Source organism: Brassica rapa, chromosome A02, assembly GCF_000309985.2.
Source record: "Brassica rapa cultivar Chiifu-401-42 chromosome A02, CAAS_Brap_v3.01, whole genome shotgun sequence".
Taxonomy (NCBI): domain Eukaryota; kingdom Viridiplantae; phylum Streptophyta; class Magnoliopsida; order Brassicales; family Brassicaceae; genus Brassica; species Brassica rapa.
The window spans coordinates 31,147,845-31,289,246 of NC_024796.2; the positions used below are offsets into that span (position 1 = coordinate 31,147,845).

At 35.2% G+C, this 141,402-nt stretch overlaps 18 protein-coding genes, 2 long non-coding RNA genes, 3 other non-coding genes and 2 pseudogenes across 33 annotated transcripts; 16 read left to right on the forward strand and 9 right to left on the reverse strand.

The window, feature by feature from the left end:
- Window positions 1–12,008: 12,008 nt before the first annotated feature.
- LOC103855315 (1-aminocyclopropane-1-carboxylate synthase 5) lies at window positions 12,009–17,240 on the reverse strand. The gene is made up of 3 exons (XM_009132280.3): window positions 14,052–17,240; window positions 13,767–13,927; window positions 12,009–13,668 (listed from the first exon to the last, which is right to left on the reverse strand). Exons 1-3 carry the CDS (start codon window positions 14,328–14,330, stop codon window positions 12,696–12,698), a joined length of 1,413 nt encoding a protein of 470 aa, XP_009130528.1. The 5' UTR covers window positions 14,331–17,240; the 3' UTR covers window positions 12,009–12,695.
- Window positions 17,241–20,499: 3,259 nt separating this feature from the next.
- LOC117132305 lies at window positions 20,500–20,599 on the reverse strand. Its single transcript, XR_004455860.1, has one exon. It is a non-coding gene; the product is annotated as a small nucleolar RNA snoR8a (small nucleolar RNA).
- A 6,603-nt stretch (window positions 20,600–27,202) lies between these two features.
- Window positions 27,203–27,736, forward strand: LOC103855317 (phytosulfokines 5). Its single transcript, XM_009132282.3, has 2 exons — window positions 27,203–27,390; window positions 27,478–27,736. The coding sequence occupies exons 1-2, from the start codon at window positions 27,274–27,276 to the stop codon at window positions 27,592–27,594; spliced, it is 234 nt and encodes a 77-aa protein (XP_009130530.1). The 5' UTR covers window positions 27,203–27,273; the 3' UTR covers window positions 27,595–27,736.
- Window positions 27,737–28,018: 282 nt separating this feature from the next.
- On the forward strand, window positions 28,019–29,918 carry LOC103855318. Its single transcript, XM_009132283.3, has one exon. It carries the CDS (start codon window positions 29,304–29,306, stop codon window positions 29,769–29,771), a length of 468 nt encoding a protein of 155 aa, XP_009130531.1. The 5' UTR covers window positions 28,019–29,303; the 3' UTR covers window positions 29,772–29,918.
- Window positions 29,919–39,593: 9,675 nt separating this feature from the next.
- LOC103855319 lies at window positions 39,594–40,504 on the forward strand. The gene is made up of 3 exons (XR_004455275.1): window positions 39,594–39,884; window positions 39,975–40,144; window positions 40,223–40,504. It is a non-coding gene; the product is annotated as an uncharacterized LOC103855319 (long non-coding RNA).
- Window positions 40,505–43,529: 3,025 nt separating this feature from the next.
- Window positions 43,530–44,302, forward strand: LOC103855320 (cysteine-rich and transmembrane domain-containing protein WIH1). The gene is made up of 3 exons (XM_009132285.3): window positions 43,530–43,715; window positions 43,797–43,956; window positions 44,076–44,302. The coding sequence occupies exons 1-3, from the start codon at window positions 43,670–43,672 to the stop codon at window positions 44,119–44,121; spliced, it is 252 nt and encodes an 83-aa protein (XP_009130533.1). The 5' UTR covers window positions 43,530–43,669; the 3' UTR covers window positions 44,122–44,302.
- A 1,181-nt stretch (window positions 44,303–45,483) lies between these two features.
- On the forward strand, window positions 45,484–49,486 carry LOC103855321. The gene is made up of 9 exons (XM_009132286.3): window positions 45,484–47,092; window positions 47,183–47,370; window positions 47,629–47,904; window positions 48,012–48,070; window positions 48,156–48,192; window positions 48,277–48,348; window positions 48,434–48,584; window positions 48,679–48,861; window positions 48,948–49,486. The coding sequence occupies exons 1-9, from the start codon at window positions 46,907–46,909 to the stop codon at window positions 49,329–49,331; spliced, it is 1,536 nt and encodes a 511-aa protein (XP_009130534.1). The 5' UTR covers window positions 45,484–46,906; the 3' UTR covers window positions 49,332–49,486.
- Window positions 49,487–49,751: 265 nt separating this feature from the next.
- Window positions 49,752–51,607, forward strand: LOC103855322. Of its 4 annotated transcripts, XM_033284765.1 has the most exons (4): window positions 49,752–50,322; window positions 50,726–50,922; window positions 50,992–51,108; window positions 51,192–51,607. In XM_033284765.1, the coding sequence occupies exons 2-4, from the start codon at window positions 50,734–50,736 to the stop codon at window positions 51,264–51,266; spliced, it is 381 nt and encodes a 126-aa protein (XP_033140656.1). In that variant the 5' UTR covers window positions 49,752–50,322; window positions 50,726–50,733; the 3' UTR covers window positions 51,267–51,607. The 4 variants fall into 4 exon arrangements, with proteins under 4 accessions (XP_033140656.1, XP_033140653.1, XP_033140655.1 ...); XM_033284762.1 differs by having other exon boundaries at window positions 50,726–51,108; XM_033284764.1 differs by lacking the exon at window positions 49,752–50,322 and having other exon boundaries at window positions 50,646–50,922.
- On the forward strand, window positions 51,586–52,356 carry LOC103855377 (glutathione S-transferase T3-like). The gene has a single exon (XM_009132353.2). It carries the CDS (start codon window positions 51,586–51,588, stop codon window positions 52,354–52,356), a length of 771 nt encoding a protein of 256 aa, XP_009130601.1.
- Window positions 52,357–52,954: 598 nt separating this feature from the next.
- Window positions 52,955–54,349, forward strand: LOC103855379 (putative nuclease HARBI1). The gene has a single exon (XM_009132354.2). The coding sequence runs from the start codon at window positions 53,019–53,021 to the stop codon at window positions 54,300–54,302; it is 1,284 nt and encodes a 427-aa protein (XP_009130602.2). The 5' UTR covers window positions 52,955–53,018; the 3' UTR covers window positions 54,303–54,349.
- A 5,641-nt stretch (window positions 54,350–59,990) lies between these two features.
- LOC108870811 (glutathione S-transferase T2-like) lies at window positions 59,991–60,848 on the forward strand. The gene has a single exon (XM_033285343.1). It carries the CDS (start codon window positions 59,991–59,993, stop codon window positions 60,846–60,848), a length of 858 nt encoding a protein of 285 aa, XP_033141234.1.
- Window positions 60,849–61,672: 824 nt separating this feature from the next.
- LOC103855324 (pentatricopeptide repeat-containing protein At1g03100, mitochondrial) lies at window positions 61,673–70,363 on the forward strand. 7 transcript variants are annotated; one of them, XR_004455280.1, is made up of 6 exons: window positions 61,673–64,243; window positions 64,338–64,391; window positions 64,492–64,558; window positions 64,679–64,893; window positions 64,993–65,114; window positions 65,449–66,019. XR_004455280.1 is itself a non-coding variant. In XM_033284760.1 (4 exons), exon 4 carries the CDS (start codon window positions 69,545–69,547, stop codon window positions 70,322–70,324), a length of 780 nt encoding a protein of 259 aa, XP_033140651.1. In that variant the 5' UTR covers window positions 61,680–64,243; window positions 64,338–64,391; window positions 64,492–64,558; window positions 64,679–69,544; the 3' UTR covers window positions 70,325–70,363. The 7 variants fall into 7 exon arrangements, 1 of the variants encoding a protein (XP_033140651.1); XR_004455281.1 differs by having other exon boundaries at window positions 64,679–64,752; window positions 64,841–64,893; window positions 64,993–66,019; XR_004455277.1 differs by having other exon boundaries at window positions 64,679–65,114.
- A 404-nt stretch (window positions 70,364–70,767) lies between these two features.
- Window positions 70,768–72,772, forward strand: LOC103855325 (glucan endo-1,3-beta-glucosidase 12). Of its 2 annotated transcripts, none has more exons than XM_009132292.3 (3): window positions 70,768–71,079; window positions 71,154–72,209; window positions 72,291–72,772. In XM_009132292.3, exons 1-3 carry the CDS (start codon window positions 71,028–71,030, stop codon window positions 72,320–72,322), a joined length of 1,140 nt encoding a protein of 379 aa, XP_009130540.1. In that variant the 5' UTR covers window positions 70,768–71,027; the 3' UTR covers window positions 72,323–72,772. The 2 variants fall into 2 exon arrangements, with proteins under 2 accessions (XP_009130540.1, XP_009130541.1); XM_009132293.3 differs by having other exon boundaries at window positions 71,157–72,209.
- TRNAM-CAU lies at window positions 72,548–72,619 on the reverse strand. Its single transcript has one exon. It is a non-coding gene; the product is annotated as a tRNA-Met (tRNA).
- Window positions 72,773–73,063: 291 nt separating the features above from the next.
- On the forward strand, window positions 73,064–75,269 carry BR42 (zinc finger protein AZF1). Its single transcript, XM_009132294.3, has one exon. The coding sequence runs from the start codon at window positions 74,111–74,113 to the stop codon at window positions 74,816–74,818; it is 708 nt and encodes a 235-aa protein (XP_009130542.1). The 5' UTR covers window positions 73,064–74,110; the 3' UTR covers window positions 74,819–75,269.
- A 4,118-nt stretch (window positions 75,270–79,387) lies between these two features.
- Window positions 79,388–79,494, reverse strand: LOC117132219. Its single transcript, XR_004455779.1, has one exon. It is a non-coding gene; the product is annotated as a small nucleolar RNA R71 (small nucleolar RNA).
- Window positions 79,495–87,678: 8,184 nt separating this feature from the next.
- LOC103855327 (LOB domain-containing protein 37) lies at window positions 87,679–89,172 on the forward strand. The gene is made up of 2 exons (XM_009132296.3): window positions 87,679–88,342; window positions 88,411–89,172. The coding sequence occupies exons 1-2, from the start codon at window positions 88,159–88,161 to the stop codon at window positions 88,950–88,952; spliced, it is 726 nt and encodes a 241-aa protein (XP_009130544.1). The 5' UTR covers window positions 87,679–88,158; the 3' UTR covers window positions 88,953–89,172.
- Window positions 89,173–91,985: 2,813 nt separating this feature from the next.
- On the reverse strand, window positions 91,986–93,679 carry LOC103855328 (peroxidase 73). The gene is given in 5 exon segments (XM_009132297.2): window positions 91,986–92,734; window positions 92,872–93,037; window positions 93,164–93,364; window positions 93,454–93,584; window positions 93,587–93,679. Coding segments are annotated over 5 exon segments (987 nt in total). The 5' UTR covers window positions 93,669–93,679; the 3' UTR covers window positions 91,986–92,327.
- Window positions 93,680–94,312: 633 nt separating this feature from the next.
- LOC103855383 lies at window positions 94,313–95,073 on the forward strand. The gene is made up of 2 exons (XM_009132358.2): window positions 94,313–94,390; window positions 94,510–95,073. Exons 1-2 carry the CDS (start codon window positions 94,313–94,315, stop codon window positions 95,071–95,073), a joined length of 642 nt encoding a protein of 213 aa, XP_009130606.2.
- Window positions 95,074–104,689: 9,616 nt separating this feature from the next.
- LOC103855329 lies at window positions 104,690–108,476 on the forward strand. Its single transcript, XM_033284911.1, has 2 exons — window positions 104,690–107,752; window positions 107,849–108,476. The coding sequence occupies exons 1-2, from the start codon at window positions 107,672–107,674 to the stop codon at window positions 108,287–108,289; spliced, it is 522 nt and encodes a 173-aa protein (XP_033140802.1). The 5' UTR covers window positions 104,690–107,671; the 3' UTR covers window positions 108,290–108,476.
- A 538-nt stretch (window positions 108,477–109,014) lies between these two features.
- On the reverse strand, window positions 109,015–111,986 carry LOC103855330 (BTB/POZ domain-containing protein SR1IP1). Its single transcript, XM_009132301.3, has 5 exons — window positions 111,692–111,986; window positions 111,507–111,576; window positions 110,824–111,423; window positions 110,079–110,606; window positions 109,015–109,760 (listed from the first exon to the last, which is right to left on the reverse strand). Exons 1-5 carry the CDS (start codon window positions 111,745–111,747, stop codon window positions 109,212–109,214), a joined length of 1,803 nt encoding a protein of 600 aa, XP_009130549.2. The 5' UTR covers window positions 111,748–111,986; the 3' UTR covers window positions 109,015–109,211.
- Window positions 111,987–122,974: 10,988 nt separating this feature from the next.
- LOC103855331 lies at window positions 122,975–123,918 on the reverse strand. The gene is made up of 2 exons (XR_630671.3): window positions 123,611–123,918; window positions 122,975–123,534 (listed from the first exon to the last, which is right to left on the reverse strand). It is a non-coding gene; the product is annotated as an uncharacterized LOC103855331 (long non-coding RNA).
- Window positions 123,919–124,428: 510 nt separating this feature from the next.
- On the forward strand, window positions 124,429–126,503 carry LOC103855332 (annotated as a pseudogene).
- Window positions 126,504–134,548: 8,045 nt separating this feature from the next.
- LOC117132029 overlaps window positions 134,549–141,402 on the reverse strand; it is a 7,328-nt pseudogene continuing 474 nt past the window's right edge.
- On the reverse strand, window positions 134,614–135,939 carry LOC103855385. The gene is made up of 2 exons (XM_033285344.1): window positions 135,339–135,939; window positions 134,614–135,200 (listed from the first exon to the last, which is right to left on the reverse strand). Exons 1-2 carry the CDS (start codon window positions 135,937–135,939, stop codon window positions 134,614–134,616), a joined length of 1,188 nt encoding a protein of 395 aa, XP_033141235.1.

Consider the following 141,402-nt stretch of genomic DNA (forward strand, 5'->3'; position numbering starts at 1 on the left):
TTTTTTAACTTCTAAACACATTATACATTTTTAGTAATGTATTTAAACACTATTTTATGGTACATGGGCATTGTTTTAATTTCTTGTCAATTAAATTAGTAAAACTTCATAATACTCCCTAAATTGGTGAACTAACCACTATAAAATCGATATTCTTAGAGAAACGGAGACAACAAAGGTTCCAAGCCTCTTTGACATTCATCATATGTTAGTGAATGATGCAACTATGCATTAAAACATAATTTTCTTATTTTTGAAATTTTCTCAAAATCTATGTGTTAACCCCTACGAAAATATTAAATGTTTCGGTAAATTCTCTATATACTGAAGCTAATGATATTTAGTGTTTTTTATTTTATTAACACATTCTCAATTTGTACAAATGTATATTAACCTCTCTTTCATGGTACATGGGCATCGTTTTAATTTTTTGTCTATTAATTTAGTAAAATTTCAAATTACTCCCTAAATTGGTGGATTAACCACTGTAAAACCGCTATTCACTATAAAAACGGAGACAACAAAGGTTCGAAAAATCTTTGACCTTCATTCTATATTAGTGAAGGATGCAACTATGCATTAAAACAATACTTTCATATTTTTTGAATTTTTCTCAAAATCTATGTATTAACCTCTACGAAAATATTTAATTTTTCGTTAAATGCTCTATATATTGAAGCCTAAGATCATTAGTACTGTTTTAAAATTTCCAAGCACATTCAACATTTGTAGTAATGTATATTAAACTCTCTTTTATGGTACATGAGCATCATTTCAATTTTTTGTCAATTAATTTAGTAAAACTTCATAATACTCCCTAAAATTGGTAGACTAACCACTGTAAAATCACTATTCTCTAGAAAAACGAAGACATCAATTGTTCCAAACCTCTTTGAACTTCTTCATATATTAGTGATTGATGCAACAAAGCATTAAAACAGTATTTTCATTTTTTGGAAGTTTTCTCAAAATCTATGTGTTAACCCCTGCAAAAATATTGAATTTTTCGGTAAATGCTCTATATACTGAAGCCTATGATATTTGTAGTAATGTATTTAAACTCTATTTTATGGTACATGGGCATCATTTTAGTTTCATGTCAATTAACTTAGTAAAACTTCATAACCACTATAAAATCGCTATTCTCTAGAGAAACGGAGACAACAAAGGTTTCAAACCTCTTTTACCTTCATTATATGTTAGTGAATGATTCAACCATGCATTAAAACAGAATTTTCTTATTTTTGAATTTTTTTTTCTCAAAATCTATGTGTTAACCCCTACAAAAATATTGAATTTTTCGGTAAATGCTCTATATATTGAAGCCTAATATCTTTAGTACTGTTTTAAGATTTCCAAGCACACTCAACATTTGTACTAATGTATATTAAACTCTCTTTTATGGTATATGGCATCGTTTTTTTTTTTGGCAATTAATTTAGTAAAACTTCTTAATACTTCATAAATTGGTGGACTAACCACTATAAAATCGCAATTCTCTAGAAAAACGGAGACAACAAAGGTTCCAAACCTCTTTTCCTTCATCATATGTTAGTGAAGGATGCAACTATGCATTAAAACAGTTTTTTTCATTTTTTTTAATTTTTCTCAAAATCTATGTGTCCCTACGAAAATATTAAATTTTTTGGTGAATTCTCTATATACTGAAGCCTATGATATTTAGTGTTTTTTTAAATTTCTAAATACATTCTAAATTTTTATAAATGTATATTAAACTTTATTTCACGGTACATGGGCATTGTTTTATTTTTTTGTCAATTAATTTAGTAAAACTTCATAATACTCCCTAAATTGGTGGACTAACCACTAAAAATTTGATATTCTCTAGAAAAACAGAGACAACAAAGGTTCCAAACCTCTTTGACCTTCATCATATATTAGTGAAGGATGCAAATATGCATTAAAACAGTATTTTCATATTTTTTGAGTTTTTCTCAAAACCTATGTGTTAACCCCTCCTACGAAAATATTGAATTTTTCGGTAAATGCTCTATATACTGAAGCCTATGATATTTAGTTTTTTTAAAATTTCTAAACGCATTCTACATTTGTAGTAATGTATATTAAACTCTATTTTGTGGTACATAGACATCATTTTAATTTTTTGTCAATTAACTTAGTAAATCTTCATTCCCTAAATTGGTGGACTAACCACTGTAAAATCCCTGTGGGAACCAAAATTCGCACTGTCGATTTCCGTTTAAATTAGGAAAATAGGACAACCCTAATTTCCCAGAGGTCCCGAATATCTGCTAATACCACACGCCAAGCAATCAGAACACGAAACTAGAACAGAAATAAAATAAGAAATCGTAAGAAGAGGGCAAAGAGAAGTCTTATTCCAAATTTGGGCTCGAGAGCTGTCGGCGAGATTCCTAGTTATAGCAACCCTAAGACGGCTAAACCTACTTGAGTCGCAGCTCGAAATAACAAAAACGAAAGTTGCCTAATTGCTCTAAGTGCTAAGTTTGCTCTGAAAAAGTTTCTCTCCATGCCTCTCGCCTAGGACTCCTTATATACTCGCTCCGAGGTCGGTTTACGCTTTTTCCCTTAAGCCGTCATAGCCTAAAAATGGAGATATTCCATTTTTCCCGATCTTCGTAATTATCTTCAAAATTTCGTATTTATCCGCGGAAACTTGACATTTATCTTTTCTTCCGAACCAAGCGTAAACCGTCCTAAGGTTTACGGGCTGTTGGTTAAGAAATCGTAAAGTGGGCCTCGAGTCATGTCTTAGGTCCTTTTGGGCCGTCTTTTGATTCGAAGCGTTTATTACGGCTTCTTTCGATAAAGAACGAACTTTCCGCGGTTTTTACAGTAAAGTTCGATTGACGACTTCAAATGTCGAGAGACATGAAATGGGTTTGCTACGGTCTTCGGGATATAGCATCAAAGAGTAGACGAGAACGCATGGAGCTCGAGCCAAAGCTCAGTCGCTACGTAGCGACCGAGCGCAATTTATGTAAAGAATATTATTTTTTTGAATGACCAAAAATTTAAGGATGGTTATTGTTTTAAGAACATTAACTTGTTATTTCTGAACAATTAAATATTAAAATATTTTAGTGGTATAATTTAAACTTGGGTCTGTAGTCAAAAAACAAAACTTGTTTCTAATTTATGTAAAGAATATTATTTTTTTGAATGAGCAAAGATTTAAGGATAGTTATTGGCATATAAATGTTTGAGAACTTTAATTTTTTTTTGAGATTCTACTAGTATAATTGTTTAAGGGTTTTTTAAATATTACTAATTAATTGTTATTGATTCGAAGATTTTCAAATTTCATCAAAATTCTTTATTTATTTATGATAATAGTTTTTCATTCTGTTTTAACAAAATTTAACGTTATTAAAATATAATTTACATTTTTTATTCATAAGATACAACTTTCAAAATATTTTGGCAATTAGAATAATGGATGTAAGATTTAAAATCCGCTATGTAATTTGTTATTTGAATATCACAACAACAAATTACATAGCAGTAGAGTTTACGTTTATTTAGCTTTAAGTTTTGAGATTATTTTTTAAGTGTTTAGGGTTGGTAGAGTTTTAAGGTTAGATGGGATTTATGATTACGTTTAGGTAGGGTTTAGGGTTAGGTTTAGGCAGGGTTTAGGCTTAGCAGGGTTTTAGGGTTAGGTAGGGTTTAGGATTAGAAAGGGTTTAGGGTCAGGTAGGGTTTAGGTTTAGGTAGGGTTAGGGTTTATTAGGGTTAGAAAGGGTTTAGGGTTGGGTAGGGTTTAGGGTTAGAAAGGGTTTAGGGTTTGGTAGGGTTTAGGGTTAGAAAGGGTTTAGGGTTGGGTAGGGTTTAGGGTTAGAAAGGGTTTAGGGTTTGGTAGGGTTTAGGGTTAGAAAGGGTTTAGGGTTAGGGTTTATTAGGGTTAGAAAGGGTTTAGGGTTGGGTAGGGTTTAGGGTAGAAAGGGTTTAGGGTTTGGTAGGGTTTAGGGTTAGAAAGGGTTTAGGGTTAGGTAGGGTTTAGGGTTAGAAAGGGTTTAGGATAGGTAGGGTTTAGGGTTAGGTAGGGTTTAGGGTTAGAAAGGGTTTAGGGTTAGAAAGGGTTTAGGGTAGGTAGGGTTTAGGGTTAGGTAAGGTTTAGGGTTAGTAGGGTTTAGAATTAGGTGGGGTTTAAGGGTTAGGTAGGGTTTAGAATTAGGTAGAGTTTAGGGTTAGAAAGGGTTTAGGGTTAGAAAGGGTTTAGGGTTAGGTAGGGTTTGGGGTTAGTAGGGTTTAGGGCTAGGTAGGGTTTAGGGTTATATGGGGTTTAAGGTTGGGTAGGGTTTAGGGTTAGAAAGGGTTTAGGGTTAGGTAGGGTTTAGGGTTAGAAAGGGTTCAGGGTAGGTAGGGTTTAGGGTTAGGTAGGGTTTAGGGTTAGAAAGGGTTTAGGGTAGGTAGGGTTTAGGGTTAGGTAAGGTTTAGGGTTAGTAGGGTTTAGAATTAAGTGGGGTTTAGGGTTAGGTAGGGTTTAGGATTTGGTTGAGTTTAGGGTTAGAAAGGGTTTAGGGTAGGTAGGGTTTAGGGTTAGGTAGGGTTTGGGGTTAGTAGGGTTTAGGGCTAGGTAGGGTTTAGGGTTAGGTAGGGTTTAGGGTTATATAGGGTTTAGGGTTAGAAAGGGTTTAGTTAGGGTTTAGGGTTAGTAAGGTTTATAGGGTTAGGTAGGGTTTAGGGCTAGAAAGGGTTTAGGGTTAGAAAGGTTTTAGGGTTAGGTAGGGTTTAGGTTAGGTAGGGTTTAGGGTTTGGTAGGGTATAGGGCTAGAATGGGTATAGGGCTAGAATGGGTTTAGGGTTAGAAAGTTTTTAGGTTTAGGTTAGGTAGGGTTTAGGGTTAGTAGGGTTTAGGGTTAGGAAGGGTTTAGGGTTAGAAAGGGTTTAGGGTTTAGTAGGATTTAGGTTAGGTAGGGTTTAGGGTTAGGTTTAGGTAGGGTTTAGGGTTAGGTTTTAGGTAGGGTTTTAGGGTTAGGTAGGGTTTACGTTTAGGGCTAGGTAGGGTTTAGGGATTAGGGTTAGGTTTATGTAGGGTTTAGGGTTAGATAGGGTTAAGGTCTAGGTTTAGGTAGGGTTTAGGTTTAGGTAGTAGGAAAGTTTTAGCGTTTAGTTTAGGTTGGTTTAAGGTTTGGTTTAGAATAATGCTTAGGATTATAGGGTAAGGTTTGTTTGTTTTTTTGTTTATGCATTTAGTGTTGAGTTTTTCGGAGAAAATTTTATATTAATATTATTGATTCATAATTTTTCCTATAATATTAAAATTTTTAACGTATAAAAATATAAAATTTTAATGTATACATTATACATAGGTGAAAAAGAATTCATGAGAATATTACTTTTCCTAAAAAATTTGATGAAATTTTTTTTTTTTGAAAAATAACTAGCGTAAAAATCAAAACAAATATGTTCATCTCTAACTATCAATAAAATTTAATTAACGGGCTATCATGTTTGATTAGTATTCACACATTATATAATTACACTTAAGTTACATAATCAATCATCATATACATAGTTTCTCCAAAAGAGTGAAATAAATTTTATCTCAAATACTTTTCATCAAAAACTTTTAAAATGAAAAAAAAAATTAGAAAATAAAAGAAATAAGAAATTAGATATTAGTAGTTCAATTAGAAAACCAAGCGAAGATAATTGTGAAATCAAAACAAACATGTTCTTTGAAGTGAAGAAGCTTGCACAATGTTCTTTGATTAAGATCTTGTAGAGTTTGTTAACATTTGTTTGTGTTCTTGCTCCTTATTACAAGACCCATTTGGCTATTATTGGAAATGTGACTTTGTTAGCATGTAGCTTTCCTTATCGACAGGTAATGTGACTTCGTTTGGTTTCTATTTTTTTTAATCTCTTCGATTGAGACTTCATGTGAAGTTGGCATAGAGGTCTCTCCTCCTTTGTATACAATGGTCGCTCTTTAATTGGATTTGGATATGATTTGATTGTTTTTTTTTGGGTCTTTGTTCTTGAAAATCTGATTGTTTCAAGGTGCTTTGTTACATTTTCCATGTGGCGGTTTGGTTGTTCATTTCATGTTTAGTTTCCTGAGTACTCACTATCCCTTGAAAATCTGAGTGTTTCAAGGTGCTTTGTTACATCCATGTCTTGATTTCTAATGTGTATGGTTTTCATCCTGCGGTTTTATTGTGGGTCCTTTCACTTCCCTCGCCCGTAAGTTATTCCACTTTTTTAATTGTTGATGGAGAGATTTCTTTTTCACATGAGATGATTGTTGTTTCGTTCGACAGTGATCATTTTTCATGCAAGCGTGAGAGAATACCGAATCTCAAGGCACGCTTAAACACATTCCGTGAAGACTAAAGAGTTTCGAGCTGTCTGGCGTAACTACAATGAACGTTTTGGTTTCAGGCTTTGGGGACGGTGAGATTGAAGATTGAACTTCAGTCACGTGGCTCTTTTTACTTATTTCAACACCACTGGATAAGCTCCTAAAGAGATTTGTGGCCAAGAAAAAGTATGAATATAAATGGTGAATCTATGAGTCCAAGGACCAAATCTCAAGAATCTGTTCAACTTACAACAATGCACATTTTGAGGAAGGAGTGGGTTTGGTTTTTGATAGATAAGTCTAATGCACAAGTTTGTGTTTTTTGTTTCTCAGTAGTACAACCACCACCACACAAAAAACAAAAAAATTATATATAATTAAGAAAATAGTGGATCATGCTTAAAGCGGTTTTACTGGATCATACTTGTTTAACTATTCTATGTGTTGATCGAATGATGTTTAACCATATAAGATAGCACATAACCCATTTGATATTTCTTCTTAATCTAATACTATATATCATTATTATTTGAGTGATATATAAATCAAGTTATTCACTCAACATCTAAATTATTTACCAAGAAATTTATCAGGATATAATTGTGATACCACTCAAATTACCTTAAATAGTGAATTACTCTCTCAAATAAGAAGTTCAATTGTAGTACTTAGAGATCGAATCCACAAGGAGCTAGGGAACCTATTTTATTTAAACCTCCTATTTTTTATTTTCCATTTTTCTTTAATATAGGAAAACAGTATTTTTCTATTTTTGATTTTTTATCAAAAGATATGTGTTAACACTTATGAAAATATTGAATTTTTCGGTAAATGCTCTATATACTGAAGCCTATGATATTTAGTATTTTTAAAAATTTCTATACACATTCCAAATTTATATTAATGTATATTAAATTATCTTTCATCATACATGGGCATCGTTTTAATATTTTGTCAATTAATTTGGTAAAACTTCATAATACTTCATAAATTGGTGAACTAACCACTATAAAATCATTATTCTCTAGAAAAACAAAGACAACAAAGGTTCCAAACCTCTTTGACCTTCATCATATGTTAGTGAATGATGAAAATATGCATTAAAACACAATTTTTCATATTTTTGATTTTTTCTCAAAAATCTATGTATTAACCCCAACGAAAATATTGAATTTTCGGTAAATGCTTTATATACTAAAGCCTATGATATTTAGTATTTTTAAAAATTTCTAAAAACATTCTAAATTTGTATTAATGTATATTAAACTCTCTTTCATGGTACATGGGCATCGTTTTAATATTTTGTCAATTAATTTGGTAAAACTTCATAATACTCCCTAAATTGGTGAACTAACCACTATAAAATCATTATTCTCTAGAAAAACAAAGACAACAAAGGTTTCAAACCTCTTTGACCTTCATCATATGTTAGTGAATGATGAAACTATGCATTAAAACACAATTTTTCATATTTTTAAAATTTTCTCAAAAATCTATGTGTTAACCCCAACGAAAATATTAAATTTTTCGGTAAATGCTCTATATACTAAAGCCTAAGATCTTTAGTGTTGTCTTAAAATTTCTAAACACATTCTACATTAGTAGTAATGTATATTAAACTCTCTTGTATGGTCCATGTGCATCGTTTTAATTTTTTTATCAATTATTTAGTAAAACTTCATAATACTCCCTAAATTGGTGGATTAACCACTATAAAATCGCTATTTTCTAGAAAAAACGGAGACAACAAAGGTTCAAAACCTCTTTGACCTTCATAATATGTAAGTGCATGATGTAACTATGCATTAAAACAGTATTTTCATATTTAAGAATTTTTCTCAAAATTTATGTGTTAACCCTACGACAATATTGAATTTTTCGGTAAATGCTCTATATACTGAAGCCTATGATATATTAAACTCTCTTTCATGGTACATGGGCATCATTTTTATTTTTTCAGTTAATTTAGTAAAAATTCATAATACTACCTAAATTGGTGGACTAACCACTATAAAATCTCTATATTATAGAGACACGAAGACAACAAAAGTTCCAAACCTCTTTGAACTTTATCATATGTTAGTGAATGATACAAATATGCATTAAAACAGTATTTACCTTTTTGAATTTTTATCAAAATCTATGTGTTAAACCCTACGAAAATATTGAATTTTTCGGTAAATTCTATATACTGAAGCCTATGATATTTAGTGTTTTTAAAAATTTCTAAACACATTTTAAATTTGTATTAATTTATATTAAACTCTCTTTCATGATACATGGGCATCATTTTAATATTTTGTCAATTAATTTGGTAAAACTTAATAACACTCCCTAAATTGGTTGACTAGCCACTATAAAATCGTTATTCTCTAGAAAAAGAAAGATAACAAAGGTTTCAAACCTCTTTGACATTCATCATATGTTAGTGAATGATGCAACTATGCATTAAAACATAATTTTTCATATTTTTGAATTTTTCTTAAAATCTATGTGTTAACCCCGAACGAAAATATTAATTTTTTTGGTAAATGCTCAATATACTGAAACCTAAGATCTTTAGTGTTGTTTTAAAATTTCTAAACACATTCTATATTTTTAGTAATGTATACTAAACTCTCTTTTTTGATCAAAAAAAAACTGTCTTTTATGGTCCATGTGCATCGTTTTAATTTTTTTGTCAATTATTTATTAAAACTTAAAAATACTCCCTAAATTGATGGACTAACCACTATAAAATCGCTATTCTCTAGAAAAATAGAGACAACAAAGGTTCAAAACCTCTTTGACCCTCATCATATGTTAGTGTATGATGTAACTATGCATTAAAATAGTATTTTAATATTTATGAATTTTTCTAAAAATCTATGTGTTACCCCCCTACGAAAATATTGAATGTTTCGGTAAAAGCTCTATGTATTGAAGCCTATGATATTTAGTGTTGCTTTAAAAATTTAAAAAACATTCTAAATTTGTATTAATTTATATTAAACTCTCTTTCATGGTACATGGACATCATTTTTATTTTTTCAGTTAATTTAGTAAAACTTCATAATACTACCTAAATTGGTGGATTAACCACTATAAAATCGCTATATTATAGAGACATGAAGACAACAAAAGTTCCAAACCTCTTTGAACTTCATCATATGTTAGTGAATGATACAAATATGCATTAAAACAGTATTTTCCTATTTTTGAATTTTTATCAAAATCTATGTGTTAACCCCCTACGAAAAAATTGAATTTTTCGTTAAATGCTCTTTATACTGAAGCCTAAAATCTTTAATGTTGTTGTAAATTTTCTAAACACATTTTAAATTTGTAGTAATGTATATTAAACTCTCTTCTATGGTACATGGGCATCGTTTTAATATTTTTTCAATTAATTTAATATAACTTCATATTACTCCCTAAATTAGTGGACTAACCACTATAAAATCGTTATTCTCTAGAAAAACAGGGATAACAAAGGGTTCCAAACCTCTTTGACATTCATCATATGTTAGTAAATGATGCAACTATGCATTAAAACAGTATCTACATATATTTGAATTTTTCTTAAAATCTATGTGTTTTTTGGTAATATTTAGTTTGTCGGTAAATGTTCTATATACTGAAGTCTATGATATTTAGTGTTTTTAAAAATTTCTAAACACATTATAAATTTGTATTAATGTATATTAAACTTTCTTTCATGCTGCATGGGCATCGTTTTAATTTTTTGTCAGTTATTTTAGTTAAACTTCATTATAGTCTTCTAAATTGGTGGACTAACCACTATAAAATCGTTATTTTCTAGAGAAACGTAAACAACAAAAGTTTCAAACCTCTTTGACCTTCGTCATATGTTAGTAAAGGATACAACTATTCATTAAAACAGTATTTTCATATTTTTGATTTTTTCTCAAAATCTATGTGTTAATAACCCCTACGAAAATATTGAATTTTTCGGTAAATGCTCTATATACTAAAGCCTATGATCTTTAATATATTGTTTTAAAATTTATAAACACATTTAACATCTGTATTAATGTACATTAAACTCTCTTTCATGGTACATGGATATTGTTTTAATTTTTTGTCAGTTAATTTAGTAAAACTTCATAACACTCCCTAAATTGGTGGACTAACCACTATAAAATCACTATTTTCTAAAGAAACGAAGACAACAAAAGTTTCAAACCTCTTTAATCTGCATCATATGTTAGTGAATTATGCAACTATGTATTAAAACAGTATTTTGAATTTTTGAATTTTTCTCAAAATCTATGTGTTAACAACACCTACGAAAATATTGAGTTTTCTATAAATGTTATGATCTTTAGTGTTGTTTTAAAACTTCAAAACACATTATACATTTGTATTAATGTATATTAAACTCTATTTCATTGTACATGGGCATCGTTTTAATTTTTTGTCAATTAATTTAGTAAAATTTCATAATACTCCCTAGTTTGATGGACCAACGATTATAAAATCGCTATATTCTAGAGACTCGGAGACAACAAAAGTTTCAAACTTCTTTGAACTTAATCATATGTTAGTGAATGATGTAACTAATTGTTAAAACAGTATTTTCATATTTTTGAATTTTTCTGAAAATCTAGGTGTTAACAACCCCTACAAAAATATTGAATTTTTCGGTAAATGATCTATATACTGAAGGCTATGATCTTCAGTGTTGATTTAGAATTTATAAACACATTCTACATTTTTATTATTATATATTATACTCTCTTTCTTGGTACATAGGCATCATTTTAATTTTTTGTCAATTAATTTAGTAAAACTTCATAATACTCTCTAAATTGGTAGATTAACCATTATAAAATTGTTATTTTCTAGAGAAACGGAGACAATAAAAGTTCCAAACCTCTTTGAACTTCATCATATGTTAGTGAATGATGCAACTATGCATTAAAACAGTATTTTCATATTTTTTATTTTTTTCTCAAAATCTATGTGTTAACTAACCCCTACGAAAATAATAAATTTTTCGGTAAATGCTCTATATACTGAAGCCTATGATATTTATTGTTGTTTTAAATTTTTAAACACATTCTAAATTTTTATTAATGTATATTAAACTCTCTTTCATGGTACATGGGCATCGCTTTAATTTTTTATCAGTTAATTTAGTAGAACTTCATAATACTCTCTAAATTGGTAGTTTAACTACTATAAAATCTCTATTTTCTAGAGAAACGGAGACAACAAAAGTTTCAAACCTCTTTGAACTTCATCATATGTTAGTAAAGGATGCAACTACGCATTAAAACAGTATTTGCAAATTTTAAATTTTTCTCAAAATTTATGTGTTAACCCCTACGATAATATTGAATTTTTCGATAAATGCTCTATATACTGAAGCCTATGATCTTTAGTGTTATTTTAAAATTTCTAAACACATTCTAAATTTTTATTAATGTATATTAAACTATCTTTCATGGTACATGGGCATCTTTTTATTTTTTGTCAATTAATTTAGTAAAATTTCATAATACTCCCTACATTGGTGGACCGACCACTATAAAATCATTATTTTCTAGAGAAACGAAAACAACAAAAGTTTCAAACCTCTTTGAACTTCATCATATGTTAGTGAAGGATGCAACTATGCGTTAAAACAATATTTTCATATTTTTGAAATTTTCTCAAAATTTATGTGTTAACAACCCTTACAAAAATATTGAATTTTCGGTAAATGCTCTATATACTGAAGTCTATGATTTTTAGTGTTGTTTTAAAATTTATAAATACATTCTACATTTGTATTAATGTATATTAAACTCTCTTTCATGGTAAATGGACATCGTTTTAATTTTTTGTCAATTAATTTAGTAAAACTTCATAATACTCCCTAAATAAGTGGACTAACTATTATAAAATCGATATTCTCTAGAAAAATAGAGACAACAAAGATTTCAAACATCTTTAACATTCATTATATGGTAGTGAATGATGCAACTATGCATTAAAACATACTTATATTAAAGAATGTATCACAAGCTGTTCAGAAATCAATACAAATTACATAAACACATATTATTGGAATATTAATATATTAAAAGAGTGAATTACACAATACATGCAAACTTTTAATTAAAATTACAACCGGATATATATATAGCCACTGCAAATCCACATTCGGACTGAGTGCATTTTTTAACACATAACGACACTTACAGTAACAATTTTACACCCGAAAAATTGCATAAAATACCCAAACATTTATGAATATTACACATATATAATGATATTATATATATCTTGGAAAATGAAAAAATACTTCTCCAAAATATAAAAAAATGAAGGAAATAAAGAAGAAAAAACCTTGGAAGACTTTGTTGTCGTCTCAAACTCAGGGAGATGAATAATTTCATCGCTCATCAGGCACACGGTCGGACCATGAAACCCGGAAAACCCAGTTAGAGACTGTCTTCTTCCTCAAACTCTTGAGCCTTTCATGGCTGCTTCTTGATATCATCCGTCCACAGTCTGTGGACTCTACGAATGTTTTGAGCCTCTTCAAGGCCAAATCGAGTGTACCCTCGCTCATATTAGCGAAACAAACCCTAAACCAACCCGGTTCGGTGCAGTGACACGACGAACCGGGTGAGATGTTTAGTTTCACGTTGTAGACAATCTTTTTCCAGAGGTCGAGCTCTGCTTCGAATGTGTTTGTGTCCAAGAGGTGTCTCATGTCGACCCAACAGAACAAACCCGCATTGCTTCTCAAGCAAGTAATCCCCGCGGACTCAAGACCAGACACTAGGCGCTTTTGTCTGGACTTGAGCCGTTTCTGATTCTCCTCGAGGTATTGGCTTGTGAACTTTTTGTCTGAGAGCAATGCAGAGAGAAGGTATTGAGTCTGAGAAGAAACAAGACCGAAACTCGACATTTTTGTCGCTGCGGAAACGATCATTTCATCGTTGGAGTAGATCGCTCCCACGCGGAAACCAGGAAGCCCTAGATCTTTGGAAAGGCTGTAAACGACGTGGACTCTTTTAGAAACCTCGGTGTTTTCGAGTTTCTTGTCTTTCAAGACATCCATCACGCTTATGAACTGTTCAAACCCGAACATAGTGCCTGAGTAGATCTCGTCGCTGATGAGATGAATGTTCTTGGAAGTGATGAAGTCAACGAGAAGGTTAAGTTCACGTCTGGTCAACGCAGTGCCAAGTGGGTTCGATGGATTCGTGACAAGAACTCCTTTGACTTTGAGATCAAGTTTGTGGGCTTGTTGGTAAGCTTGTTGAAGAGCTGCTTCCGTGATTTGGAAGCCATTGGAGCTTGAGCAGTGAATCGGCACGATCTCAGCTCCAGTTCTCCATTTAAGATCTCTATCAAATCTGTAATCATTAAAAAGCCAAAGCGTAAACAAGAGAGTTTTTAATGAGTTTACTTGGAATCCAAGTAAAGTGGAGCTAGGGTTATAATTGTAACTTACCCAGGATAGTAAGGAGTAGGCAAGAGGAAAGCATCGCCAGGCTCAGCGAGACAAAACATGAGTGTCTCGTTCGCTGAGGTCGAACCAGCGGCTAAAACAATCTTTTTGGGATCAAATGTGACTCTGTTTCCTCTTATCTCTTCCATGAACTCAGCCATAGCCTATAAAAAAAAAAGAGAAAATACATACGTTCATGAGAATTGAGAAAATAATTTCATTACTTGCGATACAAGTTATTAGGTTTATGTCTCTTATCCAATTTAAAGAAAACAAAATAAAGCTTACTTTTTTGAATTCAGGCATGCCGTGATAGTCTTGAAAGAGAGCAAGCTCTCTGAAAATGGATTGACCGTTCCTCTTGAGACTAGCTGCGTCTGGGTTCCTAGCTAACCATGACTCGATGAGATCGAAACATAGCTGATTTTCGGCAAGACCCATCTGGATCATCCCATTAGGGTTCTTGATCTCATCGTAAGGATTCTTCTCGTACTCTTCCCATCCCAAGAAGTAGGATGAGTCTTGTCCATGACCGTTGCCTGTCACTTTTGTTGAAAGCTGTTTCATTTTTCTGATTTTATGTCAAGAAATTTTGGTCGAAGAGAGAATTAATGAGAGGAAAGAGAGAGAGAGAGAGAACAAAAAAAGAGATCTTGGTTTAGGGTTTAAGCTGGTGAAGAGTGAGATGTGTTTGAAGAATCAATGGGTATGTTGAGGGATATATATAGATAACAATCTTACGACATTTTATCCCAAAAAATAAAAAAGTGTGACAAAAGAATCAGAAACTAGACACTCTTTTGACCGCCCAGACATTAACACATTTTTAGTAAATTTTCGTTAAGACATGTGAGACAATTTATTTTATTGTGTTTTATTACGACTCTAACAATCATTCAGCTATTATTTGATGAGAATTGATATTCAATATATTGCAATATAGAGCTTTATACTATATGAAAATAAGAGTGATCCATTATTGAACTTCTATTTATTATTGCATTCACACATACGGCGATAAATCTTAGTATTGGTTTTATTCAGAAAGTTTCAATTATACATACACACAAAATTAAATGATAGAATTTGAGCTGAGTTCCCTGATTAATTTGTTCGTTTCCTAGGATTTGAATATTAAATAATTTTAGTAGGGATAAGAAATAAAACGATAATATATTATTAAAATAATGATATTAAGTTTAATTAAATGATTAACCTTTACGCGTTTCCGTCACCGCCGGACCGCCCTTGTTATGACCATCATTTAGGGACCAAATATGCCAATTAAAAAAAGCAAACTCATATGCCATATATAAATGGTTTATTTATAAAAATCGAATTACTATTATTTTATTTTTTTGTAGTTATGGTAATAACAACAGAATCCCGCTCAATGGAGTTAGATATCAACTCATGAACTAATATGCAGTCTACGTACCCTTTCTTCAATATTGTTTGTTGTCTTTTTCCAATACTAATGACTTGTAAATCAACTACTAAATACAGATGGTAAAACTATCAGATATCATTTCTACGAATATTGTGACATAACACGAAATTTTCTTATCATAACTAGTGTCAACAGAGTTATATAAATACTAATAAAATAAAATAAAAAGTGGTAAACGTAAAATTAGAAAGCAAGGAAAATAACATACAAGAAAAAGGAAGAGAGACAAGTGGGGATCAAAAGTAATGCTCATGAATCGCTTGAAGAAAATGTATTATCTCATTAAGTTGATCGTGTATACGTATGCATGTACATATATATACATCTAAAATACATATATTTATACTGAAGATGGTAAGTCAAAGAGAACCATTTATGCTCCCTATACTAGCTAGTAGTCCTGAATAAGTTGGTCCGCCTTTAATTTTTTTCTCCGGTCATATTGACATCGACTTGTCAATTTGGTGGGATCATTTTCATGCAATGCAAGTATACCTTTTTCACGACTAGCCATGATCGACGTATACTTTCTTTTTTAGCAAAGATCGACGTATATATGTACTAATGTATATCAATAGAAGTATATAACAAAGTATGACGTTTTAGCATAAATCTGTAGATCAATCAGATTCCAATTTTGAGAGAAAACATGGACTTGTATATATTGAGCCACATTGTTGCATATTTCGATAACCAACGAAGTTGATGATTCTGGGATGGTAACCATGGAAAAGTGTATGACCAGAAGAAGACTATATATTTAAAATAAATTTATCTCTGGTTGGAAGAAGGAATTAATGTCTTCATCAAAAAGAAGGAATTTATATTTTTATATGTGGTTTTTACTGAACTTATTTTCATCCCGCATATATGAATTTAAGAAATTGAAAAGCATATATTTCTGAACTGTTTTTCTGAAGAAGAAAAAAAAGCACAAGTAGGTTGCGCAACGAGTTATTCAAACATGGGATTTAAAATGGTGATCTATTAATTTGGACATAGGTTAATATGATTACTTAACATTTAATCAATCTAGTTGCGTTAAATTTAACAAACAAAATCAGGTGGACGAGATCAAGGCAATGCTGGTAGGCTGGTAGCCGCTGGTTTATATAACTTATCCCCCAGATTTTCAAGTGACGTTGTTCGATTTAAGTTTGACTCCAACGATCAACTAACTTAACTGAATATTCTTTGGTAGGTATTATATAGTGGTTATTGTTTCTCTAAAATAATAAAACCCTCAACGTCAAGAAACGTTATCTTATAGCAATATCTAAGATACATTTAAAAATAATAATGAATGAGACATTGCGATTTTCTCAAATTATTTTTCAAGATTTCATAAATATCAAACTGATTTGATTGGTGCGGCCAAAATGGGTCCTTGAATAACAACTTCTAATAATGATAAAAATAAAAAGCAAAACGACCCATTGAAACTAGCATGTGAAATCATCATACTGATGATGATGAAGCCATATATTTCGGTATTTATCATCTTAGTCTTGATTGCGTTTCCTGAAACTACCAAAAGATATCATATCAACCTGATAAATGCAATCATATAATTAATATCACATAATAGTTTTAGATTTAAAATTAATTTTAAAAATCAAATCAGAACATATTTTTATTATATATCATTAAAAATAGATTTGTTAGATTTTTATATTATAGATTATTATATTAGAAGAAAGGGAATATGGGCAATGTTTTTAAACCCGACCCGGACACTGAACCGGACGACTTACCGGGTTGCTGGGTCACTGGGTCGACTGCGGGTGAACCACGGATGAACCGCAAGTTAATAAATGAATTAATTTTATTATATAATAATATATCAGCTATGTAAATAAAAATATAAAAACTAAATTTAAATATTTTCTAATTTTTTTTAAAAACATAAAATAATAGTTTGGATATGTATATATTTTATACTTAAAAACATTTAAAAAATACTTAACTTTAGTTTTTATATTTTTATTTTCATTTGACATACAAAATATCAAAAAATAGTTTAGACTATTTAAAATTTTCTCTAACAAGGTAAGAGTTATGACATCTAAAAAAATCAAAACATAAAATTTATAAATATTTAAATGTTTAATGTGAATAATAAATTAAACTTCAAATACAAAATAAACCAAAAGTAAAAGATCATTGTAATAAATTGTTAATAACGGAAATAAACTAACACTAAATCACATCAACTAATTTTGGTTTTCTCTACCATGGTTCATTTCATTTTCTTTATGTCATATGGCATAGTAAAGTTTTCATCAAAATCTAAAAATCAGAGATATAAAACTGAAAAGAAAAAACCAACTTTTTTTGTCAGCACCTAACTTCTTAGTTGGAAACTTAGAATATAAAACATAATCTGAAAACATAATTAAAAACTAAAAAAAAGAAGTAAAAATTATTTATTGGTTGAACCCGTGGTTCAACCGGCATCGGGTTCCGGGTTTTACTGGGTTTTTACGGGTTTTTGCGGGTTTCTAAATATTGGGTTTTTTACAAAACCCAAACCGGATTTTTTCTGGGTCACCGGATTTACCGGTTCAACCGCGGGTCCGGGTCGGATTTCAAAACACTGAATATGGGAGAATAATATTATCTCAACAATTTGTTTGATGAATTCAAGTTTAATCAAAACAAGTACTGTAAATTATTTTTGAACAAATCATAATCTGATATTTTGATAAATAATCGTGATAATACTTCTTTAAAAAATATATATGAAGAAAAAAAAGAAACTGCTAAAGTTTGAACTGTATGTAGTATATGGAAATTTTTCTCTAAATTTATTTGATCTGGTTATAGATATCAGATGGAAAAAGTTATGTATATATTTGTCTTATATTTAAATGTTTTATAAAATAAGAAAAAAGTTTAAAAATAAGAGAGGAGGTAGAGACGTGAGGGAGGCACATGGAGATGCAGTAGAAATAGGGTTTAAGAATGCATGTGAACAGTATAGGTTATAAGACCCTACCCACCCCCAAATCCCTACATCAAACAACAACATTTTGTGACAACCATCGTGATCTTTCTTCCTTCCATTTTTGTTTTAGTTAATAGCCACTACTCATGTTCCAAAAATTGAAAACGTGGGTCCCATAAAACTCTCAAAACCTGATATGTGTTTTGTATATTTGAATGTTTTAGTGAATCTTCATTCCAACTGATCTCTCTTGTCTAATTGAGGTTGTAATTCACCTTTTCGGGTGAAACAACGTTTTATAGATTCTTAGTCTCCGTCAAAGTGAAATGTGGTTCACTATAAGCAAGATTCATGAATTAGAATTATGAAAAAAAACTTTCTGCTATGATTTCATCCATGGTTTGAATATTTTTACTATGATTCCAATTATTTTAGACATAATCAGTCACGGTAAATATCCTAAATAAAATATTTGGTAATAAATTTTTGAGGATTATTGTAGTTTCGGTTCAAAATTATTCTGCATGCTATTAAAAGAAAAATAAAATATTTGGCTTTTTAATACATATTTTGTGACATCTTATTTGGAATTATAAAATTTACATGTTTCACGAGAGAAGAGAAGGAACGATAAACCAATTGGGTAGGTCATATGACTATATCAAAGCCAATGATAAACCAAATAAATACTTTGATGAAATAAAGAAAAATATTCCCACCTGCATTAGATACCACCATGTTAACAAACAGCATGGTCAACTTATGTTTATGTCTTTACACCATTGTGTGTCTCCCCCCCTCGTTTTCCATATTCATAAAACCTAGGCTGTGTTTTTTGTTTGTTTGTTTGTCATTTTGGACAAACAGTTCCATTTTGTAACCTACTGTGGATTGTATGCAAATGTAAAAATGATTCATTTAGGCTACTCTAATATATATCATAAGATTAGCCCGTGTTTTGGCTAAGTCAAGAGAGAAACCTATATGCCTAATGTAACCTGGACCATTCTTATAGTGCCTATACATTTCAATTAACATATGGACTTTATCATTGGGCCTAATACATTTAATCAGATCAAGCAGAGAGGGAGCAGTGCACAGGCCTCTTCTTGACTTGTAGAGTAACTAGAGTTGCCTCTAACCTTAGACATGCCTCTTCTTGATTTGTCTATCAGATTTTAAAATGAAACAAATGCAGGCTAATTTATTAAATATATTTAAAACTTGTTGAAAAAGTTTAAATATATTAAATTAAGAATCAAATAGTTGAGAATGTGTTACAACTTACAATCTTGTGGAACTTTTCTATTACCTTCTACGGAGGGAAAAATACATAACAGAGAGGAGATATATCTAATATCTGGTATGATGCTTTTCAAAACCAGTAATAATTATAAGATTAGAATCGAGAAACAAAACTCCACCAAGGAAAAGCATGCATACATACAAAACTTTGGTTACCAAAGATCTCAGATCCGACAAAATACGTGTGTGAACGCTTTTCTTTCTTTTCCAAAGCTTAGAAAATTTCACTAGCGGAGAGCTTCCTAGTGTTTATTGTCAAACATAACATTGTGTTGGTTTTTGATACCGCTTGTGCGTCTAACTGGAGACGTGAGGAACCGACGAAACATATGGTTACTGGTAAAACTTTTGAGATAATTGGATTTTTATTGTCAACAGACATTGGTTAGGCTTGTAATAGCGCATGCAAGCATTTTTCCAACGATAGGTAAGAAAGATAAAAAAGTTTAGGCGTGGACCAGCAAAATATTCGACCCCAATTTAGTAGAAACAAAATATAGATTCAAACTCAAACAAAATGATCAAAGCTTTTTATACGAAAAAGACTTAAAAATAACGTGAGTATTCTTTGCTTTTATGTGATTATAGTACAAGTTAAAACACAATTTGTAAGTTATGATAATCATGGATGCAAGCATATTTTTAGTTTATGCTAGTGGACCAGCAAAAAGATCAACTTCAGTTTAGGTTCATGTCCGTCTCCAAATATAAAGCCCAAATATGATTATTGATTTCTTTGTTCAAGCCCAAAATTATTCTTGGATTAAAGTCCCGTGGCAAGTCATATGATTTAAAACTACAGTTCGTATAAAATTTTACATTACGGGCAAAAAGGCTCAAAACCATAAAGCATTGTCCACTCTTAATATCATATCAAAGAGACATCTTTGATGGAAGTTACCTTTGTCAAACTGTTCTTTACAATTAGAATATAAAATTTCACATACAAGTATGATAGAGGTACATTGAATACAAAAAAATTAGCTTAGTAAATATTTGGAAATTGTTTTTCGAAAAAAAAAGACGTTTGAGAAGAGAGCTCATATTCTATGGGTGTATAATAAGTCTATCATGCCCAGAAATTGAGCAAATCAGATTTTTTTGATTCTTGTGGTTTATAATCACTGCTCTCTTCTCCAATCGATTTTGAAACAAATAAAATCACAGCACAAACTTTTTTTTAAAAAAAAGTCAATAAAATCGGCAACGAACATCATGAATTGAAAAAAAAACATATTTTAATTCTGAAAGAGAGAAAATAATAGAACATAAGAATAACAAAGACCCTCTTTTTGTTTCTGCTATAGAGGTTGATGCTGGAGATGGTGTTTAGTGGCTCTTTATATACCCGACAGAGCAAGCTAGGGTTTCATTGGGCTTTTATAGGCTTTTAATAATTTCAATTGTATATCAATGGGCCTGATTTTATGGGTCTTATTAGCTTATAGTTGTGATGGGTCTTATTACTCACGCTGACTTGCTCTCTAGTATTTATAAACTGTTTACGCTAGAATACACGGCACTGAGTTTGGAATGTGAAATGTGCTTGTCATGTGTAAATATGCAACAAAAAAAAAAAAAACGTTTCTGGAAACATTTTCAAAAGCATCTTATCATGAACAAATTAAAGTTACTTTTAAGCTGTTGAATGTTCTTGTTTATTAGAAACAGTTGAAAGAGTAGAGTAACTTGGACCATATATATACAAGGTCACATTTCAGCCATGTTTTTAGTTTATATTTTAGTTTTAAAATAGCTTATAATTAATTCTCTTGTTTTTTTTTTACAAACAAAACATTATAATTTCGGTTTGATACTATATAATCAGGTGGACGACCAGTCGTTTAGTTTTCCACAATTTGATAGGTTTTATGCGAATTCGACTATGTATTAACGTACTTAATTACGTAGTAAGTTATCATAGTATAGATTCATCAAAATATCAAATGCTTTGGGGGAGGAAAGCAAAAGCATTTGAAAAGGAAAAGGAAAAGCGAGATTAGATTTCTTGTAAAAAGTTAGCTTTTGCTTTTCTTTTTGATCGAATTTTGGAGATTTGGAACTCTTGGACCCCCCCCCCCCCCCCCCCCCCCCCCCTCTTTCAAATTTGTCATTACTCTCTCTTTTCCACAATTGATCGATTAGATTTGTCAAAAAAAAAAAAAAAGAGAAATAAAGGTCTAAAGTGCACTTAATTAAGTCATGACTGGTGGACATATGATTATGAGGTCACCAGAAAATTCCTATCTTGAATGTCTTAATATTTTGAAACAATCCACCTGTTAAAATTCATATACATTAAATCATATTCAAGCGAACGTGAATCGTTAGGGTTATAATTTTGTCATGTACATATATAAATCTCAGTTCCCACCAATTAATATATTATCGACATTAGCGGCTATGTAGCATTTATGTTGTTTTCAGCGACCTAGAATATCGTATACTCCATAATCCATATAATATCATAACCAGTTTAAAAAAAAGTTAATAAGAAGAGAAAGACTCCCATATAACCTAACAAATAGTAAATATCCTATGCCTTACTTGAAACGTATTTACAACATGTAAAATACTAATCGTTTTTACCTAATTAGTAGTAAATACCCTATCCATTGATTCTGGAAACTTAGTTACAAACTAAACATAAAATACTAATAGTATTTCGTACATATTTCCTTTGTGTCGACAACGAATAGTATAGTTTATCCTCGTAAATCTCAAATTACGTGATCTCTCAGCATTGACGGATTCTGATGGACCGTTACAACAGTACTGTTAACGCACGACCAAGTGGCACACGTTGAGCTCTGCTGGATTTGTCGCAGCACCAAAGCTTGTCTTAAGCTCATCAGCTTCTCATGTAGAATTTGGTTTTCCACTCGTAGACGATCATTTTCCATATTCGCGCCTTGACAATGGTGCATAACGTACCGGAGCTGGTTTTCTAGTTCTCGGTTCTCGGTATTGAGCTGGTTAAGCTGGCTTCTCAAGTCGTCTAGATATTTTTGTTTCTTCATCCTTGACCGCCTAGCAGATTCCGGATTTGATTTTTTCCGTTTCTTTTGCCGCTCATCCTTTTTAGGGAAGAAAACGTTCAAACCGGTCAGGTTAGAAGGTCTGTCTTCCATACCAGGACAGGGGTCGCTTTTGTTTAGAACTTGACATGAGTTTGTTTTCTCAACAGCAGGATCACTTCCACGGGACAGACCGGTGAATTAAAGATGGAGAATATATCTGACGCGTCGTCCCAGGGAGTGAATCTAGTTTCCAATGTCTGTAAATGATTGGCAACTATCTGTTGAGATAAGAAACCTGGTAAAATTGAAGACATAATAAAACCAAATTTAAAACGAAACAAAATAGTTTTTTCAAAATGCTATATGAAAGGAAGAGTAGAAGGGGAAAAGGGAAGAGTTGCATTGTAGGAGTCTCATATTTATGGACAGATTTCTTGAGCCTTGGGGCATGCACGAGGGTACTCTTGTCTTTAGCTTTTCCATGGTTCCAGACAAAGAGGAAGACAAATGTGAGAAAGGTTCGAGTCAGGAGAGCGACAGTATCTGGATACGTGTAATTATGGGATTAGACATAGCTCAAAGTAAGCCGGAGAGCGTCTTTTTCATTCTTGATTATTTACGCATTTGCCTTTATATATACCGAATATTCGTTTCCAATATATACTTGTAAAAGTCGCAGACTCAATCCAAAAACAATAATAATTCTTCTGATTTATTTGACATTTACTTTTAGTTATATACACTGTAACATCAACTCAGCTGTGGATAATATCATAATATTCATCTAATCTACCGATGATAACATATCTTTTCGTGTGCGGATAAAACGAGTTTTGCTTTGGTTTGGATAACAGCTTTTCATAGTGAAAAATGACGGCAACAACAACAAACTAATTATAGTCTGGATTGTTTGAAAGAATGTGCAAACAAAACCTCCGTATCAAAACTTATCTCTCGATCATTTTTCCTCTATCCATAGTTTCTTTTTTTATTTCTAAAAATGTAAATTTCATTTCAAGAGATGAAGATTGAGGAGTACTAATAGTGATCAGCTAATTGATAGACCTTTGAAACTGGTTCCATGACAAAAAGGTAAAAAACATGGAAGCAAATGCAATTGATGCTTCATTCGTTCAGTGTGGTAGCGACGAGGAGAAGTAAACGATGGAGACTTAAAACACTTGAATGAGAGTGAGAAATCGAGCAGATACATGTATGTTGGGAGAAATCCGAATACAAAGTGGAGCCACAACCAACTAAGCGGAATGCGTTACATTACATACTATGGTAATGTACTTTCAACCATACTATAATGCGTTACATTACATACTTTTGGGAATTGACGGTCACGGTTTGTTCCTTTTTGATAACGATATAATGTATTTATATGATAAATGAAGCTCCTTGTAGAACTTTAAGTTTTGTGCACGTATATATATGCTTTAGTTCTTGAAATGCTGTTTACATTTCATGCTGAAAATAACTTCAGTCTAGCTGCTAGCACGTTCTTGAAAATTATCTACTATATTTTGAATACCCGTCCATTAGTGCTGGGAATATGAATCATTATCCGCGGGTCCCGCCCCATTTGACCTGCTGCGGGGCGGGTGTGGGTTGAGTGATTTGAAAAATTTGGTTCGCGGGTGCGGATGCGGGTTGAGTGACTTTTATGCGGGGCGGGTGCGGATTAGCCAAAATTCAGTGCGGGTATCCGCCAACCCGCAAAAACTAAAAAAAAAGATTTTTTTTAAAAAATATTATTTTTAAATGGAAAATTTTTAAAAAATAATTTAATTTTAATTATAAATAGATTAATATTTATTATTTTTAATAAAAATTATTTAAAATATTAAATTTTATTGTTATTTTTAATAAAAAAAATATTTAAATATTAAATTTTATTCTTATTTTTAATAAAAAATATTTAAATTAATAATTTTTAATATTATTAATATTATCCGCGGGTCTAGCGGATCACCCGCGGGTTTAAGCGGGGCGGATGCGGATTTCATATTTTCTTCTTGCGGGTCACGCGGGTCAAATTTTTTGAGTTAAAAAAATCAGTTTACCCGCGGGTTGGCGGGTCAGCGGGGCGGGTTTGACCCGCAACCCAGCTCTACCGTCCATATATACGTTTTAACTTTTAACTTACGTTATACGGTCTTTTACCAAAAAAAAAACTTACGTTATACGGTCCATGAAACACACATTTTTAACATTCTAAGTTTTGGTATAGTGTAACCTCTATGTTATTAGGTATTATGATTTATGACTTGATTTGCGAAAAAGTACTAGTATAATAAGTTTGGATACTAAACAAGACATCTCAAATAAATACTTTATAGAGAGAGCATGGTGGTAGTTTTCTTAACGGCAAAGCTCGGTTCAAAGCAGCCCTACGTACCCTAAGAATGCAAATTTTCAAAAAAACATAACACACTTTCTACTTTTATACACATGCATGTGCACACCATCTTTCGTTCTATTTAAAACTATATGTGTTTATTTTTTTCCCTAATAACAATCAAGTAGTCATTGTTGAAGTTAATTACTCTATTTCAAAAAACATGTCATAGAAATTAGACTGTCTTCATTACATTTTAACTATTGAAATTATAATCGACGTTTTATTGCTATTATTGATTCTTAAAACCACTTTCGTTATTTGCTTACAGTTGGTTTTAAGGAGTTAAAGCATCTCCAAAAAAAATTATATAATTTTAAATATATATAGAGTTTTTGCTCTAAAAAAAACTTCAAAATTTCAAATTTAGAGCTTTAAAGAGTGAAACAACATATTTAAAATTTCACTACTCAAAACTCCAAATTTTAAGTTTCATTTTTTTATTTACATTTTGGTCATTATAATTAATTACACATCATATTTATGATTCTTAATTATTATTTTGTTTATCGTTTTAATCTTTAAACTTTTGTATATCATAAATATTTTAAATTTATTTTTATAAATTCAAATTTTACACATAAAATTAAATAAAAAATTTAAAATAACATTTATAATATTTTAAAAATAGAATTAGATAAGAAAACTATTACAAAATAAACTTAATAAAAACATTTTAAAAATATACATGAAGACATAATTATTGACAAATTTAAATATTACAACATCACTAGTATATTTTCTCCGGAACTTTTAAAATATTGTCCCAATAGATTTTGTGTAACCGAAGATAAAGCATTACAGAAATAATTTTATGAAATAATGTGATATTTTCTTGTAATTTAACATTTAATTATGTATTTCTATTTATACTTTTATATTTTAGGGTAAGAATGAATTTATTACAATAATATTTTTATATGTGTGCTAGTTATTTATAAAAGTTTTATAAATTTATATTAATTATGAAAAATATAATGACCATAGTGTAAATTATAAATAATTTGAAGTTTAACTTTGAAGTTTTGCTTTTATAGAAAAATACCTTGAAACTTCAAATATAAAGTTTTACAAACATAAAATAGAAAGTTTTTTTGAAAATGCTTACCTAAAGGTAGCATTAGCAATGGTACTAATAGCAATAAAATGTCGAAATACAACTATTTAATATATCCATTACAAGATGGATATCTTTATTTTACCAGCGGATACGGATTTTTAACCTAAATAGTAGTTGGAAGAATTAACGTTCCCCATATCAACATTTCATAAAATTTTTAATACTTCTGTTATCCAAGCTGCTTGTTATATTCTAGAGAAAGAAAGAAGCGCAGTATGTTCTAATATGGATCAAATATACAGTTCATACAATAAAGAATATATAGGCCCAAGTTTATTGAAGACCTAGAGTATATAGTCTACGGATGGTTGATCTTGAGTTTGTATAAGATCCACTATACAAAGAAAAACAAAACGATAACAGTTAAAATACCGCTGATAATTAAGCATATGAAAACACTTTTAACTGTATATTTGATAAAAGATTACATCAAATCTGTAACAATATGTAAATGAAACATCATGTTTTGTTTACAATGGATGCCCGAAAGGATAGAAAGTTATATAAATGAAAACGTCAAACACAACACAGTTTTATCTCGGTTCTTTTTGTTTGCATTAGATTTAATGGTTTCTATCACCACCGCACATGTATCTAAACATTTGAACTAAACAATATAAAGAGATACGATGTACTAATATAAGCCAACGTATCACGTATGTGTAAAATAATTACTTACCAACAACAAAAATAATAGAATTACAGGAAGGAATTCCCGGGGGGCCGTTGGAAATAGCCAATTATTCACTAATTACAATTTACAACCATCGAAATGCTTTATAAGTAATTAACTACGACACTCATTAGTGTATACTGCAACTAACTTCACACGAGAATCATTAGGTGAATCTCAGAGTGTACAGATACATCCGCCACCAACTTTCTTCCATTTATGTATGTAGGTATTTAAGATATAGTTGACTCCTCATTGATCAATTTCACCAGAAACTGCCTGATTCACCAACCAAAAACAATGGTTTAATTACATATCTTTTATTTTCATATATAACTCAATTTTAGCAATTAAAAATATACATGCTCGTGTTTGGTATGTAATGGTTTCATGACGCACACTTAAGATTATATGGCTCAGGTTTCTGCTGAACCTTTATCGCATCTCATGTTTTCTCTATAAATACTCCCCAAATACTAACCTAAATCTCATACAAGTTCCTCCCATCAGTCATCACCTCTCTCTCGATATATTTGATCTGATCTACTTCATAACTAACAGAAACCGTATAGTACTTAGTCATATCATAAAATGGCTAAGTTCACAACTTTCTTCTTTATCATTGTTCTCCTCCTCTGCTCCACGCTAACAAACGCATCAGCCCAGCCTACTCCAACGTCCGTTTATTCGGGAGAAATCTCCGTTGAGGTCTCCCAACCCCACCATCACTCTTCTTATTCTATTTATAGTGAATTAATAAACATGTGGAGATATAAACAATTTAAATTTGTACAGAAATTAGAACAAGGAGAGGAAAACTGCGAAGGTGTTGGAGAAGAAGAGTGCTTCTTGATACGAAGAACTTTGGCTGCTCATACTGATTACATCTACACACAAAACCACAATCCCTAAATGATTAATTAGCTTATAATCATTCATTGGAATACTTTGGTAAATGATATATTGTGTCATTGTATTTTCTTTATTATTAGTCAAACTACTTCACATTTGTATTTATCTATATCACTTGATCTGAAAATATGTGTATTGATTATTAGTGGAAAAGTTAGGTACTAGTAGTATGGTTTCTTTTTCGACTATAATACGAAGTGACACCTAGCTAGTCACTCTGTTTCTAAATATAAGTTGTTTTAGTAAAAAGACACATATTCAAGTTAATTTTTATTAAAAATTATCATTAAAACTATAAATTAAAAGTTAAAGTTTACCTAAAAATATGAAAATATCTCATGTATTGAGACATCAAAATCCTTTTAAGCATCTTATATTCCAGAATGGAGGGAGTATTATTTAGAGTTATACATCAACCCAAACAAGCTAATAATTTATCACATCTTCATTACTTTTTAGTCGTCTTAAATGAAAACAGTTTAGTTTCTTGTATAAATTAAGTCCCTATTTTTGATATACACAGCAACATTTTTAAAAACCTCACACACAAACTAAAGATAATAAGACACCTCCATGGCTCCATATATGTATACGTAGATTGTAGACATACATACTCTGAAATCATTGTGTGGATGTTGAAAATATTACCACAGACTTATCAATAACTACCTAGGTCAATGATATACACATGATTCAACAAATTATTTTTCTATGTTAACGATCTTAGTACACATTCCTCAAAGTTTGATCATAGTTAAATTTTTGGGAGAACTTGATTTTCAAAACATATTTTAATTATAAGTCATTGGAGAAACGATTTTCTTGTGATATAAAATGTTCTGATACATTTGAAATCATTTTGTCAAATGAAAATTTGATGAATATTTCTCAACTCTTTTTCTCTTTCTCCTTTTTTAAAAATTTGTTTATTATTATCTTTATTGAAAAAGTTTTGTGAGAGACTACTATATATTGTGATTTTGTGAATGCTTTTATTATCGGTTGGCATGTTATAATCAAAATATATAAAGTTAGCATACAAAATTGATTGTTGACATCTCAAGCTGACCTACATAAATGCATTCCGTGTAAAACATTTGTTTAGAAGAAACTAAAAGTTGAAGCAACATTTATATGACAAATTGGTGGCATGATAATGAAATTTGTATCACTATACTAAATTCAAGTCGCGTGACTCTAACCAATCTTTCACTCCCCGTCGTAGTTTTGAGTATTTTCATTGTTTAAAATGAGATGTATATGAAGTTTGGTGTCATATCCCAATCCATCTATAGATAATACGTGTTAATTAATGACATATTGATGAGTACTTGGCAATTTTTTGAATGGATATATCCCAACTTGGATTTTGAAAAAGAAAACTAAAATGTTAATACTTGCTATTAGCTTAAACACACCACGATATGTGTTTCAAACTTTATAAAATATTAAAAGATCGATTGCCGGCCTGTATTTTGCAACTTCAACCCCATTTTGACTTAAAGAAAGTAAACTAGATCCATATTATATTGCTTTTAGTAAGATAAGTATCCCCCAAGCTGTAAACATCCAACTATATACATTTATTATATATACACTTATAAATTTATTTTCGTATTGAAGGGCACATTTATATCGAAGTACATGGACGGCATCTTTTCTCTTATATAATTTATTTCAGTCTTGTTTTTTCTATTTCACTTGAAATCATGAAAGCTAAAAAGATGAAGAAAGAGAGCAACCTAGCAAAACTGGTGAAATCTCCCGTTCGTTTTTTGATCATGGCACGTGATGCCTACATACGTAGCATGACATCATGCTCCGCCGGTTATATTCGTGGTGGTGGTGGCTCCGGCGGTTTCGGTTTGCCGGCTGGTAATTTCCAAATCTGCGAAGAACCAAGCACCACTCTCCCTCGTAGCTTCACACTCAATTCGTCCACGACGACGGTAGCGACACGTGAACGCTGCCGGTTTGTCTCGGACTACTCACGTGGTGGTGGAGAAATCACGGTGGCGACTGGAGGACCGTTGGACCTCCGAAGAAACTATAGCTGCATAGTGATGGGAAGGATCGATGAAGAGCAGGCTTGTGATAAGTTCGAAGAAGAGGATTTGCTATTTGACAAATTCAAGAAACGAAAAATAGATAGAGTTTTTACTATACATCCAAGATAAAAGAAAAAAAAAGTAAAGACCCTTTGAATTTTCCGTTTTGTTTTCCTCTTTCTTGTTGATTTTTAAAGGGATTGATTTTGTTTTCATTGTTAAGTTGTTGTGCTTATAGGTTTCTTGTAGTATATAAATTTCAATACATGTAGAATAGAACCTTCTCTCCTAACACGACACCAACGTGAACATAACAAATAAAATAACTCTCTTGCGGGGTGTGTGTGTAGCAAAATAAAAAGTTACGGGTAACAAAAACATTAATTAACTAGTAAAGTTTAGGGGGTACCATTAGTAATGATGCGAGGAGATCCATGCAGTACCTTTTAGAGTATCAGAGTCAGTATATGTTCAGCAAACCAATCAAAGCTGATGGAGAAGATGCTATGCAGAGCTGGTGAACCATCTTTGTTTCTCCGTTTATTAGAGAATCTCCGAAAAGACATTTTAATTTACAAAATTTCGTATTTGAAGTTCAAAGATATTTTTCTCAAAAGATAAAATTTCAAAATCGTTTATATTTTATGCTATTATCTTTATTTTTGTCATAATTGATTTTAATTCATAAAAATTTATAAATAACTAACACATATATAAAAATATTATAGCAATATTAATTAATAAAATGTTACATTAAAAAAATTACATAGAAATACATAATTAAATTACGAGTAAATACCATATTATTCCATAAATATTTTATATATGATCAAGTAGTGCATTTTTAAGTTTTTTTTGTAACATTGTTGTTGTCTAAATCTAGTTTTAAAAGATTTTATCTTATTTTAAAGTTTTTATTTAATTTTATGTGTAACACTTAAATTTATAAAAAAAATTGTAATATTTATGAGATACAAAAATTTTAAGGATTAAAACGATAAAAAAATATATTCAAATATCATAAATGTGATATATAATTGTAAGGACAAAAATTTAAATAAAAATATGAAACTTCAAATTTGAAGTTTTGATCATTGACTACAGATTTGAGGTTTTATTGCTCAAAATTAAAAAAATTAAAGTTTCGAGAAAAAAAAGATCGAGAGTGAAAAATTCATATTTGAAATTATATAGTGTTTGGAGATACTCAAATGCTTTTTGATATGTATCAGACTTGGGTTTATGTTTTGTGTTTTTAAGCTGTAACACGTGCTGGACTTAAATATGGATCAGCTTAGTAAGAAATAGATTTTAACTTCAGTTTATATTTTGTTTCTCTGGCCCATTAAGATATTCTAAAGCCCAGCATACCCGAGCATGTTATATAAAATATAAAAAAGTATATATTATAAAGTCCAGCAAAGTATATATAAAAATGTGGGAGCAGATCTAGCGAAGATAAAGTTTGCAGTGTCTTTTGGTACTGCGATTAAGATAGGGTATCAGTCTGATACTATGCTGTAACTCCAAATCAACACGCTTCCTTTTAAATTTTCTAACGTATTAAAATATATCTGAATTAGTTATCAAAGCATCAATATATACTTAAAAAGAAAAATAGTCAATATATATATTTCCTAAATTCCAATTGTTGAATGACATTGTAAAACGATGGTCAGTTATTAAATTTACAATCCATTTATGTTATTAACGGGATACCATAAACTCTGGTCAACTTAATAATTCAAAAGAATTAAACATATAGTTAATCAAGTCATTGGTTGTGATATGCATATCATTAATAACATTTAACTAGATCTCGACCCGCGAAACCGCGCGGATTATTGGTTTTATTTATTTTTATATAAATATTTTTTAAAAAAATTGGTATATATTATAATATATATGTGGCTATCAGTTTTTAAAACATAATAAATTTAAGGTATATTCTTTTTCATTGAATAGATCGTTTCAAACTTTCACATGTATTTATATCTTCTTATATATATATATATTTTCAGATTATTATTTCATTATTAAAATCATAACTATATATATAAAGATTAGTAAAATATTATTTTATTGTCATATCCAAAGATATTGTAACATTTCACAAATTTAGAAAGTTTATAAAAAATTAGACTTTTCGCTTCATAGATTTATAATTTTAAAAGTTAACATCAAGAAATATTTAAATAATTAACATATCGAGGTATAGTATTACAACATTAAAATTGTATCTATTTAATTTATATTATCTATAAATCTAATGAATCATCTATTTTAAATCTAATTATTGATAGCCCAATAAAAAAATTTAGTAAGCCCAAAATTTAAATGATAAGATTATAGATTAAATGTAATATGACTTTTTAGGAGTAGGTCCATTAGGTCCATTTTTAAAAAAAATCACACATGAATCAAGGTTGTAACTTCTGTTTTAATATATAAGAAATTTACCATTGCATTCATCTGTCATTAACATTAAATATGGAAAATAGATTGACCACCCCCAACCTCTGTATTTATTAACCTCATCGTTTAATCTCCATCGACATCTTTTGTTAACATATTCTCTTTATATACTTCAGTTTCAGACAAGAACCCAACCAAAAAAAACATCAAAACTTTTGTTCTTTTCTTTTTTCACATATCAGCGAAAATTTTAAAATGGGGAACTGTCAAGCGGCGGAGGCAGCGACGGTTTTGATCCATCACCCGTCGGAGAACAAGGTTGAGAGGATTTACTGGTCGGTGACCGCAAGCGACGTCATGAAATCCAATCCTGGTCATTACGTTGCGGTGGTAGTGACATCACCGACATTGAGGAACGAGAAAGGATCTCCCTTGAAGCAGCTCAAGCTCCTTCGACCAGATGACACTTGTTAGTGCCGGTAAACCGGACTGATGTAAACGATATAATAAAAGCGAAGTTAAGGAAATAGACGAATATAGAAAACGAATACGAGAACGATAAGAAACCGTATTCGCAACGAGACATGGAGGCGAGATATGATCTCTTTCCTTAACTCAAAATATTTGCTCCGTTAGTGAGACGGGACTGTACGAATATAGAGTCCCAGGATATAACCATGGCAGACGACTCACGCCTCACCCGTGATCGCCCTATCGAACAAAAAATCTACGAAACACTCTCGCAATAATAGACTTACGCAGAGGGAATTTTGCTGTTGGATTTCGATTCAGAAAAGGTTAAAAAATGAAGGAAGAGAAGAGATGATATTTAAAGAGACGGAGACGACCCACTTCCCGCAACAGCTGCTGCACGTGGGCGAGAATCTCGCGGAGATCGAGGGAAGTTGAGTTCCGAAACTTCTTCCTCAAGACTCTCTCTTATCTCGTTTAAAAATTTCGAGAGGATAACATGCATGACGTTTTTATTTTCTAGACAAACTACTTGTCGTTTTAAATAAAATTGTATGATGTTTTTTCCCGAAATAAATGGCAAAACGTTGAGCTTAACTTGGTCCAAAAAGAATACTTCTTATCGGGCCAAAGGCCCTCCACCCAAGCCCAAGCCCAAGCCCAAGCCCAAGCCCAAGCCCAAGCCCAAGCCCACGCCCACGCCGAGCCGAGCCGAGCCGAGCCGAGCCGGCCGGACGGCGGCGGCGGCGCGCGCGTGGGGAGCTTTCTTCTCTCTCCAAGCTGTTTAAGCTTTCATGGTAAGTGAACATATATATATTGCTCAACTTCTCTTCCTCTAAGCGATGTGGGACAAGTCTCCTTACATCATAAATGATGATACTTTGGGCTGTTGATCACACAGGCCCAAGTCATTTGCTTTTCACATATTTCATTAAAGCCTAAAGGCTATTAATGGATCCAACAATCCCCCACATGAATAGAAATGACTCTTCTAAACATATGCAGACTAAATGCAGACTCGATAGACTCTAAAAAACTATACTTATTCTAATCTGGACTAGACTAGACAGACTTATCGAGAGTGTTTGCGAAAAATTCACTGTGTTTGAGTTGGTGGCATTTTTAAGCCTTGAACCACTCATAGTTAATATCTGTCGGGTTTACTTTACCAGAAGGTGAACATGATGTCTTGAACCAACCGGTGTTTTATGTAGACCGAGACAACAGGCATAACGCAGCTTCATTTTCTCGTAGAACTTAGTTCTCTATTGTGTTCATTGTGGCCCTGAACTATTCCTGGTTTTCATGAGTGAACTTAGAGAATATAGCCTTGCATTCATTCTCCTAGAAACGGCCCCATTTCACACTCATTAGGTGATTGACCATGAAAAGTATTGAGTAATACTCCGCTTAGAAGCTATGGAATCATTAAAAGCTTATGCTTATCCTTCACACATTCGTTAGCACTTTTATCATCTTAGGAGCTGGGAAGAGACTACTTTGTCTCAAGTGCTTTGGTTAGATTCTGTTTGATTTTGTTTTCCCTTTGAACCTACGTCTTGGGATCTCCAGTCATGATAGGTAGGGTTGCAGTCAAGCATCCTCATTCGTTATAGGCTTTAAACCCATTCCTTTTGATGATTTAGCAACAACATCTCGTGGCAAACCTTTAGTAAATGGATCCGCTAGGTTGTCAGCCGATTTGATGTAGTCTATTGTGATTACACCAGTTGAGATAAGTTGTCTAATGGTTTTATGTCGTCTTCTGATGTGACGAGATTTACCATTGTAGAGATTATTCTGAGCCCGAGCTATTGCTGATTGACTATCACAATGTATGCGTATAGCTGGCACAGGTTTCTCCCACATAGGGATATCTTCCAAAAAATTTCTAAGCCATTCAGCTTCTTCTGCTGCTTTGTCTAAGGCTATGAACTCAGATTCCATTGTTGATCTGGCTAACACTGTTTGTTTGGTAGATTTCCATGATATTGCTGCTCCCCCTAGTGTAAAGACATATCCACTTGTGGATTTTGAGTTTTTAGAATCTGATATCCAGTTAGCATCACTGTATCCTTCTAAAACTGCTGGTTCTTTACCATAGTGAAGCCCAAAATCTTTGGTGTAGCGCAAGTAATTGAGTACCCTCGTTATAGCTTTCCAGTGTGTATGACCTGGATTACTTGTATATCGACTAAGTACGTTTACTGCATGCGCCAGATCCGGTCTAGTACAATTTGTCAAGTACATGAGACTTCCGATCACACGTGCATACTCGTTTTGTGAAACCGCTTCACCTGAATTCTTTGTCAAGTGCATTTGGGGATCTAACGGAGTTTTTGCCGTACTATTAGAGTAATTTTTAAATCTCTCTAATATTGTTTGAGCATAATGAGATTGGGTTAAGATAATTCCGTTTGAATTTCTTTTGACTTTAACCCCGAGAATTACATCTACTAATCCCAAGTCTTTCATCTCAAATGTCCCTTTGAGCATGTTCTTTGTTTGATTGATAATGTCTTTATTGCTTCCAATAATGAGCATATCATCTACATATAGGCATAGTAAAACATACGCATTTTTGGTAGTTTTGTAGTATATGCATTTGTCACATTCATTTATTTTGAAACCATTTGACATCATTGTATTGTCAAATTTTTCGTGCCATTGTTTAGGAGCTTGTTTAAGCCCATAAAGTGACTTTACAAGTCGACATACTTTGTCTTCCTGTCCGGGAATGACAAAACCTTCAGGTTGTTTCATGTAAATTTCCTCTTCTAAATCACCATTTAGAAAAGCAGTTTTTACATCCATTTGATGGATTTCTAAGTCTCTTAAGGCTGCGATTGCTATCATCAGTCTTATTGATGTTATTCTCGTCACTGGAGAATATGTATCAAAATAGTCAAGGCCTTCTTTTTGTCGGAATCCTTGAACTACAAGCCTAGACTTGTATTTTCCACCAGGTTTGCGTGTCATTATCCATTTATTCCCTAATGCTTTGCAGCCAGGTGGTAAATCCGTTATGTAATACGTATAATTTTGCATAATCGAATCTAATTCACTCCTGACAGCTTCGTTCCAAAATGGAGCTTCTGGTGAAGCCATGGCTTCTGCCAAAGTTTTTGGAGCATTTTCTACTAAAAATGCCATTAGGAAATCTTCTCCAAAAGATTTTTCCTTTCGAGTTCTTTTGCTTCTTCGAGGTTCATCTTTTTCTTCATTTTCTGAAATATCATTTATAGAAATCTCGACGTTTGTCTCAGTTTCTGAGTTCTTGTCATTGTCTCTTTCTTCTCGAGTTCGTTTTGAACCTTGTTTTTCCCTATATGGAAAAATATTTTCGAAGAAAGATGCATTTCTTGATTCCATGACTGCATTTTCATGAATATTTGATATTTCAGATTTATGTACCAGAAATCGATAAGCATTACTGTTATGTGCATATCCGATGAAGATGCAATCCACTGTTTTAGGTCCAATAGTGACCTTCTTTGGTGGTGGTACCGCAACTTTTGCCAGGCACCCCCACACTTTGAGGTATTTATACGAAGGTAAATTACCTTTCCATAATTCATATGGAGTTTTGCCAGTTATTTTGTGTGGAATTTTGTTGAGGATATAATTAGTGGTAAGCAACGCTTCCCCCCACATGTTCTGGGGTAACCCAGATTCCTGCAACATAGCATTCATCATCTCTTTTAGAGTTCGATTTTTTCGTTCAGCAACTCCATTAGATTCTGGTGAGTAAGGAGCTGTAGTTTGATGGATTATTCCATGTTCTTTACAGAATGCATTGAACGGACCATCATACTCGCCTCCTCTGTCGCTTCTAACTACTTTAATAGTTGTTTTAAGCTGATTCTCGACCTCGAGTTTAAATTCTTTAAATTTTTCCAAGGTTTCATCTTTGCTATGTAATAAATAAACATAACAATATTTTGTGCAGTCATCTATGAAGGTCACAAAGTACTTTTTACCACCTCTAGTTTGTAAGTATTTTAAATCACATAAATCAGTGTGAATTAAATCTAGAGGTTTATTAGTTCTTTCAACACGAGGTGATGGCGTTTTTGTGAGCTTAGCCTGTACGCATACTTCACATTTTTGTTTACTTGTTTTGCATTTAGGAATTAGATTTAATTCATTAATCTTTGTATAGATTTGTAGTTTACATGGCCTAATCTTTCATGCCATATATTAAAAGACTCAACCAAATAAGCAACTGGCTCATTCTTATTCATTGAAACTTTTGGAGCTACAACTTTTGGAGTGACTGTCATTACATTCAACTTGACAAGTCCACCCTTAACATAACCCCTTCCCAAATACATCCCATTCTTCCTAATCACGAGCTTATCCGCCTCAAAGCTTGTGGCGAATCCATTCTTGCTGAGCAAGGTTCCCGAGACCAGGTTCTTCCTCATGTCTGGCACATGCTTCACATTTGTCAGAGTGACCTCACGTCCAGATGTCATCTTCAAGATCACATTGCCGCGTCCTTCAATCTTGGAGACTGCAGTGTTTCCCATCTTGAGCTTCTCCTCAGTCTTGCTTTTCTGATAGGTGCTGAACATCGCCCTATCGGTGCAAATGTGGGTGGTTGCACCAGTGTCATACCACCATTCCTTGGGGTTGTTGCTTTCAACCATGTTCGCTTCAGTCACCACAGCAACGAGATCCTCCTCAGTGAGATTTGCCTGATCCTTCTCATCCTTGATCTTTTTGCGACACTCAACAGTCTTATGCCCCACTTTGTGGCAGTAGTGACATTTCCCCTTGAACTTCTCCACATTCGCATTGATCTCAATATCTTTGTTCTTGAAGTTTTTTCCAGAAGCCTTCAAGGCTGCAGCAGTTTTGGAAGGCTTGGCAGGAGAATAGGCGTGTGCCTTTCCTTTGCCTTTGTGCTCAGCCATGTTGACATTGTGCTCCTTTGTACCGACCTTTGCAGCAGTTCGGTTTCTGGATTCCATCTGAAGCCTCGTGATGAGCTCCTCGAGCCCCATCTTCTTCTTCTTGTGCTTCAAGTAGTTCTTGAAATCCGCATAGCTTGGAGGAAGCTTTTCAATGAAGCTGAGAGTTGTGAATGTCTCGCAGATGGACATTCCTTCAGCAGCGATTTCATGGCAAATGAGCTGAAGCGCTTCCACCTGATCCATGATGGGTTTTGAATCCACCATTTTGAAGTCGTGGAATTTTGAGACCACATACTTCTGGCAGCCAGCGTCCTCACCTCTGTACTTCTTGTCTAGTGATCTCCATAGCTCTTTCGCCGTGGGAATCTCACAGTAGACACGGTACAATGGGTCAATGAGGCGACCCAAAATGTAGCCTTTGCAGATGAAGTCGGAATGCACCCATATGTCAACAGTTGCGAGGCTGTGAACATCATCAATCCCGTAAGGCATAAGGGGCTTGTCCTCCTGGAGGAACTTCTCCAGCTTCATCGTTGCCAGGAAGAACAACATCTTCTTCTGCCACGTTTTGAAGCCTTTGCCATCAAATTGGTTTGGCATCAGTCCTTGAGTGAACACACTAGGGACAGTCGGAGGAGTTTGAACTGCCACCGGACCACTTGCAGTTGCTGAAATTGAGCCCGTCTGATAAAGACCAGCACCGAATAGGGTACGGCGAGTGGTTTCATCAGCAGCATTCCCCGCAGGGAGGAAAGTACTCGTTGTTGCTGCAGTGGTTGACGCTGTGATGTTTCCAGCGGTTGTCACGCCAGTTGCTGCAGCGTTGAGTGGAGTCTGAATGACATCCGAGGTGTCCATGGGAGTGGGGGTGTCGTTTTCGTTTGTCATTTTTTCTGTAGAAAAAACATGAAAAACGGATTAGTACTCCATTCAACATTTAACATATTATTTTAAATAAAATAATAGTCTAAAATCGATGTTCATTTTTGGTGTTTGAACCAAATCATATCGATATAAGTCTTAGAAAAAATGTTTTGCAAACTCGCTTAAAAGCGTTCGCAGAAATCATTTTTATAGACTTAGAATGTTTCACAAACTCGCTTAAGAAAGCGATCTTGAAACGATTCACTTATAGAACGTTTTGAAGATGTATCAAAAACGTTTGCGAAAAATGCTAAAAAACAATTCGCAAATCGTAATGAAATAAAACAGAAACGTTTCGCGGAAGTACTATAAAGCAAATCGCAAACATGTTTTTAGAATAACCTCAGAAAACGTTTCGCGGATAAGCGTATAGCAAATCGCAAACATCGTTATAAAATAAGAATAACCATTTCGCGGAAGTGCTAGGAAGCAAATCGCAAACACGGTTCCAAAACCCGTTTTATAAATCGTTTTTCAACCCGATTCGAGCTTTAGACATAAAGCGATTTTGAGTTAAGATTGTTAGTGCCGGTAAACCGGACTGATGTAAACGATATAATAAAAGCGAAGTTAAGGAAATAGACGAATATAGAAAACGAATACGAGAACGATAAGAAACCGTATTCGCAACGAGACATGGAGGCGAGATATGATCTCTTTCCTTAACTCAAAATATTCGCTCCGTTAGTGAGACGGGACTGTACGAATATAGAGTCCCAGGATACAACCATGGCAGACGACTCACGCCTCACCCGTGATCGCGCTATCGAACAAAAAATCTACGAAACACTCTCGCAATAATAGACTTACGCAGAGGGAATTTTGCTGTTGGATTTCGATTCAGAAAAGGTTAAAAAATGAAGGAAGAGAAGAGATGATATTTAAAGAGACGGAGACGACCCACTTCCCGCAACAGCTGCTGCACGTGGGCGAGAATCTCGCGGAGATCGAGGGAAGTTGAGTTCCGAAACTTCTTCTTCAAGACTCTCTCTTATCTCGTTTAAAAATTTCGAGAGGATAACATGCATGACGTTTTTATTTTCTAGACAAACTACTTGTCGTTTTAAATAAAATTGTATGCGTTGAGCTTAACTTGGTCCAAAAAAAATACTTCTTATCGGGCCAAAGGCCCTCCACCCAAACCCAAACCCAAACCCAAGCCCAAGCCCAAGCCCAAGCCCAAGCCCAAGCCCACGCCGAGCCGAGCCGAGCCGAGCCGAGCCGAGCCGAGCCGGCCGGACGGCGGCGGCGGCGCGCGCGTGGGGAGCTTTCTTCTCTCTCCAAGCTGTTTAAGCTTTCATGGTAAGTGAACATATATATATTGCTCAACTTCTCTTCCTCTAAGCGATGTGGGACAAGTCTCCTTACATCATAAATGATGATACTTTGGGCTGTTGATCACACAGGCCCAAGTCATTTGCTTTTCACATATTTCATTAAAGCCTAAAGGCTATTAATGGATCCAACAACACTTTACTCATCGGACATGTTTATCGTCTCGTCAGCTTTGAGGGTATGCATTCAACTCCCGCTGTTTTGTTTTTTAAAATATAGAAAATATTATTTTTATTGAAAAAAATGTGAATGGGTTTTTTATAAACAGAGGTTTTGAATGAGTTTGCGACGAAGAAGTGTGTGAAGCTTGGGAAGCTAATGAAAGAAGGAGGAGGACTCGAGCTGAAGAAGAGGAAGAAACACAAGCAGAAGACGGGTCAAGAAACGGGTCGGATCAACCGTCAATCTGATCCGAGTGAAAATGTGGGCAACGATACGGTAAGTGCATGTCCATGCTCTCATAATATCAGTCAGGACCGTATTATGTAACGTGTAGAATAGAGCATTATAATATAGGTCGCCGGAGAAGACGGTGTAGATGGGTTTATTATAAGGCGGAGCCAAAGCGGAGGAAGAGGTGGAGGTGGCTGGAGGCCAGCTTTACACAGCATTCCGGAACTTGGACCCTCATGAGACTTTAAAAGCGTAGATATTCCTTGAAGCTATCCGACAACATTGACATTAAAGTTTTATGTAAAGCGATGTTATTAGTGTTATATATGCTTTAATGAAGATTCAAAATATGTTAAAGAACTTTAGCTGTCCTAACGTTCAATATATTCGAGATTTAAAAGCTTATTAATATGAAAAATCACTTGCAGATTCAAAATCGCAAACATTATTAATTGATTTATTCCCCTGTTTATACAATGCATAACTTGTAAGATACACTCACTTTCAAAAATTATATGCAAACCGACAGTTTGTTGTACCCATGGATATTGTTGTTTGTGTTCAACCTAATTTGATTTTACGTAATACCATAAATCATCCATACAACCAATCATAAATTAAGATGTTTAGTCGTTAACTACCGTTCCTCTAACCAAATGATAGGCGCTTAAAAAGTTTCTAAACGAAAGACAAATGATCATAGTTATGAATATATTAATTTGTAATCATATTTGGTTGCTTAAAAAATTTGTTAGGCAGCTCATTTGGTCGGGCCTCTTTTCTCAATCATAGTTAAAGAAGTCAATATGCCAATGACTGATGCATAATTCAATATGGTTCGGTTAACTAGACGCAATGTAATCGGAGTCTTACAGACCGATCAGCCTTCAAAAGTTGAATCATCTTTCGACCTTTAGAGATCAGTTTAATGTCTTTAAATTATGTTTAATTTGAGGAAACCTAAGAGCATCTTTATCCTTAAAGGGGATTAAGGGTTTCTTATTTTATTTTATTTTTTAAAAATTTTTTAAATTTTTTCTGATTAAAAAAAAATTTATAAAATACACCAATCACGGACCGTTATGTGTCGGTAGAGCCCGCAAACAGTGCAAACTACACACAACAGACGTCTCTTATTTTGCCTACTTAACACACAGTTTTTTCAATAATCGTGGGCCTCCTCCACATAAGAGACGCTCAGCATACTGTGATGCAGATGCTCTAAATGTCCATACATATTCTTTTGCAAAAAGAGCTCGAACATGTAAGTATTTTTCCCATGTAAGTTATAAACAGCAAGCAATCACCGGTTCTTCAGGAAAATACCGATTAGCCGACCATATATAATTTAATAGATGAAATTTGTGGGAAAATAATATAAAACTAGAGATAAGGTAATTAACGGCTCAATCATCTTTAGTTTCAATAATAATCGTCCTTAGGTTAATACTAAAGTACTAATATTATTGTTTAACGTTGCAATTCTGTTTCAGTTCTTAATGTCAGTGATGAAAACAAGCTTGAAGAGATTGTTACATACAAGCTACTCCAGCGATGACAAGAAAAGACCGGCATCCGAAGCAACCAAATAAACCTCATTTTTTTAATGATAATCATAGACGGTTGAAGACGGTTAATGATTTTCTAAGAATTTTCGGGCACTCTAGTCGAACGTGTTGATTTGGTTGGGAACAAAGCTAGTGTTGTAATATTTGAATTGGAAAATTTTATTTGAATCAAGTTTGTAATCATCAGTTCAGTTTTTCGTTTCTCGGGTTGATAAATGAAAGTAATTGATTAAAAAAACCTGTATTTCAAATCATAATGCATCGCATGCAAGTCGTAACTACATAGACGCATACAGGGCCGTCTAATAGCACGCGTAAGTGGTGCGGTCGAACAGGGTCCGAGCATAAAAATAAAAAAAAGTAAGAATTTTTTAACAATATATACATAAATTATAGTTTAAAACTTTAAAATTTGATATAGTATTGACTAGTTTATAATTTATAAAAAAATTGTTAAACATACATAAATATAACTATTAATTTCTAAAACTATTTCATTATATTTTAAATATATCATTAATACTTTTTGAACAGGTCCAAAAAAAAATTGAGACGGCTCTGGACGCACACATAAAATCAATAACAGATGGGCCAAATAAGAAAGTGTAATATCCATATGAAACTGTAGAGGAATGGGCCTAGCTTGACTGTAGTAGCCTAATTAGAATACCGAGAATCAACGATGATTTGTGATTATCTAAAACATCCTGAACGTAAACTGAAATCAGTAATAAGCTAATGTGTAATGTTTTTTTGTGAGAAAACAACAATACGTTGCGAAAGTCTCCACAGTGTGAAAGTAAACTTTCTTCTTTGATGATTTTGCTAATGTTTTAGCTTTTAGTCGATGTTATCACCACGATGTTTGTAGTAACGATGTTAATTGGTTCTTTTATTTAGGCTGTGTGTATCATGTTTGTGTGTAGACAATGCAACGAGCACTGTTTCTTAGAGCATATTTATTGTTGGCTTTTTAGGTTTAGGTTCTTAACGTAATATAAGATACATTCTCTTAGTTTTTAACTAAAAAAAGTTAAAAGTTGTCTCTTATATTTCTTATTTAAGAGACGTTTTTTAAACTTTCTTAGTTAAACGGTAAAAGACCGTATCTTATATTACGCTAAAAAACTCAATCTAAAAAATATGCAATAAACATGCTCGTATAGTCCTCAATGGGTTGTACTGTTCATGGATATTAATATTCGAATAGTATAGTATATAGTAAGATTGTAGATGTCACAGGAAACCTGCCCTAGCATGTGGGTGGATCATAAAAGCCATCTTCTTATTCAACCAAAGGAGGTCGTATCTAATTTGTTTTCTTGCTGTTGTTATATTACGAGGAAAGTATAATTTTAAGTTCAAACATAATCTGCCAACAAATTAATCATGTTTTAAATAAAGTTTTTTTTGATAACTTTGGTATGATCCTAAAAGTTTTCTAAGCCCAAAAACTAATCACCAAAAAATTCATAGAAATCCAGATTTTCTTGCCCTTTAAAAGATTTATGAGTGACCAAAGAGAATCGAACCTATGACGGAAGCTCTAGCTGGAACCCCTTTACCACTAGGCCAAGGATTTAAATAGTTAATATTAACTTTCAGATTTTACCATCTTTTATAATAAATTGCTTAGTATTTTGGTTTTTAACATATTTTCAGATTTTACCAGCTTTTAAGATAAATTGCTTAATTTTTTGGGTTTTTAAACATATTAACTTTAAGATTTACCAGCTAAAATACAAAAGTTGTAAGGTCAAGTATCAACAACAGATAGATCACCTAACTTTCAAAGGAATTTATTCGTAAATCTTTATGATGCAAGAAAGACATCTTAAGAATAATTTTCTTTATAATAAATGACTAATCAAATAGAAACGAAGAAGAAGAAAGTTTGAATTTGACAAAATAATATATATACTTATACTATATAAAGGAAAGAAAGAAAGAGAGAGAACAAAAGAAAGAAGAAAAGCTCAAAGAACTCAAAAGAAGAAGAAAGATGTATAATCAACAACAGTATCCAGTTGGTGCTCCTCCTCCCCAAGGTAATAGATCTTCTCTCTAGTTCGGTTTGTATCGTCTCTGCTGGTTTAATCTTTGCTCTCTCTTGAATTCTTGCTGAAAAGGGTATCCTCCTAAGGACGCTTATCCTCCCACTGGTTATCCTCCCGCCGGTTATCCGCCGCCGGGATATGCTCAGGGATACCCTGCTCAAGGTTATCCTCCACCTCAATACTCTCAAGCTCCTCCTCAGCAAAAGCAACAAGTCGGTATGCTCGAAGGATGGTATGTTCTTGATCCCTCCATCTTTTTTTTTTTTTTTTTATTAAAATGATCTTTTGTTTGTTTTAGTATCCAAATAATAATATGTGTTTGTGCTCTGTTTATATATATGTAAATCACAGTTTGGCTGCTCTCTGCTGTTGCTGTCTCTTGGATGCTTGTTTCTGATCGCAGTCGACGATTCTATTTACATTATTACATCATGTAAAGACCGTCTTTGTCTTGTTCAAATATCTCTCTTCTGTTGTTTTATCTTCTTTTTGTCTTGTGAATTTTTTTGTTATATTCTTATGGATTATTGACTCGTCCATGACCATATCTCTCTTTCATATACAAGAATTCGAAACTATTGAGAAGTAGATCAGCAAATGATCAGAAGTGTTAGATGAGGTGTTTGTCATCATCAACATCATATTATTATAACATACAAAAAACAATCCATTCAGACAAAATCTCATAGATGCTAAATAATGAAGAAACAAGAGAGTTTTTGTCTTTTGATCAAATGAATCTTCTCCTCGTGATCATCGAGAAATGGAAGGTTGCTTGAATGGTTGAGGATTGCCTTTTCCATTTGAAGTTGTCCGAGTAAGACTTATTAGCCTGCAGTTACACGGTAGATGAGCCATCAATTCATATGGGTGTTACGTTCAAACTGAAGAATAGACAGAATGAACCATTTTGAATGAATGATGAGTTGGTAAACAATTCACACTATGAAAACCATTCTTATTTCTGATGAAGCAAAATTGAGAAAAGTTCTCAAGCAGTTGTTTGATGGTGGACTAATCTTAAACTAGAGATTAAAAAAAAATAAAAAAAAATCCAAAATCTACCAACAAAAGGTTTTTGTATAGCCTGAGAATCATTCAGCATACGCTTAAAACACTTGTTTTATTCTTATTAACATGAGCTCTGTTGGAGAGAAGTCAGAACTGCTAACTCCATCTTAGCTGCATCAAAAGCTATAGAGATTACAATAACCCATCGAGAGCCAATAACTGATACAAGAAAGTGTGATACCTTTAAGTTGGAGACGAAGTTGATCTTCCATTTCCCAAGTTTGCCAGATCCTTGCTGTGTAGCTGTTCTAGCTGCTGATTATGTAATCTTCAAACTGGTTTGAAGGAGATGAATAAGAAAGTGAATTCAGATTGTGTTGTATTCTTCTATTACTACTAGATTGTAGATTTTGAGAAAATTTACAAGCAATTCAAATCTTTTTTTGCTTACTACTCTCTTCCCAAACTTTGAGAATGTCATAAACTGAAAGTGAATATTCTTCATCATTCTCAAAGTTTATGACACTTCTAGACCCCCCAACTTCTAATATAATCTCAATTACAACTAATCAGGTTCTTTTAAAATATGCAATGAACTCATAAAACTGAAAAATCCAAACTTGGAGGAAGGTGTAATCTCATTGCATAAAACAATCAAATCTAATGTACAGAAGAAGAAGAAGAAAGACACATCACAAGCCAATCAATAACTTGGAGAGAGAGAGAGAGAGAGAGAGAGAGAGAGAGAGAGAGAGAGAGAGAGAGAGAGAGAGAGAGAGAGAGAGAGAGAGAGAGAGAGAGAGAGAGAGAGAGAGTTGTGTTTAAGGTAGCAGACTTGGAGTGCTTAACAAGCCAATCAATGACTTGATCAATGTTGGTAGAGTTCTTGCAAGATATCATGAAGCAGCATACTTCTCTATTGAGCCCCCTGTTGCAAAGAAAAACATCTTCACACAATCCAAGTCTTTTTTTTGTTTGTGTGTTTCATTCAGGTTTAAAAAGAGATTTAACATTTCCTCGGTTAAGTCATCTTTGGAGAGAGCTCCAGGCTTATCGATTTTGTTACCAAGGACAAGAAGAGGGATGCCGTTAAGCGAGGTCTTGCTCAACAGATCATGGAGCTCGCTTTTGGAGACACAAAGGTTGTATGTGGAAGCGAGGTTGACCACCGAGATCCCAGAGTTTGATAGTGACACTTTCTTTTGTCACTTTCCTCATGTTGAACCCAACCGTAGGAATCATGTCTTCACTGTATCCACCGGTCTGAACAACAAAGAGGAAAGAGAAGAGTATCAATCAAATAAAAAGATTTGATTGGGCAGAGAGAAGTTCGGAAGAAAGAAGATTTGAATTGGAAGCGCTGCACTTATACGCTCCATTTCAGCCGGTAATGGAGAGTAGTTTAGATGGGTTTACATATGGGCTTTTAGGCCCACTTTAATGGGTTATTATACAATGATAAAGTCTATCTCTGCAGTGTCCCCCTCCATTCTGGTATTTTAAGGTAATTTCTAGATAATGCATTCTCGTTTGGTTATGGGACTTTTCTTTTTTTAAACATATGTAGTAATTATTACAACTATTTAAAGCTTACCATCAAGTAATTTTTTTTGGTTAAAAATTTTCTAGATTTAAATTGCATATATTTTATTTATACTGTATTGTTGTGAGACAAATGTGATCCATCAGTCACTCATGCAAACATTCAGCAAATAGTCTAATAAAGACACTTGATAGGATTACAATATCAAGGTGATGTTTTCCAAATTTAGTAAAATGGTCAAAACACTTTCGTGTGAAGAGCATGTCGAATATTGTATATAACTTCGTACGCTTTAGTAAAGTATGTATATATTTGATCTCTTTTTTTTTTTTTTTTTCTTAGTGAAAAACGTAAAACCAACAAAAGAAGAAGAGCGAGTCAAATATAGAAAGCAGGGAAAAACGGCTTAAGATACGTTACTCTAATCACTCTCCTTCCTTCACCCAAAAAAAAAAAAAAAAGAACAATGTGGCCACAAGCTATCCTTACCTTAGTAAGTAAGTCAAACACACCCAGAAGAAAGGCAATACAATAACCAAATATTTATAACAAATGTAGTCTCATAAATCTCTTTTAATCCCCCAAAAGGATATGTGAAAATAAACTAGTGACATGATTTTCGATCATCATGACAAAACCAAGAATACTCGGAGTTCTGTTTCAGCTCCTCTTAACGGCCGTGATTTCTCCGGTTTTGTCGGTTCACAGTTTACCGGACGGTGGAGATCATGACCGGTTTAAGAGACGCGACCCTCTTAACAGCTTTAGGTATTACAACGGAAGTTTCAACGTTCAAGACAAACATTATTGGGCAGTGAGTCTCTCTTCTTCGTCATCTCATGTTTTTTGTAGTAAATCTTTTTATTAACGTAGAGTTAAAAGTAATATTTTAATGGCATGTCAGGCTACGTTTTTTACCGGAATCCACGGTTACGCCTTCGCCGGAGCGTTTCTTATTGCCGGCGTATGCTTGGGTCTTTACGCAGCTTTCTTCAACAAAAGAAGACGTGTTTCTTCCACGCAACGTCGATATCTTGACCGTTACTATCTTCCTCTCTTCTTACTTCTTCTTCTCTTCATGTCACTCTCAGTGTAAGCTTTATATATAAACACTTTCTTCTACTCTATCCATAATGTCGCTCACTCACTTAGTACCGGAGATCATTAGCTCAACTGAAAAAGACTCCGGTCATTGCGTCGAAATTTTTTTCAGTTCGAGTGACCGCTGGAACGAAACTGATATTATATGATGTGGTTTCGGGCCTAGTCATGAACCTCCTGATATTAAAATAAATAAAAATAAAAATAAAAAATAATATCACTCACTTGGATTTGATAAAATTTAAACAGGGCAGCGACAGGGATAGTGATAGCAGCCAACCAAAGCTCGAAGTCCAGAACAGAGGAGATGAAAGAAACCATAGACAAAACAGGAGAAGATGTAGACAGAAACATACGTACCGTGATAACGTCGCTGACGAGGATACAGTACCTGTTGCTTCCCTACGATCAGACAACGACTCATCTACTCAATGTCACTAGCCATCGACTCAAAAAAGGATCTCAGCTTATTCAAAGCTTTGTTCACCATAACGGTCCTACCATTGATCTCGCCATCCAAATCTCGTAATATATAGTCTCTCCTCTCCTCAGTTCTTATGTTTTGTTTTTTGATCTTCTCTCTGTATCAAAAGTCCAACATTATTCTGGTCTGTATGTTTTTGTCTTCTCAGGTATGTAACTCATCTTGTGATTGCATCGACCAACTTATTCGTTCTCCTTCTAGCCCTCGGTAAGATCATTTAGCATCCACTACAAGTTATGTCTTAAATTTTTATGTGTCTAATTATTTGATTTTTTGCTTGCATCTATCACAGTTCCTATCTTGCTTCATTGGCACCCTGGATTCATCATGTAAGCCATCCAACTAAACATAATTTCTTGTTAAATTGGATTGTAAAGATTATTTATTATGTTTCTAATTTTTTTACTAATCAGGGTGATATTCTTGTGTTGGATATTAACAACTCTTTCTTGGGCTCTAACTGGTTTCGATTTCTTCCTTCACACGTAAGCTAATCAAACCCTAAAGACAAACCCCAACTTGTTCCTGAGTCCGGACTCTAACTCCTCAGTTTTTTTTCACTCAACGCAGATTCGCAGAAGACGTTTGCTCAGCGTTCAGTGGCTTTGTGCAAAACCCACAAAACAGTACACTGACAAATATTTTTCCTTGCATGGATCCTCTTCATTCTGACAAAACCCTAATGGAAGTCAGCTTAATGATCCGTAACTTCATCACCGAGGTATATACTTATATAAATCAATCAAGAATGGTAAAAAATAAAATATAAAATCCGCTGTTTCTTGACTTTTATGTTTTTTTCTCTGTTCTTTCAGTTAAACTCAAAAGTAGCAAGTTCAATGCGGTCTTATGCCTTGACTGACCGGAGTAGAACTGTATCATCGTCGGCGCCGCCGGAGTCTGGACTGATATGTGATCCGTTTTTAGGACAACAGATCAACAGCTACACACCACAAAGCTGCTCCAACGGCGCCATTCCAATCGGCCAATTCCCAAATGTAAGTCTATTTAAGTCCAAATCAACTCCTGTTAATTTGTGTTCTTAGGACACATAATGAACTAAAGATCTTTTTTGTATTTTTAGGTTCTTTCAAGATTCACATGCCACGACAAAGATCCACCGGAAACCTGCAGAATCACCGGCAAATTCATCCCGGAAGCAGCTTACCTAAAGGTCTATGCTTACAGCAACTCAGCTCAGGGGATGCTGGACATATTGCCTTCTCTTCAAAATCTAATGCAATGCCTTCACGTGAAAGACACGTTATCGAGCATCGTCTCTAACCAGTGTAAACCCTTTAGGGCTTCAATGTATCGGCTCTGGGCGTGCATGCTTGCTCTCTCTCTTATCATGAAGGTTACGGTTCTGCTCTTCCTCGCTAGAGCTTACCAAGAGAGAGGAAAGAGCTTTGCTTGGTTTTCGATTCATCCAACTTCCGAAGAAGAAGTAAGACAAGTGAATATATAGTGGTGAATGTGTGTATGTATATCATTATAGATTTTGTTTTGTATTTACATTTTTTCTTTCTGGATGAAACATACAATATATTTTTAAGAAATGTAAATATGACATTGTATCAAACATTTGTAATAAGTGTTACTCAACAGGTATTTGTCTACGTATTCAGCCAAAGGTTGCGTCTAACAACGCATTTTCGATTTGAGCTCTACCAAAGGCTAATCAACATTTTAATTTTAACAAAATTGGTAGGGAATGCACGAATATTAACTAGTCAAAAATGTCAATAAACAACCATTTACGAAAAAATAATTATCCGTCAATTTTACTGCCGGAACTATTTATTCAGAAAAGACACAAACTCTAGGGTCCTGCAGTAGAATTCCATAAATGGGACAATAAGGTTTGGAGACTCATGTGAGCTCTCAAGGTTTGAGAGCAAGAGAGAGACCAAACCTTGGATGCTTGTCTAACGCCTTAGTATCGATCTCGCTTGAAACAGTCACTAGTGATTTAGGCAACACCTCGTGCTGAAGCAGAGCACCGAGTGTGCCGTGGTTGTTGAGCTTAGCTTTCACTGAAGTCGAGTGATCAGCGAATAGTCCTGGACCTTTGCTCATGGTTGCGAGATCGGCGGAGGAGAAGCGGTGAAGATTGAGAAGAACGAATACGACTTGTTTTATTTAAATTAAACAAATAAATAGCGAATGAATATCCTTTATGTAGTAAGAGCACCCGCAACGCGGGTTCGTGATGAATCCTAAGCGCGATAACTTAGGTAAAAGCAATTAAAAAAATAATTTTAAAATGTCGTAACCGAAGGATTGATCCTAAATTAAGGGGTTTAAGGATCAAATCCTTAATGACGTGGCAAGACGGGAGTGGTCATGGCAGGGGTTGTGTTTCGTATGTGGAAAAAAACATTCATTCTCTTTCTCCGTCTCGGAAAAAAAACTCTCCCGAAGGCGAAAGGCGATTCAGAGATCGTGAAACGGTGAAGGTAAATCGCGTGCTCTTAACTCAATATTTGTGGATTAGGTGTTGATGCATGTTGATTAAGTCAGTTCTAGGGTTCTATCGTGTGGTAAAAATCTATTTTAGGTTTCAAATCGAATTGGGAATTTTTTTCGATTTACGGTTTTCGTCTAGGTTTGCTATTTTCTGCATCTCGAATCGGTTCTTTGTTGTTTGAGAGTTCTATCGTATGGTTTTAATAGATATAGGGTTTGAAATTGAGTTGGGATTGACTTCTGGATTGATTTACGTTCCGTGAAGAGTTATAAATAATTTTACGGTTCGAGATTGATTTGTAAATCGATTACGGGTTCGGGATAGTCGAAACCATTTGTGTTAAGCTATCCTTATAGCTAATTATGAATCTGATAACATGATTTTCCTTGCAGGTTTTGAAATGGAGGAAGAACTTCGAGATAAGAAAGCACAGAAAGAGTACTACAACATGATCGATTTTGTTGCAAATGCGCAACAGGGGATTCCCAAAATTTGCCCCTGTGGATCAATCACGAAAGAAACCGTTGATGAAGATGATACGTACGACTACCTCCCGGGAAAAAGATACTTTATCTGCAAAGACTTTGAGGTATGTACTGTAATTAATCTGGTTATTTTTATGGTTCATATTCTGACAAATGTTTATCTTTTTTTGCAGAATGATGGGCTGCATTTCAGGCAACCATGGGTTACGGCTATTCATGAAGAAGTTGAGAGGCTCAAAGAACGGTATCACGAGCAAGCGAAGCTTCTGAGAGAGTGCCAGGCACTTAAGGTGAGTGATGAGTGATCTGTTATGTCTTTAGGACTTTACTTATAGGACTATAGTTCTGTAATAACTGTATGATGTATGTTCAGGACCAGGTGAGAATGCTGCAGGACGAGGTGAGAATGCTGCTTATGCGTGTGGCTGAACTCGAGAGAGCCCTCTGAGGTTAGTGGATTAAATTATCCTTCATCTCTGCCTCGTGTGAAATTAGTAGGAGTTTGCATTGTAACATGAACATGTAGTTAGCAAATAATAAATATTTAGTGACTTCATTAACTCACTCTCTAGCTGTTATGATAGGACAGTTAGCAAATAATATCCATACTGCTTCATTAAATCTCGCTTTCAAACGAAAACTTCATTAACTCACTCTCTAGCTGTTATGATAGGACAGTTTCCTACTAGGATTAAATAGAGTTGAACTAAAGATCCCTATTTAATCTTCTGCGTTTCTACAAGAGAAACACAGAGTGAAATCCGAAAATGGAAAACTCCACTTGCTTTGTAAACCTTTTAGCTAGCCAAGGGTGTGTTGAGCTTGACTCATCGGAACCCCTTTGTTCCGATGAGTCTACTGTCAAAGAGAGGAAGAAATGGACACCAAAGGAGGATATAATCCTCATTGGTGCTTGGCTCAACACCAGCAAAGACCCTATAGTCGGGAATGAACAAAAAGCTGGTAAGTTCTGGCAGAGGATTGTAGAGTACTACAACTGCAGTCCTCAGCTGGTTGGGACAACCCCAAGAGAACTTGGGCAATGCAAGCAAAGATGGGCTAGGATCAATGATTTGGTGTGTAAATTTTCGGGCTGCTACGAGATGGCATTGAGGGAGCAGAGAAGCGGGCAAAATGACAACGATGTGATGAAGGCTGCTTTGGATATCTTCTACAATGATCACGGCAGTAAGTTCAACTTGGAACATGCGTGGAGGGAGCTTCGACATGATGTGAAATGGTGCTCCACCTATCTCGAGAAGGAGAGCGGTCGGGAGAAGCGCAAAGCAGTTGCTTCTGATGCTCAAGGGTCATTCGCGGAGCCAGAAGAAAGACCCATAGGAGTTAAGGCAGCTAAGGCTGGTAGCAAGAAGAAGAAAAGTGGAAAAGAAGAAGAATTGGGAAAGATAGAAGGACTGTTGGCGCTCAAAAAAGAAATCTCTAGACAGAATGTGCTAGAGAGTTTACTTGCAAAGACTGAGCCACTAGATGACATGGAATTAGCTCTGAAAATGAAACTTATGTCTGAAATGATGTGATGATTGTTAGCTCTAACTTTAGTACACATTTACTGTTCGTTTCACTATGTTTAATCATCTCATTTTCTCTATTTCAGGTGATGTACAAGACCATGTGCCTGACGAAGACAAAAGCTGCTGTCTCTTCCTTATGTATTCACGGGATGCTTGTTTTTTTCTCTTATTTTTCCATGTGAACCTAGTCACGGGTACTTTGTCTGTTTATTAGCTTTGTATTTCTTGCCTTTATAAGTCTGGTTGTAGACTCGGCGAAGAGCTATCTCATTTGCTCTTCTTGTACTAAAAACTTGTTATGATGAAATTTTAATTTCGAGTATCTGCGTTTCATCAACCCTTCCCTTCATATTTGTATGCTCACGGCAGGTATGGTCACTGGTTTGTGTTGCCAGTATGATAGTAGAGTTTTGTGTTGCTACAATGAGGCTTGAATCCACCATCGAATATTTTATATTGTATAAGGTTGATACAATGATTGACAACCTAGAATTAGATGATTCTGATATATAAGGTTGATATAATGGTCCAACTATTCGTATTTGTTCATGATTGACAACCTAGAATTATATGATTCTGATATATAAGGTTGATATAATGTGTACGCACAATTATGGTTTTGGTTTTAACAAACTTTCTTTTTTAGATTTAACAAAGGATAGTGAAATATGGGAGATGAAGTAGATCGAAGATTATATGCGGTTTTGGATGAGGCGGTCGATGAATATATTGAGGATACATTCAACAACATCGTCGAAAATCGAACAGTCAAACCGAAGAAACATGCATATGTCGAACGAAACCGCGAAGAGGGCCACAACCGTCTATGGAATGATTACTTCCGTGAAGATTCCACATTTCCGGCTCAATTTTTCAGACGCCGTTTCCGCATGAACAAAGAAGTATTCTTGCGTATTGTCAATCGCCTCTCCGAAAATGTTACATTTTTTCAGCAAAGAAGAGATGCTGTCGGACGGTTAGGTCTATCTCCACTACAAAAGTGTACGGCAGCTATTCGTATGCTTGCTTATGGCTGCGCGGCGGACGCCACAGACGAATATCTCCGACTTGGTGAAAGCACAGAACTTTCGTGTTTAACTAATTTTACAGAAAGCGTAATACAATTATTTGGAGAAGAATATCTACGCAGACCCACTACAGAAGATCTTCAACGACTACTCGACATTGGAGAAATACGTGGCTTTCCTGGAATGGTTGGAAGCATCGATTGTATGCATTGGGAGTGGAAAAATTGCCCAACTGCTTGGAAAGGACAGTACACACGTGGATCAGGAAAGCCGACAATTGTCTTGGAGGCTGTCGCTTCACAAGATCTTTGGATATGGCATGCTTTTTTTGGTCCACCAGGTACCTTAAACGATATTAACGTCCTCGATCGGTCACCTATTTTTGATGACATTTTACAAGGTCGAGCTCCAAGGGTACAATACGTGGTCAACGGACACCAATATGATATGGCGTACTACCTCACTGACGGTATATATCCAAAATGGTCAACATTTATCCAATCTATCTCACTTCCTCAAGGTCCTAAAGCAGAGTTATTTGCTAAAGTTCAAGAATCAACCCGAAAAGATGTGGAGCGGGCTTTTGGAGTATTGCAATCTCGATTTGCAATAGTGAAAAACCCGGCTATTTTGTGGGACAAGAAACAGATAGGGATGGTTATGCGAACATGTATCATACTTCACAATATGATAGTAGAAAATGAACGCAATGGATACACTCAGTATGATACATCTGAATTTGAAGAAGGAACCTCGACCAGAAGTTCGAATGTGGATGCACCCAATACTTCCGAGATGCCTCCAAGTCTCGCTAATATGCTTCTTATACGGACTCATCTTCGTGATAGGCAGTTACATGAACGATTGAAAAATGATTTGGTAGAAAATATTTGGAACAAGTTTGGTAATGATGAAGATGAATAATTATTGTATGTTTGCATTTAATCATTCAATAAATGAATTTTCAATTTTAATGTTTTGCCACTTTCATAATTTTTAATTTTTTAAAAAAAAAAAAATTCTAAGAACTTCATAGTAGTAACACCATTGGACATATAATTAGGATCAAAGTCCTTAACTATTCAGAAAAAAAAAATATTATTAAAATATGGCTAAGGACTCCAATGGTGGGTAACACCATTGGAGATGCTCTAATTAGGGCAATTATCAATAATAGCATTATTTGAGTTTTTGTCTCAAAATGACATTAAAAGGAGAAAGTCATAAAAATGATATTCATTAAAAGGTAAAATATCTCTAATACATCTAATCTATTAAAACTGAAGTACAAGTTAAAATTAACCCTAACTTCTTCTTAATATTTACCAAATTATGCCACTCAACTTAACTATAAAAATTCTCTGCGAAGCCTTCATTTATTAATGGATCTCCTAAGTAATGGATCTCCTAAGCCCATTAACAATAAAAAAATAAAAAAATGTTATGGGGCATATGATTATTGAACGTGATTGTAAAATCAATCCGTGTTAAATTTCTTTATATTTTGATGTAGGAAACACGATCTCATGGACCATATGCACATACAATAAAAAATATTTAAATGTTTTTACATTAATATTTTTAAAATTTTAAAATCAAGTTAATATATTAATAATTATTTAATTCAAATGTAAAGTATAAATGTGAATATTTAATTTTTAATACAATTTAATATTTATATGGGTTGTTTCACATATATATTCATTATCTAATAATCAAATAAAAGTTAATAAGATAAATATATAATAAAAATATGGTTTATATAACAATAAATTGAAAAACAAGAATTTAATTATTTATTTTTAGTTTAAAAGTCATATAATCCTTTTAATATATGGTAAATATTACAAATATTAATTACTAAACACTTAAATTAAATCAAACATCCGTACGGGCGTGCGGGTCAAGTTCTAGTTTGGTTTAAAATTAAATAAACAAACAAAATAAATAAAAACAAATAAAATAAAAATAAAAAATGAAAAAAAGAATTTCTTATAGTTTCAGATTATATGTTTTCAGATTCGTCATTTTTTTTTGAAATTTTTTCTTTGAAATTTTGTTTTTATTTTTTTTCAAATTTTCTTTTTATAATTCAAAAATAGTTTTTGAAACTGTTTTTTAAATTTTTTATTTTTAATTTTTTAGTATTTATTTTTTATTTTATAAAATTTTAAACCCTAATTCCAAAACTCCACCCCTTAACTCTAAACCATAAGGTAACTCTAAACCCTAAGATTTAGATTAATTAATCCAAAGAGTATAAGTGTATATTTACCTCTTTAATGAAACTTATTTTTGTGACTTTGAACTTTGAGTACTAATTTGGAAACAAAAATTGGTTTGGTGCTATACTAATCTTTTTTTCTAAATTAATTCCGTTATAGATAAAAATAATAATAACTCAACATTATTAATTTATTGAGTTTTTAATGAAACATGATTCGTAACTATCTTATTTATGTAATTTTTTGTGTTGAATAAAAGCTGACAGAAAGACCAAAAGAAATAAAATCTTCACAGTAAACCCCAAGAAATTACGATATCGAAAGATATATCTGGATATTTATATTTCAACGGCAAGACAAAAAGAAAACTAGCAAAAAATAAAATCTTAGGTTGAAAATTTTATAGTGTAGTGTCTGTTACTCTCTTAACCGGTCCAAATTCTCCGACTTAACCAACTCAATGCCTTACTCGGTGTAAAAAAAAAAAAAAAAAACTGTACAGCTTTTCTTTGTGTGTTAATCACGTAGAAGAGTTGCTGCTATGTTCATCATCTGAGCTTGTATCTTCTTCTTCTCGTCTTGCTTTATACCTATGAAGAACCGGCAACGAAGCTGTAGCTGATATCCTGAACGATCTAGCTGAAGCCGAACCCATAGTTGTCGACATCTCTTGCATCGTCCTCACTTGTTTACAAACGTTATCGAGTACTCCTAGAAAATCTCTCACGACCATGAAGATTCTCAAAGGATGCGCTTCTTCTTTCGCAGCGTCTCCGTGGAAATACTCTGTAACTTCTTTAACCATTGACATAGCTTTTCTTTCTTCTCCTTTGACCTTTCGAATCTCTTCCTCTGCGTCTTTGAGAAACGCTTTCATCGAATCAAAGAACTTCCCTGGAGTTGATGTTGTTGTTGTTGTTGTTGTCTCTGTCTTGATAAAAGATCGGAGTTTATCGGAATCCATCCCGGCTGATTTTTTAACGTTTGCCAGGTCTCTGCTGAGTCCAGCGACGACTTGTAGTCCTTGCTTTCTGAAACCGTCTTTGTTTCCGTGGAAGGTGGTTTCATCTACTGTTGCTGTTGTGGTCACCTCGGATCTTGTGATCTCTTGGACGACAAAGTGAAGCAATGTGGTTCCTTTTATGTCTACGAGTTTCAGAAGAGTATCAAGTTTGAAGGCTTTGGAGCTGAGTTGCAACCAAACAGATGCTCCCATCCGATCTTCGTTCACTCTGTTTAACACCCACAAATAGTTAAAAACGTTATGTGTCAAAAACGTTGATTTGAGCTGGTCCCAAACTGTGGCTCGCTCAGAGCTCGCGCGTACTTTGTCCCAGTGGAGTGGCTTTAACTTTGGCCTGCTTGGATCCCTCTCCCCCTCTTCAACAGCCTGAGTAATCGCCGCTCTATTAGGAGGCTGAGAGAACTTAGGCTTGCTCTTTGAATAAGGAAGCTCTTCGAGCGAGGAAACGCCGCGTCGGAAGAGTTATAATCAGACGGTTTAGATAACGGCGGAAGCGGTTGAAGCTCGGGACTGGGACGGTAAGAGCATGTCCATTGGTTAGAACTTTTGATGGGTTCTAACCATTAGTTTAATTGTTAAATGTGTACTTTATGAAGTTAAGAACCTTTATGGATATAATTAGTTTTGAGAAGGTCCAATGGGAGAACCCCATTGAAGTTCTTCATTTTTTTTTAACTTCTCTTTTTCAATGCTTATGAGAAAAATGAAACATGTTCTCATAAAAACCAAACCTTTGAATCACAATGATAGATCAACTAGCAATTTTGACCAATTCTAGATAAACCCTATTCATATACCAAGTCAACAACAACAACAACAACAAAGCCATGATCAGGAGGTAGACTATGTTCCCTGAGATTATTCAAATGTGAATCATAATGATACCTTGTAACCAATGATCCTGTGGTGATCATGTTGTTGGTTTATAGTAGTTGAATTGCCTCCTTTGTTATTGTAATGCGAAGGTAACACCGGAGAAAGATTCGAAGAAGCCGCAGAAAACCAATGCAGTAGTGTCGCCACTAGAGTTCTGGCGCAACCAAGCCAACCGTGTATTCTCCAACTTTCTCCAAATCATCAACACGTGACTCCAAGCCAACCGTGTATTCTCCAACTTGCTCTGGTGTATTGTTCGCTTCAGCAAAAACTCTCTTCACCACAAGCCCTATCATCTCATCGTCATCTTCTCCTTCTCTGCCAAGTTCCAAAATTTCAAGAATCTAACTTCAGTTCTTCTTTTATATTTAACTACATGATTCATAAAATACAGAGGCTGTGCTATATATATGTGGAGATATGGAGTCTTGTACCTGTAAACATATCCAGGGAGGTTTCCAACTATCTTCATAGCTCCTCTCCATGGCTGTATCTCCTTGTCCTAAAATCTTTTGGCGTGTGTTTCAAAGTCCACAACGAGATGACCGTTCTGTTTGAGTACGTGAGAGGGATCCACCTTGTAAAAGATTGGTATCATGGAACGATCAAGCAATGAGCTCAGATCACAGAGCTTAGCTAACTCCTCAAGGCACCAGTGAGAGTCAGCGTGACGAGGTGAGAAGACGACTAAGGAGGCCGCAGAGTCTTCTATCCGTGTGACGAGGCTTGGATTGATCTCTTCCCCTCGTTCCATGCCTTCGTTGTCGTGGAAGATGCAGACTTTGTCCTTCTCGTGGAGAACGTCGTAGAGATGCTTTCAATAGAACGGCAGCCTCCATCTCCAACTGTTAATTAATTTCGTGAGAAACATCAACGACGAGATCCCCGAAGAGAGAGAGACAGGAAAAATTATTACCCAATATTAAAGTGACACGTAGGGGTTCTAATCAGTTCTACAAATGCCATATTTAACACCGGTTCTATGTGTTTAACTCATTTTTGATTTATTTTTATTTCGTTTTTTTTTAGAACCCTTTCCTAAAACCTCCGATGGAGGTGGTCTAAGAGCACCATTAACGGGGTCTCCTAACCCGTCTCTTAGAGCAACATTATCAAGACATTTGAACACTTCTTATGGGCGATTCTTACCCAATATTGGCCCAAAAATAAATATAAAGTCCGTTTAAATGAAGGAGGCGATTTTTAGGTAAGAAGTTTTTTGACTTCGTTCTTCTGTCACGTGTCATTCTGTTATACGTGACGTGAAGCGGTAGAGGGTCGCGTCGTTTTGCTCTGGATCTATTCTCTCCGTCTCCCTCTTCTCTCTCTCTCTCTCTCTCAATCCGTAGACGGCGATTCACATCGATCGATCGTGGAATCTCGCCATCGAATCTGCAGGTTCGTATTACTCTCTCTCTTTGTCTCCCTCTTCTCTGTCTCTCTCTCTCTCGTATCGATTATGTGTTTCTAATATTTTGCATGCTTTGGGTTTGATCAAGGTCCGCGGAGTTTGGGTTTCATCGTCTCTTCCTTCGGTCGCTTTTGACGGGTACTTCCGCCGTCGTCGACTCTCTTCTTTCTCCGGTTAGAAACCATCTCCGCCGCCGTCACCAACAGGTTTGTCTTCTTTCTCCGTCCTGCGTTAGCTATATAGAGGAATCATTTAAACAAATAGATTGGTGATTCGCCTTTTGGTTGTATATGATTGTTTAGTGATCTGTTGGTTCGTGTTTCTGATGGACTTTTGTTTACCGATGAATATGATTGTATAGTGATCTGTGTTTTTGATTGTAAAGCAGAGGTTTTTTAGTGAATTTTTCGTATACTTGATTGATTAGGGAACTTTAGTTAAAAAAAAATGCTTGATTGATTAGTGAACTTTAGTTAATAAAAAATGCTTCATCGATTAGTGAACTGAATTTTGAGTTATATACTTGATTGATTAGTGAACTGAATTTTGATTGTATAGTTGATGGAGAGCCACGTTATATGTTGTGATCTATACTGAATTTTGATTCTATACTAGTTGTTTTAGATACATTGGCTTCATCATTGACATGTGTTGTTTTAGTTGGTGTGTAAATTGAAGTAAGTAGGTTTCGACATTTAATGAAAACGTTGTACTGACTTTTTTACTTAGTTTGGTTTCGAAGGAGTGTTACTTGGGAAAGTTTTGTAGTTAGTTTGCTTGGTTTTGTAGTTAGTTTCGGAGGAGTAATAAATATTGATTAGTTATGTGTAACGAGTATAAGTAACTAATGTGTATCATATTTACTTACTTGTTTGCTTTGATTCTTTATTTTCCGAGTAATAAATATTGATTAGACCCTGGTAGTTGATTGTTAGAGAAACATTTAAGCTCTCTGATGGTTGTTCTCTCAAATTTCTTTAAATAGCAGCAACAAGTTTAATTCTTGTTGTGGTTATCCCTTACTCACTTCTTTCTCTCACGTATCTTTCTTTTCTATTCCTGTCCTTCTAATCGAAATGGATCCAAGGAATCCATTGAATCCCTATAGTGAGTCCCCTAGTTATAGTTATCTTCTCCACAGCCAAAATTATCAGTATGGAAGTTATCCTTCTACTCAGTATCCATCGGAGATCCCTCCTTATAGTTCACAACAACCTGAAGGTCCACCTGAACGTGAAGACCCAGCAGTTGCCTCTAAGGAGAGAAGGCAATGGACTCCAGCTGATGACGAGGTCGTCATAAGTGCTTGGCTCAACACATCTAAGGATGCAGTGGTTGGGAATGAACAAAAATCAGGGACGTTCTGGAAACGTGTTGCTGAGTACTATGAATCTACTCCACATGCTAAAGAGAGTGGTGAACCAAGAGAGTGGCTCCATATTAAGCAGAGGTGGCAGAAGATTAATGACCTAACCAACAAATTTTGCGGTGCTTACTCGGCAGCGGAGAGACAGATAACTTCTGGTCAGAGCGAGACTGACGTCCTCAAGATGGCTTATGATATCTACTACGCTGATCACAAGAGGAAATTCAATCTTGAGTATGTGTGGTGCGTGTTGAGGTTTGAGCAGAAATGGCTCAGTCTTAACACTCCTAAACCCACTAAACCCACTGGGAGTGGAAAGCGAAAAGCTGGAGAGGAATGTTCAAGCACCACTGTTGGTGATGAAGAGGTCCGGCCTGAAGGTGTCAAAGCGGCTAAAGCAAGAAGGAAGGTGGGTCAAGGAAAGTCTCTTGCTGATGTTACTACTGTGATGGAGATGAAAGAGAGATTGTCAAAGCTTGCCATTTTAGACACACTGTTAGCCAAGACAGGACCACTAAGCGAGGCTGAAGAGATTGTCAAGAACAAGCTGCTCGCTCAGTATTTCTGACTATCTGTTGCTGAGATATCTGTTTGTATTTCCTGAACTAGTTACTATGTTTGTATTTCATGAAATGTGTTGCTGAATTCGTTGTTTCATAATTGGTACCTTAATGTATTTCTGTTTGGTAGCATTTTCCTTAATGTATGTGTTTGTGACTTCCCATGTGTAGTAAATGTATTTACCTAAATGTTTTTCTGCTTGGTAGTTCTTAAAAAAATTTATTTTCGACATTTGATATACTTGTCTATCATCTTAAGGCTACTATTGACTGACTTTCAGTTTTTTTTTTGCAGGTTTAATTCGTAAAAATGGGCCGTTATAGTTACAGCCAGCCTTCAGATTCATCACACTATGGTGGGGATCAAGCTGATAGTGGGTACAGCGAGACAGAAGAGCTTATTGGTCGTGACCAAGCTGAGTTGGAGTTGAAGTATCCTGAGCCGTCTCAGTACCCTATGCAGTATCCTCCACAACCTGAGGTGGAGTTTGGATTCCCCCAGGTTTGCTATTGTGGTGATGCACCAATTCTAGTTACATCAAAAAACGATCCGGGGAGGAGGGTATACACCTGCAAGAATGTGGATGATGGCGATTGCCATGTCTGGAAGTTTTGGGACGTCGCGGTGATGGAGGAGATGAGGGCGAGGGATAAACACATTCTGCAGTTGGAGGAAAAGGTAGATAACCTTACCTTAATGAGTAACTTTGAGTCTGAGGAAAAGGTGGTTAGGCTAGAGAACTTAGTTTCTGACTTGGCAAAGAAGTCGTTTACTTTAAAAATTGAGTTTGAAGTTTGTGTTGGTGTCATGCTCTTTGTATTAGTGGTACTTGGTCTGGTGATCGGAGGGAAGTGATGTTGGTGTCATGCTCTTTGTATTAGTGGTACTTGGTCTGGTGATCGGAGGGAAGTTTGTGTTGGTGTCATGCTGTTAACCCTTATGAGACTATGTACTAATGTGTTGTATTGTTATGAACTTTATGAATTACAAATGTGTTGTATTGTAATGAATTAAATGTAAGGGTTGGTGCACTTTTTTGTTAGTCAATTGTTTATTCCTCCATAGTTAATTGTTTATGCCTCCACTCCATGTATATTGTTCGATTCAATCACTTGCATAATTAACTTATTGATATCGAATTTGTCACCCAACTGTGCAATGTGACTTTAAAATGTGACTTTGAAACAACAACTACTTGTCTCGTGAACCACTTTAAACAACATAATAATTCAAAGGTACAACATAATAATTCAAAGGTGTAAGAGTCACATGAGTTGTTTTTTACTTCCACAACAAAACAATATACATTCACAAATTGTATCACGAGAACACAATATACATTCACAAGTTGTATCACGAGAAGAGCTTATTTGCCCCTATAAATATGAAAGATCATTGGCAATTTAAAGACATCTCTCCCCTTTCATCAACTCTTCATTTTAAATGTAAAAAAACTCTAATGGCATCTTCTTCTCATTATCACTACCATAACGATGACGATGATGAAGATTATGTTAATGATTACGTTGAAGATTATGTTAATGATTACGTTCAAAACTTTGATGAAGAACCAAAAAAGCGGAAGCAACGTATTTATATGGAGAGGTTCCGAGAAGACGGCCACCAGAAGCTTTGGAATGATTACTTTAGCGAGACTCCAACTTACAATCCCGAGTTATTCCGCCGACGGTTCCGAATGAACAAATCTTTGTTCTTGCGTATTGTACAACGTCTCGAAACCAACATACCGTATTTTCAACAAGGAACCGATTGTACCGGACGGTCTAGTCTAACACCCCTACAAAAATGTACTGCAGCAATTCGACAGTTGGCTTATGGCGGTGCAGCTGATTCACTTGATGAGTATGTCCGGCTTGCTGAAACGACAGCTCGGAAATCTTTGCACAAATTTACCGCCGGAATAATCAGCTTGTTTGGTGATGAATACCTACGCCAACCGACACAAGAGGATCTGCAAAGACTTCTCTATATTGGAGACCAACGTGGGTTTCCGGGGATGATTGGCAGCATCGACTGTATGCATTGGGAGTGGAAGAATTGCCCCACTGCTTGGAAAGGAATGTATTCCCGAGGAACAGATAAACCAACAATTGTTTTGGAGGCGGTAGCTTCAAGTGACCTCTGGATATGGCACGCGTTTTTTGGAGCTCCAGGTACTATGAACGATCTTAATATTCTTGATCGATCCCCCGTTTTTGATGACATTATTAACGGAATTGCGCCAGAAGTGAACTTCTATGTTAATGGTAATCAATATCATTTGGCATATTATCTCACTGATGGTATTTATCCTAAATGGGCGACTTTTATTCAATCTATCCGACTTCCTCAAAGTGAGAAACATTCGTTATTTGCTAAAACCCAAGAAGCTGTTCGAAAAGATGTCGAGCGTGCCTTCGGAGTTCTGCAAGCTAGATTTGCCGTAGTGAAAAATCCATCCAAGCTATGGGATAAAGACAAAATAGCAAATATTATGAAGGCATGCATCATACTCCATAATATGATTGTCGAGGATGAACGATCATCATACACTCAGTATAACGTGAGAGAATTTCAAGAAAGCGAGGAAGATGATACATTCACCGTTACTCCGAATTCAAATCTCGGCACTGCAATGGATCGTCGATCGAGCGTCCGTAACAGACAAGCCCATGAACAATTAAAATTCGATTTAATGGAAAATATTTGGGCTAAATTTCGACATTTTCCAAATAACCAATGATTTTAAAGTTTCTATGAATTGAATAAATGTGTGATTTATGAATTTTTTTTTTATGTATGGAATGTAATAAAATGTTTGTAATTTTAATTAAATTAAATTTTTTCCTCTTTTTAATGTATTGAATATAAATAGATATATCTTAATTACTACTTATTAATAAAAAAATGATTCTATACCTAAGAACCTTCTAAAAGTTCCATTGATAATGTTGTATTTTACTTAAGTATCTTAGAAAACTTCTTAGACTAAAAATACTAATTAAATATTCTAAGAAGTTTGATAAGAGTTGGCATTGATAATGTTGCTCTTAGTGTTTTAAAATTAAAAAGAAAAAGAAAAAAAGACAATTATCTTAAGGGACGTCTCTTAATCAAGAGACAGAAGAGACGGCTCTTGTTTCCGTCTCCCACTCGTCCTCTTCCCAGCATCAGATGAATCGTACTCTAGCTGATTTTCAAGCGGCTCAGCAGCAACAAGCAGCTATCAACGTGATTCTTCTAAGATCGGTGGTTCGTCTCACCGTTACGGCTCGCCGTTTCTTCCTAATCTCAGGTCTCAGACGCAGCATCAATCGGATTTGGTTGGGATCCGAATGGGATACGGTTTGAGTAATCAGACGTCAGCAGGCGATTCAGATTCTAAACCGGGTGGGGACTGAGGTATATTGTTTTTTGAAGAATTTGGCTTCAACGTCGGAGTTCACTGTCTTCATTGATGTATTTTGCTTATGGTTTTGTTCATTTGTGGTGGCAGTGGGACCAATTAGATGCGCTTTATGAATTCAATTGGGACTTCAAACATCTTGAAGTAAGTTGATTTGTTTACATTCTTCTTTTTTGTTGTCTATTGTTGAGTCGACAGGTTTTTCAGTTTGGTACTAGCTTCTGATATTTTTGTTGTATGCCAGGAAGCATTGGAGGAGGAAGATGGATTGCTCTATGGGAAGAAAGTCTTCCTTTTTGGCTGTACAGAACGTAAGCTTCTTCTTCTTCTTGTTTTGATTAATTGACACTTGGAGCTTTATGTACTGCTTTTATGCTGTCTCCTTGTCTTTTAGTCTCTTCTTTTAGTCTCACACTCTTGTGTTTTTGCAGGCGTTCGTGAATCTTGTTCTTGCACTATGCGATCCAGTTGTCATGTTCCAGCCCTACTACTCTTGTGAATCCTGGTAACCCAAGCGGCACCTATACTTATACCTGGACTGATACTTATAGTTGAATTGATTTTACCTGATAGTTTTGTTGGCGCTGTTACAGTTTAATAGCTCTTTCTGAACAACTCTGAGTAAAGCAGAGAACAGTAGAGGCTTGTAATTATGTCTCTACCCTAATCTATTTGTTTTGCAAATAACTGAACGCCTTACTTGTAATTATGTCTCTACCCTAATCCACTTGATTTTACCTGATAGTTTTGTTGTTCAAAAGTATGGAAGTTTAATGGCAGATGATCACTAGAAGCTACTGAACGCCTTGCTGTTGCAGTTGGGCTGTAACCAAGCCACAGTCAGGAAGAAGGCTGTTACATGCATTGGTAAGTTAGTCTTCATTAAGCTTCAATGATAGTTGTATGAAAAATCTTGTCATTTACTCCTATTGCATTCCATGTTTCTCAATGTTTAACTTTTTTTTTAAGAACTCCTAAATAAGAAACTCCCATTGGAGCATCAAAATGTTGGTGTCTCTTAACTAAATCTCTTAAATGACATTTAATAGTTAAAAATGATTAAGAGACCCATAGTGGGTTTTTGGGTTAATGATGCTCTAACGATCCGATCTCTTAACCGAATTTAATTTCCGGTACGGAGACGAATTATTATTAACCGGTACGTTATTATTAATAGAGTCCCTAACCGGTTCCCATGTAGAGAAACGTCGGATCTTCGTGGAATATTCGAGAACCGGCATCGAGTTTCTGAGTATCGCCGGCGTGTTTTACTTTGTGGCGGTACAAGAAGAAAGCTAGAGCTGAGAGCATGCCGAGCGTGATTCTCAGGGAAGAAAGGCTGATCGGGAGCGTCCGGAGGAGGAGTCTCCGGGAAAAGCGGCTGGTGGAGAATTCTTCGATGAGTCTCGTTCAGCTTCACGCCGTTAACGGAGAACGATAAGAGGAGGAAGAAGAAGAGTACGGAGTAAGGAACTCTCATGGCGACTTGTGATTAACTGTTTTACGATTCTCCTCTCTTTCTATCTTCATCTTCTAATTCTTCCTTCTTCAGTGGAAACACAAATAAGAAAATTGTTTATGGGAAAAAGGAAAATTAAAAAGTCGATAAAAGGGAAAGTGAGAGACTAGAGACTAGAGAGAGATCTACTTTCTTTTACCTCCTCTCATTTTTCGTTAATTAGTAATTAATTCTCCGTAAACGCTTTTTTTTGTAGTGTGAACAAAATACATAAAAATGAAGAATATATAGAAATTTCCGATTATGGGTCCGATTGGTAATGGCTGTAGCTTTAAATATTTTGCTGTAGAAAAAAATCTGTAGACTTTTTGCTGTGGCTTTAGATTTTATTGCTGTAGAATTTTATTGAAGCACCAAAAAATTGCTTTGGATATTTGGCTCTGCAGAGCACTTGTACAGCTGTAGGATATTTTAAGAGCTGTGGTTTCAAAAAAAAATTTAAAGCTTGATTGCTCTGAATTTGGTGCTGTGGAAATAAATAGGGCTGTGGACAGCACCTACAGCAACTACCAATCACCCCCTATGTTTCATAGACGGAGGAAAACGACATGTACATGCCAGTCCATTTTCGACTTTTTGAGTTTTGTATTTTTTCAATTTCCCTAAGTTGATTTTATTCTTATAATTACAACTAATAACTCATGTTCTAGGTTAATACTGGCTTATTCTATAGCCGGAAAGCCAATCCACTGTGGTCCAGCCAACTGTAGTGTAGATGAGAATATTGGCCAAAATTTGCAGTTTTCAACAGACTTTACACTAGTTTGGTTTTCACCACTAACAAATATTTTAAAGACAAACTGTAAAGCTGATGGTAAATGGTAAATTTCAGCTTTATTCCACAATCCAGATATATATGATTATTATTTTCATATGAATATATAATAAACACTGGCTTTTATTGTATTTTATTCTTGAGCATTTAAAATGTAAGCTTATAAAACATAATGAACTTTATTCTTCTTACAACGAATTTCACTGGCATATAGCCCTTTTTTACCGCAAAATGGGTTAATAATATACACGTATAATTCAAGTTTATAGAGTCAGTTTAAAATTAAATAAAATAAAAATATGTGAATAAAAATGAAGAGAGAAGACCCATACATATAAATTAGGAGTAAAGTGAGCTCAACGTTACATTCGTATCTTTAATCTTTAACTTTTTTTGCTTTTATTCGTGTATACATGTGTGTAGTGTAGACAAGCTCTCTAACGTTATGCTTTTATTTTAACAAAAAACTTTCTTATTTTCTTTCATCTCTATACCTTTTTCAGTTTTCATTTGCTGGGAATGCCCATTTATTTTGCTCGCATTTACAAATGCTCCCTTTATCTTTTATCTAGATTACTAACGAATCATGCGTGAACGTTAGTGACAATAATCTAAAGAGCTATTTGTGTATATAGTACTTCCTCCGTTCCTAAATGATCCATATTTTATATTTTCAATGTATGTAATAATGGCAAATTGTAAACTTCAAAAACATTAATTGTGTTTACTGAATTTTAATTGGTCAAAAGTCATAGGAAATAGCTAAACACAGAAAATAATACATTTGTTATCAAATTTTAAATGTTTTCTTAATAAGTGTGAAAATTCTAGAAAAATGGATTATATAGAAACAGAGGGAGTATTATTAGTTATATATTTTACGCACATTTCTAAGTTTTAGCTGCCTTGCGTGATAACTGGCTTATACGTTGCTAATAAGAACAAGCAAATGATGTAAAAAAAGAAGAAGCAACAAAGATTCTGCCGACACTTAATACTCAAGGTACATAATATTCGTCAACACTTTTGTACTCATTTTCCTATCATTATTGCCACTCCTTTTATATTTTTATAGTGAGACAAGTCACAAGACAGAGTTATTAAATTAAAACTAAAAAAAAAGGTGTCGTGGTTTTAATCCAAAACCAACTTGAACTAATGTTGCATTTTACAGGACTCATCGTACGTGTACAATCCATATACTGTGAAGATTGAACCATCGGCTATACTTACCGGTCGAGTTTGATTTTAATATTTTTAAAAATAAATTTCTCGATGCAGTTAAGAGAAATTAACGTTGGATGAAACTATTAGAAGCATGTAATTAACTAATGATACCGACAGATCCGAGATGATCATGGTCGGATGGGTCCAATGCTTGTATCTAAACTATTTGCTTATTTTCTTTAATAATCTGGTTGATTAAAATACTATTATTGGTGGTAATCATGATAAAGCTACCAGATAGGCCTAGGCATTTAACCCGGACCCGAAGACCCGACCCGAAACCGACCCGAAAAAATCTGGTTCGGGTAGGAACCGATCCGATCAAATTACTCTATCGGGTCTTCTTACAGAGGACCCGCGGGTCTTATATCCGACCCGACCCAAATCTGAAACTCGATGGATACCCGAATTAACAATGTAAATTAAATAAAATGTATTAAGGGGGAATCGAAAACGGATTATTTGTCTAGAGAACATGGAGGTCAACCACTAAGAGACAATGAATTATTGTTGTATCTTGCATAGTTTAGTATATATACACATTTTAATATAATAAAAACACAAATTTTGAATAAAATTTTCAATATTTTCGGATATATAAATATTTTCAGATATATTTTTGTATTTTTAAGTCTTTTTTAGATCGAACCCGAACTGAACCCGACCCGAAACCGAACCGAATCCGAACCGATAAATTCTAATTACCAGACAAATCCCTTCCTAGTGTTGTCATAATGATTGTGATGGGATTATGCAAAACGTTCAAAGCAATTTTAGAATCCCACACACCACTTCACTCAATAATATCAGTCTAATCACAGCCTTTCAAATAAAATAACTCGAAATGAAGTCAGATTGTAAATAATTAAATTATCATCTTGAAGCAAAAGCTTCCTCTTCAATAGAAAAAAAGAAGATTTAAGATTAATGGTCGAATTAAATCACTTTGGGCTGTACTCAAGGACATAAACAGAAGCCCATTTGTGCCGCTCTATTGAACCTTACGGCCTATATAATAAGGCGCGAAAATATGAATTAGTTTATAATTAACGGAAGCTTTTTCCACATCATCAAGACCCACGATTATTAGACCATCTGCAATGGAGGATTTAAATGAATCCTTAGTACATAATCCTAAGCAAATACCAATACAATAATAATATAAAACCTAAATAAGTTAAGTAGCAGTCCCTAATTAAGGATTAAAATAAATGAATCCTTGCTGACGTGGCCTTCTTTCTTTTAACGTTTTCTGTAGTTTCTCTCTGTGGTTTTTCTTTCTCCGTCACTCTCCCCTGTCTCTCCCCTGTCTTATTCTTCCTCCTCCACTTTCATTGCCACTATCCTAGATCTCTTTTTCCAAGAAGTTTCCTTATCCAGTGCCCTTTAAATCTGAGAAAGCCTGCACCTTTAAGGTGTCTGAGCTCTTAACGATGGAATCTCCGAAACCCATCCTCGATTTCGAAAAGTTCGACAATGGGTTTGTTCAGAAACTCGTCTACGATGCTCTCGTTTGGTCTTCCCTTCACGGCCTTGTCGTCGGTGACAAAACTTATCAGGTTAGTTAGTCCTCTCAAAGTTCCTGTCTTTTGATGTTGGGTTCAACGTTTGAGGCAAAAGTCAAAATCTTTGAATCTCTATGAGTCGTTTGTGTGTAGCTGATTGATTGTACTTGTTAGAGATAGTGTTGATGAGAGGTTTTGATTTACAGAGATCAGGAACAGTTCCAGGGGGGGGGGATGATGCACGCCCCCATCGAATTGCTGCCAACTCCACATGGCTGGGGTAAGAACCGGTTCTTCGGTTTATTCGTCGCTCCTCAAAGCTTACTGCAACACCAACTGGACTAGAGCTGCTCAGAAGGCAGGGATCCAGTTCGACTCGAGCTGTTACGAAGCCTTAATCAAATCCCAGGTGATTCAGAACGATACTCACGGAGCTCTCAATGTGTTCAAGGAGATGAAAGAGGCGAAGATACCCAGAGGAGGGAATCAGCAGTTTGAGAAGCTCTTAAAGGGATGCGAAGGAAACGCAGAGGCGGGACTTATGTCGAAACTCTTGAGAGAAATCAGAGAAGGGCAGAGTAGCTTGGATGCTGGCGTTCACGATTGGAACAATGTGATCCATTTCTTTAGCAAGAAAGGCTTGATGCAAGATGCAGAGAAGGCGTTGAAGAGGATGAGAAGTCTGGGGCATTCGCTGAACGCTCAAACGTTTCATTCTATGGTCAGAGGCTATGCAGCCATTGGGAGTAAATACACAGAGGTGACTGAGCTTTGGGGAGAGATGAAGTCCATAGTCGCAGCTACTTCATCGATGAGGTTTGATCAGGAGCTGCTGGATGCGGTGTTGTATAAGTTTGTTAGAGGAGGGTTTTTCTCGAGGGCTAATGAAGTTGTGGAGATGATGGAGAAAGAGAAGATGTTTGTTGATAAGTACAAGTATCGGATGCTCTTCATGAAGTATCACAAGACTGCTCATAAAGGCAAAGCTCCAAAAGTTCAGAGCGAGTCTCAGCTCAGGAAGAGGGAATCTGGTTTAACATTCAAGAAATAGCTAGGTTTAACTTGATTGTTATCTGAGTAATTACCATTGTCATTACATTTGAGCTCCGAATAGAGTCAACATAAATATCGATTTTTTTTTTATTCCTAAGGATTTCAAATTGGAGAACACCATTGGACATTCTATTTTGATTAGAGTCCTTAACTATTCTAAAAAAAAAAATTTAGTTTAATAATCATAAGGACTCCAATGGTGGTAACACCATTGGAGATGCTCTTATGCCTTTCGTGATGTTCCCTCTTCCATCCATAGATTCCGAATACGCTACCGTTTTACTTACTCAGCGTTCTGTTCTGTCCGCTTTGTTTATTCAACGTTCTGTTATGTGTTGTGTAACGAACTTTTTTGTGTGTCGATGTGTCACAGTGTACAATTTCTTAAAACAGAACAATGTCAGCATTTCAACGGGCATTATTGTTCATGTCAGTGTTGACTGCAACACTTTTATAGACAAATTTCCTGAAAATATCAAAATATACAACAGAATTCAACCAAAGAACTACCACAGTCACTATGCAACACTGTTGCCTTCTCTTTTCTTTTTTTTTTCCTTAAAAGTAAAAAAATGACCATATATTTTGATTCTTCCTCTGTACTCTTTAAGAAACGATCTTTTATAATAACCTTCTCATATGCCTGAGGAAAGAAACCCAACACACAAGTAAAGAAAAGAAACTGTGCCCAGAGCAAAAAAATGAGACATCTCCTTTACATTTTCTTCTTCATTCCCATTCTTGGCTTTGCAGGTAGATATCACATAACTTTTTTGTTTTGTTTTTTGTTTCATGCAACTCAATAGCTATAATCTGTATGCATGCAGGAGCTGGTCAAGAATCAACACCCATTGAAGCTCTGAATCTCCTTCAACTTCTTCCTCAAACTACTGATCTTGAGCTAGCTGTTTCCGTGAGAGACAACAAAACCATTACGGAGATTTCATCAAGCATCATAAAGGCTGAAACTTGGCTTAAAACCCATGTCCTCTCTCGTTACCCTTCCACCAAAATCACCACCATTGTTATCTTTTCCCCTGACTCTTGCCAAACCACGCCCTTTGACCTGGTCCTCTCATCTTTGAAGAACCTACACCATTCTCTCACAAGATGGGGTCTTGAGAAGAAGATCAAAGTCTCCTCTGGCTTCTCTTACCAGTGCTTAAACAACCTAGAAACCTTTAAACCTACTCTCGCCTTCCTCAGATCCATAAACTCCACTTTCACCATAAACCCACCTCCAAACTTCCTCTACTCTCCTGATAACCATCTTGACATGCTTCGTTCCGTGGAGAAGTTGGGATCTTTGAGCTTCAACAGAGTGAACTTCTTAAACCCTGAACCAGAAGAAGCTGCGGTGGCGGCGATGGCATCAAGAAGAAATCTCAGATCTTTAGTCAATTTTAGCACAAAATTCACATTTAACTTCCCGACATTACCCTCTCCGTCGCCGGAAAACTCACCAGTTCACTCCTCCGTCGGATATCCATCTCCACAGCCTTCGCCGGAGCTCTCACCGCCGGAGCAATCTCCGATCTCATCTCCGCCGGAGCAATCTCCGATCTCATCTCCAGGACTCTCGCTTTCGCCGTGCATTCCACATCAGACTCCTTCGCCGCCGGCGAAAGAGAAGGGCGTGGAAGGGCTGTGGTGCGTGGCGAAACCGAGCGTGGCGGCGGAGACACTGCAGCAGTCGTTGGACTTTGCGTGCGGACAAGGAGGAGCCAACTGCGACGAGATTAAGCCTCGCGGGATATGTTTCTATCCGGACACGACAGTGGCTCATGCTTCTTATGCTTTCAACAGTTACTGGCAAAAGACTAAACGTAACGGAGGAAGTTGCTCTTTCGGTGGCACCGCCATGCTTATCACTACTGATCCAAGTAAGTGTTAAAAAAAAATATCAAATTTGAAATAACATTTTATTCAGGAGAGTTCATGGGTTTTGATTTTTGTTTTCGCAGGTTATCAGCATTGCAGGTTTGTTCTGAGTTGAGATTTGTCGGAAGTGGAAGACCGGTAATGATATCATGGAAACAGAGCTAGAAGACGGAAGATTTTCTCAATAATTGTTACTATTAGTTAAGAGTTAATTTCTCTTTAGTTTTCGTGGACTATCATTTTGGGTTAAATAATTGTGTTACGCTTAAAACCCAAAATCATTCAGGCTACTGGGTAGGCTTTGTTTTACTTAAAGAGAAAAAAATATTGACAAGAAAACTATCAGAGCCAAGTTTCGATCCTGGGACCTGTGGATTATGGGCCCACCACGCTTCCGCTGCGCCACTCTGATGTTGTTGTTATTCTTTTACTTACCTTTTATCTCACATTAGTACTTCATGCTTCATGAGTTCATTCGATAGGCTTTGTTGTCATCGAGTGCACTGGTTAAATGTTCTCATTTTGTAATTGCCAAAGTTTGCGAATATTCACAAGACTGTTTCTATATGTATACTGCGTCCACAATAAATTGTTGAAGAAATTTCTTAATTTTCTTCAGCAGAAACGACAGGTTCTAGATTCGTTGAAGCGTTTTGGCAGTTGAATTGACTGAGTAGGCTCTTATAAGCAACGACGACCCACTGCCCACTTCATAATGCAACAACAAGACTAAGACCCAGTACTCCTCTTTCGTCAACGAGGCCCAATGATTATTTTACACATTATTTAATTTAATTTTCTGGTTTTTAGTTTTAGCATATCATTGTATCTGGTTGAGGTTGGTGACTACTGCCTAGTGGGAAAGTTTGACACACACACACACACAATAACTCAGAATATGCCCCTCTTGAGAATATCGACCGTGTTTGTATCATTTCTACAAATAAAAAATGGAAAACTTGCAAGCAAGTTGTTGTTTTTTTCCTTTTCTAATAAGCCAATAAAATGTAGGATCAAGCAAACAGAGATATAGTGTATAATGAGAGAGTGATGCAACTAACTGTGGGCCTTAAGTCTCTCGTACCGACTTTTAACTATCCACCGAAAAGTCTCACCATTCCCCTTACGCCACGCGGGCCGCCAGAAGGATCCAGCCTTCTTTAACTAATGAGGGTGTGCCAGATGAGCAACGGCCTAATGCCACCACATCTCACGAAACGAGTAAAAAGATACTACACTCCAGAGTGGCAAAAGCTTATTCTTTCTCGATTTAAAATTTTAAATACAACTCCGGAGATATGGCACTCCCTTTAAAGAACAACTGTCTTGCTAATCTTATATTTTAATCATAGCTTTTACATTCCTAATCGTTTAATTAAATTTCAAACAAATAAGTGTAACGACCGGGAAACGGGTGAGAATCAACTTGAAAGTTTGAAAAGTTCCTAACCAATTGGTGAAAACTCCGTTTTATACGTATTATTACATTATTAGTTTATTATATAGAACTTGGAAGTGTTGGAATAGTAATCTTTTACACATACATTATACTATTCTTCTTAGATATTTTTTCTCAACAATTTGGCAATTTCTAACTAAAAACAATACATTGACTTGGTAAAATAAAAATCCTATAATATTCCAAAATTAATGACAACATATTATACTAAAATAAAGGAATTTAATGGATTGAAGAAAGCAAGAGCAGCACCACTTGATCACTCATAACCCACGTTCCCACATTCAATCCCAATTCTACAAGTTATATAAATATAAATCAGACCAACTCCTAAAACACAACACAACACAAACATAAGACGTGCTCACAATACATCACACACACACTTCACTTCACTCTTTCTTCTCCTTCTTAAACACCTCAAGATCACATCTCAAGATTTATATGGCTCTTGAGACTCTCAATTCTCCGACTTCAGCCACCGCCTCCGCTCGGCCTCTTCTCCGGTATCGCGAAGAAATGGAGCCGGAGAATCTCGAGCAATGGGCTAAAAGAAAACGCACCAAACGACAACGTTTTGATCAGAGTCGTCTGAATCAAGAAACGGCTCCTTCAGAAGAAGAGTATCTCGCTCTTTGTCTCCTCATGCTCGCTCGTGGCTCCGCCGTGCAATCTCCTCTCCCTCCGTCTTCGTCCTCCGACCACCGTGGTTACAAGTGTACGGTCTGCGGAAAGTCGTTTTCCTCTTACCAAGCCTTAGGTGGACACAAGACGAGTCACCGGAAACCGGCGAGCAACGTTAACGTTCCCATCAACCAAGAGCAGTCTAATAACAGTCATAGTAACAGCAACGGTGGTTCCGTCGCTATCAACGGTAACGGCGTTAGTCAAAGCGGGAAGATTCATACTTGCTCGATATGTTTCAAGTCGTTTTCGTCAGGTCAGGCTTTGGGTGGACACAAACGGTGTCACTATGACGCTGGTAATAACGGAAACGGTAACGGCAGTAGCAGCAACAGCGTGGAGGTCGTCGGTGGCAGTGACGGCAGCTATGTGGATGATGAAAGATCGTCAGAACAGAGCGCGACCGGCGACAACCGGGGGTTTGACTTGAATTTACCGGCTGATCAAGTCGCAGTTGTGATATCTTAACGTTGACTAGGCTCGTTATAAAAGTCAACTTTCAAGCGAGAGGAGTGGGGTTAGTGGACGGTGAAGTATTAACAGTCGTTTGTTTCCAGTTGCTTCAGCTTGACTGAGTTTGTAATGAAAGTGATTGGAGTGGACTTGCGCATTTGCATTTTTATTTTATTTTTAAGAAATGTTTATTTATTTGTTGTTGGATTTGTTTATAGATAGAGGAAACAATTGAGATATTGAAATAGTTTTTGTCAAAAGAGAAAATTTAAAAAGAATAGGGAAAATTGTTTTTTTAGAGCAAAAAAATGGTAACTATGTCTATTTATACTAATCTACACTACTTTATGTCCCATTAGACTATTTTTTTTCAAAATGGCAGTAATGCCCTTAAAATTGTAATTTTTTATTTCTTTTTCGTTTTTTTTTTTATTTTTTTGTTCCTTTTTCGTTTTTTTATTTTTTTTTTAAAAAAAATTGATTTTTTTTCAAAATATAAAAGTGAATATTCCCAAATATTTTGTTTCCATATTTTTAGGAACTGATTTCTTATCCGTAGAATACAACTAATATGTAGAAATCGGTTTCTACAGTTTTTTAGAATTATAGTAATGTTTAGATTTTGATTTCTACATGTTTTAGATTTATAGTAAATCTGTAGAAGTCGGTTTTTACGTGTTTTAGATTTATATTAATGTGTAGATTTTGATTTCTAAAGATTTTAGAACGATAGGTTAAGCGCGGAATGTGTATTCTAAATATTTTTAGAATACTCCTATTTACGTAGATCACGTATTCTAAACATTGTAGATTCAATGAAAAAAGTAGATTTTGTTTTCTACTTCGTAGAATGTCATTTCCACTTTATTTAGAACATAATATGAAATTTATAATTTTAACTTTTTTATAACTGGAAAAAATATCACTAAGTTCATATAGGTATTTTATCAAAAGTTACTATTTTTCCATTTTTTTTTTGTTTGTAAAACTATTTATTAAATTTATTTTCAAAAATATTAAAGGATATTATAGGAAAATATGACACAAAATATAAATTACTCTAAAGGGACATAGTTACCATTTTTTTGCTCTAAAAAAACAGTTTTCATACAGAGGTGTGGATGATTGGATCTTACACGTTATTATGTAGTGGACCGTTCTGTAATAGTTTACTGAATTTCTTATTTTTTTTTCGTAATCTGTACTTCATTTGCTTCCGCAAGCAAAGGAAAGCCACTTGAATTCTGTTACTCACAGCTCCTAGTGATCTGTTACTCCACATTAATTTATTTATTTAATAAGACAATTAATACATAATCATGGTTTCCTGTTATAAAATGATTTGTAGCGTTTCATAGATTTAAAGAGTTGGAACAACCCACAATACACTCTTTACAGCATGCAAGTGAACCTAGATCCTTCGGCTATGCAATATTACCACTTTATTTGAACCGTTTCCTTTGACCATGAGATTAAAATATTTGACATGTGAGGTAAATTGGCTTGATGCCAACCTGTTAACCTTCAACCTCAGAATTACTCGATTCAGAAAAATATACATCTAAATTTCAAAGACTATTAGATTGATGGTTGGTCTGAAATTACGGCCCATTCACAACCATAAACCTCCGTTTATGAAAAGTTAATTCGGAAAATCTTGTTATCTTCGTTACCCATAACCATAATAGTCATGAGATGAGACTCTGATGATTGCAGAATTACATGGCCCGACCTAATAAGAATATAAAAACTGCAGCCCACTAAGAAATGGACATATATATCAAAGCAGTGTTATGGTAGGCTGTTTATAGAAGTCTCCAACGACAGCGGTTCATCGCATTAGTTTTATGTCGCAACTATTTTATTTTAATACGTGGGAAAAAGAAAACGTTCAGTGCGTCACTCGTGACATCTTTGCATGCAGAGCCTCGCTTTAGCTGCGTGGAGAATGACAATAGAAGAAGACTTCTACTAGACTATTACAAAACTTCTTTTAAAATTATACAATCTTATAGGTAGGCCTCCGAAGCGAATTCGCTTTTTTCTTGCTAAGTAGCCTAACATTTTTTTTATCCCTTAGTTTTAGTCCTTTTAAATCGTTCTTACTAGATTAATTAACTATGCATCTCTCTTATCCCTTATATATTAAAGAAGAAGCATTGTAATAAATGCATTCACATTATAATTGACATGTGGCATCCTCACAATGATTTGATAATAAATATGTTAATGCATTCACACTATATTCATAAATGTGTTCACACTATGTACTTTACGTTTTTTTAAATATAACTCATATACATGGTTCCAATAAAACCCTGGATTTTTTGGTTCGAATAAAAATAAATAACGAATTAAAAGCCAAACTATATATATATATTATTTTTATTGTTTACAGATAAAATTGAACAAAATATTCATAAATTTTAATTCGATTCGTTATTGATATCTTGCATATTTACATTGTTTTATCCATTCATTCATAAACATTTTCATCATATAGATTAGGATTTAGACATGTTTAGGTTGCATTTTGCATACATATGTCTCTATCAGGTATTTGAGTACCACATCGAGTTTCTGGAGACATTTGGGTGCATTTGGAGCTCAAAAAGGAGTGTTTAGAGTGGTCATTGGGCGAGCAAGGCATGGAGCGACCAGTCCGGAGCGACACCACCAAGTCGCTCTGACCTCCCTATTGGAGCGACCTTACCAGAGCGACAGGGAGAAGTCGCTCGCGGTTTCATCACTCGGAGACGCGAGAACGAGCCCGGAGCGACCTCCCGGAGCGACACCACGAAGTCGCTCGCATCTCACGCCCCTCTCGGAGCGACCTCCCAAAGCGACACCCCGAGGTCGCTCGCGTCTCTATGGCGAGACGACACGAAGCGAAGCCTGGAGCGACCTCTCAGAGCGACCCACTGAGGTCGCTCCCGAAGGCCGGAGCGACTTGCCGGAGCGACATGCCGAGGTCGCTCCGCGCCTATTATCTGCTCGATTTCTATTTTACTTAAGGGCCTTTTGGTCATTTCATTATGCACGTTTTACATTTCTAAAACCTATGTTTTAAACATCTTTTGTAGCCACCAGTGGCAGATTATCTTTTATCTTTGATCTATTGAGAAAGACACAAGAACTCTCTTGAGAAGTTCATCTCTTGGGTTTTGATTTGTTATGTTCTTGTGTTCTTGTTGATTTCTTATCTATTTCTCTACATGATTAATCTGAAATCCAATATGGGTTTAAGAGGAATCATGGAGATTAGTGAGTAATCACCTTTTGAATTCATGGGTTAGGGAGATTAAGGGTGATTAGGTTAGAGCTAGGATGTTTTAGTGTAGATCATTCATATTTCCTTGCTAGTAGAGTAATCATAATGCATCTTCTGAGTTGGCCACTCAGTTGTTGATCTTAGGCATTTCTCACCCGAAAGGTGTTCGATGAAATGCCCGAGACAACTCTCCTAGGCTTTTAGTATACTTTGCCAAAGACATTTGTTGTTAAAGATGCTAAGATAGCTAATAGACTTGTTAGTAATGATTGCTTTCATATTATTCAACCAAAGACATTTGATGTTTGAGATATGTTAGCAAATGAGCATTCATCTAGACATAGAGCTTGCTTAGAATTGTGTCTAGGCTTAAGGTTGATAGTTTGATTGATCATTTGCCATCCTTAGTTCGATACTTGATCACCCAAGGTCTAATCCCTATGCCCATGAGTTCTCTTTTCCTTTAGTCAAGAAAGTATCATTCTGTTATTGCTTTCTAGTTTTAGTCATAGTTTAAAACCCATCTAAATCATTGGTTGCACTTAGATTAAGTGAGTACTTGCATTCTCAGTGCTTTGATATCCCTCAGAACTGGTTCGACAATCATTTATACTACAACATTTGTCTTAGGAGCCTTGAAAACTCCTAACATCAAATTGGCGCCGTTGCCAAATTCTGAGTAGATTTGAACATTGAGATTTAGTCACTTGCTTGAGACTAAGTCATTTTTATTTTCTTTTGTTACTGATTTCTTTCTTCACCTCCCTTTAATCTACAGGTGTATGAACTTGAGGAGCAGGGGTCCATCAAACCTAGTTCCAATAGCTGCAGACATCAGAGCTTTAGAGAGAGAGTGTGCTAGAAATAGAAGAGAAGAAGAGCAACAGGCTCACTTGCAGAGATTGAGTACTGATATGGGAGACATACCTCAAAACCAACAGCGAGCAGCTCGACCCATTGGCACTTACGACCGCCCCAACATTCATGGTCATAGATTGGGAATCCGAGCACCCGCTGTGGCAGCCAACAACTTTGAGATCAAATCAGGACTCCTCAACGTGATCGAGAACAACAAGTATCATGGCTTGGCTCTAGAGGATCCATTTGATCACTTGGACAGGTTCGACAGCTACTGTGGGTTGTCAAAAACCAATGGTGTGTCCGAAGATGCCTTAAAGCTCAAGCTATTCCCTTTCTCTTTGGGGGATAAGGCACGTCAGTGGGAGAAGTCTCTACCCAGCGACTCCATCACCACTTGGGATGACTGCAAGAAAGCATTCTTGGAGAAGTTCTTCTCTACTTCAAGAACTGCTAAGCTGAGAAACGAGATTTCCAGCTTTCAACAGAAGAACTTGGAAGGTTTCAGTGAAGCCTGGGAGAGATTCAAGGGCTACCAAGCTCAATGCCCACACCATGGTTTCTCTAAGGAGAGCTTGCTGAGCACATTCTACCGTGGTGCTCTCCTAAGTACAGAGCCAGACTGGATACAGCTAGCAATGGGTTCTTCTTGGGGAGAACTGAGGAGGATGCAGAGGAGCTGGTTGACAACATGGTAAAGAGTGATGCAGTCTACAGTGGAGACCACGACAGAAGCAGTAGAACTGAGGATAAGCAAACGAGGAAGGAGTTGAAAGCTCTACAGGATAAGATAGACATCCTCCTTGCTGAAAAAGCTACCCAAGAGCAGCTGCACTTTGTCGGCAACCCAAGCCAAGAGACACCAGCTTTGTCCATGAAGTTGAGGGTTTGGAAGGTCAGGAAGAGCTGTGTTTCATCAACAACAATGGTAGCTGGTACAAAAAGAACCCAACTTTCAGTACAACAACTACCAACAGAAGTCCTATTCCAACAACCAGCAGAGTGGTTATCAGCCTCGAACAACCAGCAAGGCAGCTATCAGCCTCAGCAAAACCCCTCGTCTGGTTCCTCTGCTCCTCAAGAGAGCAGCACTGATACCTTACTGAAGCAAATCTTGGAGTCTCAGACTAGAAGTGAGAAGCAAGTTGGTTATGAGTTGAAGAACCTTCATTCCAAGATTGATGGGAGCTACAATGAGCTCAACAACAAATTCTCACACCTTGCTTCTACAGTCAGGAATTTAGAGAATCAATTTGCTTCCATGAACACTCACCAGAATCGCCAGCAAGGATCTCTACCTGGAAAGTCTGACCAAAATCCCAAGGAGGCCAAAGCTATCACCCTTAGGAGTGGTAAGCAGTTACCTCCTAGAACCCTCACCAAGGATGCTGAGAAATTAGGTGAGGGGGTTGCCATCAACATAGATGATGAAGTGGTGATTGTTGATGAGAAGATCAATGACGAGATCTTGGAGAAGATAGTGGAAGCCAAAGGTAAAGGAAAGGTTGGAGAGGAGAAGAAGACAGTAAAGGATGGTGAAGTTGTTACTCCAGCAAGTGAAAGTTCTTTTGTTCCTCCTCCCTATGAACCCAAACTTCCATTCCCTGGTAGATTCAAGAAGCAGCTGCTAGAGAAGTACAAGGCTCTGTTTGAGAAGCAAATGAGTGAAGCTCAGGTTGCAATGCCCATCATCGATGCTTTCATGTTGATTCCTCAATACAGCAAGTTCCTGAAAGATGTTGTAGCTGCAAAGAAGAAGGAGATGGAAGGCATGATGATTCTTACCCATGAGTGCAATGCCATCATCCAGAGGCTTGATGTTCCAGAGAAATTAGAGGATCCAGGAAGCTTCACACTACCTTGTGCTCTTGGACCTATGGTATTTGAGAAAAGTCTCTGCGATTTGGGAGCTAGTGTCAGCTTGATGCCTTTGTCTGTTGCAAAGAAGCTTGGATTCACTCAGTACAAGAAGTGTAGACTCTCTCTGGTGTTAGCTGATCGTTCAGTGAAGTATCCTGTGGGCATCTTAGAGGACCTCCCTGTGAAGATTGGAAGGTATGAGATACCTACAGATTTTGTGGTGCTTGAGATGGGTGAGGAGGCTCAAGACCCATTGATTCTAGGAAGGCCATTCTTAGCTACAGCAGGAGCTATTGTTAATGTGAAGGAAGGCACGATTGATCTCCATTTGGGTAAAGAGAACATCCTCCACTTTGACATCAAGAGGAAAATGAGGAAACCAACTGTGTTCGGGCAAGCCTTCTACATTGAAGAGATGGGCACTCCTGCTGATGAGCACCTTGAAGAGTTACCACCTGAGGACGACGAAGAGGGAGCATCTCCCTCTACTCATTTCCCATAGAAGGTAACCCACCACACTCCCTTGTATATACCATTTTATTTTTGCATATTAGTCTTCTTTTCGGTATCTCTCTCTCTACTTGACAACACAGAGACTGTGTAACTCAAGTTTGGGGGAGGTACCAAGTATTTGATCATGTTTACTTTGATGTTGTTTCATTGAGTCATGCATTGCATACCTATTTGCATAAAAAAAAAAAAAAACCAATCATTTAGTTTGCATCATTTGCATTTTTTAGGAGAGTCTAGAGCATATAGGTTGCATTCACTTGCATTGGGAGCAATGATTTTAAATGCCTTGTAAAGAACACTACGTTTCACCTGAGTAGTTTTTGCACCTCTCAAAAAGACTTGTATGTTTCGAGCCTTGAAAACTCTTCCTGAAACTTGTTGATTGCTGAAACTCAGTCTTTGAAACCAACTACAACCTTATTTGAACTGAACGAACTTAATGCTTCTTGCTCATGGTCCCTTGTGTACTGAGTCATGGCTATACACACTTGAGTTGTCACATCTTTTATACCAATCTTTTTTGACAAACTCTAGTGGTAGACCACTCCCAAAACCTTTTCCTCCTTTTAAGCTTTCATTGTTTGATGAGTGAGGCCTTTTTCGGAAAGTCTTACATGTGCATAATGTTGAGAGTATCGGGAACGACAATGCTTGATCTTCATTCTTGCTAGATTGGACACTCTATTGTCTAGCTATAGGTGGGGGTGAGTGTTGTGATTATGATTTGGGAGAAATGAAAAAGGAAAAGAATAGACTCTTTGTGCTTAAGTGAATTGTTTTATTGGGACCAGTATAGAAGCCTCTAGCTCAAGTTTTGAAAAGTCTTGGCCCCCAGCCTAAAAAAAAAAAAAAAAAAAAGGAAAAAGAAAAACGAAAAAAAAAAGAGAAAAGAAAAAAAAAAAAAGAAAAAGAAAAGAAAAAGGGGGGCTAGCAAAGTTGTTAGGAGCTAAGAAATGTTTTGAGGTTGTGAAAAATCCCTTGTAGATTTCAAAGAGAAGGAGTTAAAGTTCTTAGGATCTTTTGGTGAGAGATGTGAGTAGGGTTTGACATTGGGAAATGATTGTGTGATTTGTATGTTTGGGAAAAGGGTAGAACAATGGAGATTGAGCATTGTATGCATGAGTTGATCCCTTTCTTAGATATATTATGTGCAATGTCAAGGCTACTTGTTTTGAGAGTAAACCACCTTAAAGATCATATGTTTTGAACCTCTTGAATCACTTGAATAAAAGCCTTCCCTTACCCAACCAAATGACTTGGACCAACTGACCATTTGCAAGAATTCACCTGATGTTTTGTGCTTAATGAATGTGAGAGTTGGTTGATTTGAATGTGTGGATGCTTGATGATGAGTGTAAGAACAAAAAGAGTTAAGATAGGCCTAGAGAAGCTAGAGTGTAATAAGAGAGTGTGCTAGTTGTGTTTCTTTTGGCTATGTGCTCCCTCCTTCAACCTCTCTCCCTATGAGTTCTAGAAAGTTCACTTGTGGACAAGTAAAAGAACAAGTTTGGGGGAGTTGATATCTTGCATATTTACATTGTTTTATCCATTCATTCATAAACATTTTCATCATATAGATTAGGATTTAGACATGTTTAGGTTGCATTTTGCATACATATGTCTCTATCAGGTATTTGAGTACCACATCGAGTTTCTGGAGACATTTGGGTGCATTTGGAGCTCAAAAAGGAGTGTTTAGAGTGGTCATTGGGCGAGCAAGGCATGGAGCGACCAGTCCGGAGCGACACCACCAAGTCGCTCTGACCTCCCTATTGGAGCGACCTTACCAGAGCGACAGGGAGAAGTCGCTCGCGGTTTCATCACTCGGAGACGCGAGAACGAGCCCGGAGCGACCTCCCGGAGCGACACCACGAAGTCGCTCGCATCTCACGCCCCTCTCGGAGCGACCTCCCAAAGCGACACCCCGAGGTCGCTCGCGTCTCTATGGCGAGACGACACGAAGCGAAGCCTGGAGCGACCTCTCAGAGCGACCCACTGAGGTCGCTCCCGAAGGCCGGAGCGACTTGCCGGAGCGACATGCCGAGGTCGCTCCGCGCCTATTATCTGCTCGATTTCTATTTTACTTAAGGGCCTTTTGGTCATTTCATTATGCACGTTTTACATTTCTAAAACCTATGTTTTAAACATCTTTTTGTAGCCACTAGTGGCAGATTATCTTTTATCTTTGATCTATTGAGAAAGACACAAGAACTCTCTTGAGAAGTTCATCTCTTGGGTTTTGATTTGTTATGTTCTTGTGTTCTTGTTGATTTCTTATCTATTTCTCTACATGATTAATCTGAAATCCAATATGGGTTTAAGAGGAATCATGGAGATTAGTGAGTAATCACCTTTTGAATTCATGGGTTAGGGAGATTAAGGGTGATTAGGTTAGAGCTAGGATGTTTTAGTGTAGATCATTCATATTTCCTTGCTAGTAGAGTAATCATAATGCATCTTCTGAGTTGGCCACTCAGTTGTTGATCTTTAGGCATTTCTCACCCGAAAGGTGTTCGATGAAATGCCCGAGACAACTCTCCTAGGCTTTTAGTATACTTTGCCAAAGACATTTGTTGTTAAAGATGCTAAGATAGCTAATAGACTTGTTAGTAATGATTACTTTCATATTATTCAACCAAAGACATTTGATGTTTGAGATATGTTAGCAAATGAGCATTCATCTAGACATAGAGCTTGCTTAGAATTGTGTCTAGGCTTAAGGTTGATAGTTTGATTGATCATTTGCCATCCTTAGTTCGATACTTGATCACCCAAGGTCTAATCCCTATACCCATGAGTTCTCTTTTCCTTTAGTCAAGAAAGTATCATTCTGTTATTGCTTTCTAGTTTTAGTCATAGTTTAAAACCCTTCTAAATCATTGGTTGCACTTAGATTAAGTGAGTACTTGCATTCTCAGTGCTTTGATATCCCTCAGAACTGGTTCGACAATCATTTATACTACAACATTTGTCTTAGGAGCCTTGAAAACTCCTAACATCAGTTATCCGTTTTGATTTGAACCAAAACATCTGGATATCCAAAACCCTACGAAACAAATCAAATACTAAAATATAATATCCAAAGAAGAAGCAAATCACAAATATCAATATTTTTAGGAACATATATCTGTTATATGCATATATATACATATATGTAAAGAATTATATATATATGTTATATATATTATACTTTATATCAGTTTTTAAATATTTTAATGAATTAAATTTATTATATTAGGTATTAGAATTTAAAAAGTTAAATAATGTTTTATTTTTGTAATAAAATATTATTATTAAATGTTTCAATTACTTTTTAAATTTTATTTTATTTACGGATCAAATCGGATATTCTTTAAAATTCTAAAATATTTCGAATATTCGAGTCACCGAATATCTAGGTGGCTAAAGATTGAATCGACACGAATGCTTCCAAATATCCAGATATTCGATCTGTGTCCACCCCTATTTACGGATACAATTTTATTTTATTTTATATGAAAAGATTGACTAATGTCAAGATCTTTTTATTTTAAATTAATTTTAATTTCATTTTTCATGTATTATTTTGAACAAAAATATCATTTAATATTAGTTAACTATATTTTTTATATGTTTCTCAACTATTTTTATACACTTTTTACATACACATACATGTGTACATTGATGTAAGCACTTTATAGCTAAGTATTCACCACAACTGAAATATCTAATTTTTTTAAAGTTGAAATACTTTTTCTTAATGATTCTTTCACTACCGACCAAATTGTAGTGAAATGATTTATCTTAATAATTTTCTTTTCTTTTTCTTAAACTATTATCTATTTAGAAACTATAATATGAAACTATTGGTTTGACATGACGACTATCTAAAATTCATAACATGAAAATAAACAAATAATATTAATTTTTGGTTTTTACCGGAGAAACCAAAAAATCAAAAATTTTAACCGAATTAACTAAAATGAATATTAATTTAAAATAATAGTTATATTTTAGAAGATTAAAAACAAAAAAAAAACTTAAAACCGAACCAATATCCATATTAGACAGATTTAATGTATTTTTATTAAAAATAACCAAACTAATAAATACATTCCGCGCAAGGCGCGGATTATTACCTAGTATTGCATTACATTGCATGTGATCTTCTTTTACATATACAAAAATGATTAGCCTTCCATAAAAAATAAGATTTCTAAAAAGCCTAAACCATGGTGAGATGTTATATTATTATTTCACCCACTCAGTAACCAGGTATGGAAGCCAATTATTGCCCTTTTGCAAATTTCATCGATTACTTACCTATGATTACCCTCGTCTACTATCCTACTATATAAAAGGGACTAAATCTCTACTTTCTAAGCCTTGCCACATGGGCAAAATATTGTAAACCAACCAAGATGCCATGTCATCCGGACTTGAGTTTGAGTTAAAAAAAATAAGCTATTTTCGGAGCCCATTCGACCCATTTCGAAACCCATTCCCGAGCCACTCTCTCATAAGCATAATCCCCTGTTTTAAACATCCTGAATTTTTTAAAACACTCATATCTTAGAAATAGTTTAGAAAATATCTTTATATAAATGTTTTTTTCTTGAATAATATTTAACTATAATTTTTTGTATCTTCTTAACTTTTATAATAAAAATATTGTTTTCAAATAGCAACAAAATATATATAAAAATTATCTTATTTTTAAATTTTTGATAATTTTATTATATTATTTTAGAATCAATTATTTGATATTAATATAACATATAAATTTTATATGATTAAAATAAAATTCGTTTTTAATTATATATAAAATTCATTAAGGGTATTGTTTTAATTAACACATTACCGAATCAGTTAGAAATTAATAATAAATCAATAACCTATCTAAAAGTCTAAAACCTAATAAAATATGAAAAATAAGAAAAACTAACTAAATTTTAATATAAAATAGAAATTTAATATTACTAAAATAAAATTTATTTTTTAATATATATATAATATTAATTAAGGGTATTTTTTTAATTAATAAATTAGTGACTTAGCTAAAAATAAATAATAAATCAATGATTTAGCTAAAATCTAATAAAAACATGACAAATAAGCAAATTTACTAAAATTATGGATAATATGAAATATGATTGATTCTTTAATACAAAATTAAAATAAGAGTTTTGTTAAATCAAACATAAGTTTGTCGTATCGGTGTTACAAAAAAAAACAATAATTAATAGTGTCGTAGGAATTATGTATTTTCCATTAGCGAATAAAATTGAAGCAGATTGTTGGAGGATATCTCAACGTATAGACGAGATTATGGAGATTGATATGGGAGTTGAAGTAACGGACACAACTGTTTCTCCGCAAAGAAACGCTCTTGCTAGTCATCCTGGATAAAATGAAAGAGACATATATGAACTTGGCTTTGTGTTAATGGATGGTGACTTTCCAATGCTGTTTGGAGCAAGGGCCAATATACACGCACCAAATCACCACTGCAAGCGGAAGCTGATGGTTTGCTATGGGCAATGCAAGTGATACTGAAGTTTGGACACAAAGAGATGATCTTTTAATCAACTGTGAACAACTGGTTATACTCATTCAAAAGGAGGAAGATTGGTCTGCTTTGGACTCGGAGCTAGACGAAATACAGGCTGTATCTAAATAATTTTCTGAACTTTCTGTTGCTTATATTCTTAGATCTTTAAAATTCTGTACGAATAGCCTAGCAAAAGGTGTCCGATCACGCGCATCTCGATCAGCTTTTGTAAACCCTTTTGCACCAAGTTGGCTAGCCCCACAAGTTAGCATGAGGGTGCCAAAAAAGAGAATAAAGTTGAAAGTGAAACTAAATATTCCAATGAACAAATTTATCAGAAGTTCATATTTATGTGGATGTCTATATGGGACAAACAATTTTTTTTTAGACAATTATAGAATGTAGTCACGAAAAATCAATCTTAAAATATATAATTAAAAAAAAAACCATTTAAACAAATCATCAAAATTTTCAATATTACAGCAAATAAGAATATAAAGATCAACTATATTCTCTTCATGTATAATGTGTTGTGGTAAGATTCAAAAAAATTAACTTACTTTACAGTAACGAAAAATTAGATTTTTAATTCCAAATTTACAGTAAAAACATAACATTTTATAAAACTAAACAATTGACATAATAGTATAAAAATATATAAAAAAAAATTAAAATACTATCCGCGCGTAGCGCGGCCAAGGACCTAGTGATAAAGAATGATTAGTGGATTCCTAACCCGTTGGGAAAAGGACTCGTAAAAATATTTTTTTTTAAATGAATGGCTGAGAGAAGACACGACTTTTTGCGGAGACATGGTGCCGCTCACACCCAGCATCTTGGAATCTTGACTACCCTCTCTCAAAGGGTAACTTCATAAAAACGTTATAAAACACACACAGATTATTAAAATGTAGTCTATTACTTTTTCTTTGGGGACAAAGAGCAGTAGTTAAATTTTCAAAAGATTATATAAAAATATGGTGTAAGGTTGAGAATCTTCTACGGCGGCGAGCCTCACGCACAAGGACGCTTGCCTTCCTAAGTTATATGTCTCTTAGCTCTTTATTATTCAATTTTTTTCTTTTAAATCCCAACTTGGGTTTTTAATATATACTATTTATGTCTATATATATGGTCATCTATCTTTGTTTCTGTGCAAACATCACTTTCTTGCTCCCAAAGCAAATCTTCTTCTTCTTCCTTGGAGATTCTCCAAGACATCAGCAACAAACTGGACAGACTCTGTCGGAAAGAGAATTAAAAGTTAGAAAAAAGTCACAAAACTCAGCAAAGAAACTAGTTAAATCTTGTCGGAAATAAAGAATGAGTTGCAATGGTTGCCGTGTGCTCCGAAAAGGTTGCAGCGAGAACTGCATCCTCAGGCCATGTATCCAATGGATAGAAACCGCCGACGCTCAGGGACACGCCACCGTCTTCGTCGCTAAATTCTTCGGCCGCGCCGGTCTAATGTCTTTCATCTCCGCCGTACCGGAACCTCAACGTCCCGGTAATTAACAGATCTCCAACGATATTACACTTTTTTCCTCAGGTTTTCTAATCTTTTTTTTGGCGCAGCTCTGTTTCAGTCTTTGTTATACGAAGCTTGTGGGAGAACAGTGAATCCAGTCAACGGAGCTATAGGAATGCTGTGGACGGGTAACTGGAATATCTGCCAAGCTGCGGTTGAGACGGTGCTTCGCGGCGGTTCTTTGAGACCCATCCCGGAGCTTCTCGCTCACGGCGGTGGATTCGCCGGCTTTCCATCGGAAGAAGGGTCTGAGATCTGCACGGGAATGCTGAACCTTAATGATGGTTCCAGCGACCGTAACATCTACCATCATTCTAGATTCTCAAGCTCAAGATCCAGATCTACGCTGGACTCTTCTGCCAAGAAGCGTAAGCGAGTTGATTCTTCCGAGCTCGATCTTTCACTAAACCCTAATTTATCCACTAAAACAACGCCTTCTCCCACACGGCAGCGATCAGGAACACCGTCCATGAACTCTGAGGAGTCAGTGGCGACCACGACGTCGTTTTGGGATGCCACTGCAACAGGTGAACGCTACGGTAACGGCGGAGGAGGAGAAACAAGACAGCTGCTTAACCTTTTTGTTTAAGGAAACTTTCTCTGCTTTAATTAGGGTTTAAAAATGTAATTTTACACATTGTCTTTCCCTCTTTTCGTGGATACAAAAATATTTGGACCGACGAGTTAGCTATGCAGTTTTGTTCTCTCGGTTGATATTTAGTATTAAGAGTATTTGCATCCTATAGTATTAATTAACCAATGTTATCTTTTTTTGAGTGAAAAAAAATGATAATCCATCTCTATTTTCACACTTCATGACACGATAACTGTTAGATTCGGGTTTATTATGGGCTTCCAACTTAAAGCTAATTGGCAATTAGTGGATTGACCCTAACCTTTTATATATTACTTAATGTCCCATTGATTTTCCAATGTGGGATACATATCCCTTAATACCCCTCCTCGAGATGATGGCTCTTATCGGCCAGAAATCTCGGAACTTTAAGACAGTTATACTCGGTCGAGCGAGTCAATTACGACCTATATACCCGGTCGGGTAGGGTTAATATTAATTAGGGGTTTAACTTATTAGGATCTGGGCTCTGATACCATGTTAGATTCGGGTTTATTATGGGCTTCCAACTCAAAACCAATTGGCAATTAGTGGATTGACCCTAACCCTTTATATACTCCCTCTGTTTTTTAAAGATGGATGTTCTAGGAAAATATTTTGTTTCCAAAAGATGTATTTTTTTTATGTTTTCAAAGCATATTTTGTCAACTAATAATGAAAAATTGTGTGTTTCAAAAATATTAATTACATTTCTTTTAATCCTATTGGTTTAAAAATATAAGAAATATAAAGTTACAAAAAACTATACATTAATAACTAAGTTTTAATATGGTTTCTTAATAAGTGTGAAAATCCTAGAACATTCATCTTTAAAAAACAGAGGGAGTATTACTTAATGTCTCATTGATTTTCCAATGTGGGATAAATATCCCTTAATAAAACAACATATTGATCATTCGTTTGGAGTTGTTGTATATATATAGAATAAACTCGAGCTAATTACTACTTTTCACCAGTTGTTCATCATCTTTCCCAATATTTTTCAGTTTTAAACTAGTAGTTATCATTATATCTTTCCCAATATTTTTCAGTTTTAAACTAGTAGTTATCATTATTCACTGATCAACATAATGCTGCTGCGCATATGTGCATATGTGATATGTCATGTTTGATTCGTTGGATATTTAATGTTTACCAAAAAATTGACATGTAAAATACTGATGTATATACTACATCGCAAGTTAAATTCTGTAAAAAAAATAAAAATCTCAAACAATATATTTAGTAGAGGCTCCTAGCACATTAAATAAACTAAATTTTTTTTTTTTCGAAAAAGAAAGATCGAAACAAATAAAATAGTTGTGTCGTACATATACTCATATTAAAATAATAAAGATGGATATGCAATATCTAAGCATGTGGTTGGACCAAATGGTTGGAGAGGAGTAGAGGAGGCACACATGACTCAGAGCCCTTTGTTTTAGAGGGGGCTTTTGGACGACGCAAAGAGCCATTTTCTTCCTCCACCCATGGAATACTTAAAACACACACTCCTTTTTTCTCTATCTTCATATTATTATTCGCTTATAACTTTGTTAATGTTATCTCACAAAAACATTATTACAATCACTTCTTTTGTTATATTGAACTCCTTCTTATTTGATATTTATATATTATACAAAACTTATACATTTGTTTTATAAAAAGTAAACTGATAAAATGATATCCTGATCTATGCCCCATAAAAAATTGCCAACCATCCCAATGGCAATCAAAAGGCAGTGATGGTCTATGTCATCTTTACTGGCTTTTTCTGACTACTATGACTTTTAGTATAATTTTAATCAGTTTCTCCTAATCACGGTTTCTCATTGCCTACACATCCACAGGCTTTTTTTAATGAACCAGAATTTTAAATGCAAAATAAAAATGTCAATGAAATAAGAAAAAAACAGTCACATTCTAGCTAGCTCGAATTTTCAAGGAATTAATAGGCTTTGTTCATTCTATCATTTATTTCATTTTGTTTTCAGTTCTTATCAATACGATACGAGATATTGTTGTCGTCAATAGATTAGCTCAATGTTGTTGTCACTTCGTCCCTGATCCCAGGATTTATCTCCACCGATATTGGGGAACGTCAGGGATGGTCCCACACTCCCATGTCATCATCCAGCTGCTCCGTCCATTCCACCTATATAGCCAAAGATGATATGATCAACGACTTGTCTCCTCAAGATACAAATTGAAGTCAGATAAATAATGTTAAGAAACGGATAGAATGACTCGTGCTGGATGTAAAAAGCCGTAGTTGTAATTGGACCTGGTAGGGCACATTATGTCCTTTTCCTTTACCTTACGCCTCCGAGCCCACTTGCTGACTTAAATTACATTTAGCTTTATATGGTTCAATGTTATCATATCTACTTATCAGAATAAATAAGCGATCCATCGTCGTGGGAGAGTCCAAGAGACATATGCCCCTTCAACAATTTTATTGGTCGTACCCTTAAAATTCATCTCCTAATCCACGCACTTTGTATTGTCTACGGTATTACGTCATCCACTATAAATACTTTTAACAAAGAGAAATTAAATTAATATTTGATTATATCTCTTGTTTGTTGATTCCCTTCCACACATGTCGGATCTTACTTACGTAATTAGTAATATACGTTTTTAAGGTTTATAATTTCATTGACTTCAGAGTATTGGTCCAACTCAAACGGAGGTATAGTAAGGATTGTAATGCAAGCAAATGAAAGAGTCAAAATGTCGATACTTGGGGAAGATTGGGCTGCAAAGCTTGAGACGTTCCGGTTAGCTACACCGATTTGCATGCAGGTTTTCAGACAAGATAACTCTGTAACTATATACAGTATAACTTCTTTAAATTAATACTCTATAAATTAATATACACTAAAAATCTCTATAAATTAATATAATTTTATAGTTTTAAATTGAGTTTTTTGTTCAATTAGTATATCCATAAATTAATATCTCTATAAATTAATAAAAAAATATAATATTTGTGTAATCCCAATATTATTAATTTATAGAGGTTTCACTGTATATCTGATTCTTTAATTACAGAGTTTGTGTTGAACAACATCTTTAGATTTTGTGTTTAAATATGTCTTGGGATTTAATTATTGTGCTGATTTTGGATGCTTAGGTTTTGATTTGTTAAACAACTTCCATAGAAGAAATAAGGTAATTAATATTGAAGCCAAAAGAAATAAAACAAGGATATATATAATAATTGTTATGTTTGTGAATAATACAAGAAGCAAAAATAAACAGAAAACAAAAAAATCGTAATCGGTCAAGAATCAAAATGCTGTAAGAAAAAAACTCAAAAACAGAATTTCAAATTTTCTGTATTCCCTCTTAGTTAAACGCTCCACAGTCACGACGAATGTTACCATTGTGTCCAGTTTTAACGCCAACGCGGCCAAGCTTGGTCATAGCTTTAACAAAGGCGGCGTTGAAAGCAGCTGAGTTCTTGGCCCAAGAGTCAACGGTGGGCCTAGAGCGACGATTGGTGTAGAGAACTTGGTCGGAAGTGAAGAGTCCTTTGCCTTGTTGGAGATTCCTGAAGTAAATGTTGTCTAACTTCTTTGGAGTGATTGGGTCAATGTTAATAGCGATTCTTGGGTCAACGTTCTTGGGACAAGCCAATCGAAGGTCCTTAGCGTAGCCTTTATTTAGAGTTGGATCAATGATATGTGTGCGGTTGAAGTTGTAGATTCTGTTGAATACTTTGCTACAATGGGCGAATCCGAGGGTGTGAGCCGCTGCATGGAGAAGTTTGAAAAGGTTTAAATTAAATGTATTTTGATGATCTAAATAATGTTTTTTAATTTGTTAGGAATCTCACTTTTCACTTTAAGAAGTAGTGAAATATATCAATATTTAATGTTAATATTATTACCTGAAAGAGCGATCATATCCTCTTGAGTAAGTTTGTTTTTGGCAAAGAGCTTGTTGAGTTTGTCAACGTTATCATTTGGTCCTGGCAAGTTTCCGTGGACGCTGGCAGCTGTAGACTCCAAACCGTCACGCCTTCCGAGTTCCACCGGGTACGACGGTCCTTCAGCCTAAATCACATCCAAAAAGCTACTTTTTATATATCGTGTACACTTGTGCATTTTGTTGGTTATAATTAAGGAGAATGTTTTGTCTATAGTTTCTTTAAGATTGATAAATGACTTTATATAACTCACCGCGACAACCACATCGCGGGTGGCTAGGGCAAGGATATCAGCACAAGAAACTTTGTTTCTACAGCTTGGGATTGCGTCAAGAGCTTTCTTGGCTTTGATCACAACATCAAATCCGTCTCCGGCCAAAGACACGTTGTCTGGATGATCCTTCTCGGCCTTGTTGTTAGGCGTTGATTGAATCATGACCGACGCATCACATCCCTATATATAACAAGCAACATGTAAGTAAGTAAGTAACCCATATTATAGAATGCAAATAAAGAAAAGCTATCAAAAGTTTTGAGCATTACGTTAACGAAGCAATCGTGGAAGAAGAGACGGAGAGTAGCTGGGATAGTAACGAATGTCTCTTTGACTTTTTGTTGGACAATTTTCCTCACAATAGCTTCAACATTAGGACATGACTTTCCGTAGAAATTGTGTTGAGCTGAGCAGTGGTTGTGTCCGGAAACACAGAGATGGTAAGGCAAAGAGCCATGGCGAGAACCAGACCTAAACGCGCCATTTCGTCTGGGGTTTATCATATTTCTTCTTCGATTGTAGTTTGTATGGTTTCTAGGCTTGGTGGTCGTGAATCTGAACAAGCTGAAGGTCTGTTTCGACGGGTCTCTTCTCGTCGCTGTTGTAGCGGTGCGGGGAATGCTTTGGTGGAGTCCGTGAGTGTCTTCGACGCTGTGGTTTCTACTAGATCCGAGCTTTTGAGTCCTTTAGGTTCAGAGAAGCAAAAGGTTCAGTATCTGGAGTGGCCTTTACGGTGGTCTTGGGTGGTTTGGTCGTAGTCCGTCACCGGTGAAGATCAAAGGATTATGTTCACCTGGAGGGAGTTATCCTGTTTGCGGCCTCCAATTGTCGTAAGTTCTTATCGGTATTACGTTCTGGCTAGGAGTGTGGAGGAGTCGTTTTTGTGATGAGAAAAGATTCTTAATCATGTCCATTTTTATTATTGTTGTCAACCATGTCCATCTTTACGTAGTTGTACAGTTTTGCTAGGTTAAACTCATATATGTCCATGGATCAAATCAATCGAACCTTGCAAAAGTTCAAAATTGTAATTTTTTTTTATTATGAAATTGTAATCATCTCAAAACGAGAATTGAAGAAGTCTTACCTTTCTTGGCAAGCCAAATCCAGTGCCTCCCTCCAGGCAAGATGGGAGCTGAAGATTCAATCATATGGCTCCCATTGCCCTCAGGAGTCTACTCAACAAGATCGGGGTATAACTCTGCTGTACACGGCCTCTAGAACAGACAAGACACGCAAACCCGGGGTACTTCAATTGGTTGGGAGATGTATGGAGGGGATCTTTCTCTCCCAAAATGAAGATGTTCTTGTGGTCAATCATACAGAATGCTCTCCCCTTAGGGGAAAACCTGCAAAAACGTGGACTAGGATCAGACTTCAACTGCATAAGATGCCAAGAAAAGGAAACAAAAGAGCATATTTTCTTCAAATGCCAGTATGCGAGAGAGGTATGGAAACAAATACCACTGGCTAAAGGTCCACATATATTGGATGACGACAGTTTCGAGAAAGCAATTACAAAGTTCCGTCAAGCGATCTGTCTTCCTCCGACAGGAATCAGAGGCAGTGTACTATCCTGGATCTGCTGGGCAATATGGAACTCAAGAAACACGCTGGTCTTTGAAAAGAAAAGCTATACCTCTGAGGAGACAGCGACAAAAGGAGTAGCATCAGCACAAGAATGGAATCTAGCGCAGCAAAAAATCGAACTTCATACCTCCTTGTTGCAGAAGGAGAGGGAAACGACATCATCTAATAGAAGGCAACAAAATGGGGAAGCGGTTATCTGCCACACAGACGCGTCTTGGGAGAAAGAGAGAAAGAGAGCAGGACTAGCTTGGATGTTCTCAGGCTCACCCCCCCTATCGTACTGGAAGAAACCCGTGTAGAGGAGTTTGTTGGATCACCACTAGTGGCAGAAGCCATGGCGGTTCGAGCGGCTCTATCGAAGGCTCTGGAGCTCGAGATCTCCGATCTTAGAATCCACACCGACTGTTTAACGCTCCTTGGAGCAATCACCTACAATATATATTCTTACATGCATGCATGCATGTCGGTGTTTGTATATATCCTTTTTAACCTCAAAGCACACAAAGACACGCATGTGTGAAAACACACACACATACACATAACACATTCATGTGTATAAACAGGAAACTACAACATCTTAGTCCTTTCTAAAGCATCATAGAGTCTTTTTAAATATTATGTCAAAATAATATGAAATGGAAAATTTAAAGGAATTTTTTTAGAAAATCAAAGCTAATAAACAAATTAAAGGGAGTCTTCTTAAATGTTATGTCAAAATAATATGAAATAGAAAATTTAAAGGAACTTTTTTAGAAAATCAAAGCTAATAAACAAATTAAAGGGAGTCGTCGAAATAAGCGCATGATCGTAGCATAGGAGGGACAAGATGATGCAGCGGCATCATCACCTTCAGCAGCAACTTGAATATTCAAATTCATTTGTCTTATGATTTCGGTTTTTACAATATTCCTTTTATTATTCGTTTTGGGCTTTTATAATTAGTATGACGGTTTATAATATCCTTATCCTTATGGGATTTGTCCAAACGGATGGATATATAAACAGAGCTTTATGTTTCTTGTTAGACACGTTTTGATTTATAAAGAAGAGCTTTGCTTTTATCCCTTGTTCGATTCGATTCTATTCATCAAACATGAAGTTGGTCTCAAGAAGCTATCGCAAGAAACTCTTGATCGATCCAAGAACAGGTCTCGAACGCTAAATTCTTAGATCGACCGTTCACCCATTCGTACGCTGCGCCAGGTTGGTATCAGAGCTCTGCTACGCTCCGAATCCTTCTCAACCCGCTACAATGGTTCGTAAGACTCGTGCTCAGCAATACGCTGATGACGATGACACCCCTGCTACTCAACAATCCATTCACGATCTCCAGGCACAAGTAACGGCTCTGATAACTGCTGTTGCTAACCTAACAGCACAACAAACCGCCCCTGCCGTACGACGTGACCGTCGTGATCGCAACGACCAAGTCTCTATCCATAACGACTCGGATAACGACGCCGACGACAATCCGTTTGCTCCTCTCCGCCAGAACGCACGCCGCCGCGGGGATAATGATAACGACTCAAGTTCAGACGACAACAAAGATGAACCTTCGTGGAAATCATCCTTTAAACTTGAAATACCCCTGTTCCATGGTTCAACGATTGCAGAAGATTTACTCGACTGGTTTGTAACTGTTGAGGAAATACTGGAATTCAAAAATATACCACGGGATCAATGTGTTCCACTTATTGCAATCCGATTCCGTGATAGGGCTGCCGCATGGTGGTCTCAAAACAAGACTACACGAGCTCGCACCGGGAAAACGAAGATTCACACTTGGGATAAGTTTAAGCGCGAGATGCAAAAATTTTTTTTGCCATATAACTATGAGCAATTAATGTTTCAGAAGTTCCAAAACCTACGGCAAGGCACACGTTCCGTCGATGACTATGCCACGGACTTCTTTAAGATGATCAACCGTGTGGAACTTCGAGACTCTGAGTCACAGTTGGTTATGAGGTTTATCGGAGGCTTACGCCAACAGATTCAATACACATTAAACTTATTCAGACCGCAAACAATCTCTGAAGCTCATCAACAAGCACTCACAGTAGAGGCACAAACCCGTACGGGGTTCTCTGCTTAGGGTTCCAACCGACAAACTCGTTCGCCGTCAACAGCCCCTGCATCTTCATCCACACCTAGCGAGACAGCAACACCAAAAACAGACACGGCTATTGTGCCTGTTGACGCTCAACGACAGACACGGCCAGGAGGGTTCCGCTGCTACACTTGTGGCGAAACCGGACATCGCCAATCAGCTTGTCCAAATAGAGCTCGCCGTGGACTTCTTCTCGACGAACAACCAGACGAGGACAATATGCCCATCTACGATGAGGAAGAAGATGTGGAAGAACTCGCTGCCGATACGGGAACCTCATTGATGCTTCGCCGGTCATGTTTGGCTCCTCACGGTTCTCCTCGAAACCCACAACGAAACAACCTGTTTCATTCAAAGTGCACCATCAACGGCAAAGTATGCAACTTTATTATTGATTCCGGAAGCTCTGAGAATGTAATCTCCGCTGATGCAGTCAAGAAGCTCTCTCTTCCCGACGAACCGCACCCAACTCCTTACAAACTCGCTTGGTTGGAACAGAACAACGACTTCCCGGTGACGCGCCACACCATGGTTTCTTTTTCTATTGGAGATTCATACCATGATAAGACTTACTGCGACATTGTCCCTATGGATGCTTGCCATATCCTCCTTGGCCGTCCCTGGGAATACGATCGTCGTGTTCTTCATGATGGGTTCCTGAACACTTACAGTTTCCGGTTTAATAACCGCAACTTTGTGCTCAAACCTTCCCCGCCTGCCTCTCTCTCACCAACACCTGCATCTCTCACCACTCCGACCGCTCCGGTACTTCTTCTCCAACGGACCCCATTTGAAGCTCTCATGAAAGATACAGGACTAGTCATAATTTTACTTCTCTCACCGGTCTCATCTACGACCCCATCGACACACCCGCAACTCACTACGCTCCTTTCAGAGTTTGAAGATGTATTCCCTACCAAGCTACCCTCGGGTCTCCCTCCGCTCAGAGACATCCAGCACCGCATCGACTTAGTTCCTGACGCCGCACTACCAAATCGTTCTCACTATCGCATGAGTCCCACAGAACATGAGGAACTTCGTCGACAAGTGGAAGATCTTGTCTCTAAGGGCTACTTACGCGAAAGCTTGAGTCCGTGTGCCGTTCCTGCGTTACTCATCCCAAAAAAAGACGGCACTTGGCGAATGTGCGTCGATAGCAGGGCTATTAATAAAATTACGGTCCGGTACTGCTTCCCGATTCCTCGCCTTGACGATCTTTTGGATCAAATAGGCTCAGCTTCAATCTTCTCCAAATTAGATTTGCGCAGTGGTTATCACCAAATCCGTATTAACCCAGGGGATGAATGGAAAACAGCATTCAAAACGCGGGAAGGTCTTTTTGAATGGCTAGTCATGCTTTTTGAATTATCAAACGCGCCGAGTACATTTATGCGTGTCATGAATCAAGCATTACGGCCCTTCATTGGGAAGTTTGTGGTCGTATATTTTGATGATATTCTCATCTTCAGCAACTCTTTGGCCGAACATGTTGATCACTTGCGTGATGTCCTCACCGTGTTACGCCGCGACAAGTTCTATGCAACGGCGAAAAAGTGTGCCTTCGGAGTCACTGAGGTACAATTTTTGGGTTACATTGTCTCGTCTCAAGGTTTATCAGTGGATCCTGGTAAGGTTTCAGCTATACGAACTTGGCCAACGCCAACAACACTCACTGAAACACGCAGCTTTCACGGCCTTGCCTCCTTCTATCGTCGTTTCGTCTCTCAATTCAGCAGTCTTATGTCGCCAATTACAGATTGCATACGCGAAGGGAAATTCATCTGGACTCCGGAAGCGGATCGCGCTTTCCACATCATTAAAAACAAGCTCTGTACAACGCCAATCTTAGCTCTGCCGAGCTTCAATGCTGTCTTTGAACTACACACATACGCTTCTAAAACTGGTATTGGAGCAGTTTTAAGTCAAAACAATCGACCTATTGCTTTCTTTAGTGAGAAGTTATCGAACTCCCGTCTCCGCTACAGCACCTATGACGTTGAGTTTTATGCCATTATCCAAGCGATCAAGCACTGGCGACACTACCTTTTTCATCGAGAATTTGTTCTCTACACTGACCATGATGCTTTGAAACATCTCCATACGCAGGTTAAGGTCTCGTCGCGTCATGCATCCTGGATCGCCTACCTACAACAATTTAAGTTCGTCATTAAGCACACCTCGGGTCTTTCCAACCGGGTCGCGGACGCTTTGAGCAGGCGCCATTCTATTCTTACTACAATGCATACAACGGTCCTTGGATTTAGTTCCTTTGTTGACCTCTACGCCTCAGATCCTTTCTTTGGCCGGATCTTCACCGACACCACAGCAGGTCTTCCTTCTCCTTATACTCTTTGCGACGGTTTCTTGTTCCGGGACAATAGGCTGTGCATTCCTGAATGCAGCCTGCGGCTTAAATTGATCACGGAAATCCATCAAGAAGGCCATGTTGGTCGTGACAGAACGTTGCATCTTTTATCTACGTCCTACTTCTGGCCCACGTTACGACGTGATGTTGAGCGGTTTGTTGAAAGATGCATTACTTGCCAACAATCTAAGGGTGCTACATCAAATGCGGGATTGTATATGCCCTTACCTATCCCAACTCAACCTTGGACAGATATCAGTATGGATTTTGTAGTCGGCCTTCCAAGAACTCAGCGAGGGTTCGATTCTATCTTCGTTGTTGTTGATCGATTCTCCAAGATGGTTCACTTCATACCTTGTAAAAAGACTACAGATGCTCTTCAAGTCGCTATTCTCTTTTTCCGCGAGGTCTATAAGTTACATGGGCTTCCGTCTTCTATCGTCTCAGATCGAGATTCTCGTTTTCTTGGTCATTTTTGGCGTTCCTTGTGGAAGCTGCTTAATACTAGTTTGGATATGAGTTCAGCATATCATCCCCAAACTGATGGGCAAACCGAGGTCACCAATCGTTCGTTAGGTAATCTGTTGCGTTGCTTGGTCGGGGATGCAGTGAAAACGTGGGACTCTCGCATTCCTCAGGCTGAATTCGCGCACAATCGCGCGGTAAATCGAAGTTCGGGTTTCTCTCCTTTTCACGTCGTGTATGGCATCTTGCCTCGTGGACCGGTTGATCTTTCTACTCTTCCTGATCGCTCGCATCTTCATGGTGATGCTTCCACTTTCGTTGACAACATCCTTGAGGTTCATGCTCAAACTACTCAGCTCTTGGAAGCCTCCTCCTCCAAATACAAAACAGCTGCGGACACTTCTCGTCGCCGTCTGGTCTTCGCTGCTGATGATTTGGTATGGGTTCATCTTACGCGAGATCGCATGCCAGCTCGGGCTTATAATAAGCTCAAGTCCAAAAAGATTGGTCCAGTTCGTGTCATCTCTAAGATCAATGATAATGTTTACCGTCTGGAGCTACCATCTGACATCACCACTTCTGACGTCTTTAATATCCGGTACCTCTCTCCGTACAAGTCACCCGACGTCCCCTCTGATTCGCGGTCGAATCCTCCTCACCCCGGGGGACCTGATGCAGCGGCATCATCACCTTCAGCGGCAACTTGAATATTCAAATTCATTTGTCTTATGATTTCGGTTTTTACAATATTCCTTTTATTATTCGTTTTGGGCTTTTATAATTAGTATGACGGTTTATAATATCCTTATCCTTATGGGATTTGTCCAAACGGATGGATATATAAACAGAGCTTTATGTTTCTTGTTAGACACGTTTTGATTTATAAAGAAGAGCTTTGCTTTTATCCCTTGTTCGATTCGATTCAATTCATCAAACAGGAAGTTGGTCTCAAGAAGCTATCGCAAGAAACTCTTGATCGATCCAAGAACATGTCTCGAAAAACCCTAAATTCTTAGATCGACCGTTCACCCATTCGTACGCTGCGCCACAAGACATGACTGCAGGAGTCAGTGTCTTGTTTGGTTCGAGATCAACCTACGAAGAAGGAAAGACACTCTTCTTCCTCTTCTTCACAACTCTCGATCGTTCATTCTATAAGGCTACCATATACTAATCTAATTTTGTTATAAGTCCGACCCATTTATAATAAACAATTGATTTTCAATGTTTACAAACAAATTCCGAGGAAGGAGTGAGAGCACTCCACAAACGAGTGAGCCGATCAAACCCAAGGCTCCATGCCATTGCCCCTCCTCTCTCCGGCAACGCGTGCCTCTCTCTCCAACGTTTGTTTCTTTATTTTGGATTTAGAAATAAAATTAGTAGCTAGTTGTCACATGTTATATGTTGTCGCATACTCACATATAACATATTATCATATACAACACATTAATAAACATCAATAGTAGTTAGGTTGACAAAATATAATGAAAGAAAGGTTAGTGGCTAGATTTTTAATCTATTTTCTAAAACAAAATATAATAACCTTGCACAAAACAAACGTCCATATACTAACCCAAGTACAGCTCTCTTCATAATCTGCTCTTATGTATAATTAGCTATTATAAAAGAACATTGAATTAGGATAAGTGAGTTGCAGTGGATTTGATGTTGTTCCCGTTACACAATTATAAATATGACATAACATGCAAACTGTGCACACAAGAAAAAAGAAGAAGTCATAACATGCAAATTCAACAAGATAAAATTAACACAAAACGTCCAACTCTTTAAGACATGCCTTGTATTAACTTAAATATGACATAACATGCAAACTCAACAAGATAATCATTTTTCGTTTTTAGATAAATAAAGTCGGTCCAGAAACATTTAATCAGAAAACCTTTAAATAAATAACGCTAGAAATAATTGTTATCATTACCTATAGAAGAATTATTTGGTCACTTTTATATGTGTTTCGTAGATACGGTAATCAGATCCTGTTGGGTCAGTTTTAAGAGACCTCTAATGGAGGTGGGATTCTTAATATATATATATTATATATATATAAGTAATTGTGAGATTCATAATTTTTGTGAAATTTTATAGGTAAGGATTTTTTTAAGATTCATATATATATATATATATATATGTTAAAGAGTATCCTCTCCTCTATACCCAACCATACCATGCAATGTTTTAAACTCCCACTCTCGTTGTGTAAGAGAATACAGTCGGCTTTGACTAGGTTTTGGTGGGATTCAAATACCGGAACCCGGAAAATGTCATGGGTAACTTGGGATACTATGACAAGAGCTAAGAAAGATGGAGGCTTAGGTTTTAGAGATATACAGTGCTTCAATGACGCCCTCTTGGCCAAACTCAGCTGGCGCATACTGGAATCACCCTCTTGTCTACTAGCTCGGGTTCTCAAAGGGAAGTACTTCCATGATCAAGAGTTCCTCCAAGTTACACCTCCTGCGAGCTGTTCACATGGCTGGCGTGGAATCCTTATAGGAAGAGATCTCCTAAAACAGCATCTAGGATGGGCCATTGGAAACGGAGATAAGGTACTCGCTTGGCAGGATGATTGGCTATCTCTCTCAGAAGTAGAACGTCCTATGGGACCTATACCAGAGGGTGTATGCAACCTTAAAGTCGCGGATTTGATCTCTATGGAATCTAAGGAATGGGATAAACAAAGGATTGAAAGATCATTCCCACTTCTCCTTGGCAACATCCTAAGCATCAAACCAAGCAAATGGGGGGGGGGGGGGGGGGGGAGAAGACAAGCAAGTATGCCTACTCTGGAACCTACTCTACAAAGACAGGCTACCACTCATCTATGGAAAAAAGAGCAGAAACAGAAACCACGACAACCCATCTCTCGCAAGAATGGATGAAAGAAGTGTGGACAATTCAGACTGCTCCAAAACTCAAGCTATTCATTTGGAAAATCAAGCACAGAGCACTACCAGTAGGAAACAGACTAGAGGCAAGACAGATCACCATAGAGGCTAAATGCATTCATTGTGATGGAGAGGAAACTATAAACCATCTATTCTTCCACTGTCCATATGCAAAAAAGGTCTGGGAGTTAATACTTTTCTCTGGAGAGTTCACACCATCGCCTCAGAACAACTTCGATGTTGAATGGAAAAAACTGCTACAAGCAGTAACACTTCCCCCCGTGGGCATGGGTATTTGTCCTCTAGCACCTTGGATCCTCTGGTCAATCTGGTCAGCACGAAACCAAAAAATCTTTCAAAAAAGATCCTTCTCTGAACAAGAGACAGTAACAAAAGCTATTGTGGATGCGAAAGAATGGCTGGAGGCCCAGACAGTAGCACTAACCTCTCAGCATAAGAAACATCCACAAGTAAGAGATGGGTTTGAAGTGATATGCAGATCAGATGCAGCGTGGAAACAGGAGCATAAAGCGGCTGGATTAGCTTGGAGTTTCTACCAAAATCAGAATGAGAAAATCAGCTCTCACAATCAATCTACAACGTTTGTGATTTCGTCCCTCGTGGCTGAAGGACTAGCAATTCGCGCAGCAATGGAACATGCAATCTCCCTACAGATGCGATCTGTCCTTTTTGAATCCGATTCCCTTCAGCTGGTGACGTAGATTGCAGAGGGATCGAGCTTCTCCAACCTTCATGGCATAATATCGGACATATATCGTCTCTCTGATTGTTTTGATTCAGTTTCTTCTAGATTTTGTCGTAGGGAGTGTTTAATCTTCGAAGACTCTGTAGCGAAGAAAGCTCTTGTTGACTTTTGCCTAAACCAAGAGGCTACTGGCTTTGGTTTAAGCTAATTAATGAAATCGATCGGTTGTGAACAAAAAAATAAAATATATAATACATATATTAAGAACTCCAATTAGGGTTCCCTTCCCATTGGAGATGGTGATATATGGTATTTTATACATCTTGTATATATGCTTTTCAATTGGTTTTCAAGTCTTTATCGAGTCTTCCTAGTCCTTTTTGAGTCATTACAGGTCTGGAGTTGCATTGGATAGGAGATGGACTAGCTGGAACAAAAGAGGCAGCAAAAAGTGCAATTTGGTGATTTTCACGCAGAACAGTCTTGATGACTGTTCCGGATAGCGGAGCAACCCGAGTGACTGTTCCGGATAGCGGAGCTACCCGAGTGACTGTTCCGAGTGACTGTTCCAGCGGCAGATATTTTTAAGGAAACTACAACCTATTTCGGGATTTGCCTAATCTCTCTATTTTCTCTCCCAGCCGCCTGTGGCTTTGATATATCTTCTTTTTCTGTTTTTTCTTATCATTCTATGCTGTTTTTGAGACAAAGAACCAGACTTGAGCCTTTAGAGATTTGTGTTTTGATACTTTGTAAAGGGAGAAGGCTCCATCTCTCTCACCATAGAGAAGAACCCCCTGAACCCTTATTCTATTTTATCTACACATGTTTTATTCAGTCTCTGTCTCTGTGTGTTCTTGTTTCATGGCTGAGTAGTCAGCTTGCTTAGTCTAGGGTGTTAGGGTGTTAGATCCGTGAGCTTGACATAAATAAGTTATAAATCGATTGTCTTCATTCACTGTTGTTCTTAAGGCTTGCATCAAGTTAACCACTTAGTGCCTGATTCTAGGTTTAATCTATTCATCAAAAGTGTTATAGGTTGCTAGACATAACATGAATGAGCATTGCATCCCTAATCAGCGAAAGTAGATATTAGGGTGTTTTGTGAACATATCGGACTTGATCTCTATTGCTTGCTGTCGCATCTTGATCTAAACGAGAGTTTAAGTATCAAGATCGATCAGCATAAGGGGCAGTTCCACGACAGTGGGCTGTTCTACTTGAGTGATCCGAGTTCTAGACTGGTCTTTAATCGAACTTGAATAATTGTTTGGTTCACACTTGTTTAACACCCTATCAAACCACCCTAGGCTAGCATTTTAGTTATCTGAATACTTTAATTAATCTTGTTACTTGTTTCTCACGAAACCCTTAAATCTTAAAACCCCCATATTGTTTTAGCTAAGTATTTATCCCATAAAGATAAAGTGTAACCGTTGGTCTCTGTGGATTCGATCCTAAAGTGCTACATCGACATACTATTCGATTGTGGTAGTGTGCACATTAAATTATTTGGTGTGCGTATACAGTTTGAAGTTTGAACAGTTCGAAAGGACATCAACGGCTAAGTTTTCTCCTGCAAGCGCAAGGCTTATCGGACCCACGACATGCCACCTATTTTCAGATTCTGATTCGCCCTTTCCTTAATTATTCCCTCAAAAGTCTGTTACTTCAAATTATTTTAGCATATCTACATTTTTATAAATCTTAATAACCATGCTTCTTTCTATAATGCATAGTTATAAATATATATTAAGACAACTGGAGTTGTTGCTTTGTTAGTCTGGGTTGCATGTGATTCTAGCTCAGCACCATATAAGATGTTCCCCGTTATTTCTTAATCAGAATTATCATCGCGATCGAATCATTATTATTGTAAGGTTTATTAGATATAAAGTCTCCAACAACCACTAAATTCACCATTTACTTAATTCACATTAATTTGACAATGTATACAAACACACAAAATTTTGCTAATTTTACACGCATAAGATCTCTATTAGGTATTCCGATATAGTTTCGGTATTCATGATATAGATAGTAAAGATGATTATATAATATACTAGTATAATTTAAGACCAAAAAGAATCATGAGTGATATATAAACCTCAAGCCATGAATATTACTATTCTATAATTTATGGACGAAGTTAATTATGTGGATCTGATGGATCCGAAATCGAATCTAGTATTGTCTCATCTGTCAAGCATGTATATCCATGAATTCGATTATGTAGACATACATATACAGTTATATATATTGTAAGTGAAGCTTTGCTGGAGCTGTCTGGGGAGGCGGCAAATTGCATATTTCTTAGAGGAACCTTTGAAAGCTATTGGCTGAAGACTATGTTGTTTGTTCGGCAGGGGCCGAGGTAGTGAAGGAAAAGTGGGGTCAGCTGACCCCACTATTTTTTAAATATATTTGTTTTTGTTAAGGAAAAAATAATTGATTCCATTAAAATATAAAATTTGACCCCACAAAATATATAATCCTACTAAAATAATTACAATACATTAAAAATTAAAGTTATAATTTGTAGTTTTTAATAGTTTATAAATTATGTTTTTGAAAAAAAAAATTATGATTCCGGTATAAAAAATTTCTGGCTCCGCTGCATGATTCGTGAGTATGTAACAATCACTTTGGTTTTTGTGACATGTGAGAAATAGATTAATTTAATGCTTTCAAAACAAATGATTACTTAAACCCTTATTATTTAAATCTTTTCTATTAAAAGAGAAGTATCATTTTTATCTACTATTTAGAAGTCTACTAGGACCATTTCATTAATCACATAATATAACATAATAATTAATAGGAATATTAATAATAAATTAATTTTAACTATAGATTTGAAATTTATTTTCAGTTATAACAAAATCTGTTTAGAAAAATCTAACAAAATCCTACTAAATTTTTAAATAATTTTTATTAAATATTGTATTAATTAATTTCGTAATTAAGTAATATAATACTTTCATTTAAATAAATTATCTTCTACCACTAAAACAGGTTCAAATTTGTTAATCATGTCATATTTTTTTTATACAAATGAAGTTATTAACATATGTTAAAAATTTATTTCTACAGCTATATATTTTCAAAAATCATATGTTGAAGAATGTTTTTTATTTGATTATTTCAAATTATGAAAACTCAAAAACGTTAATAAAAAAGTTAAAATATATAAAACAAACCCCTACATTAATAAAGTAATAAAAAACCTAAACAATAAAATTAAAAAGTTATAAAATACATAACACTAAGATATAAATTGTATATTTAAATTTATATAATAATATCAAAATTAAATATTATATAAAATAAAAATATACCTGCACGATGTGCGGGATAAACTCTAGTAATCATTAAATTAGAGAACTTCTTTCAGAATAATATAGCCGCAGTATATATAACTACGAAGAATGTGACGCACCAATCCATATCTCATCTCTAAGCTCGTGATCATCTACTTGATCTCAAGCTCATTATTATGTTCATTATTCTCTTCATGACCTAAAAGTCGCTTTTAATCGTTTTCATCATATTCTTCCATCATAAAACCAACTTCTAAACCTGATTGCTTCAGGTTAGTTATGGTAATCCTACTAATTATTTTCTTACTTTGATTTATTTGTTTGTCATGTCTTCATCAGCTTGTAGTATATAGTTAATGAATTCGTTGATTATATTTTTTTTCGTGTGTATCCTCTAATGAAAATCCTTTTGCAATGCAGCAAAATAGAAAGAGTTGTAAACATGTATTTAGGAGCGTTGAATGTGGCTTTCTGTTTTGAATTATTAGGTTTTTGGATTTTAGAATCAAAGTAAATCGTCTATATATTATCACTGTAAATGGTGTACTTTTTAGGTTCAAATTTTACACTTGAATATAAACCAAAATATCATTTGTTCGAACTCACTTCGATTGAACATCTTACATCTCTATTGTTACCCCCACCAAACTTAACGTCAGTTTCTTACTGAAAAACCAGAAAAGTCCACAAGAATGTAAGCGAATGTTATTAATGAAAAGACAAGACTGACATACTTGTAACTTGTAAGGGAAATAACATGAAAACCCACCAAATTGGTTTAGTAAGTACGATAAATATGTATGAGATTTTGTATGTATAGATAGATGAGGATATTTTTTTGCGCATGTGTGCTCAGATTTATAACATTAGTGGCTAAAAATTGCAGAATCTAAATCGAGTACTAGCAGACAAAATAAAATTTTCTTTTCTTTTCTTGTCACAGATTATTACAAACCAAAGTTTCAAGTTCTTCAGATCAAATCTCCTTGAGATCTTGATGAAATAAAGTCTTAATTCATTGGAACATGGAGAAGCTTCTCAATCCGCACGAACAGCAGTACATGAAAATGGCTATGCTTAAACATGAAGAAACGTTCAAGCAACAGGTAATTACTGATTATTAGTAGATTCTGATCTTTTCCATCTTACATCATAAACACATGAAAACGAAAATGAATATATGGTTTTTAATATGCATTCAGGTATATGAGCTTCATAGGTTATATCAAGTCCAAAAGATTTTGATGAAGAACATGCAAATCAACGAGGGGAATAATATAAGTTCAGAACTAGGGACGTTCATCAGAAGAGTTGACCATGATATTGACCAACCGGTGAATTTTCCCGGCGGAGGAGAATCCGGTGGTAATAATATAGAGATTATGGACGAGAGTGAGATAGAGCTAACGCTTGGACCGTCATGTTACGGTGGCGATTTGATGAGACTGAACAAGAAGAAGAAAAAGAATTCTTGGCCGGAGATAATGGACGAAAATTTTAATTCCGGCCACCGGAGCTTCTCGTCGTCTTCGACAGGGTCAAGCAATAATAACCTCAACAATCTTGAAGAACAAGAGAGATTAATGAAACATCAGAAGCAGAAGCAGCCATGGCTTCAAGCATTGACCTTGAATGTTATTTGATAATAATAAATAATATTCGTAGTAGCTATATTCTGAAATAGATTTATCTTCCTCTCTTCGATTTAGTATATTTTTACCAGGTGATCTTTTTAATGCTTATCAGTAATTTTCTTCTATAGTTTCTTTCTAGGTTTCTTGTAAATAAAATCAATATAAATACTACAATGCTAAAATTCGAGAATACTGATCACTATATACTACAATGATTTTAAAATCAATATAAACGTTTTACTTTGTTTACAAAAATTGATTATTAATTATTTTTGAGTTCGACGTATATAATTTTCATTTCCAGAATTTACCATATTCAGATTTTTAAGTATACCTACACAAGGTTCGGTCCTTACATTCTATATACATATGAAAGAAAATGAAAAAGAAATTGGAGCATTATTATTACTAGTTAATGAAAGAATAATGGATGAGAAGCTATAAAAGGGGCTTTTACCAAAAAAAAAGAGGGGCCAATGATGTAGTTAAGGGACAAGAACATGCACTATCTGCTGGCATGTTACCTTCAGACTTCAAACATCACCTACTTCCCCTCATTTTAGTTATGATTTTTATATATTTTCTGCTTTCCAAATTAAAGAGAATTAAAAATCTAATAGTAAAATTCTGATACATGACCCCAAGATCTTGTTTGAGATCACTATCAGCTTTAGAATTCCAAGTTCTCTGTATCTATGATCTAATCCTCAGAAGCTCCACAGTATATATAAATATGACTGTAAATGGTGTATTCTTAAAATTTGATGAAAAAGTTTACATTAAAAACAATTACCAGCTTTATGTAGGAATAAACACCATAAACACACAAAGAAAACAAATGTTTATAAGTAGAGAAAACCCTTTGAATCAGAACTCAGAAGTCCCAACAAAAATTAAACATAAACTCATGTATTTATATACTATGTTTTTTTCAAGAAATAGAGTGTCTCCGATCTTTAGGTGGTTTGGTTCTTCCTCTAGGTGGGATGCCAAAAGGGTTTAGCTTTCCGAGTTTCTTTGAAACAGAGTTTATGAATGACTTTCTTGGCAATGGAGGCTTATCCATTGAAGCAGTTGATCTTGGAGAACTGTGATTGCTGCTCATGGTTGTTGTTGTTGATGATTTCTTCTCATTATTTTCTTTCTCAAACTCTTTAAGCTTCATCTTCATTTTGAGAAGTTCCAGTTTCAAGTCCTGGTTCTCGCGTTTCACCTTGGAGAGTTCGTCGTTGTAGGAGCTGAGCTTAGGAGGTGGAAGAACAGTTGCTGTAGGTTGTGGTGGTGGTGGTGCTGGAGAATCTGAATCGTTAGTGACTTCTCCTCGTAGGCGTTGTTGTTCATAGTAAAGGACTTGAACAATGGTTTGAACCGGAAGACGATCGTTCTGAGCTGCATGAGCGCATGCTTCACGTGATAGTTTCTGGCAATCCATTAAGCTGCATACTTTCTTCCTCTCTACGTCACTCATATTCGGATGCGCCTGCAAGAAGAACATATAATTCATGCAATAGCCTTGATTAAGATAGTGCAAATGAAATGTATATGTTTATTATCTTAAATTCTTAATACTCTCTATGTTTCACGAATAATGTCACTTTGTAATTATTATTTTTGTTTTAAAAATAGAGTCAAGTTTAAATTTATAATATAATTTTATATATTTGATCACTTATTGTTTTTTTTAATAGGTAATAAAATATTTTTAATTAGTTATATATAAATAGGAGTATATTAGTATATTTTGCAATTTTTTTAATCCGCATGAGATGCATTAAAACGACATTCCTGGCATAGTTACCTTCAAGTAGATGTCGACGGCTCGATACATACCATCTTCAGTAACTCTGGACTGTTCAGGAATAAGTTCAGCTAAACCAGTGAACTTCTGCAAGCTCACATTCCTATCAGAAGCTATCTCAGCCAAATAAGTCTCCATCAGTTTACCAACACGTTCCATGTCACCGGCAAGATCAACACCATTGTTGCTTAACCTGACTCCTTCAACCTCAAACTCAAGATAGTTCATGAGAATGCGCTGAACAGTGTCCGTATCAAACAAGGAGTGTTCTCCAGTGAAAGAATAAGAAGGAATCAAGAGATCATCAAGAACTGCTTGTGGCAATTGTAACCCCATTCTCTTCTCTAAGTCAAGCCTACAAGCAACCGTTGTTTCTAGGTATATAGCTGCACGTAGAAGCATGGAGAGAAAACTAACTGACATTGCGTTTCTCTCTCGAGGAAGAAGGCTTACTATTGTTTCGAGAATCACTCTCTTCTCGTGTTCTTGTTTTGGTTCAATCTTCTTGGTTCCTTTACCGAAAATCTCCTGCAAAGAACTAAACTGATTAACAAGGCCGGATCTAAGATTCTCGGTGTATAAGCATTTCTTTAAGAATTTTAATTTAAAAAAAATCGTAGAAAATCGTAATTTAGAGACCTATATAAAAAACTTCCAGAAATTTCACGCGGTTGTGCGAGTGAATAAAAGTAAAACCCTAACAACTCTGTTATATAATGGTAACTTGTGTCTGAAGGAAACTCACCAGGCCTCGAAGAGATTTCTGAGCATAGAGCATAAGCACTGGACCAAGCCCATACTGCTTAAACCCTCTAGCCATCATTGCTATCAGGACACGTTGAAACGAATCAATCCTAAGAACAGTCAAGTCTTCAGCCCACCAGTCAACCACAGGCTGCTTGCTCACAACCTCACTGTTACTATTATTACTCGTAGGACTGCAAAACTGGCTCTCCTGACAAGTCATATAAGCAATGGCATCGATGCAACGGCTCACGAGTTTCACTCTTTCAGCAATGGGCAACAACTCCTCTGACTTGTGCAAGACTGTGATGGCACTCGATAAGCTCTTGAGAGCTACTTCGTTCAAGTAAGCTTCGGATCTTGAAATGAGGTTTTCTACAGAGTGTTCCTCTGTCATCTCTAGATACTCTGATGCACATCGAAGCATGGCAATGTTCTCTGTGCTCATATCGAAGTTAATACCGTAGCAGAACTTAGTTGTTAGCTCGAATGCTTCAGAGCCTCCAGGGATGTCTGGGATCTTGATAACAGTAGCATCTGAATCGTTTGTAGATTCAGACACAAGTTTTTTGAAAAGCCCACATTTGGACAAAAGTGGGAACTGCAAGAGAGATTGATCATGTCACTGGCTTTGCATCATATATATTAAATTATTAATCGATAAATTTTAGGTCTAGAGTTTACCTTGTGCAGTGAAAAAGAAGCTTCTCCTACGTGAACGGTGACATCACTAGAGACTTCCTGAGAAGATATCCTGATACAATGTAACAAATATTTTTACTTGGAAAATAGAAATAAAAAATGGATCCAGAAATAAAAGTACAATAATCCAAGATAAGTAAAGTAATCTAAATAATAGATTTAGAAACCATTCACTGGTTCTCTTCATGGCTGAGGATAAAAGATCTTTCTTCTTTGCTGACATACTACGAACACTAAGCTCGCAGTTTCTTCTCACTCAAGAAATCAACCATAGAACAATATTCCAAGTCCTTCTCATGAAGAAGTTGTGCCGTTAAGAAATAAAAAGAGAATAAGATCAACCAAAAGAGTTTCTTTCTCTCTTTTCTTCTCTAATGTGCGACCAAACAGAGAAGAGAGAACCTAAACTCTCCAAACAAGGAAAATCACAAACTACCCTTACTCCAAGAGCAGAGAAGAGGACAAAGAAAAGGAAAGAAGGGCTGTTAAGTAATTTTCATGGAGAGTACAAGATAGAGAGGCTGTCCAAGGACTGTGTGTTTGTGTGGTAATGGTTTGGTTTGAAGATTTTAGAAGGGTCCATGTGGATCAGACACATCTTTATACCAAAACAAATAATTCCAAAATGAAGTAGAAAAAGAGTATCGATTCCTCTCCACATGTGTACATATCTCTTACAAGTATAATATTAATGCTTGCTATTTATTGGTTTATCCGTTTATGGTATAGAGTAGAGAGGGAAGGAGTATAAAGCTAAGCTAGAGAATATAAGATTTTATGACCGAACATGAACGATGGAAGTCTTGGTCCCTACAAAGAGTCTTATCATATTTAAATCCTTCCTTTTTTTGCTAATTGAAGTCACTATATGCCCCCAACATTTGATTATGACTCATCCCAATCTTGCAATAAATGGTGTCTTTCAATAATATAACACATCCGCATCGAAAAGTTCAAAAGATTGAAATAGTGACGATAATAATAAGAGAAGGAAGCTAGAGTCGGAGGCTATATCTTTCCGCTGGGATCTAATGGACATGACTATAAATCCGGAGGATTGGTCAACTTTTGCACCGGAGATCGAGATGTTTCAGCGACTACATGTTAACTTCGAGGATGTGAATCTGATTCATATTCTTCGAAGTAGGAACGAACGAACGGATACACTGGTAAAAGAGGCTAGAACCAGAGGTTATATCTCCGGATAGACAGGAGATGCTTTCCGGAGAATCAATTCGTCGTCTGACCATCACTTGATCAAATTCATTGGGAAGCTGACAAAAAAGAAAAAAAGAAAAAAATATTATGCTACATAAATCTTGACTTATTTACCTCTAGTTAACCACGTAAAGATCAATAGCTTTATTATGCCATTATAGACTCATTGATCTCTCACATAATAGCATCTTGTTCACCCATGACCCATCCACATATTCACATGCCTCAATATCTCTGAGATGAGACGTGTGTAGGGGAAGTTCACTAATCAGATATGTGTAGACGAGTTACATACATAATGGGCCTTCAAAGCCTATATTACTTTTACTAGGCCCGTTTTAGAAAATCACGTTAGCGCAGAAACTACGCAAAAGGAAGAAAAAAAACGAGATCAGAATCACCTGCGGGAGAGCGTAGTGAATGATACATGTGCCATTCTTCCTCACCTCGAATCTCCTCCTCGACGTCTCTTGCTAGTGAAGTGTTCGAGGGATTTAACGTGAACACCAAGGAGAAGTGCATCGTCAAGATCCTCAAGCCTGTTAAGAAAAAGAAGATAAGAAGAGAGATTAAGATACTTCAGAACCTATGCGGTGGGCCGAACATTGTGAAGCTCTTTGATGCTGTTAGAGATCAACAACACTCGAAAACTCCGAGTTTGATATTTGAGTACGTCAACAGCACAGACTTTAAAGTTCTGTACCCTACACTGACTGATTACGACATTCGTTACTACATCTATGAGCTCTTGAAGGCATTGGATTACTGCCACTCGCAAGGGATCATGCACAGAGATGTGAAGACTCGAGCTCAAGCTAATCACACTTCACTTCTGGATCACTCTCGGTTCAGAACCATCACAAGGATCCGGCTGATCCGAATACTCTCCTTGGCCATCTGAATTCAAAACATAACAGTTGGAACATAAGGTTCACTAGTCTGGTTCAAGAAGAAACTCAACTCAGGTCATAACATTTCAGTTCAGTTCTCTCATATCAGTTCGGTTCAAGCTTTAACAATTTAACTCGGTTCATATCAGCTTAGTTCATGCTCAGCTAACTCCGGTTCTAATCAGTTCCCAACAGCTTAACTCGGTTATACTCAGACGACATCAGTTCAAGACAATTTCAGACCATAGACAGCTCGGCTCAGATCAGATCAGAACATACTCAGCTCAATTCAGTTCTAAACAAGATCAAATCAGTTCGGTTTAATTCCCATAATTCTTATCAGTTCGTCTACTGGTTCTATGAGACTGATTAAATCATAAACCTACCAAGACTGAAGAGAACAAGACCATAGACAACTGATCCTGACATGTTAACCAATATACAGCAATTGGTTCTCATCAAAACATGGCTGAATCAAGAAGCTGAAGCTTACCGGTTTTACTCAACTAATTAAACTTAACTGGTTGTCTCTCTTCAAGCTAACCACAAATTAACCTGATCAACACCACAAGAATCCATGGTTGGATTTATTCAGAATTTATCTCCAGTGTAGGCAAACCAACAAAACTTCTCACAGAAACTGATCCACAACCATCTTACTGATCAAAATCAAAGGCTGAAGAACATGGGTGATTCTAAACTCTTGGACACCAAACCTTCAGCTCTTAACCACACCAGAACACACTGGATAAAGTCACAGGATGGTGAGAAAGGTTTGTCCATGCGCAATTCTCTTCTCTGAATTTTTTTCTGAATTTTTCAACTAGTTTTTCTCACAAATTTTTCTCTCTTCTTTCTCTCTTTCTCTTTGAATTTTTCTCTGGTTTTTCTTGCAGGTTATGAACGTCCAGAGGAGAGAAGATGGTGTTTTATAACATAAGAAGTTGCTTCAGGTGAGGGTTTCACTCAGCACAAAGCAAGGCTAAGAAAGGACATGTGGAGAGCAGCTTCAGCACTTCCAACAGCAAGCTGCTGTCCTTTCCCTCCCAAGAAGAAAGCTGCAAGCAGCTGGTGACAATCATGTGACTGAATTAATGAGCAAGCAGGCAAGCAAGTAGGTGCAGGTCATGTGACCTAATTACTGAGGAAGCAAGTAGGCTAGAAGGTGCAAAGCATGTGACTGTTCAGAAATAATTTTAAGAGTTTTGTCGATATTTTTCGGACTGTTTCGACTAAATATTTTTCATCATTCGAATCTCGTCCTGCTCTGAATAAACTCGCCCAGCATGAATAAAAATTGACAAAAATAATTAACACTCGACCAGAACAATCAATGAGAGGCCTTTCGACCACAAGACAGTCCCGTCGAGGTATTAATTCACCGGGTCGACTTTATTTTTAAATCTGATCGACCAACTCCAAACTGGTCGAGCGGACTTTTTCTCGACCAAAAATTAACTGGCTCGTGAGGGTTATTACATTCTTCCCCCCTTAAAAGAATTCGTCCCCGAATTCTCAAAACATAGCTGTACAGACTTTTACTGAACACTGGAGTCTCTGCAAGAAGTTTAATATAACCAACTCTGAACTTATCCTCATCTGCCCATGTCAAAACAACAGATGGTTCCCCAAATACTTGAACTTTAACAAATTTTTCCTTTTCTCCAATCTTCTGATTGAAGTATCAAGAGATGTCGAGTTTGAAGAAGGAAAGAAGTGGGATTGGAAAAGGCAAGAAGAAGTGAAGAAGACATTGGAGCTGTCTATGGAAGACTCTCACTCGCCTGAAGAACAAACCGAAGGTGCATCCAGTCCTGAGGAACAAACCGAAGGTGCATCAAGCCCTGAGGAACAATTTGGAGGTACTTTCAGCCCTGTTCTCTTTCAAAATGATGATCATGATACTAGTAGTGGAGATAAAGAAACTTCTGAGGCACCAAGGAAGTTCAAGTCCATGGTTGATATCATGGAAAGGGCACCGAGAGTAGAGCTTGATGAAGCGGCTCAAGCTATAGAAGCTTGTCTTCATGCAAATGAAGAACCATACACTTATGATGAAGCGTGTGGTACCAAGGAATGGAGAGAAGCAATGAATGAGGAGATAGCCATGATTGAGAAGAACAAGACGTGGGAACTAGTGGACAAGCCAAAGAAGAAGAATGTGATAAGTGTGAAGTGGATCTACAAGATCAAGACTGATGCAAACAGCAATCACATCAAGCACAAGGCGCGGCTAGTTGCAAGAGGGTTCTCTCAAGAGTATGGTGTTGACTACCTTGAGACGTTTGCTCCTGTCTCAAGACATGATACAATACGAGCCATACTTGCCTATGCGGCTCAGATGAAGTGGCGATTGTATCAGATGGATGTGAAGTCAGCCTTTCTCAATGGCGACCTCAAGGAAGAAGTGTATGTCACACAACCGGCTGGGTATGTGACACACAGGAAGGAACACAAGGTGTTAAGGCTACACAAAGCTTTATATGGTTTAAAGCAAGCCCCAAGGGCATGGTATGGAAGGATAGATTCATACTTTCTTCAAAACGGTTTTGAGAGGAGTATGAATGATGCGGCCTTATACATCATGAAGCAAGGAAGAGATGTGTTGATCGTGAGTCTATATGTGGATGATATAATCATCACGGGAAGCAACATTCAGAGCATCAACACATTCAAGGAGAACATGAAGAAAGAATTCGAGATGGTGGATCTTGGATTGTTGAACTACTTTCTTGGAATGGAAGTAATTCAAGACGATGGATGCATATTTCTTTCACAAGAAAAGTATGCAAACAAACTTGTAGACAAGTTTGGGATGCGAGACAGCAAGAGTGTAAGCAACCCACTTACACCACAAGGAAAAGGAGTTGAGGATGACAAGGAGTATGGAGATCCGACTAAGTATAGAAGCATCGTTGGAGGGCTTTTGTACTTGTGTGCATCAAGACCTGATGTGATGTATGCAAGCGCTTATCTCTCAAGATACATGTCATCACCTCGCATGAAGCACTACCAAGAAGCCAAGAGGGTGTTAAGATATGTCAAAGGAACATCAAACTTTGGAGTGTACTTCACAAGCGTGAAAGAACCAAGACTTGTAGGCTACACGGACAGCGATTGGGGTGGTTCTAAAGAAGACAAGAAAAGCACTTCAGGTTATGTTTTTACTCTTGGATCAGCCATGTTTTGTTGGCAGTCAAGCAAGCAACAAACAGTGGCGTAATCAACGGCTGAGGTAGAGTACATAGCCGTGTGTGCAGCAGCAAATCAAGCAGTGTGGTTACAAAGACTATTTGAAGACTTTGGACATAAGTTTGAAGGAGGCATTCCGATCTTATGTGACAAAAAATCAGCAATAGCAATTGGGAAGAATCCGGTGCAACACAGAAGGACGAAGCACATAGAGATCAAGTACCATTTCGGGAGGGAAGCTGAGCAAAAGGGAATCATTGAACTGAAGTATTGCAAAGGGGATGATCAACTCGCAGACATTCTCACAAAGGCATTGGGTGGTTCAAGATTTGAAGATCTAAGGAAGTAGCTTGGAGTCAAATCGAGATATGATTAAGGAGGAGTGTTAAACTATAATATAATCTCTCCTTGATACATTTACATAAGTTAGTTATTTATGTTATTACACAAAGAGTTGTAACTCTTCAAGTTGTGTCCTTTAGTATAAAGAATTGTGTCTCTTATACTTGTATTGATTCGATCTCTATATAAAGATCAATCATCTGTTGTAAACATATTACCGAATCTCAATAATACAAAAGTATTTTCAGAAAAGTTTATAAGCCTGAAACGTCTATCTTATTCTTTCTCTCGAACTCGTGTGTAACACACTGTGATCGTTGTGTAACACAAGCGGTTGGTAAAAGATTAACAATAAGATCAGTCCTTGAGAAGGTATGATGTTACTCTCTGCAGTTTCAGTACTAATTTGTGGAGACTTTAGAAGGAAAGAAGCAATTGTAAGAACAACTCTTACTGTGTTTCTGAAGTTTCAGTACTAATTTGTGGAAACTTTAGAAGGAAAGAAGCAATTGTAAGAACAACTCTTACTGTAGAAAAACTTTTAAGTGAGAGAGAGAACCCTAAACCCTCTTGTTGCGGTTAGACGGATTTTAGATTAGTTGGTAATAATAACAATAACTAGATTTTGATCCGCGTTTTGGAAGCGCGGATTTTTTCCGGTTAATAACAATGTTTATGTAGATTGTATTTTGCGTTTGATGTATATTATTAAGTTAAAAAGTCATATTGATTTATATGGATGTGATCAAGCGTTTGCATTTTTATAATTTGTTCGAAATATATCGGAAGATGAAATTTTTGTGTTTAATAGTATAGAAATTATAAAATGAAGTAAATCTTTTTTTTTGGTGTAAATGTTAAAATGAAGTAAATCTTGTTAGTAGAAAGATTGTTGCACACATTTATATATCAGAAGATGAAATAATTTATATTTAAAATCAAGCTATACAAATATAAAACCAAGCATATAAAAATCTGTAGTTATTTTAAACCTATCATTTTTTTTCTAAATCTACTCAATATATTATAAATCCAAACTAAAAATTAATTTTGAGACATATTATTCATTAATAAAATCTGAGTTTAAAAATTATGATTGATTTCATGGGTTTTAATAATTTGGATTTTCTAAAAGATTTTAATTTTTTTTTGGTTTTAGCAAAATGGGCTTAAATTTTCACAAATAAAATTTTAGGTTTAATGCAATTTAGGATAGAATATTTCGTATTATTCGCAAGTTACCAAAATTCTTGGTATAAAATATAAGTAGATTTTTTTGATATTTTGCTTGATAGAAATAAATAAGGAAATGATGTATTTGTGTCGTAATAAAAAACTTGTAGACCAAGTAATTTAATTATTTTCTGTTTTCTGTTTGATAATAGTATCTCTAATATATTCTTAACAAAAAAAAATTAAGAATATATCTATTTAGCATACTCACAATATATTCATTTTCTTGTTAACCTTTTTTTTGTAACAAATCTTGTTTGTTACGATTTAAAATTTTATAGATCTTGCAAAACAACGTTTACAACAGTATAGATATGATAAGTTTTTAAATAGTATATGAATTTATAATTAGCAACCAACCTTATCGTTAAAATAATATGTATTTGTTTCAATAATATGTATGTGATGTAACGTTTTATAGTTTGTGAGATCAGAGTATGTGGTATGATCGGGTCACAACTATGGTGGTCTAGGTCTCTAACACTGTCATGTTTGATTTTAGAATAACTGACATTTGAATAAGAGTTTAAAATATTATATTTTTTTATTCAGGAAGAGAAGCCATGGAACGTCAACATGAAACAACCAAGGACTTTTTCATTTTCATAGACAGAAGTTTGATCAATGGAATGATGGAATGAGACAGGTTTAGAAGTCGTTGGTGGCTCATAGGAATGATATAGTTTTGGTAAAATAATTTTAGTAATCGGTAAATATAGGGTATAGTGTTACCGATTTTAATGTTAATAGCAAAAGGAGTATTCATGGGTTCAATATATCATATCCATATTATTGAGCCAAGATTGGTAACAATACAATATAAAGCAAGACCAACAAAAATTAAGTTTCTAGTGAATAGGTCCAACAACTTTGTATAATTAGATTTTTTAGGACTCTTTCCCTTTTAATAGTATTGATGAGTAAAAACGTAATGGGTCGTGAACACTGAAACAAGAAGAAACGACTTGGTCCATAACAGTGGGAACTGGGACCTAAGGGGTAGCACGTGTCGCTTGTTATGACCAGAAAGTTAAGCCACGTATATTGTGGGTTTCTTTGACCATTGACTTGTTTATGGAATCAATGCAACAAACGTTGTTGACCTGTAATCAAATTCAGATAGCTCTCCAGTTTACGGTCAGATCTAAAACTTTTTACCAACCAAGTTGGTCTATATCTTTTTTTAGCTTTGACTGATCTTGCTACGTGACTCCTTGTTAAAATAACTTCTCTTCCCATTTATTAAAATATAATGATAGTGCATTAGGAAATCATAGAGATCAAATAAACAAGAAATAAACATAGAGAGTAGTTGACGAAATCAATATGTATAAAAGTGATTAGTCTTTAGTTGAATAAGACTATGTACATTAGTTGCATGCTTACAACATCCTATTTTCACTCCACGTCATATTCTCTCTCTTACATCTATACTATTAAAAGGGAAGGAGTTTTAAAAAATCTACCTATGAAAAGTTGTTGGACCCTTTCATTAGACTTAACTATTTTTTTGATCTCACCTTATATTTCTCTAATTATGCAATAGTCAATTACCTTATATTTCTCTAACTATGCAATAATCAATTACCTTATATTTTTCTAATTTAGTTTAACAATATATTCTAAATATATATATATATATTCTAAATATATTGTTATGATGATTTTTGATAAGAATATATTATAGATGCTATTGAAAATTTATATTATTAAAAGAAAATATTTTTAAAAATATTTATAAAAGAATTTATAACATCTATATAAAACTCTTTATTTTTTATCCTACCATTAACTACAATAACTATAAATAATTTAAATAATTTAAATAATTTAAATAAATCCTATTATATTATTTCTCATTTTGTATGATACACTTCTCTAATTATTTTTCTTATTATTATCCAATGTTATTGTTGTTATTCAATAACGTTATATACATCATATATTATGCTCAAAGATGGATATATAATATTTAGATATCAATTATTAAAATGAAAGCATATATCATACAACATATTATATCATGTCATCTAACATTATATAATTCTAAATATTTACAAAATCAAATTTAATTAAAAAACACTTTAGCAAATCATTTGTTAAAACAAAATTATATATATTTATGTTATTATTTTTATTACATTAATATATTAGAAGTTTCATTCATCTCTTAAAATATTATTGAAGATTATTTTTTTCCTACCATGTAAACCAAATGCCGGGTCACACTTGATTGCATGTTTTTTCGAAGTTTGCATGCTTTAAATTAACGAGTTTTCATTAAATCTAAACCACCTTATGTACAAGTCATCGTGTTTACTGGTTCGACGACGGGTCCAAACTTGATGTAAAAGTATTGTTCTCATCTAATTGAAAATAATTTATTTTAAAATAATAGACGCACTGAGTATGATCAATCCATATAATTTTTTTTGAAAAAAGTAATCAAACGATTAAAAATATAATTACATAATAATAATTTTTTTTGACATAATAAAATTTTGTAACATAATAATGTATAACAAGACAAAAATAGTAATTCATATCATAAATTTTATCAACTGAAAAATAACCCGCGCTTTTTAAGCGCGGATCAAAATCTAGTATTACATTATTTTTCTTCCACATCATAATTCAACACTTACTCACTTTCTATTCTCTCCAACGGTTTTGTTTAAAAAAACTACAACACCCTATTCCATCAACTTTATTCATATTTTTATTTAATACCTTTGTGATTACATATTTAAAGTAAAATAAATAATTTTTTTTCTATGTCCAAATAAAATGAAACAAGTCTCTATTTATAGAGTATGAAAAATGATGAATTTTGATATAAATGTTTTATATATATAATTATACTTATTATCAAATAATTGATGTTAAATAATTGATATGAAAAATAAAAGTTAGTCTAAAGTAGATTTCTCTCTCTATGAATATTGACCCAATTAATATTTGTCACGTCATGTAAAATGGACTCATTTCTGTTTTACAACACTGTTGATAAGTTTCAACACCGATTTTACCACATCAGTTTTTTATGTTTTACAACAAACCATTGCAAGCTTATCAACGGTTGTTAAAATTTATCAACAGTTGATAAAACTACCATTGTAAGTAGTCTAAGTAAAGGTTAAGTTGGACTAAATCAGGTTTTGAAGTTAAAGTCAATGCCTGGAGATACGTACCGTACGGTTTTACATTGGAGTCGGCTCTACGCATGTCTATTTACAAATTGACATTTTCTCGCCTCAACAAAAAAAAAACACTTTTACATTTTGGTGACATCTAGACTTTTAACACTTTTGAATATATATAGAAACTCTTATATATACTAGGTAAGAAACCCGCGATGTCGCACGGACACTCATTTTATAAAAATAAATATCCACATATTTTGATATATATGTTTAATACAAAGATAGTCATAACAACTAAATTTCATTTCCAAAAATAACGTAATATACGAATTTGATACAAACATATATACTCAAGTGAAAAAGAAAAAAAATCATTTGTATACTTTCTTATTATTAAAAACTAAAAGATTTTCCGCTGCTTACCTTTTTTAAACGAACTATTTTGGTTTAACAAAGAATATATATATATTTTGAATGGAAAATTACCTAGACCTATGTTCATTTTGTCTAACTAAATCTTTTATTCACCTGTTATACTTTTTGTAGATTAATGAAAGAAAAGTACAATTTAAAACATAGTGTCAAATTGTATTTATAAAGAAACGAAACAGTTATTAAACTAATTGGTGAAAATACATGATCCTTTAACAAATTAAAACCCCCGGATAAAAAAAACAGACAATTATGACCATCGAATTGTAACTCTTTACTTTTTTAAAAACTATAAAAAAGTACGTTTGTTACTTTAAATGGAATGTGCTGTTCGAAAAAGAAACTAGAAGAGTTGCCAGATATTATTTTCTTATGACATAAATATTCATAACAAAAATATCTCTTATCCATTATATCATAAAAACAGAAAAATCTGATCGTTAAATTAAAACTTTTTTTCCTATAAGGAAGAAGATGTCAGCGAGTATAGATTATTGGTTTGCTATTATATATAGAAAATACTAATAATTATAAAAAGAAACAAATTGAGATATGAACGAATATAAAGGCGAAGAGGCAAAAAAGATTAAAAGGTAATTAATTAAAACCATAAATTTATTTTTCCTTTCTAATATTCCTAGCCGGCTAAGCAGCACCGAAATGTAGAATACGGTATATTCATTCTCGAAACGTCTCTCTGAGATGTCTCTGTTCTCACCCCGATCCGTCCCCGTCAAATGTTGCCGTCCCTGCCTTACACGAGACGCGCCGGGGACGTTTCCTAGCCGTACCCGTCCCCCTGCCGAACCCGGTATGCGGCACCAAGTTGGCGTACCCGTGACGTTTATCGTCCTTCTCTCTACTTCTCTGTGAAAGCTTTTCTTTCACATGTTACAAGAATTTGATGAAACTAAAAATATGATCACAACTTTTGATGAACTCATTGTTGGTTTCTTTCTTCATCTGTTTTTACAGTCTTTCTTTTTGACGGACAAAGAACAACACAACTATATACATTCTTTAAATCACTCAAAACTCTAAAGCATATAATTTACATTAATACGTAGCTTCTGTTACGAAGAGATTATACTTGTATTAATAAATTAATGATTTGTAATATCATAAAGATCGGGTTCCCATAGAGACGTAACGTTGTAGTCTACTTCTTTTCCAACTCCAAACTTTCCCACTTCAAGGCACACGCGTGAGTGATGCACTTATGGATGTTATTAAGGCTGTGCTTGACCATACTCGTTAGTAATTGTTTATTTTCCTCTTCAAACTCCTTTAATCATAACTCAATAATCTGGATCAATTTTTTTTGAAAAAACTTAAAAATGATACATAAGCGACTCCCAGATCAATTCTGCTAGAAAACGTCAAACGGCAATTAACAGAAATACAGAAACGCTCAACGAAAATTGAGTAAAACTACATTTCAACTAACTGCAGTAAAAAAACTTGGGAAGATAGATTGTTCTTTGGCCAAAAGACTACGTGATTCACTCCATCTCCTCCCACGCAGTACCAAACAATTAATTTCTTTTGAAAAGTCTGTCCCTTTAAATAAAACAACAATCTATGGATTATTTCCATATAATAAACGAAGTGCAAAATTCCAAAGACAGATACATACATGTACGACGATGGTGATGAATTGTCTGAGAGGAATTCTTACATCTTAATCTGGACGAGGATGATGGAAAATATAAAGAGATAGATTGATGATGGAATATTTAAAGGGATAAGAACTCTGAAAGTTCAATGTATAGATGGATTTTAGAGACGTGTTGTATCCAAAAGGAGGCAAATGAGGTGTCCTTTGAGAAGAGGCGGATGTATAAGGGGTGCATCGTTCAGATAGCAGTTGACTGAGACGCCTTTTGGTGAACGAGATTGATGACGTCGGATCTTATAAATGAGAGATGATCATGTCCGTTAGATTACAAAGTATTAATAAACTTAACCATTAGAAAAGACACAACTTTTATAATGAAAAGATACAATTCTTAAGATTTCAATTTTTTTTATGAAATGACAAAATTTTTGAAATTAATTGGAAATATACAATTTTTATAGTGAAAAGATACAACTCTTAAAATTAATAAATTTTATTTTTTATGAAAAGACACAACTTTTATAATAAAAAAATACAACTCTTAAGATTTCAGTTTTTTATGAAATGACACAACTTTTGAAATTAATTGGAATTGCTATTATTAGTAGATATATAATTTTGCTTTGAATCCGTCCAAAGACCAGATTGTTTGAAAGTTTTAAACAACTTTGGATATTTAATATTTTAATAAATTTGAAGACGAATACATAAATGGTGTATTTAGTTTTAAATACGAATAATAATTATTTGGTCGTCTAATCCAATTTCACAGAACCGGTTGATCAAATTATATTTTCTAGTCTAATAATACCTTGTTCTTTTCTTTTTTTTTTTTTGTAAAAGATATGCATTGTGTGAGTATTAAATTTGGATGATGGGATGATATAGAAAATGAATACAAACAAACTAGACCGTAATTTGTTTCAGTGGAAAAGAGCAAGAGAAAAACAAAACTCAAACCCAACCGCTGCTCACTCATATAGTTTCATTTAAAAAAATATAATTTCCCCAAAAAAATTGGTCCTATTTTGTTATTTTATTTTATGGTGTGTGTGTGTTTGTTATTTTATGCAGGTAAGCTCCATCACAGACTATGCTCTCACTGAGTTTATCTGATTCTTTTTTCTTGCTTCAGGAAATCAAACTTCTCAGTAATCTTCAACATCCAAACATTGTGCACTACTTTGGAAGTGAGATTGTGAGTATCCTCTCTTTACATTCATATAACCTAACTATGCAAGTGTTATTGAGTAATTCTTGGTATGTAACAGGTACATGATCGTTTCTTTATATACCTGGAATATGTTCACCCTGGTTCTATCAACAAATATATCCAAAACAATTGACCGAATCTGTTGTTCGCAATTTTACTCGTCATATCTTGTCCGGTCTCGCTTATTTGCACAGCAAAATGACTCTACATAGGTGCTTGTAAACTCAATCTTGGTGATTATATTTCAAGATGCTCAAGCTTTAAGCCTATTGATATTGAATGTTCTTCAGGGATATCAAAGGTGCTAATCTCCTTGTTGACGCCTCTGGTGTTGTCAAGCTTGCTGACTTCGGCATGGCTAAACACGTGAGTTCTATATTCTTTCTAGTATTGAGTCTCATCGTTTCAGCTTGATAATAATAATGAAGTTGCTATTTACTTTCTTCAGCTTACTGGGCAAAGAGCTGATCTCTCGTTAAAGGGAAGCCCGTTTTGGATGGCACCAGAGGTAGTCTTTGATCTAGGGATCTTTAAAATTCACAATATAAATCTTAATTCCAAAACATTTATATATATTCTCTTAACCACACAGCTTATGCAAGCCGTGATGCAAAGAGATAGCAACCCAGATCTCGCTTTTGCCGTTGATATATGGAGTTTAGGATGTACGATCATTGAGATGTTCACTGGGAAGCCTCCGTGGAGTGAGTTTGAAGGGGTGGGTAAGCATACACACATATACTAAAGACTGATTTTCTCCTGATATCTAAAACTGTTTGCCTAATCATAGGCTGCAGTGAGAGATAGCCCACCAGTACCTGAAACGATGTCAGCAGAGGGCAAAGACTTTCTAAGATTATGTTTCCAGAGAGACCAACAGCATCTATGTTGCTAGAACACCGGTTCCTGAACAACTCCTCTGTGCTGTCAACCTCACCACGCAACAGCGATGTCTCACAGTTATTTAACGGGATGAACATAACGGTGAGCAAAACCTCAGTCCCAGCTTGCACCTCTATAATTATTAGTAACATTCTCTATCTCTCTCATGCGTTGACAGGAACCAAACAGTAGGAGGGGGAAACCGAATTTCAAACTAGATCAAGTCCCGCGCGCTAGAAACGTGACATCTTCAGAGAGGTCGTCATTCTTCATTCGCATTTAGATACTTTTTCCAGTTTCAAAACCGAAACATATGTGAAATCTATGTGTATGTGTGTTTCTCTCTGTGTTGTTTGTTAAGCTTCTTCACACGTATTTTTATTTTCTCCAGTGAAAGTTGGCAGCAACAGCACCGGTCTCCTGATGTAATTGGAACAGTGACACGTCTGTCCCCTCGTTCGACTCTGGAGGCAATTCGAAGCCCGTCTCCGAGCCAACAACCAAAGGCAAGCACTGATCGGAGAAGAATCGGGGTGTCTTCGGATCACATTTGATTAGCACCAACCCAAGGAGAGAACATTTGAAGCTACTACTTTGGTATTCTTATGCACATATGTGTGTGGAATGCAAGAAAACGAGATGAGGGGGTAGGAGTATTGTGGTGTATGTAACATTTATAAACAAGTGCTGAATCGAAAGCAGAGGAGTTATTTGTTGTTGTTTTTTTCTTCAGAGAGAGACTTGTGTATAAACGAAGTATTTTGTGTATCATTTTTTAGATTTAGTTCCATATATTAATCTCTCTGATTAAAGTTATATCTTAAGACTTATGAGATATCATACAAGGTTACAAATTTTAGATAAATGTTATAGCCAATAGTGAAATATTGTAAAATACAAGGTAAATGATGCAAATATGTAAAGTAAGACCCCAAAACTCGGGAGGGAGAACACCGTTTGCATAATTTTGAATTTGAGGGGCTAGTGAAGAAGACAGAGTGACAATACTTTCTGAAAAGCCTGGTCATGTGAAGAAGAATCAAACTCAGCGGGTTTTACAGGACATCCCTGCTAATCATTCTTCACAGGGCCATAAGAATCCAACTCAATGTTCACCATTCACATTTTCCTCTTCCAGGCTCCCCCCCCCCCCCTTCACAATCATATGCTCCTGCCTTCAACACAGCAAATCCAATGTATCCAAAGACCACCACCAGCTTTCTACAACCGAATGAATATGTACATCTAATGCCTTGCAGGGACATGCATGCCTCTTTCAATCCACATGCCAATACATCTTTTTCATCAAGAGGACTTGTGATTATTAACCTTTTTTTACCCGGCCCATAAGTGGCTTAGCCATTAGAAAACTCTGATCATAAAGTCCAGTGGGCTTGAAATTACTTTAATTTATGCTATTATTTTATATTTTTATTAGCACCATTGGTTGCAGAAACCTAGCATGAGAGCAGCCTTCTAACAAGTTCTGACAACTCTTGACAGCAAAAAACTATCAGACTCATCTACACCATAACCACTGAGCTACTTTTCCTTTATATATTTGGAGTTTTTTGAAATTCCTCTATGTTTTCCTTTATATTAGAATAACTCAATTATAGATTAAACTATTGGAACAAAATTTACTCTATAATAAAGTTACTCTATAATAGAGTTATTCTATTTTTGTGAAAATCATAGAGAAAAAAATAGTTATGGGTTGGAGATGCCTTAATATCGTCAAAAACATTATTACTATTAATAATATGGAGTAGTAGTAGTAGTACTACACATTTCGACCTACCTCTTATTCACTCGTTTTTAACTCGTACTTCCAAGTGCGCACCAACCTCATCATGATCCACATTATTTATTTACTATTACTCTCAACATTTTTCTGTGGAGGCCTGGCATATTAAACTGAATGTTTTCTGTCTGCATCAAATCTTGTTTCTATTAAGTCTGAATTAGTATTTTTCTTCGTCTTATAACCGGTGGATCTTGGACCAAAATCGGGATAATCGCATGGCATGTGGATGAATTGTACCATTTAAGACATTTATAATAGGCAGCTATTATTGAGATCGTGGTAGAAGAATTCAATCCTCAAGTTTGCTTACAAATAGAAACACCACCACATATTTAAATTACTTATTTATACTAGTTTAGCAAATGTATCTTCCGGATAAATGTGGAAACGAATACCCTCTCATCCTTCTATACTTTCTTATTTTAGAAAACCTCATTATAACGTAAAATCCAAGCGTAGACTATGCATAGTAATTTGATCATATATGTACAAGATGCAATAGACGTTCACCAATAATTAAAGAAAAAAACATTTTGATATGAGACGCGACAAGAAGAAAGAAAGAAAGAGAAGTAAATTATGCTTTTAGCAAGTGTAAATCTTTTAATTCATTAGGTTTTAATGGAATGGCCAATGCCAGGGCTGTTTCCGGGGGTTGTTGGCCGGAACTCATCAACGCCGTGTTCTTCTTCACTAATTAATGCCACTCTTTTTCACGAAGCTGACGGCAGTTGTGCTCAAGTCACCTGAGCCGCCTTGTGCCCTGGGAGTAGTTGTTCTGTTTTTGATTAGCTTTCTATGAGTCCTCAAGTGTCTTGCCTCGGTCGGTAGGATTTCATGGCACACAATCATGGTAATAATAAGAAGAGATAGAGTTTATGGTAATAAACAATTCATAAACAATCTAAAGAAGTAAAAACCGTGTAGTACTCTCTCTCTCTCTCTCTCTCTTTCTTTCTTTAGGTTTAAGGGAGAATTTCAAGTGTCTTTAAGTTTGTATAAGAATCTAAAACAGTAGTTCCTATTTTGTAAAGAGTCTTGAATCTTGAAATGTTCAAGGAATCTCTTGTGTTTAATGGTTGCGTAAAGTATAATGAGTGTCACTCAATAAATAAATAAAAAATGTGATGAAAAATACAGTGTGATAGTTTACTTAAGTTTGACGTACTTTTGCCGTCCATCTCAAAATGGTTGAATTTAATTTGTTTTCTTAGTTTCCGAGTATCATCACCTGTACTATAATTCAACGTGATCATGAAGGAAGGAGAAATGTGCAATTATACTGGAATATTATACTAGTGCTGTTAATGAGAGTTTTTGTTTGTTTATTCTCTATCATTAAGTAATACCTTGTGTTTAATGGTTGCGTAAATGAAGTAATCCTTTGTCTACCTACCCTTATTTTATATATATAGGAAAGTATAATGAGTGTCATTCAATAAATAAATAAAAAATGTGATGAAAAATACAGTGTGACAGTTTATCTAAGTTTGACGTACTTTTGCCGTCCATCTCAAAATGGTTGGATTTAATTTGTTTTCTTAGTTTCCGAGTATCATCACCTATACTATAATTCAACGTGATCATGAATCACCTATACTAGCTATAATTCAACATGATCATGAAGGAAGGAGAAATGTGCAATTATACTGGAATATTATACTAGTGCTGTTAATGAGAGTTTTTGTTTGTTTATTCTCTATCCAGTTTCATCTTGTTTTACTATATTTGGTGGTGACTTATTTCTATTGAATCATTGGCAAATTTTGTTATACTAATCTGTATAAAATGATTATTATATTAAATTTACATTGTTAATTTTCATAGTTTTTAACTCGAAATTTTATCTTCAAGAAAATAGTAGTGAAGTGAATAAAAATTTATTCAAAAAATCAAAATAATAGTGAAGTGAATATAATCAAAAACTAAAGTAGTAGTGAAGTGAATAAAAATTTTATCATAGTTTTTATTTTATTCTGAATACAATAAAAATTCAGAAAATAGTAGTGAAGTGAATATTTGGATTTTTTTTTTATCTTTTATATATTTTGTTTCAATATGAGGTTTTCCTCACAAAAATAATACTAAAATATACTATCTTTTTGAGCTAATGGCCGAAGCTAATACCTTTTTATTTGTTACCTAAGAAAAATCAATAGTGGGAAAAGTAAATTCGTAAGGTTGTTCATAACTTTTTTTTTCTTAACTTCCATTTCACTTCCCCAAATGGGGCCTCATTTTACAAAACGTTGTTCATATTCAAACAGAGAATCCCATTCTGCTGCGTAGGTGTCGCAGCTAAACACATGATCAAATTGGTACTTGGGCTCAATGAATTTTAATACATGATTGTGGTGGGCTCATAGCGTTCACGAAACTCCCGAACCATTCATTAGTTATGTGTACGATTTAGAAAAGAAAACTAATAGATATTTCTTTATAAAAACTAATACGGTATATATTGCCCTAACCGACTAAACGTACGGTGTTAATATAATCACACTTGCAATTTAATGAACCGTACCTATGAAGCCTATACTATATTTTAAAAGGCTAAGTACATATCGATCGACAGCGAGACCAGGCTTTCCAAGACCATTGGGTGCTTATTATAATCATCCTTTTAAAATTTTGTTTAATAACCTAGCTTCAAGCCACCCTTCAAACTTCTCAAGAGCTACATCTCTTTCTTTTTTTATCAGAACATATTAGTTATTACCATGAAAAGGCTTTCATTATAATAAGATAAAGAAAATAGAGTGTCCTTTGCCACTATTCCATATGCCCTACGGCCACTATAGCTTGTGACCGCTAATTATTAATTAAGGATTAAACCAAACATGGAAAATGGGGTTAATTGGCTTTTAGCTTTCAAAACAGCCACAACCGTCAGTTTAAAGATCTAGAGACCAGCATAATCTTTGGCTATCCCCACCACAACCATGATTATGACAAAATATTATTCTCGGACTTTCTAATTTAATATTTTGTATCTTTGATTTTCTATTCTTCTTTTTTAATTTGGTAATGTTAAAAAAAAATTTATTCTTGTATCCAAGTCACACTAATATAAACCTAGTGTCTGTAAAATTTGGTTGTATAATTGCCTAGATAAATAAACAATAATTCCTACCCAGTTCAACACTTCTGATTAGTACAATATTTTATTTTCGTATTATCAAATTATGGACTTCCTTAAGGTAGAAATAATTATTTTCGTATTATCAAATTATGGACTTCCTTAAGGTAAAAATGATAATATTCCAAATTTTAGAAAATATCAAACCATAGATGCTAGAATATAATTTTTTGAAATGTAATACAAATTTTTTTTTTTTACATTTTGAAATTTTAATTCAATTTAAATAATTATATACAAAATATAACAGTATGTAACTAACTTTTAGCTCATCTATTATCTTACAAAATTTGTTACTATAAAATTTTAATTTTTAATAATTAATTAAAAATAATAATGACAAATATATAAATTTAATGTTTATTTTAATTATAACAAAATATGTTGAGAGAAATATAAAATATCCCTTCCCAAAAATTCAAATATGTTCTTATAAGATACTGACTTAATGTAGTAATTAAAACCATAGATGCTAGAATATAATATTTCCAAATTTTAGAAATGATAAAACCATAGATGCTAAAATATAATTTTTTGAAAATGTAACACAAAAAAAAAATTATTTTTTAAAAATTGTAAATCTTAATTCATTATAAAAGGTCAGAAAACTTAATACCATATCATCCAAAATATAATATATTGATAACATTTACTAAAATAATATGATAGATATTACGATCTTTACAGTTTACGAAAATAGTAAAGATATATTATTTAAACATAAAAATGTATTTACATATAAAATCTCGCGAAATACTAACTGATAGATGTTGAAGCATCATTTTTTAAACACAACATGGAAATCTAAATTATCATAAACAAATATTCATCTACTGTATAACTAAATAATTTTTTTAATTTATTGTATGCTAATTGTAAAATTTAAAAATGATATTATATATTTGATTATTTCAGATTATAGTTTATATATCGAACTCAAAATATATTAATAAGTAATAAAAATCAATAAGAATGTGAAATATATAAAATAAATCATTATATGAAAAAATAAATTACTATATATTAATAATGACAAATAAGAAGGTTAAAAACTATGATTATAGAGTTATACACTATAATCTAATCATATTTTTTAACCTACAGTATTCTATATTTATAAAATATAGAGTTACAGAGTTACATTTATTTTTTAACCTAAGAAGGTTAAATGTAACTATATTTATAAAATAAAAAATATATGTACGAACGTGCGGGTCAAACTACAGTATTCTTTTGTATATATGTAAAGTTCGTGGTTGGTGAAAATATAATAATGTTCGCAAGTTGATAAATATTTTAATTTAACATCTGAGAGCATCTCCAAAAGACACTCTATAACTTCAAATATGAAGTTTTTTGTTCTCCAAAAAGGAATTTCAAAACTTCAAATTTGAAGTTTTGAAGAGTGAAACTCTATATTTGAAGTTTCACTACTCAAAACTTCAAATTTGAAGTTTGATATTTTATTTGCATTTTGGTCCCTACAATCACACACCACTTTTATGATTCATAAATATTTATTCGTTTATTTTTTTAATCTTTAAAAAAATATCTCATAAATATTTTAATTTTTTTACAGATTTTAAATCTTACACTTAAAATTAAATAAAACTTTAAAAATAAGATTTAAAATATTTTAAGCTAGATTTAGACAACAATAATATACAAAAGAAACTTAACAACAAAATTTAAAAAAGTTACATGAAGACATAACTATTACACAAATTTAAATATTGCAACAACACTTATAGTCAGGTAAGTTTGATCCGGAACCTTTAAAATTTTCAAATATTGTCCAAACTTTTTTGTGTAACTTAAGATGGTTGTTGTTGTTGTTTTTGATGTATTTTTTGTACAATTTTTTCTTGTTCATATTGAATATATTCACGAGTATTAATATCATCGAAAAGAAATTAGTCTCTTAGCAATATTTTATGTTTCTCTTTTACTTTCTTGTTCTGATCTAATGTATTTACAAGTATCAATATCACCCGATTTCAACAACCTTTAGCTCGTAATCTACGAAGTAAAAATGAGGAGAGCCATTTTTACTTCGAAATGCACTAATAGATCATATATGCATTACGAAAATCATTTTATAGAATAAGATGGTATTTTTTTTAAGTTCAATATTAATTAAGTTCTTTTTATTTAAATTTTTATATTTTAATAGAATATTTTATTAATTAATATTGTTGTAATATGTTTATATATCTGCTAGTTATTTACAAAATTTTTATGAATTCAAATTAGTCATGACAAATATAAAGATCATATTATAAAATACAAATAGTTTTGAAGTTAAGTTTGAAGTTTTGCTTTTGGAGTAGAACACTTTTAAACTTTAAATATAGAGTTTTAGAAACTTCAAAATATAGTTTCTTTATATAGTTTCTTTTTGGAGATGCTCTGAGATTTCTGATATGTACGGTTAAAAGTATGATTACAAGAATGTCGAGATATATACGTGTGCGCACGTGATTAAGGTCATATCAATAAAATATTAATCTACCAATTACTTATTTTATTAGTAGCCTGTCGAATTTTAGAATTATCGAATCATTAAGTGTAACAAAAAAATATGAAAAAAATTAAAACAACCTTACGATTTTAATCACCATGTACAGTTTACGAACAATATTAAGCTCCGGTTTACTCGTATATGGAAACCACGCCGAAATAATAAAAAAACTCGTGTACACAGACAGTCATAATGTGGCACTGTAGGTAGAAAATTAAAAAGATAAAAAGAAGGAGATTAACGAAGTAGCATAACACAAAGCGATTTAATTAGTCCAAGAGTAATCGTTCGATTACAATCACGGAAACACAACGAGCAGCACATAGAAACCCCAGCTAGCACACAACGCACCCACAACATCTTAACAAGTAAATGTCTAAAAAACAACCATAGCTAGCATTTTACTGAGCCACAACAACATATAGCTAGTGACCGATTCCGGGACTGTTCCCTGGTCTAGTAGGCCGGAATGCATCCAACGAATGATCTTCTTTCTCTAACTTGCTTGAAATATTCAAACCGTAACCACCAAATTTCTTCTGGTTGGTAGAGATCCCCGAAGAGTTCAAAGGTCTACCTTCAATGATGTGAGATTCTTGGATGAGAGTCAGCACTGTTATTAGTAAAACAAATCTAGTAAAAGTGCATTTAGCCATAGCAATTATCAGATTGTTATACTTTCTAGACTAAACAAGACAAATAAAAAAGCTTAGGAAATATATGCGTATGAACACTAACCGAATGTATGTATCAATGGCTTCAACTCTAGATGGCTATTTATGGAGATGAAAAATGAGTAGCTGGACAGCGCAGTACCTCCAACAAACAAAGCCAATAAATTATTGTTATATATTAATTAATATTTATACACATGGAAAATAATTAGGACTTTGGTTATAAATTCCAAGCTTCTGGGAACATTCCGTGAGTGGAGATCATATGCAAATGTTTCCCAGAAAAACGTTGAACAAGAATGGAGTTGATATAAAACGTTAGTGTTTGAGTGTGAGTACATACACATGCCCACAAAAAAAAATTAATGGATCATCCTTCGAGCTATTACTTTTAAACTTAGGGTAATTTGTTGAAAAACCTTGGAAAATAACAAATTAACAAAATACCAAAAACTGTAAAGGTTGGAGTAACTGACCAAAATCATTGTTAAGAGCATCATTAACCAAAGCACCCCAAATAGGGTGCTTAATCACTTTTTTATTATTAAATAGGATTTAAGCATTTCATTAGGAAACTTGTATATTTTAATCCTCCAATGCAAGGTGCTTATTATGGGGTGCTTAATCATTTTTTATTATTAAAAAATTAAACATTGTTTTTTTGGATAAAATTTATATATTACACAAATAAATATTAAAAGATAACATTTGAAACATAAATTAAAAAAACATAAAAATAAAAATTAGTACAATAAACGAGATTAATTTGAAAAAAACATGTGAATTCATTGGTTGTCATCATCACCTCCATATTTACGCCATACATGTTCAACCAAATCACCTTTCAGTTGTTCATGCTTTTGTCGATCACGAATTCTAGTTCGAACACCCATCATATTGGCGATATTTGTAGGGATATCTGTAGAGTACGTGAGATCGACATGCGAATTTCCAGTATCATCTCCTTGTTGGAACCCGGAAACATCAAATTGAGTGTTTCCATCTCGTTCGTTTTCCACAATCATATTATGGAGTATGATACAAGCCCTCATAATCTTACCAATTTTGACTTTATCCCAAAAAAGTGCTGGATTTTTAATGATGGCAAACCGAGCTTGCAAGACTCCAAAAGCACGCTCTACATCTTTTCGGACAGCTTCTTGGTATTGCGCAAATAACACTGCTTTCGGACTTTGTGGCAGTGAAATAGATTGGATAAAAGTTGCCCATTTCGGATAGATACCATCGGTGAGATAGTAAGCCAAGTGATACTCTCTTCCATTGACAGAGTAAGTCACTTGGGGAGCTTGGCCATTTATTATATCGTCAAAAACAGGAGAGCGATCAAGAACATTAATATCATTTAAGGTACCTGGAGGTCCAAAAAACGCATGCCATATCCAGAGATCATATGAAGCAACCGCCTCTAATACGATTGTTGGTTTGCCCGAACCACGAGAATATTGCCCTTTCCAAGCGGTGGGACAATTCTTCCACTCCCAATGCATACAATCGATGCTTCCTATCATCCCGGGAAATCCACGATACTCTCCAACATCAAGTAGACGTTGAAGATCAGCCGGTGTTGGTTTTCGTAGGTATTCATCTCCGAACAAATAAAGTATTCCCTCCACAAAATTCTCGACACATGACCGAGTTGTCGTTTCACCGAGCCGGAGGTATTCGTCGACCGCATCCGCCGCAGTACCATATGCCAAAACACGGATAGCTGCTGTACACTTTTGGAGTGCCGAGAGACCAAGCCTTCCAAGACCATCTCTCTTTTGGCGAAAGAAGTCAACTTCGTTCGAGAGTCGATCAACAATGTGCGTGAACAATGACTTGTTCATTCTAAAACGTCGTCGGAAATAAGTTGCAGGATACGTTGGCGTTTCACTGAAATAATCATTCCATAAACGTACATTGCCTTCTTCACGATTTCTTTCGATATAAGCTCGTTTTTTCCTTTTTTTCCTTCGTTCTTCTTGATCAATTTGAATGGTCAAATTCTGAAAAGTTTGATCAAATTGCTGATCAAAGAATTCATCAAATGCATCATCAAATGCATCATCAAATGATTCGTCTAAAAGGTCGTGAGAAGAAGACGCCATGTAGAAATTGTGAAATTGTGAAAAGGATAGAACAAGATTGTGAAATTGTGAAAAGGATAGAACAAGAGATTAAAATGGTGAAATTAAAATTTGTGAGAAAGTTGATGTTAGAAAGCGAGAGAGAAGATGAGACTCTTGGTATTTTTTGAACACTTTGGTGGTGTTAGAAAGCGAGAGATAAGATGAGTATGGGTGTTGTTTCTGCATACAAGTCGAGGGACAATTATATATAGAAAGCATCGACATTAAGACATACAAAAAAGTGATCAAGTCCGTGACACAACTACTACAAGTCTGTGACACTACACTACAAATTCTGTGACATAACTAGTACAATTATATAGAAAGATACAACATAACAACATGAGACTTGGTCTGTGAGTACACATGATACTTCGTCCGTGACTACACATGAAACTTGATCCGTGAAGGAGACCTGAAACAAAGTACAAGAACAACATTTATATTAGACCAGAGGCGAAGTCTTTCTTCATCGATGTGAGCCGTCGAGGAGAGCTTATCTTCGACGAGAGATTAGGAGAACAGATGACGGATGCGTTGACGAGAACGTCGCAGATCAGAGTCGCCGAGAGATTGCTAGGAGAGAGAGAGACACGAGGAGGACTCATCTTCCACTGATTCGGTGGAGTAGATATAATCTTCGAGGAGAGATGAGGAGGACACAGAGGCGTTGAGGAGATCGAGAGAGAGAGAGTCGCCGAGAGATTGCTAGGAGAGCGAGCAACACGAGGAGGCTTCATCTTCGACTGATTCAGTCGACGAGAGATTAACTTGGAGGAGAGGCGAGGAGGAGAGATCACGGAGGCATCGCTTTCGCGAGAGAGAAGAGGAGATAGACGCGGAGTCGTCTAGAATGAGAGAGGGAGACAGAAAGAGACGCGGAGAGCTAAACACGTGTTCCACAAGACGCGCTGCTTGTGAGTCTAAATTAAGCTCCGCGTCTTCACATATTACATCATTTCCTTTTTTTTTTAATTATTAAAAACATTAAGCAACCCTCTAAGCATCTGCGTTAATGATGCTCTTAAGATCCTCCAGATAGGAAGAAACACACTACATGGTTCAAGACTTTTCAATCACATCACGGCAGATAGCTTTATGCCTTTACTTGAGTTACCTTTGAAAGTGATATCTAGCTATAATAGAGAGTATTATTTTTTCATCTACTTTTACAGAAAAATAACATTTTCTATTTTTTATTTTATATGTAGAAATTACTATTTTAGAATAGTACGAAGGACTAAATATTAATTTTATTATACCATTTTTTTATTTTAGAGAAAAATAACAAAATTTATTACAGATTAGAGTAAATCTCTATTTTATTTTATAGTTTTCTATTTTACAAAAAAAAATAACAAACAAAACATATTAGAGATAGTTCAAACAAACTCTCCCCCCCCCCTCTAAATGTTTTCTTTTCAAACCATTGAACAACAACAATATTTGACATATAGGAAAACACCCCTTAAAAGAAAAATAAATTTACCCCTAGATAATATGGTACATTTCGAAGACAAAAAATGATAAGCTATTCAGGGGGATAGATAGGAACCCTTTGGAACTGGTCAGGTGTGCTGAGAGTGAGTATCAGGCTTGGTATAATGCCAAGGAGTCTATACCTGCTCACCCACCGACACCAGCTTGAATAATATGTGCATAGTGGATGGTTCATGGACATCTACAGATAAATTCAGTGGCATCGGATGGGTTTGGAAGGACACAAAGCCGGTCCTATACTTATGAAGGCTACAAGCCAAAATAAAAAAAAAAGCTGAAAATAAATGAATGCAGTCAGGGGTTATTGAACCCAGAACCTTCAGCATTAGTAATTTCTTTTAGAACCACTAGCCTAAAGTCACTTTCTAAAAATTTGTGGCCGCTAAATAGTTATTATCGTGTCGGCCGGAGGCCCATGCTTCCTCTGCTTGTGGCCAGGGCCGGCACTGGAAGGACAACACGGGGAAGATCCAACATATAGAAACACAGAACTTAAGAAGACGCGAGACAGCACTACACTCGGTACTGGAAGCTTTGAAATGCGCAGTGAAAAGTATGCTTCAGCATTCAAACTGCCAAAATTTTGGAACAGATTGTAAGGACCTGATTGCGATGATAAATGACTCCAAAGCATCGCCAAACTTTTCAACGGAGCTGGAAATCATTCAAATCATCCTGATGTGTTATTTGGATTTCAAGATCACCTACGTGCCAAGAACGCAGAATGAGATTGCTGCTTCTTTAGTTAGGAATGCTTAATCTTTTCGCAGATCACTTTGTTTTATTGATTGTTCTATTCTAGACTTGTTACCCATGCCACCTCATATTTGAGTAATAGAATAGTCGTTTGTTACAAAAAAAAAATAAATAAATAAATATTCTCTGAGCTAACCAGGTATTTGCAATTTATTGATCTCATATTAAATTATTTTGTAAACTTTTATTTTAAAATTGTGTCCACTTTAAATCAAAAGAATCTCATCATAAAAGAGAAAAAAAAAAGAATCTCATCATTATAGAATGGTATATGATGGTCTCGGTGAATATTTGGACCGAATAATAACAAGTATATTCGTCGGACTTCATACTAGTTCAAACCAATTTGTGGTGAAAGTGGCCATTCGTTAAAAAGAGAAATGGGTGCACGTTTAGACTGTCATGATTGAAGGAGTGCTACGTCCTTTTAACTATATATGTTTTTCAGTTTCTTACTTCACTTTTTGAGATTCTCACGAGATCTCGTGATTCAGACAATTGGCACTAGATTAGTGTCCTTGATTGCACATGCATATATAGGAATCGGTTTTGGATCTTCCTGTTCCGGTGCTTTGCGGCTGTGCTTATGCATGTGATTTGTTTCTTATGTAGTTTTATTTATTAATATACTGTAGAACTTCAAGAGTTTAAATTATAATTGACACATAGTGTACTCATCATGTGTAAATTATAGTTTAATTTCTGATAGATAAAGTAATACTAGACTGTTAATTTGTATCTCAAATATTATATCAATTTACTGAGTCTTCAGTGTGCAAAGTAAAATATTACAGTAATCCAAAGAGTTTGCTTTTTTTTTTGTCAACTAAACGATTATATTAAAACGAAAAAAGTCTAAACGATTATATTCGGAACTAAGCTCAACGGTAACAAGATAGTAACTGGAGAAATCTTCAATGAACAACATAATGCAGAAACAGAACAACATAACAAGAGATAACAAGTAAACGAGAGATACTTGCTCGACAACAGGAAAACTGTGGGAAATCATCAGATGCGTCCCTGAATAGACTATTAACGTGAGCATGAAATAGTCGGAATCGACGTTGAATAAACTAAACAGCAAAGTTTGGAATAAGGCGGAACGAACAAGACCAGCTCTAGTTCCGACGAGGAGCCTCTCCGAAGAGACTAGGTGAATCTCAACATAAAGTTTAAAAATCATGGGTATGGCGTTGACTAACAAAATGAATGGACCATGAAATCGAATAGTTCTAGTGACAAGAACATAGCTACTACACACTTTACTGACCTGTGATGGCTGAATAAATATGATCTTTAAATTAAAGTTTTGCTACTATATAGAAATGGAACCATGGTACAGGACCATACTTAGCATTCAGGTATCGACTCCAGTACAATATAACCGCGAGGTATTGGTTGTAACTTACCAATTTTATGATTGTTTGAAAAAATACAACCAAGCTTTTTAAATTTACACGATACCAAAAATTTAAATTCTTTGTATAATCCTTTTCCAAACCACATTATTATAATTTTTTATACTTTTGTGGTATTTTTAGAAGACAAAAAAATTTGAATTTTAAGAATCCCCCAAAAACCATAAAAATTACAAAATTAATCCCAAAACCATTAAAATGTAAATTTTTAAAAAGATCATGTTTGATTTATTAACCATTAACAGCCTAAAACATGAAAACAAGATTGCAATATTTTGTACTTCTAAATGTCAATGCACCATAACAATTAAATAAATCAGTGGTCTCATGCATGGTAGGATAATACCCTACCACGATATAAATTTGGATTCTATTCCTGGCTGGTGCATACATGTATTTTGAATATGTAATTTATTTTGGCAAGTTTTAGTTGTTCCTTTTTTTTTTGGTTAAAATGTTAATATGGAATACATGTATTCCTGCATGATGCATACTATTAGAGATAAAAATCTCACATCCGATGTTGGAAGGGATCCTTAGTAATATATAAGATAGATGAACCACTCTGGAAGCTCATCTAGCTTAATATGGTATCAGAGCCCGATCCACACAATCCAACCTGATCCACTATCGATCCAGCCCAAATTCGGTCCGATCCTTGCCCAAATATTCTGAAATTGATGCTAAAAAAATTATCATATCGAGGGGACGTATTAGGGACAAAGATTTCACATCGGATGTTGGAATAAATCCTTAGTAGTATATAGGATAGATGAGTCACTCCACTTATCACCAAAGTTTTAAGTTGGAAGCCCATCTAGCTTAACGCATACATGCAAGCAGTGGTCTCATGCATGTTCCTTGTTCATATTGCAGAGTTTTTTTTAACGTCTGATAAATTATGCTATTAAAACGATGAGAAATATTACATAGACGATTCTACTATCATATGAGAATGCACGTCGGACTGCATCACTCCGAGTCATCCTATGAGATCTATGTTCGATGATACGCCATGCACCATGCTGAAGATCTCTTGTAACCATTTTTCTTCATAATATGCATAATTTGCATTTTCTGGATTTTGAACCTCAGATTTCTTGATATAAATTAATGAACATTTAATCAAATCACTGGACTAAGTAGACTTCTACGTTGCAGGTTTGTTTTACAATTATTAAATTTTATTAGTGAAAAGTGAATGGTTCTAATCCCGTTGCCTTTTTTCACCCTCACCAAATGCATTACTTCACCGTTCAACAAAATAATAGCCTTGCGTATTTTTTGGTGGTAAACAATATAAATTTTTAATTATAAATTTCATCAGTCCAACTGCAACAAGATTTGTTATTTTATTACAATCATTTTCTATATTTATATTGTACCGTGTCAACTTTAACTAAAGGGAGCATGAATGAAAAAAGTAAAATTTATAATCACTTTTTTATTAAGATGAGCTATATTTAATTATTAGCTGTAGCCTGTAGTAGCCAATAGAACTCACTTGGGTCGTTTTCTTCTCCCTAATTTGGAAATCTTTAAACCTTTCTTTAATTTGCGCCACCAACCATTTTTATTGTATTTAAGAAATCCAAACACGTAGTATAATATATCTTTCAAATATGTATATAAATCTAAAGGATCTCCAGAGCCTTTCTTCATGTGCTTCGCAAGTCTTACCTTTTGCACATGGGGGCAAGTAGTAATTAAGAATCTCACAACGAAGTATCTGTATTTATATTAACATGCAAACTCATGCAAAAAC

What these genes read in the sequence shown, in the direction of transcription:
- LOC103855315 (XM_009132280.3), bottom strand. Translation starts at nt 14,330, where the DNA reads ATGAAACAGCTTTCAACAAAAGTGACAGGCAACGGTCATGGACAAGAC. An exon ending in GCATGCCTGAATTCAAAAAA is followed by an intron (nt 13,928 to 14,051) that starts GTAAGCTTTATT and finishes TTTTTTTTATAG; the next exon opens with GCTATGGCTGAGTTCATGGA. An exon ending in CCTACTCCTTACTATCCTGG is followed by an intron (nt 13,669 to 13,766) that starts GTAAGTTACAAT and finishes TAATGATTACAG; the next exon opens with ATTTGATAGAGATCTTAAAT.
- LOC103855317 (XM_009132282.3), top strand. Translation starts at nt 27,274, where the DNA reads ATGGCTAAGTTCACAACTTTCTTCTTTATCATTGTTCTCCTCCTCTGC. An exon ending in CGGGAGAAATCTCCGTTGAG is followed by an intron (nt 27,391 to 27,477) that starts GTCTCCCAACCC and finishes AAATTTGTACAG; the next exon opens with AAATTAGAACAAGGAGAGGA.
- LOC103855318 (XM_009132283.3), top strand. Translation starts at nt 29,304, where the DNA reads ATGAAAGCTAAAAAGATGAAGAAAGAGAGCAACCTAGCAAAACTGGTG.
- LOC103855320 (XM_009132285.3), top strand. Translation starts at nt 43,670, where the DNA reads ATGTATAATCAACAACAGTATCCAGTTGGTGCTCCTCCTCCCCAAG. An exon ending in TGGTGCTCCTCCTCCCCAAG is followed by an intron (nt 43,716 to 43,796) that starts GTAATAGATCTT and finishes CTTGCTGAAAAG; the next exon opens with GGTATCCTCCTAAGGACGCT. An exon ending in GTCGGTATGCTCGAAGGATG is followed by an intron (nt 43,957 to 44,075) that starts GTATGTTCTTGA and finishes TGTAAATCACAG; the next exon opens with TTTGGCTGCTCTCTGCTGTT.
- LOC103855321 (XM_009132286.3), top strand. Translation starts at nt 46,907, where the DNA reads ATGACAAAACCAAGAATACTCGGAGTTCTGTTTCAGCTCCTCTTAACG. An exon ending in TCCGTAACTTCATCACCGAG is followed by an intron (nt 48,585 to 48,678) that starts GTATATACTTAT and finishes CTGTTCTTTCAG; the next exon opens with TTAAACTCAAAAGTAGCAAG. An exon ending in CAATCGGCCAATTCCCAAAT is followed by an intron (nt 48,862 to 48,947) that starts GTAAGTCTATTT and finishes TTGTATTTTTAG; the next exon opens with GTTCTTTCAAGATTCACATG.
- LOC103855322 (XM_033284761.1), top strand. Translation starts at nt 50,710, where the DNA reads ATGATTTTCCTTGCAGGTTTTGAAATGGAGGAAGAACTTCGAGATAAG. An exon ending in GAGAGTGCCAGGCACTTAAG is followed by an intron (nt 51,109 to 51,191) that starts GTGAGTGATGAG and finishes ATGTATGTTCAG; the next exon opens with GACCAGGTGAGAATGCTGCA.
- LOC103855377 (XM_009132353.2), top strand. Translation starts at nt 51,586, where the DNA reads ATGGAAAACTCCACTTGCTTTGTAAACCTTTTAGCTAGCCAAGGGTGT.
- LOC103855379 (XM_009132354.2), top strand. Translation starts at nt 53,019, where the DNA reads ATGGGAGATGAAGTAGATCGAAGATTATATGCGGTTTTGGATGAGGCG.
- LOC108870811 (XM_033285343.1), top strand. Translation starts at nt 59,991, where the DNA reads ATGGATCCAAGGAATCCATTGAATCCCTATAGTGAGTCCCCTAGTTAT.
- LOC103855324 (XM_033284760.1), top strand. Translation starts at nt 69,545, where the DNA reads ATGGCTGGGGTAAGAACCGGTTCTTCGGTTTATTCGTCGCTCCTCAAA.
- LOC103855325 (XM_009132292.3), top strand. Translation starts at nt 71,028, where the DNA reads ATGAGACATCTCCTTTACATTTTCTTCTTCATTCCCATTCTTGGCTTT. An exon ending in TCCCATTCTTGGCTTTGCAG is followed by an intron (nt 71,080 to 71,153) that starts GTAGATATCACA and finishes GTATGCATGCAG; the next exon opens with GAGCTGGTCAAGAATCAACA. An exon ending in GCTTATCACTACTGATCCAA is followed by an intron (nt 72,210 to 72,290) that starts GTAAGTGTTAAA and finishes TTGTTTTCGCAG; the next exon opens with GTTATCAGCATTGCAGGTTT.
- BR42 (XM_009132294.3), top strand. Translation starts at nt 74,111, where the DNA reads ATGGCTCTTGAGACTCTCAATTCTCCGACTTCAGCCACCGCCTCCGCT.
- LOC103855327 (XM_009132296.3), top strand. Translation starts at nt 88,159, where the DNA reads ATGAGTTGCAATGGTTGCCGTGTGCTCCGAAAAGGTTGCAGCGAGAAC. An exon ending in ACCGGAACCTCAACGTCCCG is followed by an intron (nt 88,343 to 88,410) that starts GTAATTAACAGA and finishes TTTTTGGCGCAG; the next exon opens with CTCTGTTTCAGTCTTTGTTA.
- LOC103855383 (XM_009132358.2), top strand. Translation starts at nt 94,313, where the DNA reads ATGGGAGCTGAAGATTCAATCATATGGCTCCCATTGCCCTCAGGAGTC. An exon ending in GATCGGGGTATAACTCTGCT is followed by an intron (nt 94,391 to 94,509) that starts GTACACGGCCTC and finishes TCAATCATACAG; the next exon opens with AATGCTCTCCCCTTAGGGGA.
- LOC103855329 (XM_033284911.1), top strand. Translation starts at nt 107,672, where the DNA reads ATGGAGAAGCTTCTCAATCCGCACGAACAGCAGTACATGAAAATGGCT. An exon ending in AAGAAACGTTCAAGCAACAG is followed by an intron (nt 107,753 to 107,848) that starts GTAATTACTGAT and finishes ATATGCATTCAG; the next exon opens with GTATATGAGCTTCATAGGTT.
- LOC103855330 (XM_009132301.3), bottom strand. Translation starts at nt 111,747, where the DNA reads ATGTCAGCAAAGAAGAAAGATCTTTTATCCTCAGCCATGAAGAGAACC. An exon ending in CTTCTTTTTCACTGCACAAG is followed by an intron (nt 111,424 to 111,506) that starts GTAAACTCTAGA and finishes TCTCTCTTGCAG; the next exon opens with TTCCCACTTTTGTCCAAATG. An exon ending in CCGTCGACATCTACTTGAAG is followed by an intron (nt 109,761 to 110,078) that starts GTAACTATGCCA and finishes TTCTTCTTGCAG; the next exon opens with GCGCATCCGAATATGAGTGA.
- LOC103855385 (XM_033285344.1), bottom strand. Translation starts at nt 135,939, where the DNA reads ATGGCGTCTTCTTCTCACGACCTTTTAGACGAATCATTTGATGATGCA. An exon ending in GATGATAGGAAGCATCGATT is followed by an intron (nt 135,201 to 135,338) that starts GTATGCATTGGG and finishes TTGGACCTCCAG; the next exon opens with GTACCTTAAATGATATTAAT.